This window comes from Martes martes, assembly GCF_963455335.1.
Source record: "Martes martes genome assembly, chromosome: 7".
Taxonomy (NCBI): Eukaryota; Metazoa; Chordata; class Mammalia; order Carnivora; family Mustelidae; genus Martes; species Martes martes.
In genome coordinates, this window is record NC_137894.1 from 123,990,413 (window position 1) to 124,134,591 (window position 144,179).

At 41.6% G+C, this 144,179-nt stretch overlaps 2 protein-coding genes across 2 annotated transcripts in view; both read left to right on the forward strand.

Moving 5' to 3' along the window:
* The first annotated feature begins 17,364 nt into the window (after positions 1 to 17,364).
* Positions 17,365 to 68,893, forward strand: SEL1L (SEL1L adaptor subunit of SYVN1 ubiquitin ligase). Its single transcript, XM_080809128.1, has 21 exons — positions 17,365 to 17,553; positions 22,892 to 22,929; positions 23,755 to 23,986; positions 40,133 to 40,300; positions 41,721 to 41,826; positions 42,923 to 43,085; positions 45,479 to 45,532; positions 45,624 to 45,683; positions 47,243 to 47,324; positions 47,668 to 47,822; positions 50,964 to 51,020; positions 54,178 to 54,246; positions 55,659 to 55,736; positions 56,831 to 56,893; positions 58,155 to 58,242; positions 58,568 to 58,716; positions 59,485 to 59,650; positions 60,225 to 60,299; positions 61,269 to 61,441; positions 65,169 to 65,297; positions 67,973 to 68,893. The coding sequence occupies exons 1-21, from the start codon at positions 17,484 to 17,486 to the stop codon at positions 68,180 to 68,182; spliced, it is 2,385 nt and encodes a 794-aa protein (XP_080665254.1). The 5' UTR covers positions 17,365 to 17,483; the 3' UTR covers positions 68,183 to 68,893.
* Positions 68,894 to 98,813: 29,920 nt separating this feature from the next.
* The window catches only part of STON2 (stonin 2), a 145,923-nt gene continuing 100,557 nt past the window's right edge, over positions 98,814 to 144,179 (forward strand). Inside the window, exons 1-3 of the mRNA XM_080808033.1 lie at positions 98,814 to 98,947; positions 129,421 to 129,695; positions 131,534 to 131,809. Of these exons, the coding sequence (XP_080664159.1) occupies positions 129,608 to 129,695; positions 131,534 to 131,809 (364 nt within the window). The 5' untranslated portion in view covers positions 98,814 to 98,947; positions 129,421 to 129,607. The remainder of the gene's footprint in view (positions 98,948 to 129,420; positions 129,696 to 131,533; positions 131,810 to 144,179) is intronic.

A 144,179-nucleotide genomic window follows, 5' to 3' on the forward strand; every position in this document is an offset into this window, starting at 1 on the left:
CAGAGCAGCTGAGACAGACCAAGGCAATTTCTCAAAAGGCCCAAGCAGAAAACAAGGCACAAAAATGTCTGCATTTCAAACCCTTCAACTCAAGGAAGGAATTTTTCTCCTGTTCCTGGACATCCCTCATGCCTGCCAGTAACCCACCCCACACAGGCACACATGGCACCAGGACAGGTCTGTGTGGGGAGAGGGAGAATGGGGTCACGGGGAGCACTCTTCCTCCTCTCCTCAGGGCCACTCACCAGTTCTGCTGCAGCAGTTAGGGGCCCCTGTTACCACTCTCTTCTGTCCTATTCCAGAATAGGAAAATAAATTCTTTTCTCTGTGCCACATCAAAACCCACCCTGCCTTAGAAATCATGACCTTGGCATCTTTGTCTCACCCTATAAATGGTTGCCACAGCTACGGATGCCCTTTCCTTTAGCTACCAAATGAAGAAGAAAGACAGCTGTTCTTAGCAGGTGAAAAAATACTGCATCAATTCATACTTTAAAAGACTATAACCCCGACTCTAAGTAAAAAGGGAGGGGCGCCTGGGTGACTCAGTTGGTTAAGTGTCTGACTCTTGATTTTGGCTCAAGTCATGATCTCAGGGTTGTGAGATCAAGTCCCATGTTGGGCTCCCTGCTGAGTTTGGAGCCTGCTGAAGATTCTTTCCTTCTCCCTCTGCCCCTTCCCCTGCTCTTGCTCTCTCTCTCTCTAACAATAACAACAACAACAAAATAATAATAATGTCTATGACCCCTCTAATTGTCTACCCTGGTGCAGTGTGCAGTTTCCCCCCATGTTCAAGAAGAAACACGAGAGGTGGCAGGGAGAGATGGATCCGCATTTAGTTCCCTTTGGCCTCCCCACCCCTCAGGCTCTTCCCCCTGGTGTTCTGCCTCTGTCCGGCTGTTATCAGTCCGGGTTCAATCAGAGAGGCAGATTTCAAACTGGGTATTTACATATATTGTAGGAATTTGTTACAGAGGTCTGATCTTACACGACCGTGGGAGTTGATTAAATACTCTGTCTTTGCACCTGATGTTAGAACATGCCGTCCAAAGGGCAGACGGGCAGGAAGGGAAAATGGAGTAAAATGGGGAAAGAAGGGTGGGCTGGAGCCCACACAAATGAGCTGGGGTCCACAACAACAGGCTAAACCCGCGTCAGTTCTTATGGCCTCTGACTTTGATCACTGCTATGGGCTGGACTGTGTTACCCCCAAATTCATACGTTAAAAGCCTCATTCCCACTTGACAGTTAATTTTATGTATCCACTTGACTGGGTCACAGGTTGCCCAGATTAAACATTATTCATGGATAGTTCTGTGTGGTTGTTTTAGGACAGGGTTAGCACTTGAATGGGTCGACTCAGCAAAGTAAATGGACCCCCCACACACACCAGATTGGGTGGGCACATCCAATCTGCTGAGGGCCTGAACAGAACGAAAAGTGGAAGAGACAAATTCTCTTCCTGCCTGTCTGCTTGAGCTGGAACATCAGTCTTCTCCTGCTCTTGAACGGAGATTTAGCCCATGGAGCAGCTCCCCTAGTTCTCAGGCCTTTAGACTTAGACTATAATTACGCTCTTGCCTTTCCTGGATCTCTAGCTTCCAGGGGTCAGATTCTTCTCAAACTCCATAACTGGATAAGCTGATTCCTAATAACATATCTCCTTTTATTATATATAAATTATCCTATACAAAATATAAATAATATAATATTTTATTATAATGTAATTATATTATAACCAATATAAATAAGAAATATCTATAAGTATATATATAGGTATGCGTACATATGTATCTATACATATATACACTTATATCCTACTTATACATTATACTATATATTTTATGTGTGTGTGTGTGTGTGTGTGTGTGTCTCTTATCGGTTGTTTTTCCATTTCCAGAGAACCCCGACTAATACATCCTAGCACCTCAGCATATGACCGTATTTGGAGATAATGTCTTTAACAAGATAATTAAATTAAAATTACTCATTAGGGTGTGCCCTAATCCCATACGTCTGGTAGCTCTATGAGAAGAAGAAATTAGGGTCCTTACACACACACCAAGGGAAGATGATGTGAAGACAGAGAAAAGATGCCATGCACCGGGCACGGAGAGGGGTTCAGAAGAAAGCAACCCCACCAACACTTTGACTCCAGACTTCTAACCTTCAGAACTGTGAGAAAAATAAATCTCTGTTGCTTAAGCCACCCAGTCTGGTATTTTGCTACCCTGGCAAACTAATACAATGACAGTGGCATCCTCCAGAAACCAGAGCCCTTCTCCATGAAGCTCAAGGCGCCTAGCGGTGGAGACGCTGAAGGATTTCAGGAGAGTAGAGCCGTTGCGAGTCCAGCTGCCTCTTTGCACCAGGAGGGTGACCAGAAACACACCTGGACCAGAAACATCCAGGAAAGGAGCCTCTGGAGAATGCAGTTCAGCCTAGCCATGCTGGCATATTACAAACTCGACATAATTACCTAACACAACATGTAGCCCTTTCTACCATTTCCATTACAACCGTGGCTTTTAACCGGGGCTGATTTTGCTCCCCAGGGATGTTTGGCAATGTCTAGAGATAGTTTTAGTTGTCGCAGCTGGAGAGTGGGCTGCCATCCACATCCAGCCAGTAGAGGTCAGGGATGCTGCTGACACTCTCCAGTGCAACAAAGGATTATCCAGCCCCACATGTCAATAGTTCCAAGGCTGAGAAACCCTGCATTGCATCAACAAATCCTTCACACTAAGAATTCAAAAATTTTAGCAGTTGTATTAAAAGCTGAGCCGGGGAACGGGACACTGGCGGTCACATCACACAGTGTCCAGCAGCATATAATCACCTCTCTGCCTCTCCTCCCTCCCTCCCTTAGCCCTTCGCTCCCACCTCCCATGTCTCCTGGGAGCTCCAGATTCTGCTCCTCTCCTTCAGAGCAGCCTCCTCTTTCTCTGAAATCTTGACACCATCCAATATCCTGAAACTCAGGGTCTCATCTTAAGCCCCAAGGAATTATCAGAATATTTTTCCTTTTTTTTCCCAGAATATTTTTCTTAAATAATGTGACATCACCCCCCCCAAAGGGAAATTTGAGTGCTGAGACATAAGGCAAAAAAATTTTCTCCACCTTAAAACATATATGAGTATACTCATATATTCAGACCCAGACCAAAAAATCTGGAAGTATGTAACATAAAATGTTACTGAAGTTTAATTCTGAATATTACAATTTGAGTTGATTTGCTTTCCCTTTTTGCTTATCTACATTTTCCATTCCCCCCCACTGAAAAGACATGGTCAGTAAAGGGAAAAAGTATGTCTGTAGGGGTGATATATAACAACATGTAAAGACTCTTACAAAATAAAACTAAATGAATAAAGTATCAAATTTAGTTATATACACTGTATGCCTCTATTTTTAACGTATGAGAAAAAAAAAATAACAACCCAAGGGAAGTATGGAACAGCAACAAGAACAAATGCCTAGAAAGAAATACATCCGTGGTGTTTTATTCAGAAAGCCAAACTAGAAATGACTTTGTTTTTCCTGTTTCTGCTTTTCTTAATTTTTAAAAATTAACACAATGTACATACCCAGTATAACCATCTGACCTACAGTGTGGGTGAGAACTTCAAATATGACCTCTGTCCCTTCCATGATTAGGTTACATTATAGGACAAAAGTAAAGAGATTCTTTCAAATATGAGGTCCCTAATCAGTTGCCTCTGAGTTAATGAAAAGGGAGATTATCCCGGAAGGACCTGACCTAATCAGGTAAGCCATTTAAAAGATTTACCGTCCAGAGATTTGAAACAACATCCTCCCTCTCTCTTGTGGGCCTTGAAGAACCAATGAGTTTGTTGCCATGAGTTTCACAGCTTCAAGGAAACGTATTCTGCCAATATTTACATGAGCCTGGAGGAGGACCCCCAGCTCTCAAACACCTTAGCTGCAGCATTGAGACACCCTAAGCAGAGGACTCATTTCCACCGTGCTGAGACTCCTCACACATGGAAACTATGGGATAATAAATGTGTGTCTTAAGCTGCTAAATTTGTCATAGTTTGTTAAGCAGCAACAGAAAACTAATAGATCTAACTTGGTCGCCTTTGAAAAATTACATTTGAATACACAAACTGTAGAATGGAAACCAAGAGATCTGGGTCTATATCACCATTACCTACCTACATGATCTTAAACAAGTCCCTTCTCAAGGCATGAGGCTTTCAAACATGTAATATGACAGATAAAGGCTTGAAAAACCTATGATTCTAAATCTTGCCACAATCAACTCACGGTTACTGTGCTTTCTCCCCTGTCTTGCTTATAATGGAGTCATATAGTTGCTATAGACAGGCAGCCCACCAGTTAGACTGCCAGAATCTTTTCATAATAAAGAGATTCTCTTTATAGCAGTACTCATTCTTCAAAACATGGCACTTGCCTCACTACAACCCAATTGTAATTTTAGAATAAAAATACATAGCAAAAACGCTAAGATCAAATATATATAAACTAAAATGGCACAAAGGAATATTTTATGAAAAGGGAGAAAGTCCAACAAAAGAAGGATTAAACTAAAACTGTGCTTCTTAGAATTCAGGATTGGGTTTTGAAAAGGAAGATTATCAGACCATAAAAGCAAGCAGTCCAACTGGAGGGAAGGAACCAGCAGGATTAAAGCAAATAATATGAGCATCTGAAACGGAATAAATGTTTCTACAGACTGAATCGTGCCCCCCCTCCCAAATTCACGTGTGGAAGCCCTCACCTCCCACGTGATGGTATTTGGAGATGGTACTCTCCTGGCAAATGGGGTCATAAGGACGGAGCCCTTTGGTGGGGTTACCAGAACTCAACAGCATGCCCACTCTCTCTCTCACTGCCATGGACACAGGACCCAGCAAAAGGTAGCTGTCTGCAAGAAAGCTGTCACTGGAGTCTGACCACACTGGCACCCTGATCTCAGGCTTCTAGCTTTCAGAACTGAAAGAAATAAATTCCTGTTGTCCAACCCCCCCCACCCCGGTCTGTGGTGTTTTGTTAAGGCAGCCTGAGCTGACTCATATACAAATGTATTAGGGGGAAAGGAAAAAATAGAATTGGAGATGGAGAGGAGAGGAGGGGGAAAGATGCTTGATGGCCACGCAAGGGAGCTGGATTTCACTGCCCAAGGTTATAGGAAATCCTTGTGACTTCTTGAGCCGGACAGATTGAGGAAAATGAGTCTGACGATGATCTCATCAAGTTTATAGGACATGGAGTTATGAGGGCTACGACCAGGATAGTGACCACAGAAATAGAATGGTAGCAGAACTTCTAGGAAACATTAAGCGACATGAATCGCCAGGACTTCAAAATAAATTCAATTGTTATTAAATAATGAACTCAGTCCTTGAGCCTGACAAATGAGAAATTCTGTTAAGAGGGAAATGGTGATGATCTGGCCAATTAATGAGGAGGAATTGACAAAAGGAATCTGGCCTTTTAATGGGGGCACCTGTCTCTCATGCTGGCCAGATAACCTCCCAAAGTTCTATGGAGAATCAATAAAAAATGGGAAAAGTTGTTTGACCTTTAGAAGGACCGCTCAAGAACAAAATTCCCAGGTTGACCTTCTTAGTTGCCAGCTAATGAGTCTTTTAAAAAAATTGCTAAAAATGCTCACTGTTTCCAGTCTCCAGCTTCTTTTTCCCTTCTCTTTCTTTGTCATAAATCCTGTTTTGCCTTTATTTCCTGACTCAGCATAAGAATCCCTCCCTCAGGTGTATACATACACTTCCCCCTGCATGCACATTGTGTGAAATAATAGAAATGTCTCTGAGTTATTCTGTGATGCAAGGATGGACTTCCTCCTACACTTCTATGCTCGGCCCTGAAGCCAGGTGCCAGGCTGAAATACTGGACCCACGTTCTGAGCTGCAGACCAGGGCAACTTTCTGAACATGTCTATGCCTTGGTTTCTTTGCCCACAAAAATAGGAATAACTAAAGCATCTCCTTTGTTATTACTGATCGAGGCTTACATGACAAGGACATATATGAGGTGCTGACACAGTGCTAGGCACATTGTGAGTGCACAGAGAGCTGAGTTCTTACCATTAGAACTCAGTAAATCGAAGAAATTTCCAGAACACCAGGCAGAGCGCAATAAATAGAAAGAACTAGGCTGTCAACTCTTTGACAAGAACGGGAACACATTTTTGCAACTTCTGAGTCTTAGACTATTTCAAAATAAAGTTATTTTTAAAATAATGAACAAGGACAGTCTGATAAGCTCTGCAGATGACCTTCACCCCTCTCCTGGAGTTATCTTTCACACGAAGGGCAGTATTCAAGCTGCCCTACTAACTCGGTCATGTATGCACTGATGCTGGATAAAAGTCCAGCATCATAATGAGGTTTTACCGTGCAGTCTTTTGTTGGTAGACTGCTTTCTTACTTTATTGCTTTTAATCTTCGTGACAGTTCTGAGAGGTAAGCCAGGTTTAATGATCCTGATTTTGTAGATTAAGAAACTGAACCTCAGGGTTGTTACAGAACTTGCCAACGCTTCTATGCTACTGAACCACTAAACAGGCAGAGGGCACTATCCACAGTAGGGCCCAGGTCTGTTCCACGACACGGCCTTTTTTTTTTTTTTTAACATTTTTTAATTGTTTGCTTATTTATTTTTGTAGCACATGGGACTGCTCACTTAAGTGCATTTTTAAATACTTTTTTCCAAAAATGAAGTCCAGGCATATTGCAGTTTTGGTTCCAGAACACTGCAATGAAGGGAATATCACAATAAAGCAAACACTGCAATAAAGTGAGTCAAATGAATTTTTTGGTTTCACAGTGCCTATAAATTCTGTTTACACTATACTAGAATCTACTAAGTGTGCAATGGCATATGTTGTGAAAAAAATGTACAAACCTTAATTTTAAAATCTTTTCTTGTTAAGGATGCCAACCAGCCCTGAGGTTTGGCGAGACATGGTCACTGATCAGAGACCACTGTAACAAATACAAGATGCACACTGTGAGTGCACAATGAAAAAGTTTGAAATATTGTGAGGATTACTAAAATGTGACACAGAGACCCAAAGTGAGCAAATGCTGTTGGGAAAATGGTGCCAATAAACTTGATCCATGCTGGATTGCCATAAGCCTTGTAAAAAACGCAGTACCCGTGAAATGCAATAAAATGAAGTATATTATGCTGATATATCTTAGTTTCCTATCACTGCTTATTACAAACTTAGTGGCTTAAAACCACACAAATGTATCATCTTATAGTTTGAATGTCAGAAGTCCAAAAATGGACCTTACAGGACTAAAATCAAGAAGTTGGCAGGGCTGTGTTCCTCCTGGAGGCTCCAGGGGAGAATCCATTCTTTGCGGTTCCCAGCTTCTAGAGGCTATCTTCTTTGGCTCATGGTCCCCTTTTAGTAACAGCATCACTCCAAGCCCTGCCTCCATCATCAAATCTTCTCTTTCTCACTCTGACCTTCCTGCCTCCCTCTTGCAAGAATGCATATGATTACATCTAGGACTCCTTTGGATAACACCAGAGAATAATGAGATGAGAATCCATGGAATGGAATCATAAGAGACGTGCTCTTTGGGGTCTGGTTTCTTTCACTCAGCATAATGTTTTGGAGAATCATGCATGATATGCACATATCAGTAACTCCTTTTTGTGGCCAAGTGGTACTCCATTGTTTATCCATTCACTGCAAGGTGAACACTTCAAGTTTTTCTTTTTTTTTTTAAGATTTTATTTATTTATTTGACAGACAGATCACAAGTAGGCAGAGAGGCAGGCAGAGAAAGAGGAGGAAGCAGGCTCCCTGCTGAGCAGAGAGCCCGATGCGGGACTCGATCCCAGGACCCTGGGATCATGACCTGAGCCGAAAGCAGAGTCTTTAACCCACTGAGCCACCCAGGTTCCCCACTTCAAGTTTTTCTAAGATCTTCCCTATTTTGAATTTAGCCACTGTGAACATTATAACAGAAGACATTTTGTGTACACATGATTTCATCTCTCCTGAGCAAGTACTTAAGAATGAGAACATTAGATTAGAGGGTAGGTATGTGTTTACATGTACAAGAACTATGGCTAAGAATTTTATTCAACAGTTATACCCTTTTATAGCCCTACCAACTGCTCTACATCCTCACCAACATCTGTCAAAGTTTAGCCGTTATGGTGGAAGTAAGGGACATTTTGTTGTGATTTTAATTTACAGTTCCTTGGTGACGAAAGATGTTGAACACCTTTTCATGTGCTTATTTTCTACTTACCTATTTTCCTTGCAAGGGTAGGTTCAAATCTTTTCCATTTTTTTGGTATTTTTATTATTGTGTTTCATTGTATTTGTATATTTATTACAGTATTTTATGGTTTTATTTATTATATTAATATACTTACATATTACATCATATTTATGTTATTCATGTTACTTAATTCATCTTTATTTTATGTCTATGCTGATAGCCTGCATAGTTTTAAATAACACATTATGTGTTTATTATTGAGTTCTTCATAAATTTTGGACATAAGTTCCCTTTAAAATATATGGATTGCAAATATTTTCTCCTATTTTCTCTATGGCTCATTCATTCCTTTTCTCAGCGATTTCTATATACAGAAAGAGATAATTAGATTTAGAAATGGGTATAGATATGTGTAGTTATGTATATGTGTATTAGGAATGTGTATGCATTCATATATATACACAAACATATGTGCACACATACACATACACACACACACTTCCTAGCTCCGTCTCCTAAGAGACTTCAGAAACATTAACACCTCAGTAGTAATGAGTACTCCTGGAATACAAACACCATTCTCCACTGAAAGAAAGCAGACCTACTCGGAGAAACGGCTGATTCAGGACCAGATCAGGGAAAGCAAAACAAATATACATAGTGCAAAAATGTAAGGATGTGCTCAAAAAGATATAGGAGTCAGTTTGAAGAGGCACGCCCTGGCTAAATCTGAGATAATCTGAGCATCAAAATAATAATGATAGTAAGGATTTTTATAAGCTATCGAGTAAAGAACACCTGAGTCTCTAACAATGTAAATTAATCAATTAAATGCATAAATAAATAAGAAAAAGCTCTGCCTGCATTAGAAAGCTAATTAATAAATGTAGAAGGAATGATAAGAATTAGAAGATCACCAATTAGCAGCTGTCATAGTAATTATTGATTCAGGCAAGAATCATGAATATACATGGTAAAACTAGTGGGTGAATGTTTAAGGAATAATGAGATACTTACACAATCTCACAGTACCTTTTTCATATTAATTATTATATTAACATATATTAATTAGCATAACTAACATTTTAATTACAAAAGTCAATGCAGTGGAAATCCCTCTTTAGCCAACTGGGCAACATTATCATTGCCAGGATTTGGAATAACCAATAGCATTTGGCTCCTGACATGATCCCCTTAGAAGAATTCAGCATCATTTCTGTGATGGTCTCACCATATGTGCATAACCCAAAACTAATCATGACACCAACTGACATTAGGGTACATTCTATGAAATAACTTGTTTATACACTTAAAAATTATTGGTATCAAGAAGTTCGGAAACACAAATGCACACACACCTTCAGGAACTATTCCAAATTAAAGGACACTAATGAGATGGGACAGACTGTATGGACCCGATGATCTTGGATTTTCTACTGTTAAAAAGGACATCATTGTGGCAAATTGGCACAATATGAATGAAGTCTATAGATGACAGTACTGAATCAGTGTTAACTTTCTAACTTTGATAACAGTTCTGTGTCTAAGTTAGAGAATTCCTTGTTTTCAGGAAATACTAACACATGTAGGGATAAAGGAGCGTCGTGCCTACAAATTTTCTCAGTTGTTTTAATTCATGTGTGCCAGTATATACACAAACTTTTCATGCATATATGAAATATGTACTTATTAACGTATATTTTAATAGATATATAACACATATATTTCTTTTTTGTCAATGCAGCCCTTCTAGTTCGATTTATATGAAATCAACATGGCATATGTGGAAGCCTATTCGAGAATAGGAAATGATCAGCACCCCCATTTTGCATCAAAATGTTTGCATCAAACTTACTTCCAAGTGACTTGTATTTACGATAATATTGTTTGAATATTTTGAGGATCCTTATTTGAGGATCCTTCTCTTAGGATCTTACCGACTCAACTTTGCACTTAACAATCTGAATTTCTAACCAGTGGTGTGAAATTCCACTGAATCAAACTTTTGAGTAAAATTGTTTTAACTGGTTACTTTATTATATCCAAACTATTAATAAAGAGGTTTATGCAATTATTTGCTCATTCTCGTGCAGGCGAAGGGAAGGCTCTGGGCAATTATCTAAGCCACACTTCAAGATAGCCAGTATCAGAGTCATAAGAAGTAGCATTCTGACTACCCCTAAATATTGACCTTAAATTCCCTAAACCATCTGGCCCCAGATACTTCTCTGACATGCCCTGTTCCCTCTCTCCCGTCATCTCCTCCCTCACCCACTTCAGCATCCACAGGGCTCTTTGCTGTTCCTGGAGTATCACAGACCTGCTCTTGCCTTGGAACCATCACTGGGGCTGCTCGTTATTCCTGGAAGGCTCTTCACACCCACATGTTTTAATTTTTTAATTGAAGTGTAATTAACCTACAGTGTTATATTTCTTTCAGATATTATGCAAATCAAAATCCCAATGAGATATCACCCTATACCTGTCACAAAGACTAGATCCACTCCCACATCTCCACAGCTCATTCCTCATCACTATAAGTCTCTGCTCAAATATGAACTCTACAGGGAAGCCTTCCCTGACCTCCCTGCTTTAAATTGAAATGGCAGTCCCCACCTACCCACCATTACCCTATTCCCCTTCCTTGATAGTTTCTTCTCTCTAGTACTTGACACTTTCCAATAAATTATCATTTACTTATTTATTTTATTCTCTTTTGCCCCTGGCTAGAATGAATACTCTATGATTTTTGTCTGTTTTATCGATTGCTGAATCCCCGGCACCAAGAACCTAGTGTGCCTCCCAGTTGTTTGCGGAGACAGAAACACAAAGAGCAGCCCCTGACAGTCAGGAGCTGGTTTGGCACTCAAAACCAGGCCATGTGATTCCCCTCTTGGACTTAAATAATCTCAGAATACCAACCACATACAGGTTACTCTGAGACAAAGCAAACCATTTCACAATTTTATTTAAGCACAAACAGAAACAAGTTCCCTGTGCCACTCACGAAATACCAAACACTTCCTCTCTTGGCTAAAATAAGTAGCTACTGGGGCACCTGGGTGGCTCAGTGTGTTAAAGCCTCTGCCTTCAGCTCGGGTCATGATCCCAGGGTCGTAGGATCAAGCATGCATTGGGCTCTCTGCTCAGCAGGGAGCCTGCTTCCTCCTCTCTCTCTGTCTGCCTCTCTGCCTACTTGTATTCTCTGTCAAATAACAAATCTTTAATTAAAAAATAAAAAAATAAAAATAGAATAAGTAGCTACTGTTTCTTCACCAATGATAGCTTTGTCTTCATTGTAGTCTCCTCTCCTTTGAGGTGAGGTTTACTGATGGATTTCTATGAAATCATGGAAATTGGGGGTATTTCTAAGAGCATCCAATCTAAAGCAAACCCAGCTTCCCTGGATCCTCCCACCAATTACCAACCAAAAGCCCAAATTCTACACTCGGTTCTTTCTAAAGGTCCCTTCCTGAGACATGGAATGTGGTATTCTTCCTCCTTGCAGAAAGTACAAAACCTAATGTGTTCAACTACAGGTGTGTCCTTGGTGGCCTTTGGCTGAAGGGCATTAACAGTGCCCAGAAAATATTTGTTGAAGGAAGGAAAAAGTAACGGCTAATCTATGATTATAATGTTCTTTTTTTTTTTAATTTATTTATTTGACAGAGAGAGAGAGAGAGAACATACAAGTAGACAGAGCAGAGGCAGAGGGAGAGGGAGAGGGAGAAGCAGGCTCCCCACCAAGCAGAGAGCCCAATGTGGGGCTTGATCCCAGACCTGGGATCATGATCTGAGCTGAAGGCAGACACTTAACCGACTGAGCCACCCAGGTGCCCCAGACTGTACTGTTCTTAACCCAACATTCACCGATTGAACACACTGCCATCTACTCAAGAGTTAAGTATTCTGAATTTAATGGGAGCTCTAAACTGTTTATCTCCACCTTATAAGGTTCACTTAAGTTCTTACTGAAATCCAGTTTTAATCCAGTCTTTCTCCAGAAGTGGCAGTTAACAAATCTATGAAAAAATTAAACCAAAAGATGCCTGTCGATTTATTCATGGTATAAAGGTATCCTGGCCTTTCCTTTTACCTGGCATTCCACTCTGTGTAGAAAGGCTATACACCTCCAAAGTAAATGTCATTTCTACCAATGAAACTTGGTAGAGCCTGAACACACACACCACGCCTATTCCACCAGCTCCAAGCTTAGGTATTTTGAATCCTGTGCTCTGCGGTTGGGATCTGTACTCTGACCTTTATGACAATTATAATTATGCAAAGTTACATGTGCATTCCAAGCTTATTTGATTACTAATGATGTACCTGCTCTTTACAATCCTCGAATTATACTTAATACAATGAAGTATAAAGTCATGGTCCATTTCCTCAAGGAGCAGAGAATATGCATGAAGAGTTGCCAGGTTCTATCTCATGATACAGTGCAAGGCTTTCAATTTTCATTTATCTGTGAGATATAAACACAAAAACAAGTACTTTAATGTACCTCATCTATATCAAAGAAAGTACATTCTTCTCTAAGTTCTAAAGGGGGAAATATCCTGCTCCTTGTCTCTCCTTAATCCTGCCCTGGCAGATACATTGGTACAAGTGCTGACAGCCTGTGCACATGGCCAACCGAATAGATGCCTAAGAATAGCACAGGAAAGGATATACTTGACTAGAGTTAGTGACAATCACTGCATTCTCAGGAAAAGGCTCTGGGGATTATCTTACCAACCTTAAGCGAAAAGCAAACTGGATTTATGTCCATATTCAGGAGGTTCTCAGTAGGTGCTGGTTGCTTGACTCCTGTCAATGGAATAAGGTCACCTCAGTGTCATCTGCATGAAGAAGCACTTATAATCTACTTCCATGGAGGCCTATGCTGTGTTGTAATGCAGAGGAAACAGGTTTTCTGCAACTTGGAAGTCTATGACAGTGACCCAGAACACTGATATGGACAAGTTAAACAGAATACAGACAGCTGAGCAAATATTGAAGAGGACTATGAATTAATAAATAATATTAACATTTTGTACAAGTACAGTCAGTACAGAAGTTGAACTGGGAATGTTGGCAGGAATCATGAGGAACGTACGCCTGGACTAGAAAAGGCCATGCAGAACTCACAACCTTTTTGCTATTTAATCATCATGCAACCTAGCAGGCTGAAAAAATAAATCTGGTTTTCCCACACCATGTTCTAGACCAGCTTTGGAGACTTGGAATTTCCCCAAAAAGTCACGGTCCTATGAATATTCTCATAAGATATCAATTACTCGTTGTTGGTTAAAGACAATAAGTCTAGCAGCTCTAAAACCTTTTCATATTAAGGGAATAAAACTAATTCTATTAGTCTCTATACAATCTACTATTTTGAGTTCCGTCTTTGCTTCAACCAAGCAATCAATAAGAAATAATATTTGTAGAACATTCTATAATTAAAGAAGTACTTTTTTCTTCCCTATCTCTTCTGCGATATGAACCTCAGAACACACCTGGTGAAGAGAATATTATTAATATACTTATTTTACAGAGGCACAGAAGAGTGAAGTAAATTTCCTGTATACTAGGGATGCAAATGTTCCTTAATATTTCCCTATAAAATATCTTAAGATTAAACTTATAACTTGGGGTACCTGGGTGGCCCAGGCGGTTAAGTGTCTTTTTTTTTTAAGATTTTATTTATTTATTGAACAGAGTGGGGCAGAGAGAAAAAGCAGGGGGAGCAACAGGCAGAGGGAGAAGCAGGCTCCCCGTGGAGCAAGGAGCCCAATGCAGGGCTCAATCCCTGGACCCCAGGATTGTGACCTGAGCTGAAGGCAGACACACAAGAGACTGAGCCACCCAGGTGTCCCTAAGCATTTGACTCTTGATTTTTCCTCAGGTTGTGATCTCAGGATCATGAGATCAAGCTCCACATTGGGCTTCATGCTCAGCAGAGTCTGCTTGTGATTCTCCCTCTCCCTCCTTCCTCTGTTCTCACTCTCTCTCTCTCAATAAATAAAAAAAAATTTTTTAAAAGGACTAAACTTATAACAGATAGCAAGTACTTTCAAAATCTTATTATTAAAATACTTCGTAAGTAAGGCATATCTATCAAATGCCAAAAATTATCTAGTGCTAATAGATGGCAAGTCCAATGCTATATACCTATATATTGAATTATATAATCATCTCTGGCCACTGAAAGTTTGCATCCCACCTAAAAGGGAAGTTTGGGGGCGCCTGGATGGCTCAGTGGGTTAAAGCCTCTGCTTTCGGCTCAGGTCATGATCCCAGGGTCCTGGGATGGAGCCCCACATCAGGCTCTCTGCCCAGCAGGGAGCCTGTTTCCCTCCCGCCTCTGCCTGCCTCTATGCCTACTTGTGATCTTTCTCTCTCTCTCTCTCTGTCAAATAAATAAATAAATAATTTTAAAAGGCAAGTTTGTGAATGTCCTGTAAATACTTAAAGAAATAAAGAGTAATGAGAACTGGCCTGGTCAGAGAAGAGGCTGAGCCAAGATGAAACACAAGTGAAAGTGGGAAGGATGCCATGGTTGTGGTTCAAAAGAAGCAAGGGCAGTAGGGAGAGGGTAAAGGAGCCTATGACAAGAGTTTGTTCATGTGGAAATCAGAAATGTGTTCATGCAGCACTTAGCATGGGGCCTTAAATTTAAGAAGCACTTAGGAAAGAAAAAGATGAAAAGGGAACCCAAGTCCCAAGCAGTGAACATTCCCTAGTCTATCAATCAGATCATAGCTGCTTCTCTTGTAGAAGGCAGAAACTTCCCCAAGAAAGTATAACTGCCAGCCCAAGTTCCTGTTTTGTCAGTAGAGGTTCAAACACTTTTTGATTCTAAGAAAATTTTTAAATACGAATTTTAATTTAATTTGAATTGAATTGAAATTTACTTTTAAAAGCAAAATTAATCTGGCTCTATGGTTGCCTTGAGAGTTGAAAAGAGAGTGATGTTGATGAATATTGCTAGAACTCAGGTGCACCAGGTAAGGTAAGGGAAAGTGAGATCCCCAATAGGCAAGTTTTCAATGAGAAAGACAAAAATGGTCACAATGACAATGTTACCTGGCTGGCTCAGCCAGTAGAGCATGTAACTCTTTTTTTTTCTTTTTCTTTTTTAAGATTTTACCTATTTATTTGACAGAGAGAGAGAATATAAGCGGAGGAGTGGCAGAGGGAGAGGGAGAAACAGACTCCCTGCTGAGTAGAGAGCCTGACTTGAGGTTCCACCCCAGGACCCCACGATCATGACCTAAGCCCAAGGCAGACACTTAACTGAATGAGCCACCCAAGAGCCGCAAACATGCAACTCTTAATCTCGGGGTTGTGAATTCGAGCCCCATGTTGGGTATAGAGTTTGCTTAAAAAACAAAATCTTTAAATAATAATAATAATTAAACAGTAACCACATAGCTCAAATTGTTAGGATGTGATGATTGATAAGATGAAAAAGGGAGGAAAATATACCAGAATTTACTCTATGATTTAAAATCAGAGGAACTCTGAGGAAACACTGTTAGTAACAGAAACAGAGATCAGTGCCGAGGAGGTCGCAGGAGAATAATAGGACAATAATTTACTTCATCTCCTCTGATGTCAATGTGGAACAGCAGTTAGTATTTTGGGTTGTTGTTGTTTTTTTTTTTTTTTTAGGGGGGTCTGGTTTAACAGTTTTTTATCCTTATCCTGGAAAAGAAGATTTTTATTTAAAAAAAAAAAAAAATGGAAGGGCACCTGGGTGGCTCAATGGGTTAAAGCCTCTGTGTTCAGTTCAGGTCATTATCCCAGGGTCCTGCGATTGAGCCCCCACATCAGGCTCTCTGCTCAGCAGGAAGCCTGCTTCCCCCTCTCTCTATCTACCTGCCTCTCTGCCTACTTGTGATCTCTGTCTGTCAAATAAAAAAAATAATAATAAAATAAAAAATTAAAAAATGGGGAAAAAATGCCTGGAGGTATTGAGATATGTGGCTAGGGTGGACTTGCCCAGAAACCTGACCTCAAGGGACCTGAGGACTGAGTTCAACTCAGTTCCAGGACCAAGCTGACGGTGGGTGGATGCTAGGGAAAACAGAATGACACAATTTGATGAATGGGCAGGAACACAAGCTACTGCCCTGCTACCCAGTGGGAACATGCCTGGAGTTGGTACTTGATACACAAGGCTATTTCGTCGTCTGCAGTGCAATCACCCTCACCTTTGTCTCCAAATACACCACTCCAGCCTCCTGAACTCAGGAGGAAGAAAACAGTGTAACTCACAAAAAAGAGAGGGATAAGGACAAGGGTTTGAAAGGCTTTTTGCAAAGGCTGTTAGCACGTTTCCCAGATGATTATTACCTGGTGGCCCTCCTAAAACTGACTACTAGCATTGAAATGATCTGCACTGAATGGGGTTTCTTTCCATTTGTTTTGTCAGGGAAAGGAAGAGGGGTAGTGAGTTCCATCCCGGTTTCCCTATATATGGCACTGTTTTATCTAAGTTCAACAAAATACTTCGAACTCGGTCTAGCTGTTCTACTTTTCCTAAGTTAACTCTCAGATGTGTCCAATTCAAATTTTCTAAATAAAACAAAGAGGAAGAACAGCTTAACACATTACAAACGCTTAACCTTATAAAGTGTGTTTCTTATACATGCTGGCTCAAACAAACAAACAAACAAAACACCCTGTGGGTTCGTGGCCTTGAGCTAACGTCTAGCCCAGGTGTTACTCGGTAAGCTCTCTTAACTTCAACACCCACCTGCACTTTTAAATCTTGCTCCATAATGGGTTGCGTTTTCCGAGAGCACACTTCGAAAGAGGCCCATGAAGTGTATTGTGGGAATTGTAGTCCTGGGTGACTTTCTTTTCTTCCCGGCCCTGGACTCACGCCCTGATTCCGGGATGGTTGAACCCAGGATCTACCAATTAGCTGGGGCCATGTCGTGAGGCCGTGGTCCAACCGGGAAAGCCGGTGTGGGAATCTCGCAAAATTATTGGTCAATGTATGACCCCGGGGGCGGGGCAATAAGGTGGGCGGGAAGACTGCGGCGATTGGGCACAGAGCCCGAGGCGGCGGGCGGGGATTGGCTCCGCTCTAGGGCAGGGAGGCCTGGGAAGGGGCGGAGGAAGGAGACCAGAGCAGGAAGAGCAGCGGCGAGGCGGCGGCGGTGGCTGAGTCGGTGGTGGCAGAGGCGAAAGCGACAGCTCCAGGGGGTGGCAGCGGCCGCGGGAGCAGGATGCGGGTCCGAGTTGGGCTGACGCTGCTGCTCTGTGCGGTGCTGCTGGGCTCGGCCTCGGCGTCCTCGGGTCAGTATCCGCTCCCTCGGACTGGAGGCCGGGAGCCACCGCCCCCCCGGCCTCCATCCCGGGGCAGGGCCGTGGGGGCTCAAGCTGGAGACTCCACTCTCTCTGGTCACACGTCGCACTAGCCTCTCGCTGTCATTCCTCGGGCTTTGGCTGGCCTGGGATAGAGCGGGTGTTTAGGGAGCTAGAGAGGGGAGGAAGGGAAAGGGCGGTCACCCTGCCCACACCTCTCCTCACTTAACAAACTTTACGCGACTCCTTGCGAGTGAGGAATTGACTCTTGGGGAATAAATCCGGATAGCTGGCTTAGCTCCACAGTGACACCTGAGCCTTACTGGAACTTCCTCAACTCTCAGACAGATTACGTGCTTGGGATTTGTAAATTAAGTAGTTGACACACCTGGGTTTATCACTGAGCAGAGCCGAGTCCATCAAACCAGAATGTTGACGGTGGTTTGGTGGATTGCTTAACACCTGAGGCGCCCCTTATCTCCTGGTCTATTTAAAAATGAAGACTTTTGATGTAACTGTGTCCACTCTCAATCCCTTTTTAGGATATATTCCCGAGAAAGTGGTGTTTATCTCTGTCACCGTGTTTCTGAGTTGCCCCATGTTTGTTGACAGTAACTTTGTGGATTTTTTTTTTTTTTTTTTTAGGGAAATCTAGGTCCCTGTAAATTTAAAATGTATAGCACCTGATTTTCATGTTTTGTGTAGATATAAAAATTCATGTGCTTTTGAGTTGATTTTCCAGTTAGCGGCTTAATACTAGGGTTCTGAAATGTATTTTTCTTTCTTAATAGTTTAATCTGCCTACATCTGAAAACTTCTGTTTTGGGAGTGTTGATAAAGAAGCACTTAGTGTTTCTAAATGTTGGTAAAGAAACAAATTAGTACAATAAAGCTTTTGAATTTTAATCAGTTTAGTTAACAAAACAGCTGTTCTGTGGCTTTAAATTTTTTTGGAACAAGGCAGGGTATAAATGTCAACTTTTTTTTTTTTCCCAACAGAAAATTTCCCAGATGGTTATTTGAATCCCCAAATTATCTGTCCTAGTTGTAAGTCAATGCCATAACGTCATTCTGTTTCTAAAATAAGAGGTCTAAACCTAAAATTCTATCCATATTGTGGTTTGAGATACCATTTCAAAAGCAACAAGCATATGCTAGTTACTTTACTGCCAACATCATGCCTTGAGGTCTGCCTTCCCCCTTTTTAGTAATGGTTTGTATTCATGACCAAATCTCCAAAACTACCTAACTCTTGAAGCACTGCTAACAATTATTTGACCACAGGAAATATGAAATAAACTGTTGAGTGTAATCGATAGAGTACCTGATGGGCCATAGACCACTTGCATCAGAAGTCCTCGTAGGAGTTTGTTAAACATGCAGTTTTAGGTCTGGAGCAGGTCGGGGTATCTGTAGTTAAGCTTCACAAATAATTCTTCACACTAACGTGTAAGAGCGACTAGTTAAAGAACACGGTGAGTATTCCTCTGAATTCAGTTTGCAGAATTTAAAGAAAATTAAAGCCCTACAAACATTTTCCTGCATATTCTGTTAACTAGATTTCATATGCTTAAGAGCTTCACATCAGTGGAAATGGTACTTGAAGAAGTCATTTAATCAACAATAGGGATTCTTGGGATGTTATAATAGATTACTCGTACTGAAGTGTTAAATCTTGGGATTGTGTTGATGTAAGCAGAGAACTGGGTTCGAAAATGTCTGCTCAGATTTCCATCGTAGTTCACCTGTGCCAGGGCATTTCTCTGGCGGAGCCAGAATCCATACTTAGCCAGAACTAAAGCAACAGAGATGTGCTGACAGGTAATAAAGGCACTACTGCGCTCAAGTGCAATTGTAGTAAAACACTTGTGTGAGGTAGTTTTAGAAATTGAGTGCATGGATTTTCAGTTGACTTTTCTTATTCATTAAATTACTTATGTATACAGGAAGTCAGCCCCATTATTAAAGATTTGCTCCTATTTAAAAATCAAGTCTTGGACCATAATTTTTTGTGGATTTAAAGTTTGAATGTTACTGGTTACCAAAGCAAGTTGCATATTTACCAGGTATAATCAGCCAACAAAGGGAATCTTGATCCTATCACTGTTAGTAGCTGTTATTTCATATCTTGTTTTAAAGGCATATAAAAATATAACTTTTTATTCAAAATACCTTTTTTCCTATGAGTAAATAAAGGAGAAGGTTAAAAAGATAGTTCTCCATTTCCTCAGTAATGAAAAATTCTATGTTTTCTCACTTAGAAATACTTGTTTTCTTATTTTCAGCAGGAAGAGACAAATGGTTTGCTTTTTCTTTTTTCTCCCTTTATGCCGTGTTACAAAATCTTTTAAATTAGGTCCACCACTAAGTATTCCAGGTAATAGTTCTATTAGATATTCAAAGAGTAAATTTCAGATTGCAGACGATGTTTAATTTCATTATTCTTTTCTTCCCTAAAACATTATTGTGAGTCAACAGGACAGATGGTATTATTCTCTTTTGACAGGTTGAGAAAGAGGAGGCTGACCAAGCTTGCTATTTTGAACCACGTGTATAAAATTAATATGTAATGAAGTGAGGTTTTGAACTTAGCTCTCCAGGCCTCGATTTTGGAGTAATTAAAAATCAGGAGTATTGTAGGATCTGCACAGATTTAGTGGTAAAGCAGAGAGCAGATGTCTGCTGTCTTTTCACCAAACTCTTAGGACTTCTGTGTTTGAAGGTCTATCAGTCTGTTTAGTTTACATGACAAGTTGGAAAATGAATTTATGATAATTACTTTTCCCTGAAAGAATATCCCCGGTACTTTTTGCAGTTTGGTTGGCTGATATAATAAAGATGAAAATTAGTCTTTTTCAAAGGAACGTGTACAATTACTAAAGTAATGTAAACCATTATAGTCTGGATGTGATACTGTTGAATGAGAAATCTGTAACTCTTCATTGAACTCTTGCATTTTTTCTTGATGTCCGTGTTCTGCTAAGAGCGTTATTATTTTTGTTTATGCATAACTTAAGTGTCTTTGTTACCTGACTAATACATATCAGAAGTTTCTAGATTATAAGCAACTTCTATAAAAGTGTTATGTGAATAGATATATCAGTTTGAGAGAGAAAATAGCTTATGCTTTAAGACTACCATCTGGAGTAGACTTTCCCATTTAGTAAATGAGAAAGAATTCTCTTATTTACTAGTAACCTTAGTATATATTGCTAGTTTGAAGAGAAGAGAGACAGAAGCATGATGCAATTCATGTGAAATAACCGTGATGTCACAGGTTTCAACATCTCTTGGAGTTTAAAAACACATTTTGCTACTTGAATATGTAATAGCTTGTAGTATCTCAAATGTACATGTCTTCAAATTTACTTATAGGTATCTGTGTTATATACTTATTTGCTGCATATGTGACCTGTTGTGAGAAGGTACTACATTTCATGATTTAGTGATTAGTAATTTAAGAGCTCTGGCTTATTTAAAGTTTGGGGTTATACTATATACATTTACACATTTAATGCCTGCTCTTGATACATTAACTAGTTAATGTTTGTGATTATTTAAACATATCCACTCATAAAACTTTGATATATGGTAGAGATGAATTTTTTTTCCTTTATCCAAATGTTGCTGAGAATGGAATTTGAACCATGTGTTAGAATTTGGGCTTTGGGCAAAACTTGTGAAGAAGTTAGCATGAAGGATGATTGTTAATGAAGTGCCATCACTACCTAAATGTTATAGGTACTGTGGGATAATACATGCTATACCCTTCTCTTCCCCACCCATCAGAAATAAAACATTTGGAAGGTAGTCTAAAAGTAGTAAATGTGAAAGTAACTATAGTTTAAGTGTTCTTTGAATTGACAGCACTTTTCTTATATGGCAAACCTCACTAGTAGACTAGTTTTCTCAAATATTCAAAAGAAACAAATACTATGAAATAGTGTTGTGTATTTTACACATAATGAATTGGTTATACTTCTTTTTTTTTTTTTTAAGATTTTATTTATTTGACAGACAGAGAGCACAAGTAGGCAGAGAGGCAGAGGAAGGGAAGCAGGCTCCCTGCTGAGCAGAAAACCCAATGCAGGGCTCCATCCCAGGACCCTGGAATCATGACCTGAGCCGAAGGCAGATGCTTTAACCTGCTGAGCCACCCAGGCACCCCAGGTTCTTAAAGTTAGCTCACTACTTCGATAATATAAACTCCAAAGCATATTTTTGTTACAAGTTATAAATAATATTTAAGATATAACCATATGAAGTAAAGATTAATGGCAACTGTAACACCAAATTTTCTAGTAAAAAGCACATGGTTTTATAGCATTTTGTCTACTGGTCAATTTCTTATATAGCTTATGAGCTTATAACTGAAGGTGACTCCTGGATAAAATCAGATCATTTTAAGAAGAAGAAGGAAACCTGGAGACCATCTAACAGTTGTTTTTTGTAAACTGCCCAGGAATACAATGACCAAACATAAGCATATGGACATTTGTGCTCAGTGTGTTTGTATAAGATCAGGAAAAGGAGTAACAAGTAGCCAGAATAGAAGTAATAGCACAAAAACACAGAATAATAGAAAATTAACATAATTGGACAAAGCGAAAGCAATAGATGTGAATTTGGAAGAAAGATGTAACCAGGGGCTGGATTCATTGTTTATTTAATATAAGATACTGATTCTTAATAAATAGATCTCATGTGAGTAAGTACATGATGGTATGATGCTACTTTTTGCTTTTATCTGGTTAACTCTTCAGTGAAGTAGAACACAAATCCTAAATATCTTAGTCTGGCAACTCTTCTGTCGCGTAATAGTAATTGTTAGTGTCCATCTTTAGTAGTCTCAGTGAACAGTAAAATGCTAATCAGCACCAGCACTAAAATAAGCCCTATAACTCCAGATTCTGAGCAGAGGAAAATAATAGGTGGAACCCTGAACCACAGAATCAGAGATTTATTTTTTAAGTTTAGCAACTCAGTAGTAGAATAAATACGAACTAAAGAATTGGATGGTGTCTGAGGAAGTGTCTCGTTTTGGTAGTGGTGAGGGTGGTGGTGGTAATTGGTCTTTTTACCTGAATGAGGCACTAGATGAAAGCAGTGCCTTCCCAGGGGAAAGAGGAAGAACCGTTCCATCTAACCCCCTGCTTTCCTTTTACCTAATCTTTTCTGTGCAGTTGTTGAATGCAACCGATCTTTAGATAATTCTAGGTGTATTTATCAAGTGTCTGATTATTATTTGTTGTATTTATCAAGTGCTTTAACAATACCTGTAATTTCCCAACAAGAAGGATGATGAAATTGTCTTAAAATTTCTTTACAGATGAAGAAGGCAATCAAGATGAATCCTTAGATTCCAAGGTGTGTACTATAATCTGCATTGACCAGTATTTGATGCCCAATTTAAAAGCATGAATTACATGTCTTAGGATATGAAATCTGTCTTTTGAGCAACAGAATGGGATTAAGGGGAAAAAAAGAAAAAAATATATAGCTGGTATCAATACACTAGTTCTTATGGGGAGAAAAAAATCACTGACTTGAAGGAGACAGAATAATATTTTCATTCAGAGTGTTGGTTGTTAGGTTTAATTTTAACTTGAATGTGCTGTGTGTGTAGAGCCTGAAGGCAGTAATATTCTACTGCCTACTGAGAGATTGATTTTATCCTGTTTTTTTAGTTTTGGGTTTTTTTTTTAATTTTGAAGACTTAACTGCCATTTGTTTCCACTTCTATCAGTTTTTATAAATCTGTAGAGTTAGTACATTTAAATTGGTTTGTTGAGTGAATAAGGCTGATTATGTATCCAAGGAGACCATTCAGTTATGATCTCTGATCTCTAGATTTGAGGGAATATAGATGAGAAACAGAAAGTTGTAGTACAGGGCTATCATAAGGGCAAGTATAAGCTATGTTGGGAGTTTGTAGGGGCCCCTACTCCAAGCTTCAGGAGTTAAAGAATGCTTCCTGTGAGAAATAACATCTAAGTTGAAATCGGAAGAAAGAGTCAGGTTAGGCAAGTGAGGAAGGCATGTAATGAACACATACCAAAGTTTAGAGAGATGAGCAAGTATGGCACGTTCGCAGCTGAAGGAGATGTATCTGGATTAGTAAAAGTAATGGTCAAGTTGGGTTGGAGACAGTCCTGATACTATTTGAAAACTAAAAATCTCTTATATTCTCAGACTTCTTTGTCATCAGATGAGCCTGTAAAGGACCACAACACAGCTGGCAGAGTAGTCGCTGGTCAGATATTTCTTGATTCAGAAGAATCAGAATTAGAGTCACCTATTCAAGAAGAAGAAGACAGCCTCAGGAGCCAAGAAGGGGAAAGTGTTGCAGAAGAAATTCGCTTTCTAGAATCTCCAAATCCAGAAAACAAGGACTACGAAGAACCAACGAAAGTACGGAAACAAGGTAGTCTGGACATTTTTCTTGCTTTTGCCTAATTTAGGAAGGAGACAAGTGAAATTTTTAACTAGTGTAGAAAGATGCAGAAGTCTGGTTTTCTTGATTATGAGCCACATATAATGTGTAGAGTGTAGTAGTTAATGATTTTCTAGGTTTTTATAATCAGAGTTATTCACCTAACAGATTTGACCTAAGTTACATAAGCTGAATTTGATAATCAAAATTGGATGTGTATTATATTAATATCCTAACATCCTCTTTTTGTACTCCAGTATGTAATTATCTGTCCAAGTGGGACACAAAATGGAAACTCAGGAAAAATCATCTAATATGCTGCTCTGGTTATTTTCGGAATTGTGTTAGGATTTTTACTACAATAACCTTCCCAATCACCTAGGAAATTGATATAGGTGTTTATCTAACTGAAGTTTACGTAAACTTTGATCCCTTCTAACTTTTACCTTCGTGAAACCCTCTATTTTTAAATTTAAAACTTGCTCTTTCTCATAGTAGAGTGTGCTGAATACCTGTCCTTCTAAGAATTAATTATTAATCCACTCCGCCCTGTCCCACCAACCTTCTGTCATTTTGTTTATTATTTCAAAGATCACAACGATAAACCCACTTATTACTCTGTTACTAGCCACTTTTGGAAATTGATCCAGATTTTATCTTTTGAAAATACAATTTTTTTTCAAAACTAGAATTTTTTTATTATAAATATCCATACCCATGAATAGGAAAACCATGTCTAAAAAAATTAAAATTACTTTAATCCCGTGAGCTAGACATCACAGCTGTTAACATCATGGAGAAAACTCCTCAAGCTCTTTTCTAAGTGTATAGTTCTAAGAAGACTAAATTGGGTCAAAATGTATATACTATTTTACAGCCTGCATTTTGTGCTTAACAGTTTGTCTTGAACGTTTTCCCCTATCATTTAGTATTCTTTTAAAATTTGATGGTTAGTGGTTATAAAAAATTTTACAGGTAGGAGCACCTGGCTGACTTATTTGGAGGAGCACATGACTCTTGATCTTGGGGTCATGAGTCCAAGCTCCATGGTGGACATAGAGATTACTTAAGTAAATAAAACTTTAAAAATTTACATGTAAATATACCATAAGTTAGAAACAGATTGTTTATAAATTTTTTTTGCTGGGAGATCATTTTAGATGTGTCTTTGTGCACATCTATGAAAATTTCTGAGAATTAGTTTTTTTAAAGTAAATTTGCTGGACTGAATGTAAAATTTTAAAAGATACTTGATCCCATACTGTTAAAATGTTTAAAAAAAAAAAAATTCTGTTCACTTCCTTTGAAATGACTCCTTTTCCTGCACCTCAGCCAAAAATATGTATTACCATTTTTAAATTTTTGCCAAATATTATAGTTTAATTTGTTCATTTTTATTTTTTTATGAGGGAGGCTTCAAAATATTCACAAAAGTGGAGGGTGGTAGTGACCCCCTTGCCCATCCTCCAGGGTCAGCAGCCCTCCACATTCTTATTCTTGCTTCATCTCTGCCACCACATATGCATCTTCTTTCCTAGAGTATTTACAGCAAATTCCATGTTATATCACCTGTGTATGTATCTCTAAAAATATGGCTTTTTCCCCCCAGCAAACCACAGTGGTATTATAATGCCCACAAAATTAATGATTATTCTTTAATCACCCAATCCCCAGGCCCTGTGCAGTTTTCCCTGTTGGTTCAGATATCTTTTTAGAACTGATTGGTTTGAATCAGTATCCACACCAAGATCTTAGGTTTCTCTTAATCTATAACAGATCTTTCTCCCTTGTTTTTTATTTCATTTTATTTGGTAAAGAAATAATGTCCTTTGTGCTATACAGTTTGCCACATTCTGGATCTAGCTGGTTGTATCCTTGTAATGTCATTGAACTTACTACTCACTCTCTGCTGTGTAATCTGTAAACTGGACATTAACTGTAGATGCTGAGGTAGATTTAGCTCTGGTTTTTTCCTGAGACTATCTCATAATAGAGAACGGTGTACTTCCTAATATATTACATCCGGAGGCATAGAGTATTTGACTGTCCCACTTCTAGTAATTGATCAGTGAAGCTGGGTGATGTCAGTCTGATCCAGCCATTCAGAAGTTCCTCACTGACCTTTCACCCAGAGGCTTCCACAACCATTTTGTTTGTCTGGATCCATTATTTCACTAGGAATTGCAAAATGATGTCTTTCTGATGTATAATACCTCCTGCGTTTGTTACCTGGGATTCTTTTATAAAGAAAAACTTGCCCTCCTCAACTCTTTGCTTACCCTGAAACACAGTCCTTACAAGCAGGATAAATGCTTGGTTCTTTCCCTTGAAATATTTTCAAATAATAATTTGGTGCTCTAGCAACCTCCAAAGGAGGCCAGTAAGTACGTTTTTGTCTGTTTGTTTCTGTTTGCTTTGCTTCTGAGCATCATTCCAGATCTGTGGGTTTCACATATGTTTGCTTCACGGGATTGCAGTCCTTTTTCATTGCTCACATTATCCTATATTTGCATACCGAGAGTCCCTTTAAGTTCATTCTTTTGGACTAATCATAACCGACTTTTAAACTTGTTTTTATTTTTCAGGCAAGATGGGATATCTTAAATTCATCTTACACATTTCCTAACCCTGAAATGAATCAGCCATTTCTCAAGAAAAAAAAAAAACAAAAAACCAAATTCCTTTTCGTAGGAAATTGCATTTAGACACTACAATCTAGGCACCAGGAACATGCATTGCAGCTGAGTTGTCATACTGGTCACTCTTTCTGGTGAACACGGTTAGGAAATGTATCATCCATCCTGGTTCTTCCAGTTTGAATTAAACATTGTAAAAAAAAAAAAAAAAAAAAAACAGTAGGTCAGATTGACAAATTGTGAACTCAAAAGAATAAAGAGATCTTATCCAGTACCAAACTTGACTAATATTTTCAGAGATAATAATTATCACAAGACACAGGTGAAGTGTCAAGAAGTTCGGACTGCCAGGGCTACTCCCAAGTCCTGCTTGCCTCAATTAGGGTGCACCCTGGCCCAGATTTTAACATATGAGGCCTCCAAATGGTGTATATGGAATGTCACTTCCATGAAAGGGAGCTGTTTCCATTATAAAACATCTCCAGTTTAGTCTCTGATAATTGCATAGCTTATGTGATATTTTCTAGGAGGTCATTCCTCAAAATATATACATCCCAGGTTTATGTACAGTGAGCAGTGTAGACACACCATGTCCATCCTGCTAAAGCATTCCATAGGTAAGGAGAACCCTCCTGGGAGTAAGTACCTTTAGTGTGTTTGACAGAAGGTCTTTCATCAGCATGTTTCTAACATGATTTGATCATGTGACTCTCTCTCTGTTCATATATAACATAAGTTACATATGCATGGCTTTGAGTGTGTGCAGTCCCAATACATTAGAACTGGGTAATACGACATTTACTTCTAGACTTGCTTCCTTCATTGGCCTCTCATCCATGTCTCTGCCATATTGATCTTCCTAAAACCCAAGTTTGTTCCATAACTCCTCTATTTACAACCCTTCATTATCTCCCCATTTGCCTGTGAGATGCAGCACAAACTCCTTAACATGATTCCCAAAGCCTTCCATGTGCAGCATGCCTGTTGGCCTCTGTGACTTCATCTCCCACAACTCTGCCCAAGACCCTCTTACAGCTGTACCAGACCCTTCACCAATCTTCAAATACACCATGCAGTTTATGCTTCTAGGTCATAACTTGTACAAGTTCTTCCTACTGTTTGGAATACTTTCCTCACCCCCTTGCCCAAGTTTATCATATTTGTACTCATCCTTAAAAATGAACGAAAGTTTCTCCCTTTTGAAGCAGATCTGAACCACCAAGGGCAGTTGAAGAGTCTCACGTCTTTAAGAACTTCCTGCTTGGTGTCCCTGCTCTTCCCTCTTCCCCTTATGTCAGTTCTCTTAGCAGCAGCCAGAGCAGTTCTCCTTCCTGTTCAGAGCCTCCAGTGGCTTCTGGTCACATTCAGAATAAAGTCCAAACAAGGCCTTACATGATCGAATGCTTCCTCTCCCTCTGACTTCATCTTCTGCCACGTCCCTTCACTCACATGACTCCAGCCATTTTTGCCTTCTTGCTATTTGTTGACTATTTCACACTTATTTCCAACTGTGTCTGGGATCCGCAGAACCACACCTTCAGCTTAGTGATTCTCCATGAGATTCACAGGACTGAGCATATAGTCATATTTAGGGCTATGATTTATTACAGCAAAAGAACACAAAGCAAAGTCAATAAAGAGAAAGATACATGGGTGAAGTCTGGGGAAAACAGATGCAGCTTCCAAAGGTCCTCCCCTTGGGGAGTCACACAGAACGTATTTAATTTCCCCAGTAACAAGTTGTGACAACACATGTGACATGCTGTCCACCAGGGAAACTGATTAGAGACCTAATACCTTTTTTTTTTTTAAAGATTTGATTTATTTATTTGACAGAGAGATAGCAAGAGACGAGACAAAAGTAGGGGGAATGGAAGAGAGAGAAGCAGGCTTTCCATTGAGCAAGTAGCCCAATTCGGGGCTCGATCCCAGGATCCTGGGATCATGACCTGAGCCAAAGGCAGAGGCTTAAAGACTGAGTCACCCAGGTGCCCTGAGACCTAATACCTGGAGTCATTTTAAGGGTGCTGGTCATGTAGGCAGTCTGTGCCTAGCACATACCAAAATTAAGACTTGCACAAGGAAAGCAGGTGTTCACCATAAACCATATTGTTTGTACACTTGGGATGAGTCACTCATAACAGGGTAGTAGGCACTCTTCCAGAATCTTAAGTTCCTAGACACCAGCCAAGGGCTAACCTTATAAACCTTTTCAAGGACAGAAGTTTAAGCCTGCTCTATGAACTCTTCTCTACACAGTCTACCCACCTTGATCACTGGCCATCTTGTCTTTATGGCAAAGTTACTCTCAGTAAGACCTGGACAGTGGAGTGAGACCAATCTGCAGTACTGATTTCAGTTACGCCCTTCATAAGTACTGCACCCAGCCACTTAACAAGTCCCATTAACCGTAGAGGCCAGATGGTTTCCTCCTTAAATATCTGTATTAACTTTTTTTAACCTGGCCTTAAGCCATCAATTCAGGCCCAGCACAACTGGACAGTAAGTTGAAGATGAGGCAGTGGTGTGATAGGGTGCGCATACAGAACTATATTCCCAGAGGGCACATATGGTAACCCTGGAAACAAAGAGTTTACCATCACTGGGGCAGCCCAACCAAGACATATGTTAGGCAGGATGATGTGGCCTCCTGCCATGGGCATCTTGTTCTAGGGTATCCAGTCCAAGTACTTTAGTTGAGTTTTTTAGTTTCAGAGGGACTGCCAGTCAGTCCCAAACAGTTTTGTTGTCCATGACACTGTTCATCCACCTCACGAGTGTGGACAACATCTGGAGGTTTTCTGCATGGCAGGTGCAGGGACTGGGCCACCTCCTGCTGCCTCACAGTCAGCCCTCTCTGGTATGAGGGGCTCCACAGTCTGAATGCACAGCACTCTCAACAGCTCGGCAGAGTGCATGGAGAGTTTTCCTTTAGGAAGGGGAAGAAGCTTCCAGAAATAGTTTCAGAAAACACCATTATTCTCCCCTCACTCATGCCTCTCCAGGTGCGGGGATTTCAGTTTATTTTCCTTGGTGGTTACAAAATCAGAGTTTCCATTCAGTAGTCATGATTTTTTTATTTTCTCAGTCATCCCCTACTCTCATCCAAACATTTTGCTTGGAGGGGTTCTGTGTAAGAAAGGCAAAACATCTTCACAGAAAAGCATTTTTATACAGCTGAACCAGAAAAACATCATGTTCAAAACTTGGTCAGGACAAAAGTCCCGAATTTTCAAAAAATTTCAGAATACGCTTACATCACGTCCCACCTCTTTCACCCTGATCATTTACCCAGTAAAGCAGCCTAGAAAAGATCAACCCCTCTCTGAGGACAGCTGCACTGAACAGTCAGATCGCACTAAGGCGTGCACGAGAGAGAGAGGCGCCGTGAAGTGAAGAGGGAAGCAGTCAGGTAATTAGTCCCTTGTTGGAAATGGCGGCTTATCAGGAGAGCCAGGCACAAGTTAAGGCCTATTCCACAGGGGCTGGAAATCCCTCTTTACCTGTCAGGATCAAATAGAGGGTCACACTCCCTGTGATGTCTCCTCCCCCAAAGGACAGCTCTGGACAATAGTCACAAGTTAAGAGTGTGGTCAGTCTCTGTATCAGAAATACACAGCCAGTCAGCAGCTTGATTTCAGATGGTCCCATCTGAGAACAAGCCCTTCTTATGAACATTTGTCTGTGACCCAGACAGTCCAGCCGGGCATCCACGATTTTCCTCACAGTATGAGGCCCCACAGAGAAGTGGCCTAATGTCCAGTAGGCCACAGCATCTGAGTTCTATTTATTGAGCCTATGGCTGCTCTTGGTTCCATCCAGCTCACACCGAGGCTGGAAGCCTGTCCCAGATAGCATCAGGTTTTAGCTTTGAATCAAGTTCAAGCAAATAGGATTTATGAATTCAGGATTTTTTAAAAGTGAGAGGCTTTTTTCAGGAGCAGAGGCAAGATGCTACAGGGCCCAAAAGTGCAGGTGGCATGCAAGGCTGGGCCACAGCTTTTGTCTTGTTGGTCTTTGAGCGTGCACAAGCTCTCTCTCACTCTCGGTCTCTCGGTCTCTCTGTCTCACTCACTCTGTGTCCTTCTCTCCCACCTCCCTCCCCACACACATACACAGGCACGCAAATCAGGCCCTAAGGTCAGACGTCTACCTTCAGAAGCACTCACTAGCCAACCAAAACCTGCTCTTTAGGACTCCAAAAGTATGTTTCCACCTGCAGATCCCCTCTTTCTTATTGTCTCTCTTTTTACAGGAGCTCCACTAAGCAAACATCCATATCTTCCATAGCAAAACCCAGCAATTACAGAGACTTGTTCTGTTTCCAATACTCAAAGAGTTTTAATTCCAGCCCGCCTACTGGCGGCAAAAAAGCAAGGAAGTTTGTCCCACTAACACATTTCTTTTTTGCAGCTTCTGCTGATCAGGTGATTGGAATTATGGATGGAATTATAAGCATGGATGGAATTATAAGCATTTAACATCGTGTATCAATTTTTCTCATCCATCCAGTTGTGATAGCCATGAAATACAAAGCCACTAAAAGAATCCTTTTTTTTTTTCTTATTGCAAATTTACTTGAACTGCCAGGAAGTAAATTCATCATTTGCATGTTAACGTGATAGCTGCCGGGGGAAGATCCTGGCTGGAATGCAGGGGAGGAAGGGGAGTGGGGGAGGCCACCACAGCAGCAGCTAGACTGAAAAAAAAAACTGCTAGACTGCAGCCTTCCCTTTTCTTTCTGCGTTATCTAAAATTTTGCTTTAGTGCTAGTGATTTGGAGAACAAAGGCAAAAGAAAAATTAAATTTCCTTACTACTTGCAGCCCATTCATAAGTCCTTAAAACAGAGTGACATTCCTCTAGGAACTCAGCTGCCTCAATATTAACACTTTGCTAAGGGCAAAAGGCAATCTTAATCTTAGCCCCACCCTCCAGGATCCTGTAAGTCTTCTTTAATATTTTAAAATTCCTTTGGAAACTTCCTTTATCTCTGTCTGTCAAGATATGTGTTGGCAATCATTCCCCAAGCATATGACCCACCGATATACATCTGAAGAGTCTCGTGACTAAGGTATAATAAGACAGTAGTAAAAGATCTTTCCCCAACAATAGCTAGCCCCCTCAAGGTCCTGGAAACCATGCTTCCCAAATTCCTTAGAGACTTGGCTATCCCTAACCCTATCCCCAACTCAACTTGAAAGTCAGGATATAATGAGCCCCTCCTCATAACGCCAGCGCACAGCTCTTTCCTGTCATGTCCCTGTGCTTTAATAAAATGACCTTTTTGCACCAAAGACGTCTCAAGAATTCTTTCTTGGCCGTCATCTCCGAATCCCAGCATCATTCCTACATCATTGGGACCTAGTTTTACTCCCTCTTCCCATCTTGCCCCTCTAACCCACTTGGAGGAGAGAGCACTGTAAACTTTTAACACTTTTGGCCTGTTCACTTTGGAAATTTGGGGTCCTTTCTCCTATCTGGAGGAGAAAATAAAACCCAATGGCATTGTTTTAGCCACCATGGCCAAAAGCAACTAGCCTGCTCTCCCAGAGTTGGATCTATCATTTTCAGGTTCCGCGGGTAACTTTTACTTCTCACAACAGATAATGACTCAGTTGAAGCTGCATACCATGGCTGACGACCAAAGATTCATCATACCCTGTCCCCTCCCCTTCCTTTCCCTAATGGTGCTTTCACCATGTTTCAGTGGGTCAGGGTCATCTTGCTCATCTGACCTAACTGGCTAGGTCATCCTAGCCAATCCTACTTCTGATGCCCCTGACTTCAGAGGACTCAGCATGCAGTTGTACTCACAGCTTTGAGTTATTGTAGCAAAAGAATACAAAGCAAAATCAGCATGGGGCGAAGTGCAAAGGACACAAAATACGAGTTTCCAACAGTCCTCTTCCAGGGGAGTCACAGAGGATGTCCTTAATTGCCCTGGCACATGTGACAACATATGTGAAATGTTATCTTCTAGGGAAGCTCATTAGAGACCCAGTGCTTAGAGTTTTTAATGGAGACTATTCATGTAATCACTTTCGGCCTGGCGCGTACCAAAATTGCAGGTTCCCAGGAAGAAAACACATGTTGAGCATAAACCACATTGTACAGACAGTTTAGACACAATAAGTGACTTCTATCAGGGTAGTGGGAACCCTCCCAAAGTAGAAGTTCCCAGATTCTAGCCAAGGGCCCACTTTTCAAAGGATAACAACTATGCCGGTGGCAATTGTTTGCTGCACATCATCCCAGTAAGCTTTTTTTTTTTTAAATGGATGAATAAATGGCCATCAAGAAGGAAAGTTATTACACTGTTATTTCCTATTGTAGAATACTCAGTTGTTTTTTTTTTTCTTTTAAGATTTTATTTATTTATTTGACAGAGACACAAAGAGAGAGGGAACACAAGCAGGAGGAGTGGGAGAGGGAGAAGCAAGCTTCCCGCTGAGCAGAGAGCCTGATGTTGGGTCTTGATCCCAGAACCCTGGAATCATGACCTGTGCCCAAGGCAGGTGCTTAATGCCTGAGCCACCCAGGTGCCCTCATTGTTATTTTAAAGATTTTATTTATTTATTTTGACAGAGAGAGAGAAATCACAAGTAGGCAGAGAGGCAGTCAGAGAGAGGGGGGGAAAGCAGGTTCCCTGCTAGGCAGACAGCCCCATGCGGGGCTCGATCCCAGGACCCTGAGATCATGACCTGAGCCGAAGGCAGAGGCTTAACCCACTGAGCCACCTAGGTGCCCCCCTCATAGTTTTTTTAAAAGGAACATTATTGTTGCAGGTAACAAAATCATCAAATAGTGGCAAAAGCAGAGGTTTATTTTGGTTCCATAGTTAGGGCTCTTGCCATCAAGGACTCCAACTCCTTTCTCCCCTATTCAGGCTCCTTAGTAAATTAGCTTTATCTTCATGTTCGTTCCATATGGTCATACCTGGTGATGGCTATACCTCCAGGTCCTGCGTTCTCAGGAAGAAGTGATACCTGCATCAGAAGGTCAGGAGCCTTCCCCAGGAGTCACTGGTAGAACTACCAAGACAGGGTGGCTGGGTGGCTCAGTGGGTTAAAGCCTCTGCCTTCAGCTCAGGTCATGATCCCAGGGTTCTGGGCATGATCCCAGTGTTCTGGGATTGAGCCCCAAGCCCCGCATCGCGTCGTACTCTCTGCTCACCAAGGAGCCTGCTTACCCCTCTCTCTCTGCCTGCTTGTGATCTCTGTCTGTCAAATAAATAAAATTAAAAAAAAAAAAAAAAAACTACCAAGACAATCACTTGACCATCCCTAGCTCTATAGACGGTGAGGAAAGGGTTAAGAATTGACAGCCAGTCTGCAGTCTGCCACCTGGAACAATGCTAGTGTTAAGTGAAATGTCACATTATAAATAATTCACTTAGTATGATCCTTGTATTGGTCAGGGTTCTCCAGATAAAGAGAACTAGAGTCTGTCCGCTGGCAGAATTACTTTTTGGTCAAGGGAGGTCAGTCTTTGTTCTGTTAGGCCTTCAACTAATTGAATGGGGCATACCCATGTTATGGAGGATAATCTGCTTTACTCAAAGTCCATTGATTTAAATGCTGATCTCTTCCACAAACACCTTCACAGAAACATCTGGAATAATGTTTGACCAACTATCTGGGCACAAGTTGACACACACACAATTAACCATCACAGGTCCCTTTTGTGAAAGAAAGCCCCCCCCCTTTTTTTTTCCATATATTTGCAAGTGAGAAGAAAAATTAACAGTAACATCAGTAAGAGTCATTACCTCAGAAGAAAAGAGGGACTTCATGGTGGTAGCTAAAGATGACTTTGATTTTTCTTTAATTTTGTACACTTTTTCCTGTTGCTTGGATTGTCTTTGCTATAATAAACATGTTATCCAGATGGTCATAAAAAATTAGAAGTAAAATCAAGTCAAATAATGAGCCTCTTGTTCTATTTCAAGTAGCACAAAAGGAACTGAGTTTAAACTTCACTAAATCATGCTTAAATTGGGTTCTGGAATAAGCAAGTTGGTTAAATAATAAGATGGCATTGCTATCCCATTGTCACTCGCATGGGGGTGGCTAGGAATAAACAAATCTTAATTTAGTGATCAGATTTAACAGAAGATAAATGGCTAAGGGAACAGGCCATTCTGTACAACAGGTGCTGACTGTAATGAAAAGATTTTGTTGTTTCTTTCATTTTGTATGGTTGTACGGAAAATTATTTGTGCAAGAAAACTCCTTTAGGAGACCATCTTTGTGTTTGAAACTCTAAGAACTGTCTTTAAAGCTATTTTTCAGAGATGCTCACTCTTCTTAAATAGTAGTTTTCCTGAACAAGTTTCATTCTGTATGATTTCTAATAGTGCCTGTCACTTAAGTGTAATGAGCTTGTCACTTTCTTCTGGGCACAGGGGCCAGTGCTTGCTTCTGTTTCTACTTTAAAATGATTTGTTATTTCTCACAAAAGTGAGCTTGTAAACTCTGATCTTAATGTTTTGTTCATTCTCATATTACTACATTTCATTCTGCTTCTGAAAAGTGGGTTTTATTCCTTAAAGCAAGGCTTCCCTGCATATAGTCTGCTTGTCTTTCCTTCCTTCCTTCCTTCATTAACATAAGTAATTTCTCAACCGTAGTTAGTAATTCTCAGCATTGAGTGAAAGCAATCTCTTGTAGCAAATTATATAATGTTGGTATTTTCCCTAAGAGATTACTATCCCATACTTCCACAGTAAATAACCTCCTTATGGCCTATACCGTTTGCTTTATCTCAGGTATGGTTTACTTTGAATCATCTGTTCTTATGTTTTGTTCTTAAATCTTTGGGGGTTTTTGCTGATGGTTGGTTCGTTGAGTTTTTACCTTGGTGTTGACTAAAACTGATGAGCATTTTATGACAAATGTATTGAGGTTGATAGCTTTTTAACGTTAAATGATTGTATTTCAACTATTTACTACTACAAATAGATTCTACTAAAATGTTTACTGTTGTATGTTTAGAAATAAAAAATTGCTTCAAACAAGCAGCATGATTAAGCAGTTCTCTTATAAACAGAACACTCATGTAAACTTATAGGTACAATATCAGACTTAATTGGCAGTGTTAAAGCTCCTAAGATGAGAAATTTGCAAAGCTAAATCCTTTGCCTTTGTTTTTATGGATCTAGAGGTTGACTCTTTGGGGTTTTTTGATCTTACCATTAGAAAATGAGGAAAAAATAATGTCGCAATTCCCAGGACATTTAATTTAGTTCATATGGCAACACTGTGGCCACACTTTCGCTGCTCTCTCTCTCTTGGATTCTTTCCATCAGCATCAGACATGCTGTAATAGCTTATATTTTAAAAACCAAAAACCCCTCCAGCGACCACCCTGCTTCTCTACTCCCCTTTATTTATTTTTTTTTAAGATTTTATTTATTTATTTGACAGAGATCACAAGTAGGCAGAGAGGCAGACAGAGAGGGAGGAAGCAGGCTCCCTGCTGAGCAGAGAGCCAGATGCGGGGCTCAATCCCAGGACCCTGAGACCATGACCTGACCTGAAGGCAGAGGCTTTAACCCACTGAGCCACCCAGGTGCCCCTCCCTACTCCCCTTTAATAGCATCATTCTTTGAAACTAGAGTTGTCTGTATTCACTAATACAGTTCACTTCCTCTCTTCCCATCCTTTCATCCAACTCTCAGGATGCTCTGGTCCCCTCGAGACCTCTAAATCTACTCTGCTCCGGTCACATTCTCTTTGCTGAAAACCTGGTCAGTTCTTGGTCCTCATCTTTCTGATCTCTCACATATTTTTTCCTACTCTGAAGAAGCTTTCATCACTTAGCTGTTGGTTTTCTGGAATCTGCCAGATCTTGAAATACAAGGTTGCCCTGACACCTAGCCTTTGACCCTCTGCTCCTGTCTATACCAGGTTTTTGTGTAATGACTGCACTGTAGCTAATTTAACCAGTCTCCTGTTGACAGAACTTTGAATTCTTACTGGTTTTCTATCTTTATGCACAAATACAGTCTTATACATATCTCTTTGTATACTTATGGGAGCATTTCTACAAGTTAAACATTCTTGAAGTGGAAAAATTTGATCTGAAGTATGAACTGTATGAATTCTAATAGGTATTTCTGAAGGTCCCTCTTCAAGAGGTGCTAACTGATAATCCCACTAGCAGTATGAAAGTCCCCATTTACCTGTAATCTGGCCAGCACTGAAAGACCCAGGTTTGGGATTGTTGTTTGGGTTGTCTTTTTTTTTTTTTTTTTTAACTTTTTCTAGCTTTCTTGATTGATTTTTGCTGACTTTGCAAGAGCAATTCTTTACCAGTTTAAATATAAAGCAGTCTGTTATTTATTATAAGTTCTCATATAACATAAGTTATAAAAATCTTACGGTCAGGGTTTAAATAGATTGTGGTATTGTGTCATTATTGTAGAGTCAAAATATGATACCTTATCTAGAACTGTGATTTTTTTTAAAGGAAGATGCAAAATTGACTTAATGACACATTTTTCCCTCTTTCATTTTTAGAGTCAGGTTTGACTACTGGCTATCATTAACTTAAATTGCATAATCAGTCAGCTTCATTGTGCCAGAGCCGTGATTACCATAGTTTTTAAAGCTGGTAGGTACCATTTTTGTGGCAATTTTTAAAATGACAGCTTTGAAATTCTTGCAGAATTTCTTCATGGAAAGAAAATTAACTGAAATTAATGCTACTGTGAGGACTCTCTACTTGAGATAATTGACTTGGAACTGGCAAGTCCCAGTCAGTAACTTTTAGAAGACTTTAAAACAAGTGTAAAAGGTAGTAAAAGTAGCAGTTTCCATGTTGTCATATTGCTTGGAGAAGGTACCTGAGAGATACAGATTTTCTTTCTAGTTACCTACTAATAAACACATTATTTAGATCAAGATTCACTCTCACTAAATTGGTGAAGCCCAGGCACCCTGGGGATTCTTCCTACTTAAGTAAGTGCTGAATGAGCAGTAGGTTAGAACCTTTTGTTGCCAAAATCTTTTGCGTTCTTTCTGGTTTCTTTGCTGGTGTACAGTTCCATCACATGAAAGAGAATCCTTTCATACATTTGTACCATTTAGAAAGTGTTGGCAAACTGGGATTCTTACGGCAAGCTATTTGTTTTTAAAACAAATTTCTATTATCAAAAAAAATCAAATATTCTTTTAAACTATTGTATTTTAATTTGAAATTCACATAGGCAAACTGCTATTTTACAGATACTATTTTTCTCAAGCAAATTTGAATCTAGTAACAGTATGTAGGAGTGCCTTTTTTCAAACTGTGTAGTTAGAATGGCCCCTCTGAGGTCGTTGCTAAAGGGTACTTTGCTTATACATTGTACTAAAGATCATTTCTTGTAAACACAGATGGGTCAAAGTATTTGCCTTTGGTCAGTGATTACCAGGATGGTGAAAGACATTTGCCTGATGGCAAACAGTTTGAAATTAATTTTGCTTTTCATAACTTACTGAAAATAGTTTTCAAATTAGTATGAATTCTTCTTTGCACAGGTGAGAAGGAGCATCCATTTCCTGTGCTTTCAGAGCAGGAGTGCCTATGATAGTAGCAGTGTTATCTCTTTAAGGCTTATTACCTTAAGTGGCAGGCACGTGGTGGGTCCCTTACGTGTATTATTTCAGTTCATCTTTGTGAGTAACTCTATGCAGCTAGGGCTGTTATCCCTATTTGTAGATAAGGAAGTTACCTGCAGATAATTTTACAGATAAGGGGATAGATTAGTGAATTTGCTCAAAGTGTACAACTAGTAAGTGGTAGGATTTGAGTCAGGCATTCTAACTCCAGAATCTGTACTCTTAATCACTAAGCTCTGATGCCTAATTACATTCTCCACGTTAAAGCGATCTGTGGAAGTTGACATGTACTCAACCGTGTATGGTTCTGGGGTCAACCCTGTCCCTCTGCTCTTCTTTTGTACTTCTCATTTGGTATTCTTATGTGTACTCTTGGCTTCCAGTCTATCTATGAACTGGAGAACTTCCTCTTTGACTATAGCTGAAAAGATGTCTACGACATCTTGTTTTTGGTTTTGTTTGTTGTAGCCACTTTGAATATAGCAGGATCAAAGCTTAACTTGTCTCTGCCCTGAGCCTTTCATCCCTACCCAGTAACATACTCCTCCTTTAGTGTTCTTCTAGTGAGGACAGCCATCCCCTCACTTCCTGAAGCCTAAGACCTGGGAGCCTTCCATGACTGCTCCCCTCGCATCTGCACATCTAGTCAATCAGGAAGTGATGCCACATCTACTTCTTAGCATCACTTGAGTACATTCACTCCTTTCATTCCATTATCTTCTTCAGGCTCCCATTACCTCTCAATTAGCCTAATGTCACAGCTTGTAAACTGGTTGTCTTACATCCAGCCTTGCTTTTCTCCATTCCATTGTCCACTCTCTTAATAAAAATGTGTAAGTACGAGCATGTCACTTCTGTTTAAAACTCTTTAAGTGAGTTTCCATTATTCTCAGGATAAAGGCCAAACTCCTTAATCAGATTTATCAGAACCTTCTTAGTCTAGCTTCTTTGTGCTGCTCTAGCTTTAACCTCTTCTCTTGTCTACTTGGGCACTCACACTGCATGTTGTCACATACTGAACTTTGTATTTTTTCTAAAGTGCCATGCTGTCTTTCCTTTGATTCTTAGCGCACGTGGGCCCCTCTCTCTACAGTACTTCTACCCCACCCTAAAGCAGTTCATCCACCCTCTACTCCTGCACAGCCGTGAAGTTCAGTGGTAAACCTCAGATCCTGACAGGGGAGGTTTTCCTTTCCATAACATCGGTCACACTTAGCGTTTAATGTCTCTCTTCCTTCCTAGGCGGTAAGTTGTATAGAGCAGAGACCTCTGTTCCACCTTGTTTTCAGCACCTGACATAATTCCCAGCACCTAGAAGATAGTCAGAAGAGCTTATGAACAAATTAGAGATATGGTCTCTACTTTTAACAAGCTCAGGGTCTAGTAGAAGCAAGAGTATAGTAAAGAAAGAACCTCAGGTTATATAATACATGCTCTGATAAAATGCTCTGGGATCACAGAGGCATGAGTGATGAACTTTACCTAAGGGAGCATTTTCCCTGTATAGCTTCATACTGTTAAAGAAACTGACTTAGAAAGAAAAGAGGGGAATTATGCTGAGTGGTGAAATTGATCTGGTTGCATTTGCCTTATTTTTTGCTTGCTAGTTAGCCAGGAATTTTACAATAGACTTCTAACATTCTGAGGTTATCAGATCTCAAGATCTTCAGAAATTCTACGCTAGATACAGAGCTGCCATGTACACTAAGCCCGCCATGTTCACTAAGTTGACCCACCCTTAAGTCACGCTAAAGAAAATTTGATGCTGACTCTTTCATGTTCCCCATTTCAAATCATGTATTTTTGTCTTCAAATTCTAATCATTGGAATTGACAGTATTAAATCCATGGATACCAGAATGCTATTCATGTTTAGAGTTTTTTCTTATCTTTTCAGCTCTGACTGCCATTGAAGGCACAGCCCATGGGGAGCCCTGCCACTTCCCTTTTCTGTTCCTGGATAAGGAATATGACGAATGTACATCAGATGGGAGAGAAGATGGCAGATTGTGGTGTGCTACAACCTATGACTACAAGGCAGATGAAAAGTGGGGCTTTTGTGAAAGTAAGTATTGCCCAGTAGGAGGCATGTCCACATTGTTTTATGTCTCAGACAACATTTTTAAGGCCTTTTTCCTAGTCCTTTTTTCCCCACCTTGGTCAGAAGTGGTCAGTGTCAGTGACATAAGTAAGTCTTAAAGAATGGACTTAAGAGAAGGAAGCGTGCAGTATACTCACTTCTGGGCTCTCAGTTGGGCAGCTTATCACACTTGTGTTTTATTTAGAGATGATCTTCCGTTGTTGTGCACAGCTTGTTCTGTAAACCCTCAAGAAGGCTGCTAAATTAATTACTATAAAACGTTTTTTGGCAATAAAGAAAAACAGAACATTATGCTGAGGTTAATTAATAGTGCTTAGAAGAAAAATAGATAATACATTCTTTAAATACTTTGAGTGAAATGTGCTGTGCTGAGGTAGTATTTGATAGATACAGTATATTTAAGTGCCCTAAATGTTAATGTCAGTATTGCCTCTAAAGGCAAGCTGCGTTTTCAGGAGGAACTTTCTGTTAAGGAACAAAGAAAACCTTGAACATAGCTCTTTTGATACCAGATGACATTTTCAAAATAATGGCTCTGATAGAATATTTAGGCATTCCTTAGAGAAAACATCAAATATAGTCCATCTTTGGATGTGGGCCAGTATGATTAGGTACTCCTGTTTAATACATCAAATTTTGTTTTTATATTACAAAAAGAAGTCGCTTCTGTTTCTGTAAATACTCCTAATATTCAAATGTCTCTGGATAAGTTTTAGATTTCTACTAAAATGCTTTCTTAAAGTAGCAAAATAATTTTGGGGAAATCTAATGCTATAATTTTCAGTGTTGTATCAGTACATAGGAAAAAGCAGAACTTGACTATTAAATCAGAATCTGTATTTAATAAAAATCCATTTTTTTTCACTAATTCTTTGTTAGGTAATTAGTCACATATTTTCTCCTTGTAAAGATACAGCCTTTCAGGTGAGGCTAAAGTGTCCTTTGACTACAACAGTATTTTTTCTAACTATTGTTTTGTGTTTTTTTTATTGTTTTCTTGTCCTTCAATTTTAGCTCACCTTGATTATAATCATAAGGCTCTACTGGAGTTTTAGTTGACTTATATGAAAAGTTTTAGAATTGCTAGCAGAAAAGCACTTTCCAAAAACAAGTTGATATAACTTTCTTTACAAGGAAGTGATTTTATTGAGTGTTGGGGGTTTTTTTGGTTTTGTTTTGTTTTGTTTTGTTTTTTGTTTTTAAGTCTTAACTTTAGTCAGATAAAGGCCACACATAAAAGCATATGTCCTTACAGTCAGACTGGGAAAGAGTGAAAGATCACTGTAGTGGTAACTACCTAGAAGAAAGAATATATACTGATGTTTAATAAATAATTGGTTTAAAAGTAAAATCAATGTAAAAGCATCTGACATTTTGTTTTTAGCTGAAGAAGAGGCCGCTAAACGGCGGCAAATGCAGGAAGCGGAAATGATGTACCAGACAGGGATGAAAATCCTCAACGGAAGCAACAAGAAAAGCCAGAAAAGAGAGTAGGTAGCATTGCCCAGTCTGTTCTTTCCCTGACATAGGCCGTTACTGAGATAGAAAGCGCTAAGTGCTTGTTTTTTAACTGCACTGCTGAAGACAGAGGATTTCTTGGGCTGTATTTTAAGAAAACCTGATACGACCTATAGACATCAAGGGTATTACTTATATCACATTTCAGCGCTTTGGGCTAAAAAGATTATAAATGCTCATCACAAAAATGAACAATAAGCAAAATGGAAAGAATTAAAATTATAATAGTTTCCAAGCGCCAAGAATATGTATACTGTTCAGAATTCAAAATGACATAAAACAAAAGGAATTCTTGTCAGGTGTTTTTTGTTTTTGCTTTGTAATTATCTTGCAGACAAACACTAGAATTTAGGAATCTGGAAAGAACATAAAGTCAAGTTAACATTTCATGTCTGTTAATTTCAGCTGACTTTTGTTATAGTATGCAAAGATTTTTTTTTTAAATATTTATTCATCTGACAGAGATCATAAGTAGGCAGAGAGGCAGGCAGAGAGAGAGGAAGGGAAAGCAGGCTCCCTGCTGAGCAGAGAGCCCCATGCGGGGCTCGATCCCAGGACCCTGGGATCACGATCTGATCCGAAGGCAGAGGTTTTAACCCACTGAGCCACCCAGGTGCCCCTGCAAAGATTTTAAAAGACAATTGCAATGATTATTTTTTGGGTACTACCGTATTATAATTCTTTCTCATTCTTAGACTATTCTAAAATATTGGAATAGCAGAACTGGTACCTTATGTAAAAAAACAGAAGTAGCCCAGAATGTTTTCTACATATATAAGTAACATAGCTTAGTGCAAATCAAATATCAGAGGGATTCTATAGAATAAGGAAATTATTTATTCTGCATCTGCATAGATTTTGTAAAGCAAAAAACAACAAAAATTTTTTAAAGTTTTTTATTTAAGTAATCTCTATACCCAAAGTGGGGTTCAGACTCACAACCCCAAGATCAAGAGTCACATGCTCTTCCAGCTGAGCCAGCAGGTGCCCCAGATTCTGTAAAAATTGTAATAGCAGTTCCAAAATATTGCTAATTTATTTGTCTTTTTTAATTGCTTATGTTTAAAGAGCATATCGGTATCTTCAAAAGGCAGCAGGCATGAATCATACCAAGGCCTTGGAGAGAGTGTCATATGCTCTTTTGTTCGGTGATTACCTGACACAGAATATCCAGGCAGCTAAAGAGATGTTTGAAAAACTGACTGAGGAAGGCTCTCCTAAGGGACAAACTGTAAGTGTACTTTCACTGCAGAATCTCTTGGCACATAGCACTTATTTATTTTCACAGCAGTTTATTCTTTATGCTCTGCCCTCACCGAACAAGTAAGGCTGGAAGGTAAAATACCTTTAGATACTAATCCTGTGGCGGATCATTTTACCAGTCTTGGACAGTCTTTTTCCTCAAGGTGAGAGCACTTGTGGTCACCTGAGGGGTTTTTGCAGCTGCATCTTACCACAATTACATTTGTAGTTTTCCGAATTAAATCTGTACAGAATGAAACATAAAGGTAATTATTTTTTTATCTGAAATCACTCCCCATTGCCTTTTCTCCAAAGCTCAGATGCTCCAGCTTTTGGTAATATTCATGTTTTTTTAAAAAGATATATTTTACTACAGAAGCAGTACAAAAAAAAAAAACAAAAAACTGAGAGAGAAAACATCATATCTGTACCACCCAGACCTGAACATTGGTAACATGTTAATGCATGCATACCCTTCTTGACCTTTCTCTTTGTGTATTTATACATGGGAACTTACTACAATGAGATGTCACTGTCTACCGTTCCCTTCCTTGCTCTTTCGATAAGTAGCCCTCACCATTCCCATCCAGTAAATGTAACACCCAGTCTTCATAGGGCAGTGAACCAAAACATTTCCTTTATCCCTGTTTTTGTCCTAAGCAGTATCCAGTCCAGGACAATATCTTTTGTTCTGTTAATGAATGTTAGCAGAGTCCCTGCCTTTCTTTCTTGTCTGTGTTTAAGATAGGGCCAGTTGTTCTGCAGAATGGCCTTCTTCAGTTTGTCTGTCTGTTTCTTCCTCTTGGCCTTTATTTTCGTCTTCATCATCTCTATTTCCCATAGAGGATGTCAGAGCTAAAGGCTGATGAACTCAACTCAAGTATTTATGGCCAAGCCTGCCTCATAGGGGGATGTTCTGTATCCCATGTCACATCACACCATTTGGTAAAAAATCTCTGCTTGATTTCTCATGGGTAATAGTAAGATTGACACCTGGATTTAGGAGGCCACCACATTGATTTTAAGTGCTCTCAGTAATTCAGGCTTACTGGAGGTGTGGGATTTGCTTAAATGTAAAGTTTCTAGTCATGGTTAGCAGGAGTCTATTTTCAGACTATTTAAATAATAACAGAAATCGTGACCATTGTTTTCTGTAGGTCTGAATATCTACCCACTCTGCAACTCTCACATGGTTTTGGTTTAATTTATAAACAGGTTATATCTTCATTACTCCCCGTTTGTTTTCAAAGATTTTTTTCCCTTCTTTGTGTAAGTCAGTTTATCTAAATTCACACATACATTCTTTATTCTACAGACATATCTGGCTCTGAAGAACGATTATACTTCTGAAGTTTCTTTCCCCTCTAATAATAGCACCCCATAATGCCACAGTGCTTTATATTGCGTACTGCAATGCACTCTCTCCATGGTAATTAATTTTAGCTGATGTAACAGACACAGCCCCAAAATCACAGTGGCCCAACACTACAAAGAGGTATTCCTTGTTCACGCCAGGGCCAGGGTCGATGCGGTTCCCTTGCTTGTGTCACTCTCTTCCCAATGCTGACTCAGTCAAGGGCCGCTTCTGCCACATAGCTGCACCATCTGAAACGTGGGGAGCCCTTCTGAAGGGAGAAAAGAGGGCTGGAGGATTTTCTGGAAAGTTTTTAATGGCCAGGACTAAAAATGTCTTGCATCTCTCTTTGCCGCATCCTAGCCACGTGGCCTTACCCAAGTGCAAGAGCAGTGGGGGCTGGGAAATGTAGAAGAGCTCATGGATTTTGATGAACACTGGCACATGACACACCTGCCTTTCTGACTTTAGCTTTTACTTTCATGGTCCTCAGTGGGCAAAGGTAGAACCTTATCAATGCATTGTTTGGTTGGTTGGAGTTTTTTTGTTTGGATTTTTGTAATGAAAAATTGTGTGTACTTCAGCATTGTAAAGTGACAGGTTTCTCTGTTACCCCTTCAACATGACCCTAGCCACTCCTTTTTATTGCTAGGATGTTTATTTTGGTAGCCTCTTACTGTTTTCATTGTGTATTCTCCTTTGATAGGTAATGTGTCAGTGTGATGATATAGCTGTTGATCAAGATAAAGTAAAAGCCATGTTTGTGTTTACCTTTGGTTTTGTAATATTTTTTTAAGCTGTCTTTAATCTTCAAGCTAAACTTAGTTATTTGTTTAGCTGTATTTCATTGTGTCATTTGTAAAACCTTGAAGGCATTTCTGAGGCTCTTTAATTAACCATAGTTGTACATACTTGGACTGTTCAAGTCTTTCAGGATCTAAAAATTCTTGCTGCTTATCATTATTCATAAAACTATGTGGATAAACTATCACTAGGGAAGAATTCTTACTTTTATTATTTTATTTCAGGCTCTTGGCTTTCTCTATGCCTCCGGACTTGGTGTTAATTCAAGTCAGGCAAAGGTAATGTTATTAAAGCTTTATTGTATACTACCATTTGAATTGGGTCAGTGTGTGCGTGTGTTCAGTTAAGGATATTTTTGTTCTTTCCCAGGCCCTTGTATATTATACTTTCGGAGCTCTTGGGGGCAACCTAATAGCGCACATGGTTTTGGTAAGTAAGACTTTAGTAACATTGAGGAGGAGAATTTTTGGTTCATGAGGGGCCACAGCTTTTCTAGCTTTCATGAATGAGATGTACTTATATTCATTAAGATCAAATATTCAGTTGAACATTCCTCAAATTCTTGTTAATGGGTACAATACTTGCATCCACACATGGATGAAAATTGTCACAGTCCACAATTTTTCTTTGAAATTATGACTTTGGCTATTGCCTTTGTGATAAATGGCTCTCTTATTTTCTGTAAGTTGGAAATATTTGTCAAAATCCTTTCTTCAGTTGAGTTATCAGAGATTTTACATTTAAATTTATTTTACATTGAAAATTGATTTATGTTTTAAATTTACACAAGTTAGGAGATCATTACAGGAATCAGCTAGAAAAGCTCTTAACCCACACTGGTGTTGGAAAGAGAGGTAGAAGGAGATACTTCTGAGCAAGGAAGTAACTAAAGTAATTCTTAGGGATAAATAGCAGTGAATGAATAGAAATGGAAGGGCATTCAGACAGCAGGAGCAATACATGCAGAGGGACAGTGATGAAGAAATGTGGTGCGTGCAAGAAAATACAGGCTGTTTAGTGTGGCTGGAGAGTAAAACATCAGGAAATTCATCAAGAGTCATGTAAATGGGCTGTACGTCATGCCAAGGAGCTTGGATCTCATCTGTGACAGATGTAAACTGCTGAAGTAATTTAAGCCAGTGAAAAACAAGGATGTTGCTCCAACTTTCTGAAACATTCTCACTAATTTTGAAGGTGTTTTTTTTTTCCATTGGCTTTTTTCATCGGTGGAAACATTTATTCCTCAGACAGTAATTGAAAAGTTCCTTTTAGATGAATTTTCCAGAAATTTAAAGTATATTTTTATATGGCAAAAGTATGTTAAATATTTCTGACCTATAACTTTTTTTTTTATTATTTACCAATCTTCTTAAATAGTGGCTACAGAATAAGAACATTAAATATTATACACATTATTATACAATAGTGCCCAAAGGATTGTTAAAGTTTGTAAAGTTATTTGAGTCTGTGCTGAATGACTCAAGAGAGCTCTACTTTTTTTTTTTTCCTGTTCTTTATAATTAGATATCCTCCTCAGGCTGAAACCATTTTTTGCTCATGTTACTGTGCCTGCTCCTAGTAGTCTCTCATCCTCCCTATTTTACTGATTTGTTGCTTCTTTGCTGGTTTAGTAGATCGACCCATTTTCGTTAAAATCAGGTTTACAATAAGATTAGAATGTGTTCTAAGCAAGACCTAAGTAATTTTCTCTTACACGTGAGATGCACACACTTCATCCATAAAGTTCACAGCATCTGTTCTGATTTCTGTGGGAACTTCATTACTTCCTAGTTCTCAGCTATATTCTGGTTTTTGGAGTTGCTGAATAAATTACCTCAGAACCTAAAACAGGATAAATGAGGTGGTAATGTACTGGGATCAAGGGACTGCGGAAGTAGATTCTGAGCGCGGGTGGCTTTATTCATTCCAACGAGAATGCCAGTGGAGCGTGTGAGCCTGCAGTCTTCTCACTAGAGCTTATCTCACAGGGTTATCGGTACTGGGCTGGCATCGGAGTCCTCCAGAGCTGTGAATCAGCACTGACTCACTATCGTCTTGTTGCCAATCACGGTATCTATTTTTTTTGCCTTTCACCTTATCAAAAGAAACAAAAAACAGAATGGAATTAACTTCAAATACATCTGCTTTTGTTGTACTACTTGAAATTATCATGATCGACTCTTACGTGCAATGATCTTTACACTAGTTGACGAAGATCTCCTTTGCGTGTGTGTGCGCGCGCACGCGTGCTTTGGATACCACTTATTTAATATTTTGTGGAAAAGACTTACTGTTTTGTAATCTATAGATTACTGTTAGCATAGTGTCTGTCAGTGTTGCGCAGCTGAAATTCTACTCTGTGGAACAATCCTTCTGACCTTCCTCCATGTTACTACTTCGTCCCCCTTTTCAGTTGCTAGTGATATCTCGCTGACAGGAGGCTCAGTAGTACAGAGAATACGGCTGCCTGATGAGGTGGAAAATCCAGGAATGAATAGTGGAATGCTGGAAGAAGATTTGATTCAATACTATCAGTTCCTAGCAGAAAAAGGTGATGTACAAGCACAGGTATGTGTTTAAACTTCTCATGGCGTATGTCACTGTATTATATATTACAATCTTGGGGCAAGCACTTACATCCATAAAAACATTTCCATTGCTCTGAGCCATTATTAACTACATGTTAGAATCACCTGAGTAGTATTATTTTTGAAAGTACCAAGAGTCTCAGACTGTCAAGACGTCCCCACTTGGATTCATCTAGGATGTAGCCTAGGCATTGATAGTTCATAGAAGCTGGCCAGGCAGTTGCACCATGGTTGGAAACTGCTGCTTGAACAGAACAGTGTCTTACTGATGATGAAGGCTCTTATTGGAGTCACCAAGGATGAAAACTGCCACTCTCAAAAAGTCTCTGGAACTTTTGGAATTTCAGATGCCCTTCAGAGCCATTTGCTGTTCATGTTTCTTTTGCTCATCTCAGACCATTAATTTTCTCAAGATCAAGGACAGAAGTAGTCTTTTTCAATGTAAATTGAATGGTATATCCGTCAAAGTACCATGTATAATTTGTTATTTCATGGGCTGATAATCCTGATATAAAAAGGAGGACTTCCTTTTTTTCTGTGCAGTTTATAAGTCTTTTCTGGTTTAGATATATAGAGTGATGATACTTTCTGAGAACAATTGATTTTAAAACTTAACAGAAGGGAATCCAGTGTTTAAAAAAAAAAATTGTAGTGAAAGATACAAATTTTAGCTCATGGAATTTATAATACAGTTATCTTGTCTAACTAAACATCTTTCATTTATATCAGAAGCCAGTTAAAATTCAAAACCATTTGAATGCCCCCAAATAGGGAATTATTTAGCTCAACTCTGACACTTCCATGTAGTGGAATTTTATGCAACCATTAAAAATTATGTATAATACTACTTACTGTGCAAAGCTGACTTCAGTGTATTCAGTGGAAAACTCAAGCTAAAAAAATGCATGTGTGGTGTACTATTGGAATTACAGCTTTAATACAAAAATGTACATAAATCTAAGGCATACAGCCCCCTGCTTTATCACCAAGTGAGCCTCCTATGAAGCACAGCTAGCATCCCAGCAGCCCCCTCCCCCCATGGGTTGCCCACTGACCTGACTTCTAACACTATGGATCAGTTTGGCTTGGTTTTGAATTTTATGTTTAAAAAAAAAAAAAATCATACAGGATTTTTTGGTATCAGCTTCTTTTGCTCAGCATTATGTTTATGAAATTAATCCATGTGTTTTCATGTAGCTGAAATTCATTAATTTACATTGCTCCATGGTATTTCATTATATAAAAATCCCACAACTTATTTACCCATTTTACTCTTCCCAGATTTGGGTGATTGCAAATAATGCCCTGTTCATATTCTCTTGCATGTCTTGTGCATCAGTACTATCTTAAACTTCTATAACTTTATAGATCTTGATATGTGGTTGAATACATTTTCTTGCTGTTGTAGTTTTCATTACATTTAGCTCAATTTTCATTGTTATTTCTTCTGACCCATGTGTAATTTTAGAAAGTGAATTGCTTAGTTTTCATATAAAGGGAAGATTTATTACTTAAACCTTTCTGTTGATTTCTAGCTTAATACACTATGGTCAGAATATGCTCTGTATGGGGCGCCTAGGTGACACAGTCAGTTAAGCATCTGACTCCTGGTTTTGGCTCAGGTTGTGAGATGGAGTGCCATGTCAGGCTGCACACCCATTGCAGAGTCTGCTTAAGATTCTCTCTCCAAAAAAAAGAAAAAAAAAAGATTCTCTCTCCCTAGGGCGCCTGGGTGGCTCAGTCAGTTAAGCATCTGCCTTTGGCTCAGCGCATGATCCCTGGGTCCTGGGATCAAGCCCCACGTCGGGCTCCCTGCTCAGTGGGGAGCCTACATCTAAATTAAAAAAAAAAAAAAGAAGAATATGCCATGTATGATTTTATTTGTTTTGGATTTGCTGAGACTTGCTTTATGGTCCATTGTTTGGGCAAATATTGTGTACTAAAGAGAATGTACATTTTACAGTCTTTGGTTGTAGCGTTCTTTCTGTGTCAGTTTCATTTCGTTTCTTAATCCTGTTGTTCAGATCTTGTGAATCGTTACTAAATTTGCCTGCTTTTTCTATCCAGCAATGAGACAGCATTGTCTAAATTGCCCACTTTGGTGTGGATTTGTCTCTGTCTTCTATTTCTGTCAATTTTGATTTATGCTTTTTAGGCCATGTGGAGTGCATATAGACTTAATATTGTTATCTTTTTGTTAAACTAGCTTGTATATCATGAAATGTCCTCTTTTATCTCCAGAAATGTTTTTTGCTTTAAATTGTACTTTGTCTGATACTAGCTAGCTATGCCACTTTCTTTTGGTTAATATTCATATGGAGGATCTTTTCTGTCTTTTGTATTCAACCTCTTATGTTTAAGGTATGTCTCTTAGAAGCATATCGGACTATTATTTTTTTAATCCATTCTGACAGTCTTTTAATTAAAAGTAATGAATAATATGTTTTTGTTTATATTTTCTGTGTTGCTTGCTTTCTTTCATTTTGCTTTTCCATGCTGCTTCATATCTCTTTCCTTACATTCTCTTGGTTTCAGTGTTTTTGCTATTATACCTCCTCCCCTCTCCTAAGGTGATAGTTGGACTTTGTTTTACTACTCTTTTATCAAAGTCTAGTATAAATGAACACTTTTGCCATTTCTTGGACAGTGCAAACTTTAGACAACTCTGTGGTTTTAATTCTATGTATTTTTGAATCGTGCAAGATATTCTTACATACAGTGCACATAATTTAGATACATTCATAAGTTTAACTTTCCATTGCTTTTTATTTCTTACTGTATCTTCAGGCTTCCCAGGATAATTTGCCTTCCTACTACAAAACATCCTTTAGCATTTCCTTCGGAGTGGGTTCACTGGTGACAAATTCAGTTTTAGTTTGCCTGAAGTCACCTTGATTTCATCTTTATTTCAGAAAGATACCTTGTAATTAAAGCAGGCATTTTCAGTTTTTAAAAAATGTAGGTTAAAGTAGAGTAATATCTTCAGGAGTTAAGACTAAGTCTTCACTTTTTTGAATTCTAAAGAGAAAACCTTTTTATGACCAGATGTTTTCTTATTGGTCTAATTTAATGACACACCAGTTGCTTCCATTTACTGTTGCTCATTTTTGTTAATTTCCAGGTTGGTCTGGGGCAACTGCATCTGCATGGAGGGCGTGGAGTAGAACAAAATCATCAGGTAACTTTCTTGTTCCCAGGGCTTTGTACTTCACGTTGTAGAAGGAAACGATGCTCTAGATATATTTCTTATCAATGACAGTATCAAGTTTGTTACTTAGACAGTCATCACAAATGATCTTTCAAGATCCAACTAACCCCTGAAAAAACTGAAGACTAAAAATGTGATTATTGGGGCACCTGGGTGGCTCAGTGGGTTAAGCCTCTGCCTTAGGCTCAGGTCATGATCTCAGGGTCCTGGGAGCAAGCTCTGCATCAGGCTCTCTGCTCAACAAGGAGCCTGCTTCCCCCTCTCTCTGCCTGCCACTCTGCCTACTTGTGATCTCTCTCTCTCTATCAAATAAATAAAATCTTAAAATTAAAAAATAAATTGATTAATAAATAATAAAAATGTGATTATACCTCATAATGGTGGGAAGGTTTTTTTTAAATTCTGAAATCTAGTTCTCAATATTGCCAACAATACATACACAGTAACTTGGTTTCCTATAAGTATGTGGTAGAAGTATGTCTTAAAATTTCTATTAGAAAATATTTCAGGGGTGGGACGCCTGGGTGGCTCAGTTGGTTAAGCGGCTGCCTTCGGCTCAGGTCATAATCCCAGTGTCCTGGGATCGAGTCCCACATCGGGCTCCTTGCTTGGCAGGGAGCCTGCTTCTCCCTCTGCCTCCGTCTGCCAGTGCTCGCTCGCTCTCTCTCTCTCTGACAAATAAATAAAATCTTTTAAAAAAGAAAATATTTCAGGGGTGTCTGGGTGGCTCAGTCAGTTAAGCATCTGACTTCAGCTCAGGTCATGATCCCAAGGTCCTGGGATTGAGTATGGGCTTCGTGCTCGGCAGGGAGCCTGCTTCTCCCTCTGCTTCTCTCTCTCTCTCTCTCTCTGTCTCTTATGAATAAATAAATAAAATCATTGAAAAAGAAAATATTTCATAGAACTGAGGAAAATCATTGTTGAGTTTGTGAGAAATTAGGAGTATACAACTATAGCAATCAGATCTGTATCCAGCTTTTGTGCACTTTATGCCCTAACTCTTGCTCATCTCTTCGCTTGTATCCATCAGTACACCTGCCACTTGTGTGAGTCATCTCCTGCTTGCATTTCAAAAGCAGCAGCCTGTGTTTATAAACCACACACCTGATCCTGTGGTTCCCTTGCTTTAAATTCTTGAGTGGTCCTGGGCACCTGGGTGGCTCAGTCGTTAAGCGTCTGCCTTCGGCTCAGGCCAGGGTCGTAGGATCAAGTCCCACATCAGGCTTCCAGCTCCACGGGAAGCCTGCTTCTCCCTCTCCCACTCCCCCTGCTTGTGTTCCCTCTCTCGCTGTGTGTCTGTCATTCATAAATTATCTATCTATAAATCTTTTAAAAAAATAAACTCTTGAATGGTCCATAATTGCCAGTCGCTTGAAAACCAAAACCCTTATTTAACATGATTTCCAGGATTTGTACCAGTCTCTGCTTACCTCACCAGTCCTTGCTTTCTGAGTCACAAGCACATGGACCTTTTCTCAAGTCTTTGAAAATGTGAAGAAACTACCTCGGGATTTCTGGAATACTAGTCCTTCTGTCTAGAGTGTATATCATCCTGCCTCCTTTCTTTACGTAGCTAATTCCTACTCATCCTCCAGAATACAACTCCAGTATCTCTTCCCCTAATGTTTCTCTAGACTCCTAACCCTATTCCAGAATAGGTCATGTACCACAGTATGATTTCCGAAAATCTGTATTTGTGGCCGTTACCCATTGTAAATTTGCTAATTATATAATTAAGGTTTTTCCTCTGCTAGAACGTAAGTTACAGAAGAGCGTGGACTTTGCCACTTTATTCCCAGCACCTGACAATGCCTAGGACATAATGAGTTATTGGTAAATGTTTGTCAGACTAATAAAACTTATTCTGCCGTAACAGTTAAATATTCTAATTAAGGGGTCGCTTGGGTGGCTCAGTGGGTTAAAGCCTCTGCCTTCAGCTCAGGTCATGATCTCAGGATCCTGGGATCGAGCTCCACATCAGGCTCTCTGCTCAGCGGGGAGCCTGCTTCTCCCTCTCTCTCTGCCTGCCTCTCTGCCTACTTGTGATCTCTGTCAAATTAACAAACAAAATCTTTAAAAAAAAATTCTAATTAAGGTTATTTCACTTCCATATCCCATCAACTTTAAGACGTAGATGATAACAAAATACACTTATCACTTAAAACTATACCAAATATCCATGGTTTGTTTGTTTGTTTTAAGTCAGGTGGCATTTTGACTGCTTTCATTGTCTTTAGGTCATTCAAATGTATGTCATTAGGCCAGATGAACTGGCTGATAAAAATGTCAGGTGAGAGAACAATCTGCCGAATGCCTTTTATACAAGTTTTGGGATATCCTTGGTATGTGCTGCCTACTTGCAAAACACCTACACAACAATAAATTTTTTCACCAGCTTCTCAGAAGGATAAAAGGAGTTCCCAGTACAGAACTGCATTAATTCATTAATGTACCTGTTCACTGCTAGGCATTCAGAATACAATGCTAGATAAAATAGCTTTGGTCTTTTTGTCTTTGCAGAGCTTCAAGTTTAATAGAACTAAAATATTAGATACTTTTTTAAATGATCACACCAACAAACATGTAATGAATTGTGATTGTTGTTATTAAGGAGAATGAAAGGGTCCAGTAAGGTTAATAAGCAGGAGGTGGCAGGTCCTGAGGCAGGAAGGACCAGAGTGCAGAGAGCAAGCTGAACAGTACTGAAGTAAGCAGTGTCTGTTCACGCCAGTAGACTCCCTGCAAAATGTCAAGGGGCTGTAGGGACCAGCATGTAAAGTGTTTTGAACTGTTGCTTTGGGTGACTAAAGACTAAAGGCAAGGAGTCCAAGGAGGGGAGTTCCAGAAGTTCAGGTGTGAGATAATGTAGCTTAGCCTAGAATTGTAGTGGAAGATCATAGGTTGGTTCAAGAGGAATTGGGTGGTGAAAGTTACAGAATTCAGTGATGGATTGGGCATGAAGAGGGGTGGGTACCTGGAGCAACCAAGAGATGTCATAATGCAATATAAACTGAGATGCTGCCATATTACAAGATTTTTTTAAATGTTCCTGAAATGATTATTTTGGTTAAAAGCGAAAGGCAGATTCTATAAAAACTAATTATTTTAATAAACTCTTTTCTTACAGAGAGCATTTGACTACTTCAATTTAGCAGCTAATGCTGGTAATTCACATGCCATGGCCTTCTTGGGAAAGGTACTGTACACCCTGCTAACTCTTACCTAATAACAAGAGGTGTTTACATAATAAGCAGATGTTGTAGTTACAATCTACAGTTTACCAAGAGTAAACTGAAAATAAAATTTCCAATATAAGGATATTGTGTTTTATGGTAAGGTAAGTGAGACTTCCAGGCATTTTCTTAGGTAACGTAAAGAAATAGCATTTCTTCATCAGTATGTTAATTTCCTTTTGAAGTTAGCTATCATTGAGCTCCTGCTTTGTGTGTATCATATGCAATAATGAGGACTTTTTTTCTTTATGCTGTGTGGGTTTTTTGCTAAGTCTGTCATAATTGCCTGTCTTCCAAATGAGTAGAGGCAACAAAGAGTTTGTTGGAATTTGTCCGTAGACTTTAATCATCTTCAGTGTGATGGCCATCACCCAGCCGTCAGTGCAGTTCTTTTCTAAGCAAGGAAAACAAGTCTAGAGACCTAACAAATAGATTCCATATAACATGCCACAGTTTCAAAACTTTCTTTTTCATTATTTTGAAAGCAAATACAGTATAAATCAGTGGATATTTTCATCCATAACTAAATCCTAAGGTTAGGATGCTCAGGTAGAATAAATCTGTCACAAAAATTCTTACAAATAGAAAAATCTTATCAGTATTTGCCACATAATCACAACCAGTTATTTGGGGCCTGAGAACCATACATGTAGACATCCCCACTATTATAGCATCGAAATCGGTATTCCCCATCTATTTTTGTTAAGCCTTTAAGAACTTTCCATTCTAGCCCTTTCAGTTCTTGTTCTGAATTCCTAATTAACCCTATCTCAGAAAAAGATTTTCATTGCCATTTTCTAAATATATACGTGGATGAAAACAGCCTCGGTCATTCTGTTCTTCTTTCTCTTGGCCCTTTTATCATGTTCCGTACCTGGTATTCTAGTCATTTAGTGCTTGAAACCTTTAAAATAACCTTTCAGTTATTTCTTTTCCTGAACATAAGGCCTACCCTAGTTCTTACCCTGAGGGAAGTCGCGGTGGAAGAGAGAGGGAAGCGGAGGTTGTCAGTAGCACCCCTTTCTCTCATGTGATCACTGACCCCAAGCAACTCTCCAGCCATTTGACTGCCCTGGGATAGAGTGAGAGAAAAGATTCACCTTGAATAAAAGGTTTTCTCCTCCTGAGATTGATCTGTGAACTGATTTTAATATATTCATGTTTATAGAAAAGTAAGAAATTTGTTATGACAAAGAGGATATAATAATATTGTTTACTTTTAAGGTTTTACTTTTAAATTTAAAATATCCGATGGGGAATTTTAAACTGTTCCAGGATTTCACAATACTTAACAAAAACCAGAATGAGATGAGATAGAAATACATTATAGGTGAGAAGGGTATAATTTTTAATAAAAGTAGGTTCTGTTTTTCAGATGTATTCAGAGGGAAGTGATATTGTACCACAAAGTAATGAGACAGCTCTTCACTACTTTAAGAAAGCTGCTGACATGGTAAGACCTCATGACTCAGTGTATTGAAATGTGTGCCATATTATTATTATTTTAATAAATAAGTTTATTATACTGAAGGATTAGTCATAACCAACTCATGCCTGAAATGACTGAAAGCACTTACGTAGATGAGATTAATGGGAATGGACTGGCTAGAAAAAAAATATTTCCAATAAAAAGCAATTTATTTGGGGGGTGCAAATGATTGAATGTCAGACCTCTGTTTCAATTTCATTGAGAAGTTTCCTCATTGGAGAAATATTGATTTTACTAATGCAAATGAAAGTTATTATGATTTGCCCTATTTGTATTGCAACTTGAGCTTTAAAACTTACATAACTGGGTACTTTTGATAATCATAATATAAAACTAGGGCTTCTTTGCCCCAGAGAAAACTACGTACGAATTTTTAAGACTCTGTATGCCTCCAGTGTGTACGTTTATTTCCTCACCAGCTGTGTATTACTTTAGTTCCAAATGTCAGTTGAGTATTTCCCAAGGGGATGCTGAGACACTTTTTAAAAGATGCCTCTGCCCGTCCGAGTTTAAGTTGAATTTTAGATTTTTCTCTTTCAGGTCTTAAAACAGTTGATTATCTTTGTTTTGTGGCACTCCAGTAACCTTAAGTGTTATCTTTGCCACCTGATCCCAATATTGCTTATTTACATGGTGTTTGACTTTACACCATGGCATCTTCCTTCTGTATTGGGGAGGGAGGTTACCAATGAAAAACTACCCCAAAAGTGACCTACTTTTAATTTTAAGAAGAAGAAATACAGTAGTCATGTTTTCTATCGTAAACTCGTGGAACAGGTGGTCATAAGGTAAGTCACCAAAATTTAATTTTAGATAAATGTACTGTTTCCTTTTTTTCAGCAAATTATTAAAGACCCCCTCCCCCCCAAATCTCTGAAAGTCAGCATTTCATTTAACCTGATGGGAAGGAGAATTTTGAATTGAAAAACGCAAAGACATTTTTTGAATATGCTTGTAAATTACTTCTTTGGTAGTTATTTAATCTTGCCTATTTTTTGTTCTTTTGTTTTGTTTAGTTTTCTAATTAATCCTTTCACTCTTTTGTCTCTGGTTTGCAGGGCAACCCTGTTGGACAGAGTGGACTTGGAATGGCTTACCTCTATGGAAGAGGAGTTCAAGTTGTAAGTTTTTGGTCTAACATTCTGACTTAAACAGGCAGTCAGCTGGTGAGGTAGGGAAGTATCTATTGAAATAGGAAAAGCTGAAACTTTTCCTGTTCTCTGAGTACCCAGTACCCACCATACTAACTGCCTTCTTCGAATGGCTCTGTCTCTGGCACTTTTACTGAAGATGTGAAGCTGTCTCTCATGCTGTCTATGCTCTCTACCCTACCTATGCTTCCATCTCTCCAAGACTTCTCCCTCCCTGCTTCTTCACTTGAGCCTAAGAAAATGCTTGTTTCTCCCATTTCAAGGGAGAAAATCTTTCTGTTCTGTTCCTTCTCTTCTAGCTACTACTTCTCTTCTCTCCAGTCCTTCACTACAAAGCCAGGTTTCTCCAAAGAATGAACTGTATTAGTGACTACCACTCACTTTTTAGCTCTTAGCAGTCAGACTTCTGCCCCTTGTAACTGCTCTCTGCAGGTCACCAGTAACCTCCCAAATGTCAACTTCTGTTGACTTTTTGATTCTACATCACTTAAACTCTTTCTGCCCTGAAATTCTGCAAGTTCTCTTGGTTTTCCTAGGCCATTGCTTCTCATCCTTCTGTACTACTTCCTCATGTTGTATGCCCCGAGAGTCTCATTGCTCCCTCTTCTCTGTATGATCTTTCCAAGTAAAATGTATTTAATGGGCCTGTAGTTAAGTTTGGGATTCTAATCTATAGGTGTTCCTTAGCACAGAAAACAGTAGTGTGTTCTCATTTTGATTCCTTCTATCATTTTAGGACAAGAAAATTCAGTAGTAATCTTTGTTTTAATTTTTCTCCATGATAGGTATAATATTTGAAATCTAATAATCATACAGTGTTTGATAAGCTACACAGGGGAAGAATGAATAAGGAGAGAATAATTTTCCTTATTTAATGTTAGACAAATTGAGGTTTCCAAAAGATTTGTTGGTTAATAGGAAAGAGACAAGTGTTTCTTAAGTCCTGGTCTTGTGTTCCAAGGTTTTTCCAAAGAACCAGAATGAGCATTGTGTAGGCTTTCTGAGAATGAACATATGGATTGTTCACAGTCTTAAATATATTAACTCCTCTGTGATATAGACTACCATCTGTATATTATAAAAGCTTAGAAGGTAGTCTTTTTAATGGCTCTTTGAGAATATCTTGTATGTGTTTTGTTAACTCTTTTTAATGAATGACTCTCCTAACTTCTGAGTAGATCAGCCTTTTGAGTTTTCTCATCATGTGGTCATGTGACCTCTTTTCCTACAGAATTATGATCTCGCACTAAAGTATTTCCAGAAAGCTGCTGAGCAAGGCTGGGTGGATGGGCAACTGCAGCTCGGCTCTATGTACTATAGTAAGTAACATTGGCATCAAACGCTGGATGTGCCAAGACCTACATTACTTATTACCCACTAGATGCCACTGTGATATGGAAATGAGAGCTATCACATTCTCGCTGATAAATATTCTCCCAATTCAGTGATTTGTGCATCTCGCTTTTCATTGTAAATTATGCTAATCTGTATTAATATACTAATCTGCATTAGTAAGTTTCACATCTTTCCTGAGTAAGAATTCTGAATTTCATTTAATTTTACTCATTATGTAAAGCTTCTCTGGTGCTTCAGCTAAATCTTCTTTAAGACTATTTCTGACCTTTCTTGTGATTTTTGTTACAGATGGCATTGGAGTCAAGAGGGATTATAAACAGGCCTTGAAGTATTTTAATTTAGCTTCTCAGGGAGGACATATCTTGGCTTTCTATAACCTAGCACAGATGCACGCCAGCGGCACAGGTGTGATGCGATCGTGTCACACTGCAGTGGAGGTAAGGGCTTTTCTATAGACTCATACACAGGACATCAGTTTTCCCCGGTGGAAAGGTTGTCATTTTAATTCTGGTTTTCTTTGCCATGATTTCGTCTCGAGTAGAAACAGACTCAACCCGTTATTAGCTTTGATACACTGAGGGAAGACTCAGGGCCGGTGTGTCACTGTCATGCTTATTGATCTCATGTGGTTCTCCCCACTAGAATCCGTTTATAAGGACAGGGGGCGTTGTGTGCAGTCTCTCTAGCACCTGGAAAGCATCTGAAATAGCACCAAAAAAGTCTCTGGTGAATGAATGTGGTAAAGGGGAATGCTGTCGTCTCCCAAAGGGAACATCTCTTTAGCTCTCTCATAAGTGGCACTTCAGGTTGGCATTTGATGAATGCTTGGTGCAATTTCCAGACTGCCCTGTGCTTCAGTTTCCTTGGTTGAGAAATGGGGTGGTTAATAGGTCTTACCTCATGGAGTGTTCCCCATGACCTCTTGGGAGCTTTAAGGCAAATTCTGTACATACTGTACTTAAAGCGAGCACTAGAACAGTGCCTGGTGAGGGTAACGGTATATAATTGTTTACTATTATTTTTATAAGCCTCTTCTAAAGACAAACTGAAAGCTTCAAATAAAATCCCAGACTTCTGTATGTATTTAATTAAGCTGCCAGAGATTCAGAGGTAGCCTAACAGTCACTGGAAGCCAAAGTGCAAAACTGATTTTCTGGCATATGCTCCTTATTTTGTTACGGGTTTTTCTTCTCCTCTTCTCACAGTTGTTCAAGAATGTATGTGAACGAGGCCGCTGGTCCGAGAGGCTTATGACGGCCTATAACAGCTATAAAGACGGCGACTATAATGCCGCCGTGATCCAGTACCTCCTGCTGGCCGAACAGGGCTACGAGGTGGCGCAGAGCAATGCAGCCTTCATTCTTGATCAGAGTAAGGCTCACCGCAGTCCCACCTTGGCTTTAGAATACAAAGGTTCACATCCCGTCACCTGTTCATGCTTAAAGCAAAAAGCCACAAAGAAACTTCTTTCTTGTTGTAAATAGACATGAACAACATACGTGCTTGAGTAATTTCCCTCAGCTCCCGAAGCCAGCCGAGTTAGTTTTATATGTTATAGTTGACAGTAGAAATCGATTTGTCATTTGTCACAGAGTTAACTTCTTCCAGTAAATCCATCTTTCAAAATACAGCAGATATAACAATACTGTTTTTCCAGCGATATATAGGTCCTTAGAAGTGGCTCAGTAGTTAGTCTCCTTATTAGTTCTGTGGATACAACATGCTGCAGGAAATAATGCATCCTGGATGGAGGCAGTGAGTCCTTTGAACTCTGTATTTTATTCTAATACTAGTTTGATGTCAATACAATGATTTTTTCATTCAATCTTTGCCATATCCCAATTCTTATTTAAGTAATGTTTACACGCTGGCTTGTAAATGAAGCCTAAAAGTCCAGTGCCTGTCCTTAAGTGCCTGATTTGTGTTTATGGCGTCTGCCCTGTAGGGGAAGCCACCATTGTGGGGGAGAACGAGACTTACCCCAGAGCTCTGCTGCACTGGAACAGGGCCGCCTCGCAAGGTGAGTGGCCGCTCCGCTCTGGGTAAGAGCTTACCCCGGGGACCTTTCTTCACTGTCTCCGCTTTGCTTTATCTCCTGCAAAAAACTGAGTAATGTCATCGCCGACTTGAAGTTAAGCAGACAGACCCTCTATTGCTTACCTTGTTTGCATCATGAGTTAGTTATTCTTAAAACGGAAGTTCTAGGGGTGCCTGGGTGGCTCACTGGGTTAAGCCTCTGCCTTCGGCTCAGGTCATGATCCCAGGGTGCTGGGATTGAGCCCTGCATGGGGCTCTCGGCTCACCAGGGAGTCTGCTTCCTCCTCTCTCTCTGCCTGTCTCTCTGCCTACTTGTGATCTCTGTCAAAATAAAATAAATTAAATAAATAAATAAGTAAGTAAACTCTTTAAAAAAAAAAAAAAAAAACGGAAGTTCTAGTGCCCAGGTTCCTAGATTGAACTGTGAGGTCTTTGTACTGGATGTTTATATCATGTTATGTCTTACTCTTTGGTTTTTAGTTTGAGGCCAGTGTGCTGTATAAAATGAGAATTGAGTAGAATGTATAATAAAATACTAGTATAAAACCCCAAAAGATTTTAACCTTTCCCCTTTTTTTTGTTTGAATATTTCTTCTACATACTCCTTTCAACATTGCCTGGTCATCCCTTCTTCAAACCTGAACAGTGGGCCAGTTGAACTACTTTATAGTGTAAATGGCATGATAGACAAGAACACGCTCATCTGAAGAGTATTATGATGAAATAGGGATTACCACCCAGCTTGTCTTACCTCTTGGTGACTATTAAAAAGCCTTCTTCTAGGTTAAGTCTTTATTGAATTTATAGCTTGGCTTAAAGGCTTAGTTGTAAAGTTTATGTGCTAAAAATTAAAAGTCTATTTTATGTAAACATGTCAATAGGAGAAATAACACTTTGTCTATTTAAAACACACTTTATTTATTGGCACTTTTGCATTTAATTTTTGTTTAAGGCTATACCGTGGCTAGAATTAAGCTTGGAGACTACCATTTCTATGGCTTTGGCACTGACGTAGACTACGAGACTGCATTTATTCATTATCGTCTAGCATCCGAGCAGCAACACAGTGCACAAGCTATGTTTAATCTGGGATATATGCATGAGAAAGGACTAGGCATTAAGCAGGTGAGTGTGGCTTCAAAACAAATGTTTGAATGGTGTAATTGTGATTTGGGGGAATCGTCTGCATTTTTGTAGAAAATAAGCTTTCTTTGGAATGTGCTCAGATTTTAGGTTCTAAGTTATGAGACAGTTTTATAATATTTCGGAAGCCCATCTCTCGTCATCAAACACACACTGCTATGTTTAGGACAGTAAGCCAAAAACAGACTGATTAAAACAGAAATACAGTGCTGCCTCCATCGGTAACTCCTTATTTGAGTAACCATCTGTCCATATTCAACCATGTTCTATTGTTTCTCAATTATTTTGAAATAAATTAAGACATTTGCTACTGATTAATTATTTCTGAGTCTTCTGCCTTTCTAATATAGTCTAACATTCTTTAGAACCATTCTTATGTTCTTGCCTTTATGCCCTTAAGAGGATTTTGAAAAACTGTGTGTTCTTCACATTTTTAATTTGGCATTAAAAATTTTCATCATAAGCTCCAAAGGATCTAAATTCTAGCTATATGAAGCACCAACACTTTTTAAAAAAATGATTGAATTACTCTAAATACCAAAATTTTAATATCTTCATTATTGATTTTTTAAAAATACACAGCAAACTTATTAAATGAAAATGATACCTTTTCCTTTTCTTCCTGAATTCATATTTTACTGATCTCTCGATCATACTTACCTGAAACAAAGTATGTTGAACTCAAATTTAAAATTTTATTTCCTATGATCATAGGCTTAAGTGCTAAGAAAAATTCACGAGATATTATTAGTCATAGTTGGTTAGTTATCAATACAGTATTGAATAAATCAACATAATACTATAAATTCCACAAAAATTTTACTTTTGTGGTAATTAGTCTACGGCCATACCACCCTGAACGCGCCCGATCTCGTCTGATCTCGGAAGCTAAGCAGGGTCGGGCCTGGTTAGTACTTGGATGGGAGACTTTTGTGGTAATTACTGAACTTGTATCTTTTGATGAGATGAATGGAGCCTCTTTTAAAAATTAGTTTAAGGATTATTGAGGAGATTTAGCATGAATTTCATTTTTCATTTTTATAAATATATGCCTGGAATCTTGTTCACATAAACAAGTATATACAAATGGGGGGAATCTTATAGCAAGGTCATTTAATTCTTTAAACTGCTTTAGAGTTACATGCTGTCTTCTTTCAGGGGGCTTAAATAACAGGATTTCTCATAGTTCTGGGGGCTGAGAAGTTGCAGTGTGGGATTTGGTGCCTGATTTGGTGCCTGAGGCGCTGCTTCTTGGGTCCAAGACTGCTATCTTCTGGCTTTTGTCCTTATCTGAGGAGAGAGTGGGGGGGCGGGGAGCAGCAGCAAGCACTTAAAAGACTCTTTGAAGGATGCTAATCCCATTTATGAGAGTTCTGCCCTCATTACCTCATCTAATCTTGATAACGTGTCAGAGACCTCACCTCCTAATCCCAACCATCACGTAAGGGAGTAGAGGTTCCACATAGAAATTTAGGGGGGAAAAAAGACTCTTTGAAGGATGCTAATCCCATTTATGAGAGTTCTGCCCTCATTACCTCATCTAATCTTGATAACGTGTCAGAGACCTCACCTCCTAATCCCAACCATCACGTAAGGGAGTAGAGGTTCCACATAGAAATTTAGGGGGGACACAAACATTTAGTCTGTAACATATGCCAGAAATCAGTGATCTGTCATTAAGATTATTTCCAGCGATCTATCACTGACAACTTGGTTAGGTCCCCCTTCAATCTTGTTGAAAGCAAAGAGTTGGAAACTAGAGACTTGGAAAAGATGTACTTATTCCCTGGTCACTGGAACCATTCACTTTCTCAGCTTCTAGGTGGAGTACCAAAAGGCTTTACCAAGATTTATCAAATAACTAATTATATTCCTCCCTCTATCACTTAGAGACACTTGATTGACCTAATATGCTTAAGAGCAAGTTGTTCATTTTCATTTTGCTAATGCACTATTTTTGATCAAGTGCCTTTTATTTTACCACATTTGAATATTCAATTTTTAAATTCCAGTATGTAAATTTTTATATTTTACATTTATATTAATGTTAGAAACTTAAATATTAGTTTTTATCAAGACTCTGGAACTGCAGGCCGAGTGCATTCAGCTTGAGGAAGAGTCTGCCATGTTACCAAGTTACTGAAGCCTCTCTTAGTTGTCAGACCAGTCAGCCAGACCAGACTTCACTTTTGTCAGCAAGTCTGACTTCGTTTTTTCATTTTTTTAATTCGATTTCCTTGACTTCATTTTTAAAATTCAAATAAAATTAATATGTGCTTGGCGACTAATATAAAGATTGCACATAAGTTACGGTTTTTATGGAATACACTTCATAATAATTTACCTAAAGCAATCAGACTTAAAGTAATGGAACTCTAACGGTCTGTTTTTGTAATAGATTAGAAGCCAAGAAAATTAGTCAATGTGTATTCTCATAATATAATTTGTAATATAATGTATAGCTTATATAAATTCTTGTGAATAAAGACTATGATAAAAAGCACAGAATTTCACAGATAAGAATTGGGGGGAGGGAACTCTGGGATGCAACTTTAAAGAATAATTAATCATATATAAAAATCAAAATGATTCCATTAATTTTTGTAAGACATTATGGTCACCTTTTTTTAGAGAAAGAAGCACTCATACTATTAAAAACTATTCAGTCCAGCATCTAGTACAGCTAGAAAAATATTAAGGGTTAAATGAAGATTGGTTACATGGAGTAAATCAGAATGTAATTGATAAGATTTAATTACTCTATTAAATCACCCACACAAAGTCAATGTTACCACATAAAGTTTGGTCCATGATCTTGAAAAATGTGGCAGTCCAAAAAAAACTTGTTATATTTTTTTAAAAACCAAGTAACTATACTATTACTGTTAGTAACAGAAAAGAACCTTCTTTTTAACTAATGACACACCCTAGCGACAGTTTAGGGAACAGCTGAAAGTAACTGCTTATATTGAACTATGTGGAAAAAGTCCTTTTTAATGTTTAGCCTCTCTTTCCCATGCCTCATGGAATTCTTTCCTTGGCGTTTGGTCTTCTTTGACAATAGTCAGGGCATGGAAAAGGTGAGGTTGTAAAACGAAAATTTCACAGCATCCCGCTGTGCGGTTCGGCTTCTATCTGCATGCAGAACACTCCAGTCTGGGCCAGAATTCATAATGACTTGTTTCACCTTTTAAAGAAATATGTCTAAGGCAGGGAAATGCAGAATGGGAATCCCTTAACACTATATATGCAAGCAACCTCTGAAAAATCATGAGCATGTTACCAGGTTTGAAGATCACTGCTCCAAACTGAAACCAGAAACTGATTATACTGACTGAAGTTTAAGTAAGAAAAATTAACTTGAGACTTACAGGTGACCCCTGGAAATCTTGAGCCTGACCTGTGTTATGCATAGGAAAGCAACTGTAGACAGCACATCCGCACAGCAAGTGGGACACGAGGCAGGAGGAACATGAGCTAAATCTTAAAATTTTTCAGTTAAATTTTTTGAAATGAAGCAGATCATTAAAGAAATATTACCCAGTTACAGGTTGGGTTTTTCCTTTAGGTACGGGAAATGTTAAAATGAAGACTTGAAAGGTAAAATAAATGTTCTAAGTATATAAACGGATATCCAAATATATAAACTAAATAATATTTTTACTTACTTTGACAAGAGATGAATTCTGGTTTATTGCCTATATTCTAGGACATTCACCTTGCAAAACGTTTTTATGACATGGCAGCTGAAGCCAGCCCAGACGCACAAGTACCAGTCTTCTTAGCACTCTGCAAATTGGGTGTGGTGTATTTCTTGCAGTACGTACGGGAAACAAATGTAAGTGTTCCATGTCCCCTTTTTTTTTTTTTTTAATTTATTTATTTGACAGACAGAGATCACAAGTAGGCAGAGAGAGAGAGAGAGGAAGGGAAGCAGGCTCCCCGCTGAGCAGAGAGCCCGATGCAGGGCCTGATCTCAGGACCCTGGGATCATGACCTGAGCCGAAGGCAGAGGCTTTAACCCACTGAGCCACCCAGGCGCTCCATGTCCCTTTTTTTTTTTTTTTTTTTTAAGATTTATTTATTTTAGGGCGCCTGGGTGGCTCAGTGGGTTAAAGCCTCTGCCTTCAGGTCAGGTCATGATCCCAGGGTCCTGGGATCGAGTCCTGCATCGGGCTCTCTGCTCAGCAGGGAGTCTGCTTCCTCCTCTCTCTCTCTCTGCCTGCTTCTCTGACTACTTGTGATCTCTGTCTGTCAAATAAATAAATAAAATCTTTAAAAAAAAAAAAAGATTTACTTATTTTAGAGAGCGATAGAGTATGCATGAATGGGGGGAGAAGCAGAGGGAGAGGGAATCGTCAAGCAGACTCCCTGCTGAATGTGGGGCCTGAGCTGGGTTCCATCCCAAGACCGGGAGATCGTGACCTGAGCCGAAATCAAGAGTTGGTTATTTGACTGAGCCATTCAGGCGACCTTCCATGCCTCTTGTAATTAAAATATAAATGACGTAAGCTGCTCACTCCAGAGGTTTGTATCTAAAAAGTTTAGGGAGAGGGGAGGAGTGTCCTGCCAGTGTCTGATGCCGTCCCTTCCCCCCCCAGGCGAAGTCCAGGATATTGCATCAGGTATGGGGTGAAGGCAGCCGCAGAGAGTACATTTTCAGGTAGCACTGGACGGTGGCTCCGGGTGCTGAAGCAGTTTTCATTGATGCAGGTGTCTTCTGGTCTAGAGAAAACTGAGACCAACCCTTGGCAATCTGAAAGAGTAGTTAACTAAATTCAGTAAACAGTAAGTCAGATAACTACCCGGCAGTGACAGACCAGCCCCTTAAAAGAGAAGTTTAAAAAAGGGGAGAAGTAGAACCTGAGAACCTGCCCAGGCTGTTGTACTTCAGGTTCTTCTGCTAGTGTGAAACATGTTTAAAACACCACTAGAACTTTGTTCTGTAAAATTACTTTGAACTACTTAAATAAGCTAATGGTAGAACCCAGATCAGAGGTGGGTTCCCCATTCCTTTCAAAACCACTGACTTCAGTTACCTGTATTTTTGCGTAGGTGCTCTGGGGTTCTCCTCTTTTACATTTGGTTTACCTCTGCTCCCTCATAATGGTACAGGATTTAACTCTGAAAGTCCTAAAATGTATGCTGAATCAAGGGCTATTTAACTTCAGTTCACTCCAGACCAGGATAGGAGGATATTTTAACCTTTTGTTAAAATCTTTCAGGACAGGTTGATACAGCATCAGTATTCAATTCCAGAACGGGCTTCTCCTGTGTGACACAGATGTATGAAGTCTGTGCTCCTCCTTTCTGTAACCCTTTCCTGTGCCGCCACGGACCTCCGTGCTTGGTGCTCCAGGGGCCAGAGGTGTCAGACTCCATCCTCCCGATTGCTTATACATTTGTCATGGCAAATTCATAACCAGGCGTGCTGTACCCTCCAGTAATGGAAACAATCTTTGTTCCCTTAATTGAAGAGCTAACAGTGGGGCAGCCTGCTGTTTCTCTTGGGTCTATTTCAGACCCTTTTCTTTCACAGTTTATAGGACTAAGAAACTGCTGATTATAGTCTAGGATTTGGTCATGCCGTATTCGATCTTTGTTGTTGTTTTTTTTTTAATTCAGAAGTATAAAGAAGACAGTTAAGTGCTCCATAATCCTACCATGTAGGTATTCCAACTAAAAAAAAGAGTAATAAGTAAGATAAGAATGAGAAAGTCAGACAATACAGAAAACACAAAATCTCCTATCACAGGTCCCACCCCAGGAAACGGTTAATAGTTTCTTATAATCTTTTTCCAGAAAAATTTAGCACCTGCACCTACAAATATATATGGGGACATTTTTAAATATAACTTTATTTCATCTAAAGGATTATACCCCATGTTTATTTCCTTTGTAGGTAGGTAGCAGTCCAAAAATATCAGTAATGACTTCTCCTAAGTGACACTAAAACAAAGTATTATAGACGTAGAACATAACTTTTAAGTTCAAATTCAGGTGTTAAAGACTTAGTTAAATCCTCTCTAAAAAGTATTAGTCATTCAGCTATTAAATACTGGAATTCCTGCCATCGTCAGTTACATGAGAGAAGATGTGAAGTCCCTTGCTGTCATTAGAACAGGGTTCTCAGCTTGTGTGCCGTCGCAGCAGCTGGGTGACAGGCGTATCGGGATACTGATCATTCCCCCCTTGGCTCTCCCTGTCCCGTAAATATTTTCTGTGAAAAATGGTAGGAAACGAATGGGTTGGATTACTAATGGAAAGGAACCCTGTTAGACACTTGTATTACCTACTGTTAAAAAATAATAACTCAGTTCCTGAGACAACGTTATTTTTTGTTTCAGTTGAAGGCTTTTAAAGCCATTTTTTTAAACTGCATTGCAAAATGTTCCTAAAACCAACGATTTTAATAAGTTCTGTATTCATCTCTAATTTGTGATGTAACTTTTTTCCTAGTTCCTTCTCTGCCATTTTAGTGATCATAATGATTTTCATATTATTCTCATTAAGATTCGAGATATGTTCACCCAGCTTGACATGGACCAGCTTTTGGGACCTGAGTGGGACCTTTACCTCATGACCATCATCGCGTTGCTCTTGGGAACAGTTATAGCATACAGGCAGAGGCAGCACCAAGACATGCCTCTGCCCAGGCCCCCGGGGCCCCGGCCGGTGCCAGCACAGCAGGAGGGGCCGCCAGAGCAGCAGCCACCTCAGTAACAGCCGTGAGCAGTGACAACCAAGGAAGTTGTTTACCGAGAACACTTGCATTTGATACCAGACTTCGGATCAGCGGTCACCTCCTGGAAGAGGCACAAGGAAGCATTGAATTCCTAAAGCTGCTTAGAATCTGATGCCTTTATTTTCAGGGATAAGTAACTCTCACCTAAACTGAGTTGAATGTTTGTTTCAGTGCCGTTCGGAATAACAGCTCTCAGTGGGCCCCCCATTTTTGTCTGGAAACATATGAGACATTCAATGTCTGCTGTACCCAGCTGTCTTTCTTGGGTCCTTTCGGTCATTCTCTCAATGTGCATAAGTTCTTCTATCAACCACCTCTAAGGTCTTATGCATCAACACTAAAAACTGATCACTGTTAAAAAGGAAAAACCAGTTAGTTGCAAGTTTAACCTTAACATGTTTGAAAGTCTGAAAACAGAACTTACCTTTTAAGTAAAAAAACAAAAACAAAAAAAAGTCTTCAGATCGTTTCAGGACTGCAATAACTGAGAAACTTTTACCAATCCACATGCAAATATATATATTCAACATATTGGTCATTTTAAAAGGGAAGGCTGCGAGGTTTCTTATTATTGGTGATTGTCATACTTTCTACCATACTTCTCTCCTTCAGAGACTGAAAGGCGTGTCAAAGAGTTTTATGTGAACTTCACTTCTCTGGAATGGAATATATAAAACATTGTGAACTGACTCCTTGAGCTAACATGTGAATTTGCCCCCACTTACTCAGTGTAATTTGCTTGTTTGTTTTGAGTATACAGAGCCTTGATCCAGAAGCCAGAGGATGGACTAAGTGGGAGAAATTAGAAAACCATATTAAAGAACTCTGGGTGGGGTACCAAGATGATAGACACACTTGCCCGAAAGATGAAGCATTTGTTCCATTTTCCTTTGCATTTCTTACTGCAAAAGAACAGATCTCACCCTCCTGAATTCTCTAGATTGGAAACATGATTGCCGGGATGTGGCCTACAGTGACTACCATTATAAAACTGAAACTCAGAGAATCTAAGATGCATTAAACTCAGTGGTTGAGGAAAGCCAAAGCCTGTTTATACTGTTCAGGTCGATTTTTACTTCTGCAGTTTTCTATTATAGTAGAAAGTCAGCCACTTCCTTAGCTATCCTATGCACCACCCTCCCACCGGTAACTGTAGGAAAATGAAGGCTATGGCACTTGAAAATTGCCTGGTCAAATAGTGTGGAGCACAGCAACAACAAAGAAAATTGAGGACCTCACATATCCTCCAAATGAAGAAATTTAAACTTACACCGAATTTGTATTTCCTTTTATTGTCAGATGGTGGTATTCACCAGCCTATGTCTAGTCTGAGACTACGTGAGTACCTGAGCAGGCTTTCTATGCCTCCTGACCTCAGTCTGTTTATAGTAACCTTTCTACTCTTTTTTCCATAATCCCTCATCTGCCAGAAAACTTGAAGAGTTTACCTGTAGAGTTGTAAGACTTTGGTTTTTAAGTTGGGGTTGTACTTGGAACTAGATTTAATGAGTCTGTAATGAACATGAAGGCTTTCACTGTGAAGTCATACGCTCTTTGTGTGTGTTTTAGAGTATTATGAGAAACCTGGTAAGCAAACTTTACTCCCACATAATTGCTTCCAAATTTGAAGAGGTGGCCACAGAACCATATGTATAGGAGCATATCCGAGAGCTTAGGAGGTTTGACCCTCCAGAGGGTCCTGTGGCTCTGGGCAGCTCTTAAATAGTAAGACAGGTTTGACCTCTTAGGCTGAGAGAGATTTGAGGGCAGTTGGTACAATATGTTGGTGTCTTCACCACTGCCTCTTCTCCCCACCCTTCAAAGATGAGTAGAGTTCACGGGAGGAGCCATGTTTCATTTCAAAGGAACTGTCTTAATGTATTTAAATGTTTGAAAAGCCTCCAAGTTGACTGAACTTCCCTTTCTCCCCCTCTACCATCCATCCACCTGATTTCTTTAGCCACATTTTTTATCTCTACCTTTACTTCCCTCCATTCATGCTTTGAAGAGACATTTCCGAAAGCAGCGTGCGCTACCTAATGGAAGGCACGGTCATGTTCTTCATGCAATAACAAACCTCCTGCTAGTTTACCACTACCTGCCCTGTCCTTTTTATACTCTACATAGCCTCTTCCTGGCTTGTTTCCACCACCTGCTTGCCCCCTGGGTCATTTGCTCCGGGAAATTTGAACAGTATATTTATAATAACTTCATTCTGTGGCTTTGTGACTTCAGTCCTTAAAACTGTCTCAAAATACTTTGCTCCCTTTTTCTTCTCTGTTAATGGGACATAATACCTAGGCAAGTAGGAACTGGGTTTGGTGTTTCTCCTAAAATAATGCTCAATACTTACCTAATCAAATGGCATCCATTTGAATAAAATGACAGTAACTAAAGCTAGTTAATGTCAGTGACATTAAACTAACTCCGGGATTCAGGAGTTTTAATGTTAGAATTTAGAGTTAGCAGATTGAGTGCAGTTTCATTTCTCTGTGACAGCCTGTCTCCTGACCCCTTTATCCTGTCTTCCTGCCTTTGAAGGTGACTACAGTAGTACTTAGCTTATATTCTCCTCTGCGTTTGGTTTGTGGTTAGTCAACTGTTTCAGAAACTTGAGACCATCCATTTGCTTCTGTTTTATGTTACAAAGGTAGCATTGGTGTTTGGGGTTTTTGTTTGTTTTCTTTCTGTATTTGAAATTTTTGTTTCTGTTTTCAGAGTAAGGCTTATTTTTGGTTAATATTCAAAAAGAAAAAGTAAATGCCTTTTTTCCCCAATATTCATTATTTTAGCACTTGAATGAGATTAACTTTGGAATCATTTACCTTAATACACTTGAGGTTTTGTTACCCTTGTGCATATAAGGTTAATTTGTGAAAGTTTTACTGCTAAGCTGTTCTAGCTCCATACCATTGGGAAGCTGTAGAAACTTCTACCGTGATCTGACCATGATCTGATGCTTTATTTAATTAAAGAGCTGCTGTTGTCTCCAAGAAACTTAAGTATTTTGTATAGGATTTTTTTTTTTTTTTTTTTTTTGCTTCATTTCCCCCTCCTTTCTTTGCTCATTCTATTTGTTCTTCAAACCAGCATTTTGGATGTATGCATGCAAGCCTGTGAATGGAGACCACAACCCTTCGTGCGTGGAGCATGTGTATTACGGTCTAGCTCCATCTGCAGAACACTTCCTTTACAGAGGTTTGGACTAATGTTTCACATGCACATTTCAAAACAAACAGTCTCAGATAAACAGCCCCTTTACCTGCCAAGAAGAGCAATGTGGGCTACTTTTGCCCCAGTGACAGCTAGTATTTGTTCTAGAAGTGAATTTAATATGTATTGCACAATATTACAACTAGAAGAATGCAAGAAATAAAGCAAAAGAAACTTCTGTTTTCATGAAAATCTTTTTCCTCAGTCATTGCTCTCCAGTATAAAAGAAGATGACAAAGTTTCTGAACACCGTATTGTCTGAGCCACTACCTGATTTTTAAATGTGTAGTAGTCCTTGAAGCTAAAGTTCTCCTTTCACTTGGTATTTCAAGAAGATCTAAAATATCCCAAGTAAAAATGATTTGTGTTTCCAAGTGACTATTTGCAAAAGCAAAACTCCCAATTTTGTGTGCATGAGAAGGATGTCCTGACCATGTGCAGGAAGTCATCTCCCATGCACAATTTTTCCTGTCTGGAATGACAAACAAGATGACACTAGTCTCTTTGATTTAAAAAAAGAAGTCATAATGTCGATATGATCAAGGTATAACCACTATCAATATTTAGGAGAAGTTTAAAAAGACCATAAGCTGGCATTGGAAGGAACACCATGGTAGACTTTTTTGTAAATTTTTTTTGTATTTAATTAAATACGGTATAAAGGCTGGTGAAGTGTAATATAATTGTGTAAACAAATCCTGTTAATAGAGAGATGTACAGATTCGTTTTGTACTGTATCTTGAAACTTGTGAAATAAAGAATCCACCTCTGGTTATCCTGTATGCCATAATGTGCCATGACCAAGCACCTTTCCAGTCAAACTCTTTTTAAATCCGAGTGACTCCATTTTTGATGAAGCTTTCCAGAATTTTAGAAGCTTCTGGGAACATTCATTTGGGGCAGATTGAATCCATCTTTCATTTACTTTCACTCTCCAAATTCATATTTTTATAACTTGAATTTTGCCCTAGGGACAAAATGAATTTGCTAAGAAATGCTACTTTTTCCCAACATTATAAAATCCCCACAATGTCTAGTTACCATATGTCATTGTACAAAGTTATTGGCTATATTCCCTATGCTGTACATTATATCCTCGTGACTTACTTATTTTATCACTGGAAGTTTGTACCTCTTAATTCCCTTACCTGTTTCATTCTATTGCCACTTTTTAAGTAATCTCGACACGCACATGGGTCTCAAACTCAAGATCCTGCAATCAAGAGTCATGCTCTACTGGCAAAGCCAATCAAATGTCCCTCTATTAACACTCTTAAATCTCTGAGGTCTTTGACTTGAATTAGCCTGTGATATATAGTGAAATGTATCTAAAGTGTGTTTTATTCATTACCTCGTCCCAAAAAGTTCTTAAGAGAGGGCTTAAAGAGCCACACACAATGATAAAGTCTACATGGATTAAGTAAGACGACCTAGGTAAAAGGGAAGTGAAAAACAACATTAAACCAAGAGTGAGTTTGGCACACAAAATGCATGTTAGAAATGGGCTACAAATGGGCTCCTAGCAGCCAACTCAAAAAGTAAATTGAGCTAAAATGTTCCAGCTTTGAAGCATCAAATCCTTGGATAAAATGTCTGGATGATGCAAATTGAGGCAAGTGAGAAACTGGAGCTCAAATTTTGCTTCTGGGAGTACAATCAGCCACCCCACTTGACCTTGACTGACCTTGGTTGTAATTAATGTGGGGAAATTGGACATCAGAGCTTCAACAGTTTGACCATTCAACTTGGGGTTGGTGTGATGCCCATTTATCACTCAGCCTCTTTCTGAGAAGTCATTTAAAGGAGTCCTTGGTCTACAACCGGATGAGAAACAGCCTCTCTCCTTTAACTTCTTTATGATAATAATTTTGATTAGTTATACTAACCCTGACATTTGCTAATACTATGGAACACATAGTAATACTATGTAACATTCATATATGTGGATATATGCAAGGAAATAATTGGAAGTAATTTCTGTACTAGAAACCATTTAAAACAAAACAAAACCTTTTTATGGGCAAGGGAAAATAAGCTTTAGAATCTGCCAGTTCAAAAGAAGGTGCTGTTGTGTTATGGGTCTTATATATTTCTTCCCATGTCATTTCTGCCACCACTTAGAAAGTCATCAGGTTACTCTTATGACTGGATCCTGAAAATTCTACCAACTTTGTTAGTATTACATTTTGAGCCAGACTCTTGATTTTCCTAGTGCCCAAATATTTTTGGTCTGAATTTCTTTTAAACATGACCTAGTGTTAGTGCTGAATTGTGTATTAAACTCTTAAAACTCCACAATTTTTTTTTCTTGTAGAATGTGGTCAGCTAGTTGACTTCAGAACATTCATACAATTATATTCTGTTGCTGCTCAGTGCAGTTTCCCTTTGACTTCTCCCTACCTCTCAATAGAACTAGCCTGTCAGGATTGAAAAGAATATCTCATAAGTCTTGTAAGTGCTAGGTATGAGGTTCAAGTATCCTAAAGAGGATTTGAACTTGGAACATAAAGTTGTCATTTATGGTTTTGCATGATTCAAAATTTAAATGTGAACAACAGAAACCTGTTTTTGGAAACAGATTTATTTCAAGATCTGAAAGCACAGCTGTAGGTTTCAGAGTTGGCACATCTGGGTTTCTCCACTTGTCCTCCAGGCCTTTTTGTTCTGTTGTGTGTGTGTGTGTGTGTGTGTGTGTGTGTGTGTGTGTGTGTGTGTGTGTGTTTTCTTAGAAAAATTTCATTAATTGAATTTTTTTTTTCTAAATGAAATCTTTTAAAACAAATAGAAACTAATCCTGATTGTGCAAGAGAGGAGGGGGGAGGAGGCAGGAGAATCATCCAGCTGGTCTTATTACCCTTATGTCCTAGTAAAGAATTTACTTGAATTTTTTCAACCTACACAAATATGTTATTTTCTTTTCCATGCTATTTGGACAGTGTTCTCTGGCTAGTGACATCTTATATGATGCACAGAAATTGGCTGCCAGAACACAGAGGTGAAAACAGTGAAAGATTTCCCTACAGTTCCTATTTTGACTCTAAATTTTTAAAAAGTGCCTTAAGTGGGACTGTCCACACTGGAGCTGTGAACAGCAGCCTCTATGAGTTCCAAGTCAAGAAAAAAAGCAATTGAAGAAGGATTAAGTTTATTTAGTTGGTTTCTGCATTTTCTCCCTCACTTGAAACTTAAAAGCAATTAAACTACGTAACAACTTAACTGATACTTTGTGTCCTTGAGTTTGCTAAGCCAAAGAAGAATCTATTAGGTCTCACCACACATAGTAAAAGAAGTTAGGAACAGGACATTTATGCCTGAAAGCAGTGAAATAGAAGAAAGCCCCAAGAAACAGGATGAAACCCCAACCGTAACTAAAGAAAAATTAAATTGCATCCCAGCAGACTTATCACTACAAATAAAAGGGGCTTTTTACTGATGAGTCATTGTTCCGGTGTAAGAGTCATGATGACAGATGGGACGGATGCATAAAGGAAGGGTTCCCACGCCATCTGCATAGCCTGAAGATGGTTCTTGCCTTCCCATTGTCTCTCCAAAGGTGTGCCATCCCTTCCTAGAAGAGATTAGTGATCAGTCCTGACCACACCAAATGGCCCTGCAGTGCAAAGGAAGAGAGTAAGGACTCCATCACCTTCACCATCACAAGGGTAGAGGAGTTCTGCCCTGGGCTCTTGTCCCCGCAGCAGGTGGGTGGCCTGAGGCAAACCACTCACTTTACATATGCACCGTGAGACAGGTTCCAAGGGATGGTCATTAAGGTTCTGTGCAGCCATTGGAGGTCTCGATTGCCAAAAGCAATGGAATTGAGTTATTTTTCCACTGACACCCGGTTCTTACAGGACTTCATGGTAGAAATGACATATTCCATTGACCAAAAGTGCTTAGCTCCAAAGAATTTACAGGCAGAGTTATTTTATGTTAAAAAAAAAAAAAGTCAGTCTTAAAGCTTCTAACACAGGGTTTCACTTGCTTTAGAAGTTATCTAAATACACGTCCTGCTATTAATGATGGGGAAACAGGGTGACACGGTGAATCAGACACGGGGCTCATCCTCAGGGACTTCGTTTAAAAATGGCCCTCGAGCTCACAACCAAAGCTGATTTCAATTTTTAAGAGCTTCTAATGTAACTGTAGATGCTTCTACCTGATTTGTCTACAGGTTTTGCACGAGACCTCCCACATCCACTTTCCTGAAATAGCTGAGCTGGTGAAAAAGATTAGTAACTCCGGTAGGGAGTGTGTGCCTGCGCAGTGTTCACCCCTGGCTTTGTTCAGTTCTTTGCCCATCCCCACATTAAGTCGGGCTCACCTGTTGTGCCTCCCCCTGTGTTTCCCTTTACAGCACTTCTTAATCATTGATGACTCACAGCAGTTGTTTCGGTCTTGGTCTCCCTGTTGGTAAATCCACATTAGACAGACACCATCTCCATCTGACTCACCCAGAGCTTGGCATGATGCCTGACACACAAGTCAATTCGGTCAGTGTTTGAATTTGTGGGTGGACTTAAAAATAACACTATTTTAAAAAAACAAAAAACCGTCAGCTCTTGAGAAAATCTGCTTAAATCCAGAGGTACCTGAAGGGTTTGTTACTGTGAGATTTACCCACTTGGAGTCAGATTTCCCTGCTCCCCCTGCTCTGTTCTCCCCATTGCCACACAGGGAAGAGAAATCCTTTCTGGAAAACCGGCTCTCAGGGCAGGGAGAGCTAGGGGGTGCTTTCACGGGCGTGGAGGCTCCACAGAGGGGTGGCTGTGTCCTACAATGAAGGCCACTTGCTGTAGGGGCAGAGCCCTTTGCAGATAGAAAAGGGGGAAACATGAGTTTGGAGGCCAGAGCACAGCCGGTGTCCTCTGCCCAGCACCGCTTCTCCGAGGGTGGACAGTAAGTTGTGTTGATTTATAATGCAGATGCCCCAAGTCCCTTCTGCTGTTCTTTGTCATTCTATGGCTCTCAGAGCGGATCATTTAAAATCCGAATCTTTTTCCCGGAAAATTAAGGCTGTGTAGTTACCAAAAGATCCACAAGAGGGCACCAAAGGGCTACACCTGAGGAAGAGGGCGGAAGAGGAAAAATGAGGCCTTTTCTGGGGATGGGGGAAATCTGAAGGACCTATCCTCCCTGGCTTCCCCCAACAAAATCCTTGTAACTGCTAGAAGCCCCGCAGAACCTTACTGAGCACACCAGACCAGCACTGTGAGCTGTGAAATGTTCACAGAGCTTTTTTGCTTGTCTCACTGACACAAGGCTAGCGTCCCCTAAAAATATTTTAGCCACTGTGGCAGGTTCAAGAGTGGCTCCAAGAAGACATTTTTTTTTTAAGATTGTATTTATTTATTTGACAGACAGAGATCACAAGTAGGCAGAGAGGCAGGCAGAGACTCCGACGAGGGGCTCAATCCCAGGACCCCAGGACCATGACCCGAGCCGAAGGCAGAGGCTTTAAACCACTGAGCCACCCAGGCTCCCCTCCAAGGAGACATTTTCATGTCTTAACCCTGGCAACTGTGAATGTGACCTCTTTCTAGAAAAAGTTAAGAATCTCCACGTGATATATTCTTGATCATCGGGGCAGGCCCTAAATCCCATGACAGGTTGTCCTTCTGAGAGAAAGACAGAAGGAGACTTGGCATTGATAGAAAAGGAGAAGACAGAGAAAAGGGTCCATGTGAAGATGGACAGAGATTGAAGTGACACAGACACAAGCCAGCACGAACGCAGAATCACCAGAAGCTAGAAGAGGTCAAGGAACAATTCCCCCCCTAGGGCCTGGGGGAAGCCCTCCCATGCTGACACCTTGATTTTGGACCCCCAGGCTCCAAAACTGTCAAACGATAAACTTCTGCTGTTTTAAGCCACCATGTTTGTCGTTACAACAGTCTGTTGTTCTAACAGTCCAAAGAAACAAATACAGTCACCTCACACCATGTATTCTCAATAGGGGAGACATGGTCCCTAAAGGGGGGAATTTCTGTTGTTGTTGGGGAAGGGTATGTAAAAGGTCTTCGATATTACAATGGGTTGTCACCCTCCAGAGGACCCCAGCACATACACAGATACACAGTGGATGTGTGGCATTAAGATTTTATTCATGGGGAGCTGGGAAGGATCTTCCAATCCTACCATTTAGCATCTCCATGTGATCTCTGCTGCCCTCCCCTTTGATCTCCCCTGGATACCAGACTCATCTTCCTCAAACAGTTTACAAGAGACACACCTTTGCTCTGCTCAAGAACTCTCCCTAACTCACCATTATAGGCTAAAGCCCTCCCTGAACTTGCTGCCCAAATCCCAACGACCTGGGCCTTCTTACTCCACCTGTCTCCTCTCTAACCAAACCTGTGTTCTCACAGATCCTGTCACCCCAGAGGGAAAAAGATCATCACACGGACTCTTATTTCTTTGGCTCCGGCGCCACCCTCTGTGTGCGAGTGTTGCTCCATCTCAAATTCCTTCCATTTAGTTGCTGAGAGTCTCCAAGCAGACTCAGACACGGTCTTGGGACCTCCTGTTAACTCAAGTAATGTCTCCTGTCTTCTCCTGTGGGTGATATTCCTCTTGTATGATGTGGGCCCCTGGCCCTATGTGCACCGAGTTACTCCCCATGTCCCTCAGCCCCATTCCATTCATTGGCTCCAAATCAGCAACAGGGTGCGCTCCCGCCCTGAAGAGAGACAATCGTGAAGCAGTTCCTTCAGTGTTGTAGCTGCCCCTCAGGCTCTCACAGGAAGCTGGCACCCAGGGACGGACTAACGTCCAGACCGAGGCTATACTTAAATGTGTCCCCTCATCCATCTCTAGTCCATTGTCCCTGGTACACATCTTGATGCTTTGACTGCTCTCAGTGAGCTCTTCCCTCTGAAGATCCTGAGACAAAGCTGGATGCTCCTCAAATACAGCTTGGATTGTCAAATGAAGGCGCCCCTGCCTCTCGTACAGGGCCCTCGAGGCGCGCTGAAAGTGTCCCTTCACCCCCAACCACACTCATCGGTCCACCCTCCAAATTCACTGTTCATCATCTGGGCCTCTATTTGGCATCTTTGATGTAGTCTCCTTGCTCCCTTGTGCTCTTTTGTTTTTTAGAACACTGAGGTAGGGGCGCCTGGGTGGCTCGGTGGGTTAAAGCCTCTGCCTTCGGCTCGGGTCATGATTGAGCCCCGCATCAGGCTCTCTGCTAGGCGGGGAACCTGCTTCCCTTCCTCTCTCTGCCGCTCTGCCTACTTGTGATCTCTCTCTGTCAAATAAATAAAATCTTTTAAAAAAATAAATAAATAAAACACCGAGGTAGAAGACAGAGGCTGTGTGACAACAACCCCGTGCCGTCCCACCTACCCTGCCATTGGACACAAGGACGTGGGAGGCAAAGACCCGCTCCCAGAGGTCCGTCCGCTCGCTGCCTCCCGAAGCCTCCTCGCCCCCCGGCTTCCAGTCTTATTCCTTCCACACCCACGAGAAGCTGAGAAACAGACCGAAGCAGCCCTCGTTGTGGGTGTGAAGCAATTTCAATCTAGAATAGAACTGGAAGAAACAACATGGAAAATCTCACGCATGTGCCCTCAGGAAGACCGAACTTAAGGACTAAGAGACAAATTTCCCAGAAGTGTCTGATTTACGGAAAAGTGATAATGTTGGAATTTTCTTGGTTGAGAAGTTGACCAGGTTTTGCCTCCTATCAACCCTGGGAAGTTTTACCAGAGGCGTGAGAGGGAGATGACTAGGTTGTGTTGGTCCCACAAAGGGGGCTGACTTAAGCTTTGTTTGTGTGACTGACTAGTTTTGTCTGCTCGGGAAGCTTTCAAAGCTGGTCTCCATTTTTTTTTTTTTTTTAAGTTTTGATGGACTTTAACTGACGTCCCCCTCTTTCCATTCCCTGCCCACACACATAGCTACCCCAAACCCTCAGCAGACTCAGCCGCAGCTTGCTACAGTTCACTTGTCCTGAATTCCAATTCCTCTGCTATCCGCAAATGAACTCATCTTTTTGAGCTTACCTCCGTTTACCTCTTTGTGCACAGGAAGTGTCTCTCACTGCAGTTAACTCAGAATGGGCAGGGAGAATGTCTGCCATATAAGGTGATCTCGTTTTCCCAGTAAGACTCTCCAGAGCCCGGGTGCCTGGGTGGCTCAGTGGGTTAAAGCCTCTGCCTTCAGTGCAGGTCATGATCCTAGGGTCCTGGGATCGAGCCCCGCATCGAGCCCCGCATCGAGCCCCGCATCGAGCCCCGCATCGGGCTCTCTGCACCGCGGGGAGCCTGCTTCCTCCTCTCTCTCTGTCTGCCTCTCTGCCTACTTGTGATCTCTGTCTGTCAAATAAATAAATAAAATCTTTAAAAAAAAAAAAAAAAAAAGACTCTCCAGAGCCTCTCACTGTTGTTAGCTTGCATTCTTTTGCATGCAGATGACCATCTATGAGTACCAGGAGTCAGGCGATTCTTTCCCTGTGAACCATTCATCGGGTCCCTTGCTCACCTTTCCAGTTGGGCTTGTTGAAACTTATTGATTTTTTACGAGTGTTCTATATATTAAAGAAATTAGCCTCTTGCTGTAAAATGAATCACAGTCTATTCCCACTTTGAAACCTGTCGACTGCAGCTGTGGTGGTTTTGGTCATCACACTTTTGGTTGTGGAGTCAAATGTATCCGTCTTTTCCTTTATGGCTTCGGGGGCTTGAGTGATCCTGAGAAAACTTTTTTTTTTTTCTTTTTAAATGTATGTTTCCAACAAACAGAGAAAGGCTGTCTTCGAAAATATGAACACTAATTGGGACTAGACCGAGCCCCCTGGGGTCCCCAGATAAGCTAATCACGGACACAGATCAAACCAACATTCTTTAAATGTTTGTTCAAGTTCATTTAGAGAACAGGGTGGAAGGTGGAGAGGGCGAAGGTGGGAAACAGCTCAGAAGCCCCCCACTGCCATGAGGTGTCCAGTTCACCCTAAATGTGCATAATTCATGCAGGAAAGGTGCTCTAGTCAAAGGACCTTCTTCCCTGGAAGGCAACTGGTGGCCACCAGGACTCCCAGAGCAGGTGCTGGGGGTGGGTGAGGGGTCCTGCCCCTCCCTCCAGACACTCCCTGATGCAGCCCCAGGGTGTGCCCTCCCTGTGAGGAATTCTTGGAAACACAGTGTTCTTCATCTGGTTGCGTTTCATGGGTGGGTTTTGGCATTCTGGTGACATTTTCTTGCCCCTTGTGACTTGAGGGATCCCACCGGCCAACCCTCCATCCTGGCTCTGCTCCTGATGAATGAAAAGAATAGACGCGGGTCAGAAGCAGGAAGCGATTCAGCCCCAGGAAGGCCGGGCAAGGGGTGGCAATCGTTCCTGAGGAGGAAAACAAGTCTGACAGACGGAGAAAGGAAACAGCCGGGTGTGGTGAGGGAAACGGCTCCCTCATCTCTGTGAGGGCCTCAGAAAGGGGATCCAAGAGAAACAAGGAGGCTTGCCTGTGTGTGAGCCCCATATGTCTTCAGGGCATAAATGCTCTCCCGTGTTAACCAGCCCTGAACTGGAGAAGGACCTACGATGTTTTTTTTTTTTCAGTTGATTTGTTTTGTTTTGTTTTGTTTTTTCAATTTCAGCTTTGTTGACATGTAATTGCCATATAAAATTCTAAGATACATAAAGTGTACACGGTGGTGGTTTGATATTCATATTTGTTGGGAACGGATCCCACGTCTAGTTAATTAATACATTCATTGCCTCACAAATGGATCTCTCTCTCTCTCTCTCTCTTTTGTGCTCGATAACATTTAAGTTCTACTCTCTTAGCAAATTCCTGACCCCTTCATACCTCTTTTCCTCAAAGAATGTCAAAGGGAGGTTAAGAGTTATCCTAAACTGTTACTGGTGCTGAATGAGTAAATCAGCAGGGAGGTATAAAGACTTTGAGTGACAACATTTGTGAGAGAAACTATGTTAATATTTCAAATATTTGAATAAGTCAAGAAAGAGGCAAGATTGTCACAGGAAAGCTGTGTTCATTCATTTGTCCCATGTCCTAGGCGACACACGGATGGCAGAGCCGAAGGGAGGCTCCCACGGTCCTCGTGCTCTGAGTAGGATGTGCCTGGTCCAGACGCCAGCAGCCTCAAGACTAAAATCAGACAGTCACCCTCGTCCTCCTGCTGCTGGCATCCCAACTTTGCTCCAGCATCAACGTGCTCAGTTCCAGAAGACGTGCCGTGCAAAGTCTAAGCCAGTCGAGGTAATCCTGTGTCTGGCTGACAGCAGGGACTGGACGAAGACAGTGTTAGTGTTTCTCCACTTTGTTTCATTGTTGGTATCCTAAGGAACCATTGTAGATTTGTTCTTCCCCCCATCACCTGCCTCCACCCTCATAAAATTTTAATACCACACATATACTGAATATGTGTTTATGTATGTTATGCATATCTGTGCTTTATGAATACAGGAAGATTTTTTTGCTCCTGCCAAGAACACACTAGCACCCCTTTAGGTGTGATATGGTTCCTGTTGAAAATGTGTGGTGTAAGGGACTGCAACCCTGCTGGTAACAGCAGAAGATGAGAAATCATTTAAATGACCATCAGTAAGAACTGGTTGGTCAAATTATGCCACACCCAAGGAATAGGATACTCTGGAGCCACAAAACAATTAGGAGCCCTTCTGCATATTAGTGTCAAGATCTGCAGAATATATTAAGTGAAAAATGCAAGGAGCAGAATGTTGACAAAATGGGGCTATTCTTGTAAAAACGGGGAGGAAGAATGCATACGTATGCCTCAGTTACCACAGAAAAAAATATATGTGGTGCTAGTGACATTGGTGTGCTTGGGGGAAGAAAACTGAGTGATGACAGGACAGAGATGGGAAATAAACTTTGGACTGTATACCCTGAACCATATGATTATGTTGCCTATACAAGCATTCCATTAAAAGTAAAAAACAAAAAACAAAAAAACAGGGGGCGCCTGGGTGGTTCCGTTGGTGAAGCATCAGGCTCTTGCTTTCCTCTCGGGTTGTGATCTCATGGGTCCTGGGATGAGTGCCCTGGGCAGGGGGTCTGCCTGAGAGTCTCTCCTCTGCCCCTCCCCCAACTCACGCTCCCAGGCACATGCACACACACTCTCTCTCCCACTCTCAAATAAATAAATAAATCTTTTTTTAAAAAGCAAAAAATCTGAATGTAACAGCAGTTACATTCTTTAATCTTCTTTAAACAGTGCTAGCAAAGCTACTAGTGTCCCGCTTTTACACCACCAATCGAGGGACCGTTGCAGTAGCTGGGTTTAAGGACCTGCTAGAACCACAGGTGGCTTTTGTCTCCATGTTCTGCGTCTACAACACAGGAGTCAGATTTTATCCCCATGGGGTTTTCCCCAACACCTCCCCAACTGGAAGAAAACCCTGGGAGGAGCTGGAAAATGGAGATTCCTGGACTTCCCATTTTCATCCCTCTGCTCAGGTAACTGCCACATGGCCAGATGTGAATCCCCCCCTGTGGTTTTACACAATGACTTGTCACACGTGCCACACTAACTTCTGTTCTTGGGCAAAGAGACCCTGCCTGATTTGGGGAATACTCTGCAGCCAAAATTTCCCCCAACATTCTTGCCTTCAATGATTCATTTCCTAGGCATGGAATAGCATAAGCCAGTGAGTGCTCAGTGTGCTGGATCCTTCCCCCTTCTGCCATTAAGGTTGCCACCCAACTGGATGAAGCCTCAGTAAGCTCTTGTCTAAATTTAGCCAGCAGGTTGCCATCAACCTGTATTAAGACAGTGTTAAGCATGGATTCGTGCACTCAGCGGTGATTCCACTCTTGATAACACCTATCGCTTGGTCCAAAAGCCACTGCTTGGGCATTTTGTTGATAATTAACTTGTATAAAGTCATGAGCAAAATCCAAAAAACCATGGAGGTCACTGACATTCTTTTCATAGGCTGTGGAATCACTGTGAATATGGTAGCATGTCCACAGTCAACATCATTGTGTTGGTATTGTTGTCATATCACCTTGAATTTGTCAAATTTGATTTTGTTAAGATTTTTTAAAATTTTTTTTAGAGAGAGAAGGCTTGAGGTGGAGGTTGGAGGCAGAAGGAGAGGGAGAGAGAGAACCTCCAGCAGACTCCCTGCTAAGGGAGGAGCCCAGTCCGAGGCTTGATCCCATGACCCTGAGATCACGACCTGAGCCAAAATCAAGAGTCAGACAGTTAACCGACTGAGCCACCCAGGTACCCCAATATTTGATTTTTTAGTGCTTGCAAATACGGTGTTCAAAAATAACTCAGTGCTGCCACCTTAGCTTTGGTGGAAGGACCCAGATCTTTCTCTAGTCAGTGTAGCCTGGCTAAGAGTGGGGACACAGTCTGAGGATCTGTGGGTGACGGTCATGATGTGGCCCCTCCCGTTGAGGGGTTGGGGTCAGTGAGGGGTTGTGGTGGCTCAGGATCATGGGACTGGTAGGGAGGGAGAGGTCATAAGGGATAAGGACCCGTAGGTTTAGTGGGGCCGCTGACCTCATCTGGTCTTTCTGGGGTGACAGAGGACCACATTCTTCATGTCAGCCTGCTGCAGTCATGGTGAATGACTAAAGAGGGTGCAATGTAGTTCCAGCACCAGGAGCCTGAACTTCTAGTCTTCCAGCTTCAATAAGCACCAGTCTGAGGACAATCCGCTTTCTTCACAAAAGGTTTCTCTTTGTCCTCACCCAGCAGCTCTTGCTGGGTCCCAAACCCTTGGGGATTACCAAATTGTAGTATCACATCTTTGAAAAGACAATTCTTATCCATTTAGTTGTTAGTCGTCATTTTGACCTCCGGAGGAAAATAGCTCGTTGTACGTTTGACAGCTAGAAGCCTCCCATTCCTTTGATGCTTATGAGAACTTGTTCAAATGGAAGCAGAATTAAATAGGAAATATAATATAGTATATTTTAGACTTATTCTGGAAATAATGGGAAAGGAATTTATCATTAGGCTGGGTGGGGGAAGGGAGGTCTCAGAATCATACTGGAAAAAGCTGAAGCATTAGAGATCCTGAAGGCCTAGCTAATTGAAATTGTTAGCCCAGCTGTTAAAGATGAAGCAAGGTACTTGATTGACAGCCTCACTGCGGCTGTGTGGTTTGAGGGGGGAAAGAAAAGGATTCAGAGCAGGCAAAATCAATAGATTCCATTATAAACACCATATTCATTTTGTGCTCTTAACCCATTTTCCCCCCAGCAATCAACAATATTTATTCAAGGGCCCAGAATGTCCAGAGCCTTAAATTAAGGGTTCAAGTGTTTCCCCCTTGAGGACCTGACAACCTAGCGGGATGTTAGACACACGAACACACCCACAAGTAAACTTAGAAACTGAGATAAGACCAAGTACAATCATACACACTTTAAAAATTAAAGAAAAAAAGAAAACCACATCTGAAGCAGAAACTGCAAATATTGTTTGTGACCGCCCCTCTGACAGTCTGAGGCAAAGACATCTACTTCAGTGATTCCCAACTTTTCCCAGTATGAGGAATCCATTTTTCTATTTCAGTGACCTTTATGTAATAGTTCTCATATTTCTGCATATTCAGTTCATGAACTACCAAAGCCCAGACGCCATTCACCAGTGGCTTGCAATAACTCTGATCTCCACCAGAGGGCGTCGGCACACATGTTTTTAACCACCAGTTAAAACGGCTCACTATTTAGACTGATGACACGACTTCTAATTCTCTTCATTTGTTGCCAGGTCTCTCTTCACCATTAACGTAAGAACGGACTTTGAACAACCGTGGTGGAGAGATCTGTGGGATTTAAAAAAAAAAAAAAAAAAAGGCGTAGGCTCTGAAATCTAAAGGCATGTTTCTTGTTCCTCCTCTGTGTTTGTGGCTCCGGGATGCCCACAAATTATCAACCTTGAGTTGAAACAAAGGGCATCATAATAACCCATGGCTCGCCTTCTTCATAGGGTTTCTCTGAAGAGACAATTCTTTAACCTGAAATATTCTTCAGCTTAATCCTCTGCAAAAATCTCACCCCTCAGTTAACAATAATGAATGTTTAAGTGCCCCTTCAGGGACAAATACATTGTAGACGCTCCACAACTGTTTGTTTCCTGTCCCCTCTAATTATCTCCCAGGAAAATAAAAGATCTAGATCTCCACTGTTCAATACAATAGCCGCTTGCCCCATGTGACTGCTGAACACTTGAAATGTGGTGAGTTTGAGGTGAGGTGTGCTGTCAAGGGTAAAATTCACACCAATTTTCAAAGATTTTAGATGGAAAATAGGTGTAAAATGTTTCATTAATAATTTTCATTTGAGGGGTGCCCAGGTGGCTCAGTGGGCTAAAGCCTCTGCCTTCGGCTTAGGTCATGATCTCAGGGTCCGGGGATCGAGCCCCGCATTGGGCTTTTTGCTCAGCAGGGAACCTGCTTCCCCCTCTCTCTCTGCCCGCCTCTCTGCCTACTTGTGATCTCTCTCTCTCTCTCTCTGTTAAGTAAATAAGTAAAATCTTTGAAAACCTTTTTTCATTTGATTATGTGTTGAGCTAATATCTTTGATGTGTCAGCTTAAATAAAATATATCATTAAAATGAATGCGGTTACTGCAAATTTTAAATGATGTAGGTGACTCACATTGTGTATACGTCGGGAGGTACTGGTCCTGACTGTGCAGGTTTTCAGCTTCTGTCCTGCTAAGAGGTTCCATGTTTCAGATGTAAACACTCTAAAATGGGAAAATAGTTTAGGGAAGCTTGGGATTTAGCTATTCTTCTCCTTGGAAACTATCCTTGAGAAACACACTCCTGGGTACCTGTACAGTGCATGTTTATAGTATTGGGAATATTTTGAAGAAAATATTGGAAACAGCCTAAATGTTCAACAATTGGGGACTGATAAATAAACAATGGTATGTCCTTGCATTGGACATGCACAACTATTAAAAAGGCAAGACATTTTCCTTAAGAACCATGTGAAATGTTGTACCTAAAACTAATACAATGATATATGTCAATTATATCTCAACTTCTAAAAATTTAAAAATCAAGTATTCTGCATACCCAACATGGGGCTCAAACTCAGGTCCCTGAGATCAAGAGTTCCATGCTCTTCCAACTGAGTCAGTAAGGTGCCCCTAAAGTTTAAGAATTAAAAGAAGAAGGAGGAGGGGTGGGGGGAGAACTACCAAAAAACACTTATTAAAAATACAAATCCCCCAAATTTCTCAGGCCTCTCGCTGAGAAATTCTGACTCAGAGGGTCTGGGGTGAGACCAGAATATTTAAAAAGTGCCCCCGGGAGATTCTGATTCCCAGACAAGTTTGAGACACACTAAGATAATGTGTGTGTGTGTGTGTGTGTGTGTGTGTGTGTGTGTGTGTGTGTGTGTGTGTGTGTGTGTGTGTGTGTGTGTGTGTGGAAAAGATATCCAAGATAGATAGTGTTTGGGAAAATATTACATGGTGACTTTCGTTCATAAAACAGTAATTACGTATGTGTGTAAATGCAGATACGTACGCGCCGCAGAAGGTTTGGACGGCTACGAGCCCCACCGAAACCTGCGGTTGCCTCTGGGAAGCGTAAAGGGAAGAGGAGACCCCTTTTCCGTTTTCGCTTGTGCAGCCAACGTTTGTTTATACGTCCCTGAAAGGGAGGAGAACGTGTGACTTCATCAGTTCCCAAGTGTTGGGGAGGGAGGCGGGGGGGGGGTTACCGAGGCTGCCAGCGGCGCTCTCGGCCCGGCCACCTTGGGTCCCCGGGGGCGGGGGCGGGGCTGGCCCCGTCCTCCGCCTCAGCTCGGGCCTCGCCAGGGGCTCTTCTCCCCCCGCTGCCCGGCCGCGCGGGGGAGCCCGAAGCGGACTTGAACTGAGGACGGGGGAAGAGGGCCTTCCAGATCGCAGCGTGGCGCGAGGCAGAGCCAGGGCGGTGAGGTCACCAGCACAGCTGCGGACTATTTCAAGGAAACAGGTGGCGGCTCTGGCCTGTCCTAGGCTGGGAGTTTGCTGAGAGAGGCCATTGCAAAGGCGACCTCAGAGCCCAGTCCTAGAGCCGCTGTGTCTGGGAAAGGGGAGCGAGGGTGACCCGGGAGCCTCAGGAGCCTACAGATAGTCCCCACCCCCCACCCCCCACCCCCGCCCCCAACGAAGGGCGGTCTCAACCCCCGAGGCCTGAGCAGTCCCCCGGGAGTTTCCGCAATCCTGTGCAGAGCCGTCCCCTATCAGACCGGAATCTCTTGGATGCGGCCCAGGTGTCAGCATTGTGAAAGCTCCCCGGTGATTCCAGGGTGCGGCCAAGGTGGGAGACCTCTGGTCTTACCCTTGCAGTTAAAGTCCCCGGATCTGTAGCATCTCCTAGAAGACTGTTAGAGATGCAGCGTCTCGGGCCTTCTCCTGGACCTAGTGATTCAGAACTTGGTTTCCCTAAGATCCCAGGAGAGCCGTGCGCCCTTTAGGGTTTGGTGGGGCCAGGAGACAATGCACAGGCTCCGGGGCCTTGTAAAAGGTGTGGAATGCTAGCCAAGCTCCTGATCCGTGTGTGCTCCTCAGAGGCACTTAAGGAAGATAACGACCCACTCCTTTCAGAGGGTTGCGATGATTAAATTTGACACCACCTGTAAAGTGCCTGGTCCTCCGCACTCGGGAAATAAGAGCTCCTCCTTAGAACTGGAAAACTGTTTTTGATCCTGGGGCAGAACCTGCTCAGTGGGCCAGCCTGATATGAACCTGTGCTGCCCGAGCCTCTTGTCCAGCTCATCCCCGGTCCCACCAGCCTCCGATGTCTTTTCTCTCCAGGGACTCGGACATGGAGACCAGAAAGTCTGTGGCTCAATCCAGACAGTCTCTGATTCCAGAGTTGTTCTTCCCGCTGAAATCATGTGACCGCTCCGTCACTGGGAAAAGAAAAACAATAAAAGGGAGTAGGTTCTTGTAATTGCCAGGGGAGCTGCAAGTGGGAAGCTTTCCTGAGCCAGCTGGAGAGAAGGGTTTGGGAAAGGGGTCTGCCAATCTCTGCCCACCTGGGCTTCTTGATTGCAGATTAACCCCAGATTAAGGGTCTGAGAAGCTGTGCGAAGGCGCTCCTGGACGACGTGGGGAACGATATGCTGAGAAGGACAAGTCCTGGATAATGTTAAGCAACGCTGTGCTTTTAAGGGTCCTGTAGCTTCAGCCAACAATGGTACAGTTTTGCTTTGTTTTTGTTTTAAAGCACCGTTCATTCACTTAACAATTCATTAAGCATTTTCTACATGCCAGGCATTGTGTTATCTCATTTCATCATCAAAGTTACGCCTTGAGACTGGTATTACCCTTATTTTATTCATAAGAAAATAGGCTCAGGGGTTTGGTTCAAAAGCCCACACGCCACTGAAATTCGGACGAAAACTTGACCAGACCTACCACCCACTCTGGTTCACCTCACCTGCCTGTTGCAGCTGTGCGAGCTGGAGCTCTTGCTAGTTGAAGGTCAGAGGCAAGAGGGATGCTTTGTCATTCTTTGTGTGTTTTCCTCCTGGGGTTTAGAGGCATCATCTCCTGAAGGCCTCTGACAGTGCCTTCATCCTCTGAGAGGAAGGATGTCTGTTCCACGATGAAACACAATTCTGTACTCATCTGCAAAGTACAAGAGTTCAAAATGATGCACCTTACTCTCAGGTTTCTGTTGAAAAAACACTTATCAGGAATGTCAGGAAATACACAGATGACTAAAAAGGAGACATCAGTCCCGTTTGAGAGGCACGAGCAGGAGAGAATGAGTTCTGGCCCCAGGGTAGTGGTGAATATGTAGTGATTTTATGGGTCAAAAGGAGGGAATTCAGGCAAAGGCGAAGCATAGACAATGGCACACAGATGTGGAGTGTATCTCTGTGTTTTTCTTTTTTCCAGTTACTAAAATGAAGGTCCCTTGAAATAAAAGTCAATTGGGATTTTTAAGAACAAACTTTATTTTGAATTTTAAATGAATTCAAAATTATATTAATAGTATTGAATAATTTCTGGGGATTTTTAGAGAGGGAGCAAGGCGGGAGAGATGCAGAGAGAGAAGGAGACAGAGAATCTTAAGCAGGCTCCTCACCCAGCACAAGCCCCCACACAGAGCTCAATCTCATGACCCTGAGATCATGACATGAGCCAAAATCAAGATGCGCCGACCAGCCACCTGAGTATTGAATAATTTCTAATACCATGTGCCAGCCACCATCCTAAACACATACTATATTCACTCTTCGCAAGGACCCATTTTACAGGTGAAGGAATTGAGACACAGAGAGGCTAAGCAACTTGCCAAGGGTCTTAAAACTATTACATGACTGAGCCAGAATTCAAACCCAAGCCTCCTGGCTCTCAAGTCTGTGGTCCTACCCACCTGCTATATTGTCTCTGGGATGCCAGATACCCTAACGTATCTGCAGCCTCTGTCGATCTCATTTTCTAAAAAAGATTTTATTTATGGGTGCCTGGGTGGTTCAGTGGGTTAAAGCCTCTGCCTTCGACTCAGCTCATGATCTCGGGGTCCTGGAATCGAGCCCCGCATCGGGCTCTCTGCTCAGCAGAGAGCCTGCTTCCTCCCCTCTCTCCCTGCCTGCCACTCTGCCTACTTGTGATCTCTGTCTGTCAAATAAAAAAATCTTTAAAAAAAAAATTTTATGTATTTGAGAGAGAGAGTATGTGTGCACATGTGCAAGTGGAGGGAGGGGCAGGGGGAGAGAATCTCAAGCCTGCTCTGTGCTGAGCACGGAGTCCTCGGGGCTCAATCTCATGACCCTGAGATCATGACCTGAGCCAAAACCAAGAGTTGGACCTTTAACTGAGAGTCACCCAGGCGCCCCTCTGTCAATCTCATTTTGAAAATTCTTTCTTGTAACTTATTTCTGGTGCAGAGCAGGGGTATATCCTAGGAGATCTGTAGTCTGCTACAGACATCTGTGTAGTAAAATAAGGATAATAGCTAATATTTATCAAGTATCTATTATGTGTCAGAAATAGTGCTAAATTCTTTGTAAGTATCTCCTCATTCAATGCCTATGCATAGCCTCCGACATAAGTATATTATTATTCCCACTTTATAAAATGGAACCAGGGCTCAGAAGCCAAACTTGCGTCCCACAGCTGGGAGGAGGCAAAGCTGGGCATCTAAAATCAGAGTTCTCCCTCTCAAAAATACTCCCAAGGTGTTTCTATCTTGGGGGAGGGGGGTGGTATTTAACTTTCCTCCTTTTTAGTTTTCTTATATTTCAAGTAAAACTAATAAAAATAACTATTATTTGTGTGCAGTTTTGCATATCACAAGGATTGTCAGGGGTTCAATCTCTTTGGACTCTCCCAGCAACCTTATCAAGGTAGAAAACACATCTCTCAGCCCTAGGTCTTCTCTTGATCTCCATGTCTAATCCCTGCATTCCTAGAATGCTATCTCTTTCGTTGTTGACCACACCCCTGCCTGCACACCACTGCCCCTAGTGGGGAGGAGGGGATGGATGAGAAGAGCACAAGGAACATCTATCCTGGTCTACAGGGCTGAAGACTGACCAGGGAGGGCACGAGGTCACTGCATCGGTCAGAGGCAAGAGAGGATCCCAACTAGAGGGCCTGCTGGCATTGTGGAGCTGGAAATCCCTGGGAGGGATTCACCACCCCTGAAAACCTGGTGGGAAACCCATGGAGAGGTTGGGTTCACTGCCCTGGGTGCCAGCACAGAGTGGAGAATGCCTGGCCCCCACCCCAGCTGCCCTCAGGTAGACCAGAAGCAGCACTGCAGTTGGAATACGGCCAGTCAAGACCAATGTGTGGGCTACCCATGAAGCTGGAGCCAAAATTTGGCAGAGAACTGTCAGTAACCCAGAGCCCTAGGCTCATCCTGTGTGTGATATGAGAGTCACTCCATATCAGCATGCCAGCACCATTCCGGCAGCCCAGTCATGGGCAGTCCTGCAAAGGAAGTAACACAGAGACCAGTGAGGCAATCTATGCTCCAGGTCCCTCTCCTGGATGGAGGATCCAGCCATGGGCAACTAAAGAGATCCCCTAGGTATGAATCTAAGAGCTTTTCAGGGCCTCTCATCAGCCCCATGTGCAGAATAAAGGGTCCAAGAGTGTACAAAGCAAGAATGTAATGAAGGAAGAGGTACATTTGGATCCTTACCTAGGCTCAAGATACCCCACCTAGATACCATGTTAGCCCTAGCCAGTCTTCAGCACAAAGAAGAAAATTGTAGGGAAAGCCTGTGACCCATGTGCCTGTCAAAAGCAATACTGCAAGCAATACAAGTACTTTTCACAGTTATGGACAAGTCCCAGACTACACTAGTTTTGCCAGCCTCTCTTGTAGCTAAGAATGGCGATGTGGCCCAGTTCTAGCCAATGGGATATGAAGGAAAGTTTACTAGAGGGGGAGGAAGGGATGTTTGAGAATGATTTTCCTCCCTGATAAAGGAAAACTTTCCCAGCTCAGTCCACTTTCTTCCTGTCTTGTATATGCTTTTCTTAAGATGAGATACCTGGAATTGTGGCAACCATCTTTCATTCACAAGACAAGCAGTTTAAGACAAAGCCAAAAAGCCAAGGGTGGGAGAGCAGAAACAGCCTAGGTCCTTTAGATGTCATGGAGCATCGTAGCTTGGGGCTGCCAGCATCCAGACTGTTCATGTCAGGTAATTACATGTCTTTACTGCTTGAACCATTATGACTGGTTCTTCTGATACTTGCAGCTGGGAAGCGTTCCTACCTTAAACATAGGCTGTAAGCATCAAAGTCCAACTCAAGCATGTGCTAGACACTGATGCCCAACATGCCAAGATTGAAAGAATCTGGAAAAGGAGCTTCTAGTCTAGAAATGAGATAAATACACAAACATATATGACCCAGTGATGCCTAGTAACTTTTGAAAAAGCGCATAGGTTCAATCAGTTACCTAAGAGAATTCAATCTTATTTGGCCAAGTACGATTGCAGACAGACATTCATGGGTGGTAGAAGACATTCATTATGGACCTGCCTCTCATTCAAGGATTCAAGGACAGATAGGACTACTACAGTCCCTTCTCTCTCAGACCTCCCTTTTTTTTCTCTGATTCTCCCCTCCCTGTGTTCCTCAGTCTTTCTGCTGCATATCCAGGTGCCACCTGCCCCTTGGTGGTTGCTGTTTATGGGGTGCACTTCTAGTTCCATCCTGGTTGGGTAGCAGAGGAGAGTTCTTGTAATTGGCAGTTTTTAAGGTTCTTCTTCGGATTCAACTTGGTTAAAAAAAATTCTTCATAGTAGAAGAGCTGAAACTTAAAAACTCCCTTTTCACTCAATATCAACTTTAACTAGGGCATACTGTCAATAGATTATTATGTTCTAAGTTTCCCTTCCCATCAGGTGGTAAATGGAATAATCAAACGGGCAAAGAGGACAGAACACTATTTCTCACAGAAAATGTCAAGATGACAAAGATACTTGCTGGAAATGGGGTCCAGTGTTACAAGACGCAGGAGGTATAAACAAGGGGTACCTTTGTTGGGTTGGAAGGGTCAGGGAAGTATTCACAAAAGAGTAGCATTTATGTTGGGACTTCAAGGATGATTAGAAATGTATTAGGATACTTTGTTGTAAACAACAAACTCAACTTGAAGTAGTTTAGGAAAAAGACTTAATTGTAAAGATACTGGATCTCTTTCACAACGTAAAAGGAAAGGGTGAAAGAAGGAGGAGCAAGGAAGTAGCTGGTCTGCAGCACAATGGAGTGGAGAATCTCTCTTTGCTTTGTTTGCCTGTTTCTCTCCACATCTTAAAGCAGAGGAAAAAGTGATGCCAATTTTTTCTCCTCACAGGAAATTTTGAGGAACTCTAGATGATTCACCTTGGTTCATTTGATCACCTGTAGGCCAATCAGCTGTGATCAAAACTGTGGAGTCTTGTAAGAACCTGTCCGTGCCTGCCAGAGACACACGGGTGAGGCAGTGGAGGAAAAAAGACACAGGGGTTTTGGAAGGAATCTTGTTGTCATTTGGAGCCGGCGTGTCTTGCGCGTGCGTGCATGTGTGGATGTGTGTATTTGTAGGGTATTGGGCAGATAAATAGAAATGAGCACAGAAGGGACATGAAAGATGATAAGGTGGGTGTAATTGGTGAACAGCATGCCATGTAGAGGGAATAGTACAGAGACATGAGAGGCTATGGTGCATTCTGAGAACTACAAATAGTTCAGTATTGGTGGAATAAAGTTGGAGAGGGTAACAGAAGCTGAAGTCAGAAAGGTAGGTTAAGTCTGATCCAGGAGGATCTTGTAGCCCATGGTAAGGCACTAAGATTTCTTCCCTTAGGTAATGAAGAGCTATTGAAGGATTTTAAATAGGGGAGAGAGATAATAACATTTAATTAGATCATTCTGATAGCTATGAGAGAGAAGGATCATAGCGCTGTTTACAGATATGTGGTACCCAGCATGAGCAGACTTTAATGGTACAGAAACTGGTTGTAAGCGGAATGGAAAAGGGACATTAAATTTCATTAGCTCATGTAGCGAGACAGTTATTCTTTTTGCAAATTCTTGTTTGATTTAGCCAAGGAGAAATGATCAGTTTGGTGCTGGTATGTCTTTAATACCACTCTAAGTCTTGATAATCTTTCTCCTTATGAAAGAAAGAGCGGGGCCTCAGAACTTTTGGCAGTCAACAATAGTCAGCTAAGATTAGATAATGTGGTTTTACTTTCATTGTACTATTTTTGTGGTTAACATTCTATTTATGGCAAGTAATACTTATTTTTCATAGATGACAATGAGATAAAAATTCCTTTTTAGTGAAGTTGAGCAAGAGGAGAGCCAATGTAAAGAAACAAGTACATGACAGTGCAGAAGATCCATGGATGTGGAAAGACTGGTGACAGTGGGACACCAATGACTGAGATTTGGGATGGGAAAGAAGAAAATAAGATTAAACACAAAAGGCCGTTAAGAAGGATATTGCAATAGTAGAGGTGAGAGATTTTAAATTCCTTGAGATCAGAAAGCCTTATCTTATATTTATTTTGTTTTGTCCTCAGGAATAAGCCTTGAAGGCAGCCAGAATGACTTTCTAGTTAGTTCCCTTGTCAACAATACAAAACATTGTCACATATGGTGAGCTGGATCCTGATGTCAATTCATTCTTTCAAACTTCCAATACAAAGTTCTCAAAACTTCCAATACACCACCTCAAATCCCATTTTGGAAAGTGGGCAGTATAAATGAATTATGTTTTTAAAAACACTTGAAAACTCCTACTCATCCTTTAAGTTCCTTTAGCTTAAATGTCACCTCCTCTGAGAAACTTTCCCTGATTTCTCTGTGTATACCCAGCCGCTCCTTGCCCTGAGCTTTCAGCAAACCTTCTTACACATTTAGGCCAAACTTTGCAGAACATTTTCTTTGTGTGCCTCTTCATTAGGCTCTAACCTTCCCAGCGACCCTGTCTTTCTTTTTACCCATAGCTCCGAGGACTGTTCTGGCACAAAAATAAGCAGGAGCTCAATGACCATTTGTACAACAAATGAATCCCGCTGTGGGGACATCACATTAAGGAAGAACATTTAGAACATCATTACATTCTATTGATTTCAAATTCAATGAAAGTTCAAAGAACAGAAAAATCAACGTGAACTGGAACATATATTGAAGGAGTTATGGATGTTACAAGGCTTGGGTTGGAAACAGGAAATCTAAATAAAGATTCTTTAGCATCACTTCAGCTTCCTAATAACAAGATTTTTCACTCAATAGTCTGTGTGTGTGTGTGTGTGTGTGTGTGTATGGGGGACATGGGAGGGAGGGAAGAAGGAGCTGGGTCCTTGGGAAGGATTTCTCTTGCCTCTTCTCCCTGTCTGCTTTCTTGAGAACTACCTTTTGGAATTTGGCTGACATTGTCTACAATCCCTCTTCCCATAATTCCACAGAATGCTTGTCCATAAATATTTGTGGAATGGAAGCACCCTACCATAAAGATAAAAATAAATTCTATATTATTAACTGAAGTTCATTAAGAGTTCATGAAAGGGAGAAGGGTAGGAGCAGTGAGATCTTATTGAAGGATTTCTAGCAGATACAGGCTGGAGTCAGGCTATAGAACCATAAAGACATTGACTCTCCCACCCTGATACCCTCCAGTATTTTTCTATATTGCCAGTTAAGATGACTTCAGTCCTTTAAACCAGCGAAAGCTACACTGACAGTAGAGTAGCCGCCAGCCACGTGTGGCTATTTATATTTAAAAGCAATTAAAATTCAGTTCTTCAGTGGTACTAACCACATTTCACATGTCCAATAGCCACAGGTGCGTGGTGGCTTCCATATCAAACAGCTCAGATAAAGAACATTTCCATTAACATAGAGTGTTTGATGGGACAGTGCAGATCTAAGGAGTAAATTCCCTCTGGGTTGCTGAAGGTGGGAGCTTGAGGGCAAGACAAACCAACTTATAACTGTATTTTACAGGCTTTTCTGTTCCTCTACACTATTACACCGTTAGCTACTAACACTCTAAGATTTAACTAACATTTCCTCCATTGATGGTTTCCAAACTCTCTGAGTGCCCGCTGTGTGTATGTTTCGTTTTGCTTTTTACAACTCAGTGGGTTTTAGTATATGCACAAAGTTGTGCACTCATAACCACTATTAAAATCCAGAACATTTTCATCAACCCAAAAGGAAACCCCATATCCACTCAGCAGTCGTTCTCCATTTCTCCTTCCCCTGACCTCTTGGCAACCACAGGTCTGCTTTCAGTCTCTACAGATTTGCTTACTCTGGATACTTCATCTAAATGGAAACATTCAGTATGTGGTCTTTTGTGTCTAGCTTCTCTCACTGAGCATAATGTTTCCCAGGTTCATCCATTTTGTAACATGTATCAGTCTTCATTCCTTTCTATGGCTGAATAATATTTCATTGTATGGATGTACCACATTTTGTTTAACTATTCATCAGTTAGTGGATATTTGTGTTGTTTCAATTTCATAAAGCTATTATAAGTAATGTTGCTAAGAATATTCATGTACAAGATTCTATCGGAGCATATGTTTTAAATTCCCTTGAGTATATACCAAGGAGTAGAATTACTGGGTCTTATGGTAACTCCGTGTTTAACTCTTTGAGGAAACACCAAAGCTGATTTTCTAAATCAGCTGTGTCATTTCATCTTGTGTATATTTCACACCTTATTCTTCTCTTTACCTGACAGTGCCTAACATACAGAAACTACCTATTCACTATTAGACTGGGCAGACGATCACTTTGGCTCACATCAAACATCCAGGCAGCCTGGAACTACAGGATGCCTTGTTGAAAAGCACTGGGGTATGGTCCCAGTCTCCTTAATGCCACTCTATCACCTGTAAGTAATTTCATTCAGTCAGTTCAAGTTTATTGAGTACTTAGTACTGAGTTCCTTATACTAGGCCAGGCATTAGTGATAATTAGTTGGAGGGATGGTCATGTAAATGGATCACTAGAATATTGTTGCTTCGTACTGGAATGAGAATATAACAGGGACCAGGGGATCACTACCGAGGACAGGACATTTTCATTGAGTCTTGAGTGCTAAATAGAAGAAATGCGATGCAGGAGGCACAGCTGAGCAAAGCGTTTTGTGAGATGAGATAGGGGACAGACAGATTCATAAACAGTTCCTGCCCATAAGAAGATTCCAGGGTGGACATAGTGGAATCCAGATTCTTCTTTCACTTCTCATCCTTCAGAAGGTCGGGTTTAGTGTGATGCAACCAGGACTATTGATCTAAGAAATTATCGTGGGTCAACCTAGCTCTATACCTAAAATAGCCTTTCTTCTTTGGAGTGATAATGTGACCAATCCAAATGGAACTTCTGCTATGGCAAAAGCCACAGCTATGGAAAGTGGGCAACTGGAATGATGGGCTGATGTCTCCATGTGTGTCTGAAGCTTGGACAGGGATCCTGGTATAAGAACCTTCCTCACACAGTCTGTTTTGCTCTGGTGTTCTTATCAGGTGAGGCTCCACCCAGCCCAGTCCATCTTTTCAATATAGAGTCAACAGATCACTCGTCCATTGATATGAACTTAGAAAACGGAGCTAATTCCTTGTAGGGTCCTGCACTTGTCAAAGTAAATGACGTTGAGCTCAACTAGGGTACAAATCAAGCTGCTCAGAGTAGGTCAAGCTGGTTTTCACTCCAGTCTTTTTCTACCACCCCAAACTTCTCCCTCTAGAGTTCTATCAACATAGGAGAATAGATCTAGAGGAAATACTTGTAGGAAAATGGTTACATATTTGCTTTTAAGGTATTCCTGCAACTAAAGTTAAAGGTGCTAAAATAAAAACTGTGCTACTTTTTTCTACTCACTGTTACCTGGTTGCTTAGAGGGGTCTCCTTTTAGGAGTGGTAAAACAAAGTTTTGGCAGCACCCTGAATTTATAGTGGTTGTTCTTATTCTTTAGAAAAGCCCAGCTCAGGTGAGACAAAATGTTGGGAGGGCTAAAGAACTGTGGGAGAAGATATGTAAGATAGGAACAATTTTAATTCCCTACACTCTCTCTCCCTTCTAACTTGTGCCTCTTAACTGCAACGTGGAATGACTGCTGGTGTGTCTTCCAGATGAAAATCTCTCACACTGCCGACTGATGTCACTTGGCCACACGTTTCACAGGACGTGTGGACATCCTCAGGCCAGCTGTCTTCTGTATTTCTGCATTACTATATCCAAAGCACTTAGAAAAGTGGCAAACAACGTGTGCCATAGAGAAGTCAGGGTTATTATTATTATTGCTACTATTACCATTATTATTCAGCCTTAGCTCCCTATCTAGGTATTAAGGTCCTTGTAAGTGAAGATCTATCTCACCATCTTATTCGTTCTTACTGATTTGTAAACGTGTCGGACCTCACACATGCCGCTTCCCTTTTGCGAACTCTGCTTGGACCACATAGAGATAGATTGTGCGTCGAGTCCAACCCAAGTCCAAAAACACAATTTGGCAACCACTGTTTACAAGCCACCGTCCTGCTTATGAAAACAGGAAATCAAAACCCTGTAGGTTTTTGTAGGCGTGAGGCCGGAGAAGCAAGGGTCCCCCCAGTCCAGCCTTGGTATGAGGGGTGGGAGAGACTCCAAGGCGATCCCCACTGCCCGTCACCCCATGCTTCTCGTCCTACTTTCCACTTCATCCCGTTTCTCCACAACCGGCCTCCCCCGGCGCAGAGGGGCAAGATCCCGGTTTCGCGTCTGGATCTCCGCCCGGAGGTGCAGCGGGGACGAGAGGCAGCGGCGCCGGGGACACCGGGAGCAGGTCCAGGCGGCGCCCCGCCCGTCCCACCGCCCCGGCTCCGGGCCGCCCAATCAGCGCGCGTCTCGGGCGCGCGCTGAGGCCAATCAGGAGCGGCGGGAGCGGCGCCAGGAGCCCGCGGGCGCGGAGCGAGCCTGGAGAGTCGGGAGCAGGCGGCGGCGCTGCGGCGGCGAGGGAGGGCAGCGAGAGCAGCAGGGCCGGACGAGGATCCCCGCGCCAGCGCAGCCGGCTCTACCGCGGCGGCGTTCCGGCCGACGCTGGGGACCCTGCAGGCGGAGTCGCAGGTAACAGCGCCCGCGTCCCGCGGTGGAGGGCGAGCGTGCCCCGCCAGTGGGGCCCCGCAGGTGGAGCGGGCGAGGGGTGGGGGTGGGGGTGGGCCGCCCGCGGGGTCCTAGCGCCGCGGGTGCTGCCCCTCGCCCCGCGGGCCCCTGAACCTCCGCGCGTGCCTCGGTCGGAGCCCCGGGGAGGCGCGACATTTCCACCAGCCGCAGGCGTCCGAGGGGTGGGAGGGGGTGAGGTGAGCCCGCCTAAGGGGGGCGAGGTGGAGGGGGGTCGGGAAGACACCTACGACTCCCTCACCCCTACGCGGACACTATTTGCCGACACTCTTCGCCGACGGGTGTCTTCCCTGAGATGTGAGTCCCCGCGACATCTTTATTGGCGCGTATAGGGAGGCGACAACAGGTGTCCCTGGGGACGGTGCTTCCCCCGCCACCCCGCTCCTCCCCGAGTGAAACTGGGTCTTGGCGTTCCGCTCCACCTTCGGGGTGTCCGGAGACAGGACCCTTGCCTGGCCTCTCAGGCGCGCTGCCCGCTGGACAGCGCCCAGAGGCGGCCTGGACCCAGCAGACCCTGGCTTTGGATGGAGTTTCCTCCGCGCGTTGCCAAGCAATTTGCTGGACACCCGCCTCTTACTGGGTGAAGAAGAGTTGAAGATGAGAGAGATAGAGACAGAGAGAATGAGAATGTGTAAGTGCATGTGTTGCCCCTACTGGAAGAAGTCCCTGAGGGCTGTGGGTAAATCATTAACTGTCTTGTGCAGCTACTTGGCCTCTGAAAGGGAGAGACACCCTTTTTCTCAGACAGGTCGTTCGTGCCCTCTGTGCCTCACTGCCCTCATCTGTAAGGTGGCCATAAATAATTGCACCTGCTCCATAGCGTCCTTTCGAGGATTAAATAAACCAGTGCCCGCAAAACACCAAGCACAACGCTATACGGAGTGGATGGTCTTTTAAAGAGTAAATCAGATGTGTCCTACCTGGCCCAGTGACCATTTGAAGCTCTGAACAGCTTTCTAAACTCAAAGGGGAAAAATGCTATTATTAATGTTACTGATTGTATCGTTTAAAGGTAATAAATCCTTTGAGGAATTAAAAAAAAAAAAAACAACTCCATTGGAATGGTGAAAGAGATAAATGGATTCCAATTAGTAACTGAGAAAAGCTTTGTAAACCTTGAAGAAATTGTTATGAATACCATGTGAGAAGAATATCTTGGTTTTTTGTTGAATGCTCATCTTTGACTGGTGTGGCTTAAGGGGGAGGACTTGAAGGTTCTTATACTTTCCAGTCCTCCCTTGGACAAGTTTAAAGAGAGGGAAAGGAAGAGAAAAACAAATAAAAAGCCCAACCACACAACAAAATGCCAGCAGCTCATAGAAACCTAAAATTGCCATTCCTACTTTAGGCGGTTATTCCTGTGTCTGACCTGGGTGGTCTGGTTTAGTTCTTTGCCACTGTGTCACTTTGCTATCCTTGTTTTCTTTCCCTTGTTCATTTACCGAAAATATCAATATGTAGCTGATATACTTGGAATTCTGAACCTTCTGCTCCTTAACATCCTACCCTGTGACAGACCCAAAAGTTCCTGAGGGCATCGTCAGTGAGAATCTGCCTGTCTTAGCACGCCACACTACCTGGGAAAGGTACGGGCAGAGGGCTTCAGTTCTCCAGGCGCCCCAGTGCTCTTGCCAGGAGCCTTTAAATAAATCCATCCACTTAGAGAAAGTGATTATCTTCTCAGGGGGTAAGAAGCCCACTTCCAGATGCAAGTCTCAAGTGTCAAATTAATTCCACAACCTTTTAACTTGTTGATAAGGAGACTTTTATTCTCACCACCAGAATGGGAATGGGAGGATCGGAAAGCTTGGTGATGGAGGAGGGAGGGAGATGTGGGGCATGGGAAAGATTGCTGAGCTCAGAGCCAGACCCACACTTGGTGAAAACTGTTTCTGTGGCTGATGGCTGGGAAATCTGGACAAGTTGCCTTGCGTTTCTGAGCCAAAGTCTCCCACTCTGTAAAATGAGGGTTTAATTTTCTTTCTTTCTTTCTTTTTTTTTTTTTAAAGAGGAGTTGTTGTTCTAGGGATGGTGCTAATGAATAGGAAGTTCCCAGCAAAGTTCCAAGGACACAGTTACAGGTCTGTAGCATCCAAATGGGATCCTACAGGAGTCGATCAGTTATACCTAGGAACAAGAAAAGACTTGATTGAGGAAATAACACCTGAAATGAGTGTAGAGGGATGAGCAAGTCTCCTATGCAGATAGGATTGAGGTAGGATTGGAAGGAAAGGTAGAGCAGGGGAGAAAGACATTCCAGACAGAGGGGTAAGGGGGATCAAATGTGCCATAATGGTCAGCTTAGGCAAAATAACAAATAACCCCCAAATTTCAGTGGCTTACAAGGTTTATTTCTCACTTATCCTGGGTGTCCAGTGCAGGTCAGTTATGGTTCTGCTCCTTATCTGTTTTCATTCTGAGACCCTCCAGAGGCTTAAGAAACAGCCTCTTTCTGGGATAATACTGATCTCATTTACGGGAATGGGAAAAAAGAGAATATGATAAAACAAAAATATGGCACTTAGTATCTTCTCAGAAGTCACTTCAACTCTTATGCTCTTGGCTAAGGTAAGTCACAGCCAAACCCCATGTCAGTGGGATGGGGAAGTATGAGCCTCCTGCAGACAGTGAGGTATGGATGAGTAGGAGGGAAAGTGCAGAAGGAAACAGGGCCAGGGAGGTGGCCCAGATCCAGACGATGAAGGGCCCCGGGTCGTGTGCAGGTGTTTGGAACTTTATTTTATGGGCAAGGAGCAGCCACTGACGGGTTTTTAAGTTGGGGTTTGACCTGTCAGATTTTTCAGGCAAAGCACATGTCTCTAGTGGCAATGTGGGGAGAAGACCAAACTAGGTGAGATTAAAAGTGAGAAATGATGAGGGCCCGAATGAATTCAGCAGCCTCAAATCTCCCTCACTCTCTGTCTCATGGCTTGAGATTCCATTGCTGGAAAATCGTTCCCTTGTTTTTAAGTCCTCTCCTAAGGTGCATGTGCTCTCTCATCTTCATGTCACCTAAAGCAGCGGTTCTCAAACTTCAGTGTGCCTCCGAATTACCCGGAGCCCTTGAGAAAACACAGATTTGTGGGTCCCACTCCTAGAGTCTCTAAGTCAGTAGGTCTGGGGTGGCACCTGGGAATTAGCATTTCTGACAAGAGCGCCAGTGATGCTGATGCTGCCAGTCCAAAGTCTACACTTCGAAAACCATGGAGCTAAAAGGAGAAATTAAGATGTGGTTGAGGGAAAGGCCTGAATAGAAGGGCCTAATGCAAGGAGGAAAAGTCTGGAAGGTCCCGGCATTCTCCATCTGGTGGATTTGCTGAAGGCTGGCGGTGGCCGTGGGGTCTCTGAGAGGGACTGATTGTCTAGGTTTATATTACACTGCCGATGTAATTCTCACCCCGAGGAAACGGAGGAAGTTTGGATTCACAGAAGAAGCATATAAGTGCTACTTTATCCCTCCCTTTGTAATTCTGCCCTGATTATCTCCCCCCACCCCCATCAGTGAGCACACACCCTTTTGTCTGGCTCGAGACCTCTCACTCAAGTCTGTCAGCATATATCAGTTCTGATCCATCACAGCTTTAATTTCTTCTGGAACTGGGGTTTGCCCATTGGGTGGACATTTGGCTGAATTTTTAAACAGTCAGACCAAGAAATTTCTTACTTCACTTGAGGTCATCTTCATGAATAAACATCTGTACCATATGACCATGCAAAGTGTGATCAACTCTCCCAAGATAAATAACCCCTTGAGAACTCAAGATGTCCACAGTTTAGCTTATACTGATGGGCGGGGCAGGTCGCAACAATTCCTTTAATGGTGACTCACTGCTCCTGTAATGAGAGAGCATTCCAAGAGTGGATGTGAAGGAGAAAATATGTTGGCATGTACAACATGACACAAGAAATAAAACACAGCAGGGGTTTGTTTTCTCTTTACTCTATTTTTCTCAATTCTGGATGTTGGAAAAAGCGTTAACTCTGCCAGGGTCCTGATAATCAGCGATATGCCTGCCCACACCATGTGAATACATGAAATACTTTCAGAGTCAGTATTCTGAGTGCTGGCCAGCAGGTTACAGTATTTGTTTTGAGGTGCTATGAGAGTGCAACGGTCCATTGGGGTGTGGATAGACCGTACTAGAAATTATATGCATATGAACTTTGTATAAAATAAGAGATGTCATGGTGGGTCCAGACTATAAAATGAAATGTGAATAATATGTGAAGAGATCCTTTTCCTAACAGATTTGACAAACCACACCAACAAGGTGTGCTTTCTGTAACAGCAGAATTCCTGTGGATTCTGCATACCTCCAGAGGTGGATGAGAAAGTTTGGAGCCATAACCTCTAGCCAGGAGGCCTGAGGCCATCTCTGCTGTTCTGTTTCCCTCTCCAGGTAATTTTGGAAAGCCAGCTGTTTCACTTCCTCCTGTAGTCTTGGCCTTCCCTTGGTCAGCTCTACAATGAAACCCTGTAGCTCCCTTGATCTCAGGTCTCCAGGAAGCTTGGTCTGAAGTTGCAAAAGATTAGCAGACAAAACTCTAGGCCTGAGTGAGAGTCAGTGAGGGAAGGGACACTTAAACTAGCCAGGAGGGATCTAAAAATGCTGAACATGTTCATTAGAAAGTGATACTTTTCCCCACTGGATAGCATTTATCTGGCAATGTGGTATTTAAGAAAAATACACATTAAACACTACACAAATAGTATCTTCTCTATGTGTTTATGTTGAATAAATGTTAAATGTGTCATATATATTTTTTAACATCTCTAGCAGTTTCAGGAGGTACGTTTCTTGTGCTATAGCTGGTTTTCTGAAATGCAATTAATGAGAAACAGTTGGCCAAAAATCCATAGACAGATAATAGAAGGGCAGGATTGAAAACCCAGTCCCTTGAATTTTTTGTTCATTGTGCATACCTCCACCATTCCAGCTGGCTTCAGACTAACCCTGACTTGTGCTCTGAGGTGGCTTCACTAACAGGTAAGAGAAGGTTAGTGTTCTTTGTGCCGTGTTTTCATAATGAGTGTGAAGCTACTTTGCAGATTGCTAATCAGCCAGTAAAATCTCTGGAAGGCTGCTTCATGGGAATGACACTGGGCATCTTCTGGGTACAAGGCTCTGGGGAAGATGTGAGGAATTCAGAGAAGTGTAATGCTTATTCTTTTGACACAACCTCTAATCTCAGGGAGAAAGGGCATAACGTTCATACAGAATTAGTAGTAGTCAGATAACAGTGAGATCAATAGTATAATCAAAGGGGCACCATATGCTGTGAATTCAGGACAGGGAATCTTTTTGAGGTTATGCTGAGCTGGGAAGGCTCATGGAGGAGCAGCCGTGCTGGCCGGGAGGTAGAAACAGGGTTTAGGTAGCACAATGGGTGTTAGGGAACGGGCTCCTGTGAACTGTGGCTCTGATGGTCTGCACAAGCTTGTTGAGGTCTGTGGCTAGACTTCTGTGTCTGGAGTGAAGGAGTCAAGTAGACCACTTCTTAAAATCTTCCTTTCTTGACTGCCTTGTGATCGTCTGATTCTAATATTCTAAAGGCTCGTATCACATCCTGAAAAATGAAGCCATTTGGTGATTTGTGAGCAGATGGATAACTCTGGACTCTACTTTGAGCTCTTTACATGTTCGTTTTATTAATAGGAAAGCACTATGGAGCTGAGGATGTCAAACCTCTTTATAAAAAAAATCTAATCCCATCATAAACTCTGTCAGACTGGCAGGCGGTTGGTCTCTCACTCTGCTTGCAGAATGACCTGGGAAGGTCAAGCAGCTTGTTTCAAGTCACGCAGGAATCCCCTGGCACGTCTGTGTGCGCTGGTCCCACCTCCCTGGAGATTTGGTGGTGTCCCACTTAGGTTGCCTTACAGATATTCATAGGGCTGGGGTCACGAAGCACTCAGGGCTCTGTCCATCTAATTAGGACTTCCTCCATCTGTTCTTATGTCCCATGGAGGCTCTTGCTGCTGGAACCCCAAAGACCCTCGTTAATTTTAATTTGGGGGTGGGGTAATTGCACCCTTCTCTTTCAGGCCGAATCCTGGCTCTCCCTGAAAGAGGTGCTGCTTTCGTGCTGTGGTCTGTGCACATTCACCATCTGAACGAACTGGCATTCTCAGCACTTTCTCTGCCAAATGCCAGCCAGTGTAGTAGGACTATCAGCAGCTTTCAATCTGCCTGAACTTTGAAGTGAGACACCAGACCCTTGCCAGCTTGATAAAAATCACTCCATTGGTTGCCCTTTGAAGTGAGCTAATTGCTTAAAAAAAAAAAAAAGTGAGATGCTTTAAGTGAAAACAGATTTTATTCCTCTGTTTGTTTTAGAAACTGAATATATTTGTCTTTCTTGACTTGAGTTTTTAAAGGAGAAAGATTGTAATACCATATTTAAGTGGATAAGGCTGGGGTGATCCGTAGCCGGTGAGCTTTTTTGTTTGTACGTTATTTAAATGTGTGAACCAGAGCTGTCAGAAATACAGTTTTATTTGTATATTTTCCCACCCTTGGCCAAACATAAAGTATTAATTTTTTTCTATGTCCCTTCTTGTCCCTCCGTTTGCCTTTACTTAAGACTCTAAACAGTTGAAGGGTATGAACAACTTTTATTAGTGAAATTATCAAAAGCACGCTCAGTAGCCACCATTCATCGAGTTTTGCTGTGTCCCAGGTCTTCTGCTAGCATTTTACTCCACATTATCTCACTTAATTTCTGCCTCCACTCTGTGAGGTCAGAAATTAGTACTGGAGGTTAAGTAACCTGTCTGAGGTTGTCATGAAGATAGGGCTTTGACCTTACCTCAGCCTCTTAGTTCTAGAAGCTGGGCCCTTTGTCACTGCTGTATCTGGAAACCAAAGGAAAAGTGCTCTAAAGGGTTAACGGGGGCCATCCGTGCGCTCTGGGCACACCCACAGAGATCCTGCTAGAAGGAAAATTGTCCTTGTTCGTGCTCTGTCAGTTCACAGGGTCAGCAGGGCTGTTGAAGCACACTTGCCTCTCTTCTTCTACCTTTTTCTTTCTCCTTAATATTTTGGGTATCACAGTCACATCTAAAAGGGGTGTGTGTATGTGTTGGGAGGATCCATCTGAGTAAATTCAGCACATCCCAGCCACTCACCAGCAGCCTCATTGGCCCAGCATTCTCCACAGCAGCCCCCACCCCCAGCTGCGCCACCCGTCACACTCAGGGGCCTGGGAGCCCTCGTGCTGTGCTGTTGGCCAGAGCCAACTGTGTTCAGTTCCGGATCCCTGAGCAGGCCTTGGGGAGGCGGTTCCAAGGAGACAGAGCCATTTGCAGCCACATATTAGACTCCGCTGGGTTACTTGGCTGGTCACAGCACAGTGCTCAGGGGACAAGGGGCTTTGGTCCCTTGTCATTTGGCTACCAGTTTCCAGTGAAGAGGACAGACAACGTGCAGTCCATCTTGGCCAGGAACTTGGCGGAGGTGGGCCCCAGCCCTAAGAAAGCAAAGTAAAAAACAAGTTCATTTCTGTACCTTCAGGGGGAAGAGTGTGTTTCATGCATGAAGCCTGGTAGACTCTAGAGCCAGACTGTCCGGATTGGATCTGTGCGGTCTTGAGCAAGCTGTTGAACTTCCCTGTGTCTTTGTTTCCTTATCTGTGGAAAGGAGATCATGATGGTGCTTACTTCAGAGAGTTCTTCGGGGGTTAGATGAACTTGTTAGCTATAAGGCATTCTCGAGATCAATGTCTGGGTGATAGGAAGTGTTACTCCCGTGTTTTACAAGTAGCCCATCTAAAGTAGTAGGTGAACATCACTGTACATTGGTAGACAGTGCTGTGATGGCTGAAGCTCACCTAACGGCTGTGGGAGACATGGTCCCGACAGGTCGTAGGCAAATGACGTCTTATTACGTGTATGGGGGGAGCTTGCTGTTTTAAAGAAGCATGGGAGAAATCTGTTTGTACACTGTCTTTTTGTAAAATGAACATGAGAGAAATCATGTAGGAGGAGGGGGTGGTCCAGGATGACTTGACGTTTTTGTCCAGGGCCACGGCAAAGACGGAGCCGCCATCGTGCTGTATGGGAAGGCTTCGGGCAGAGCAGCTCTGGAGGGAAAGTCGCTATTCTGTCACGGATATGTGACTTCCAGAGGCCTATTAAACATGGAAGTGAAGGCCCTCTGTGGGCATGAGAGTCAGGGGAGAAGTCAGGGCTGGAGACATCTGTGTGGGGGGTCCCTGACTGCTAAAGCCACAAAGGGTTATTAAAGCAGACCTAAGGAGAGATGGGGCCGTGTGGCTGACCCTGAGGACATTCCAGCTCCAGGGGGGAAGTCAAGCCAGCTCTCCTTTTCCACTTTTTTCTTTTCTTCCTTTTCTAGTGTGAAATGAACTACGATGCTGGCCTTTTCCTTTGGAGAGTTTATCTCCCAAGCTCTGTCATGGTTGGACTTCAGAGTCAATAGACGATGGTCAGATACAACTTGACCTCTTCCTCCCCTTGTGCCCTTGGGCAAGTGACTTATGGTCTGAGTCTCAGTTTCGTATCTGGAGAGGGGACTTGGTAGTACAAATGCCCATCTCAGAGGTTTGAGGGCACAGTGAGTGCAGCTGTATTGGTGTGATGAAGCTGTTCATTGCTTTATCGCTGTAAAATTCTCACCGTTGGTGCCGACGTGTTGGAAGTGAGGAGTGGTGACAGCTCACACATTTTTAAAGCCCTTTGCATTTCCCCAGAACGGAAAACCACATTTCAATTTAATCCATACTTCTTTTTTTTGTTGTTGTTCTTATTAAAAGGAAAAGAGGTCAAGAAGATACTGCAATAAATTCCGCACACACATGTCAGCTGTGTTTGCTTTCTCTGTAATTGAAACACGGCCCCCAGAAATCAAGTCTGGCCCGTGGATGTGGCGGTTGGTATATGAATCACAGCTACCCAAGCATTCAGGGACCCGAAAGCTGAAACATAGGAAAAGATGGATATTCTGGCAATGACCGTTTTTCAGGATTGTACACACTAATGTGTGTATGCTCATGTGTGCTCTTTGCCACTGTGAGCCACGTAAGAAGGCTCTTGCTTTCTCTACTAAACTTACTGATCCTCCCTTACTGTTTTAAATTCCAGTTTTACACTTGGTTGGAAAATGCATCCAAGACCCTTGATTTCCCTCAGCAAATAATATGCTTCTGGATCTGCTTTTTCAAAAGTCTCTCTCTCCGAGCTGAATAAGAACCCAGAGGCAGGGAGAATCAAATTCTGAAGCCTTTCTCTGGATTCTCTAATTAGCATATCTGCTGTGTTTGCATTTATGGTTTACGTGCTCTGAACTTGTGGCTTTTCTGTTTTGTAAGAGTTAGCGTCAGTGAAGAAATAGAACTGTTAGTGGCGGCCGGACCAAATGCACATAGCGGTGTGGTTGGTTTCTAAATCCCTGCTAGAATTTTTGAGAAAACTTCTCCAGATGGAGGTGGGTGGTGTGAGAACTGAAGCAGAAAAAATAATAGGAAAGAGCTTCCGGTGATTAAATTTTTCTTTCTGGTCTTTCAGGTTGAGGAAGTAAAGAGAACGGGCATAAGCAGTGGGAAATTTCCATCAACTTGGAAAAAACAATAGAATAAATAATTCTTGGCCATGAGGTGAGAGCCCAGAGAGTCACAAGGTCAAAGGATCCTGTCCCATTTGTCTGTGTTGACAGCCCCCCCCCAAAAGGAACGCCTCACCCTGAAACAATGAAGTGTCCCTGAGAAGCTGAAAAAGATACACACAAAGGGAATTTTTATAAATCACATTATTTCAGAAATTCAGCGGTGGTTATCCTTTTTTTTAAGTATTTCCCAAGTTTTCTTTAGTGAAAGTGTATTGCTTTTATAATAAAATATATATGTTAGAAAAAGAGATGCAAAGAAGGGAAATTCACCAGGAGCGCGGAGGTGGGTGAGTTGTCACCATTGAAAGGTTTTGAGTTGGTTGCATTTTTATAATGAGGATTATTTTATCCTAGAAGTTGTAACACTTCCTAACTTATCTGCTCTCTAAATTTACAAACTTCAAAAAAGGGGTGTTGACAGTACCTGTCACCCATTGAAACCCAAGACCCTGCCCTAGGAAAGCAGAGCCAGCCCTCAGTCAACAGAGAGTTACTGACTCTTGCTCTGTGCCAAGCCCACCCAGCGTGGCCGTGTTCCTGGCCACTGTCCCCAGCAGTTGGAGACACCCTTGTGGCCCTGCCTCCATCAGCAGTCATGAACTAGGGATGTTTCTTGTTTGTAAGGGGCCCACTGCCTGAGGATAATGTCACAGTCAGCCTGGGGCCCTGGCGGAGCTGCTCCCAGAGAGGCCTGAGTTTTAGTGTAGGGCTGGGTTGTTTTGGTTTTATATGCCTATGGTCTGTTTTGTTGGGGGAGCAGGAGGGGAGGGATTTGTAGAAAAGGGAAGGAGATATCCTCTGCATTACTGAAAACGGAAATAAGGAATTATCAGTTCAGGGTCAGTGGAAGCCACAGTGCTTGGCTTCCTTCTTCTGTGCTCTTCTGGTATGATTTGGTTTTGTTTTGAACAGTTTGAGAGTGACACAAGCTAGATAAATTGTTCTAGGGTGGAGCTTTCCACAGAGAGTCGAGGGAACCCTAGGGGATTCGTGGAGGGAACTTTGGCTAAGGTGTCTGTGAAGCACCCGAAATTGTAAATATGTTGGATGTGTGTTTATTTACTTGGAGATGAGGGTCTCTGGCTTAAATGATATGTCAAACAGATCCAGAGATCCATACTTTTTTTTTTTCTTTTTTTTTTTTAAGTAAGAACCAGTTCTAGGGGGAGATGTTCAAGTTTGATTTGCACATCTTGGCCTTGACCCAAACTAGAGAACTGTTTCTAATGGATGACATGTGTATGCAGTGCAAGTATTGGTGTCAGTGTGAAAACATCTTAGGCACACCCAGAGAAGCCCAGGCTGCAGAAAGGTGAGGAAAGTTTCACTTCTTCAAGAGCTGGAGACCTGAAAGTTCAGAAATACACACTCCCTGCAGTTCTAATGCTTCCCCTTCTCCTTTTCCCAATGTCCTTGAGCTCACAGAGAGCTGCCCTAACTCTGTGTCACCTGAAGAGTTAGATTGTTGAAGCGAACACTAGTATCTCTTTTACCTGGTCTTCCTCTGGGTTCTAAGCAAACCAGGTTGATTTTGCAGTAGAAGATTGGATTGGTACAGGCCTTCATGATGGAGACAAGAGCAGGCATGAACAGTGAACTCCTGAGTGGCGGTTCATCTGGTGCCCTGCACGTGAATGTTGACCTTCCCACCCTACTTGTTTCTCCTCCCATTGTGCATTCTCTCTAGGTGACCTACTCCAGACCCATACCTACCAATGACCTTTCAATCCATGTTATTAATACTTATTTTTCTTCTTCTGATATCTTGATCTATTTAACAGGCCCTGAGCCCTCAGTGTGGTTGTCCCACAGGCCTGTCAAACTCACTGGGTTTAAAACTGAACTCCTCATCTCCCTGCCACCCCTCAATCGTTCCTCCCCAAGAAGTCCTTCTGAAGGACAGTGAATGGCCAGAAACGTATCCAGTTTTCTAACAATCTTTTTCATCCACCTACCACATCACTACTCCCTCAACATAAGTGAGCTTCATCTAGACTTTATTCCCATGTCTTGGTCTTTCATTTTAAATGGCTCATTAAAAAACATCTTCCTTTTTATCCCTCATCTCACCATGCCTCATCGCTGTGATTACAAGCTGGTCTTCCCACCCTCCAGTCTGTCTTCCTCATTGGTTCCAGAATGATCTTTCTAAAATGTGATTGAATCATATCATTTCCTCATTTAAAATTGTTTAATTGATCTCCATGGCCCTTATGTCAAAACCCGGTCTTCTTGGGATGGCCCACAAGGCCCTGTCTGACCTGATTTCCTCAGCTTTCCAGCCTCTTGTCTTACTATTCTCCTGGCTCATTTCTTCATCAGTCAAATGGAGCTGCTTGTGGTTCAGAAAACACAACATGCTTCATTCATCTCCTAGACTTTGTATGAACATATCACATTTTATTATAGCTGTTTTAAGTGGGGGAACTTATCAAAAACTATTACACTACAAGTTTCTAAGTCATGTACAAAACACTCTAGCTCTGCATCACCCCCATCTTTGCCTCCTGCCCCATTGCTAACATCACCCCTGAATCTTGGGCCATCCCTGAACTTAAAACTCATTTCCTAGCCTCATCTTTTCCTCACTTAACTCCAGATCCTACCCCATTTCTGATACATACATACTCCAGGGATTGGGGTCAGTGATGAGTCATGTTCAAGAATGGAGCTAGCGGGGAGGTCTGGGGATGAAGGTAAGAGACAAGGATGTCTCTGGCACATACTTTTTGGTACCAGACTGCTTTTGCATAGTAATGTAGCTGTTTAAACATGGCTAAGTAAAATGGCACCCTCTAATTAACCACATTGCATTGTCCTCTTTTGTTCTTACAGAGGCCATACTGCCAGCTTGGAATCTCCTTTTTCTTTGCCCCCAACTAATTTCTGTTCATCTTTCAAGTTCCTGCCCAGGTATCACCTTCCCTAAATTTTCACTGACCCCAAGACTGGGGGAGGGGCCATTCCTCTATGTGCTCTTGGCCCTGTTGGGTTCTCCTGGGGTACCCTGACTACACTGTATTGTGATTATCTGTTTATTTGCCTGTCTCCCTCTCCAAGGCAAGGTCTAAATCTTAGTCCTCTATCTCTAGAATTTCACTAGAGCACGCCTAACAATAGGAGATGCTACAGAAATCTTATTGAATGAATGAAGAATGTATGAATGGGTGATGTCCTGTGGCAGTCAGAATTCTAAGAACCTGCAGAAACTCAATGAGCACAAATAACTCACATTCCAAGAAGATTTATTAGATCATCTCTTCCATTTTCTGTCTGTGTAGGATTGCATACCAGTACTGGTTCCTACGGAGGTTTAACCTTCCTCTGTTGGCTAACTCTTAGGCACCACCTGAAATGCTCTTAGCCCCACTTGCCTCTGGGTTTTCTTGGTGACCAGCTCTGGGGGACTATACCATTCTACCATCCAAAGCCACACTGGGCTTACTCCCACCGCTTTTGGCCTCAGATGAGGCATCACTCTGTAGGGTATGGGATCTGGCTTTCCCATCTGCTGCCGAAGGAGCCAGACAGTACACCCTGAAAGTATGGGGGAAGTTGGGTCACCATGGAATGAACTTTGGCCCAGTGGGGAACAAGAAACAGGCAGGAGCTGGCAGATAGTTTCCCTGTCAGAGCATTCTCCCTTTGATGGAAACTTTTGGGAGGCTGAAGTCTCTACTAGCCTCTCTGGGGATGTCCAGTATGACCAAATGAGAAGTTTTGTGTGACTGATCTTGCTCCATTTTATATTTGATTTCATTGTCTCATTTCTTTTTCTGACTCTGGCTTCCCTGGGACTGCCATAAAGTGCTGGCCTAGAAGCTTGGGCTCAGGCTCTGATGTCTAAGGAACCCAGCCCAAGACACATTCAAACCCACCATTATTTCCCTAGAGAAATAGAGGCCAGTGAAGGGAGAAGAAGAGGGAGGAGCACTGTAGGTGAGGCCGTCTCTAGTATATGCTCTGACAGGGCTTAGCTGGGAGTCTGGGCCTTCAGCCATGCATGCCTGCCCTCTCTTCCCATGCAGCTTTGGCTAAACTTCTTCAGGGGAACTGGGTAGATGGGTCCATCGGTAGTAAAAGATCCATCATTTGGAACCTGTGGATCTGGTCCCCGTGTAGGCTGGCCATCTGTTTCATGATTTCCTATTTTTAAAAATCTTTCTAATAAAAAAAAAATCAAACATATATCTTTGGATGTCAGTGATGCAGCAGAACATTATACAGCTGAGAAAATTAATCCTGTGAGGATTCTGGGTTTAAAGCCGAGCTTCACCACTTACCGCTTGTGTAGCTTTGAGAAAGTTAGCAGATCCAAGCTTCAGTTTCCTCGTCGGAAGTAGGCATTAACAGTAGCACTTTCATGGAGCACTTGCAAAGATCAGATGAGAAAATGCACATAAGGCGCTCAGCACAGTGCCACACAGAGCAAGCTGGCAGAAGCTATTTGCTGGGGTTATTATTCTCCCTTAAAGTTACAACTTGAGAGTGAGACAGAGTTGATCTTGGTATAGGAAACAAATAGAATGTGACATTTTTTAGCCCTTAAAGGTTTTATTGGGTTCCTAAGAGGTGCTCTTTGGGTAAATGTCAGGCCAACTTTAATTTTGTAAACCAGGTGGGCAGGCATGCTAAATCCTTCCTTGGAGGCCATGTTTACCTGCTATGTATTTAATTTTGTTGGGTGTGTGAGAGTCACATACGGTTTGAGACTATTTAAATATAATTCCCATCTTTCAGTACTTTTGAGGTTGCAAATCAATTCATATGAATCCCAACTTAATAAATTTGTGGAAACAAGAGGAGAAAGGCTTTACAACCTTGCTGTGGTCATTCGGAGAATTTGGGGGCAGGGAAGATCCCAGGAAATAACCTCTTGTTCCTTCTCTGAGGTGGGTTTCAGTTCATGCCAGGTGAAAAGTGCTTCCTCCATGGAAGCTTGTAATGGGGATTAACAATGTGTGCACTGGTGATTTTTTTGCCTTCCTGTACCAAGTTACATTAAGAGTCATTAAACTTTAAACTGTAATCACAGTATATTATTAACTTTTTACAATGGGGCTATGAGTCTAGCTGCTTTACTCTGTTCCACAAATGCTTGTTGCTTTTCTTCTGTGTAGTCAGTCCTGAGCTTTGGGAATATGGTGGCAAAGGGCATAGACCATCCCTCAAGGAACTAACACTGCAGTTACCCTTCTTAAGGGTTAGCAGTAACCACACAAGCCCCTGTAATGTCTGTCCACAACATGGGACACGAGAGAAACCTACCTTCTTGGGAAGTCTCTTGCTTTCATGATCCCAGAGGCCTCGGGTTTTCCTCTCAATTCTCTCACCATCTGGCTCTGTCACTTGGGGTATCCCCATTTTTCCTTCTCGCTGCCCTGTTTGCCATAGGTAGGTATGCTCTGGGACTCCGCCATCTTCTTTTGTCTGTCTTTTTCTTACTCTGTTGATAACCCGTTCCTTCCCTTGGCTTCATGTATCATCGTGTGTGTGTGTGTGTGTGTGTGTGTGTGTGAAATCTAACCTTCTACCCCTGATTTTTCTCTAGGCCCAAGATCTCCATTTTCTATATCTACCCTTTTGTTTCACAGTCCTTGAATGTCGGCATACCCCCAATTAAAACTCACTGCCCACCTCCACTCCCAGTTAACTCCACCGTTCCTCATTTGCTTAGGATATTTTTTGGGTCTCTGCCCTCAGTTGGGCTGCCATCCTCCTGCTCACCCAGGCGTCATTGTATTTCCTTTCACTGTGGTTTCTTTTGTTCTGTTGAATGAAGAATAAGCTGAAGGATCCCTATGGCTGTAGGCATGTACTTCCACCTTCTTTCCCAGTCAAGGTTTTCTCCTGCTTTTTCTGAAGTGTGGGTGAGTGGTAGAAAGACGTGTAGGGCTGCTGGACGGGCCTGGCTCCAGGGGCAGCATTCCCATAAAGAGGCACTGTTTCTGTTGCCTTGTGTGTACGTGAATAGTGCCTCCCACAGTTGTGCAGTGCAGTGCTGTGGGGGTGTCAGAGTGCCAGGGGATGGCATGCTGGTGAGGACTTCGGGGTGGGGGGTGCTGAAGAGTGGAGGGGCAGGGAAAGAGTTAAGGGGAGTTGGCAGTGCAGCTCGGGAGGAAAGTTCTGTTTCTATGAAAGAGGGAAATATGGGGAAATTATTTTTCTCTCTGTCCTCTACCTGAGAGAATAAAGCTGTATGTTTTTCTTGGCAAATCTGCACTGAGCTGACTTCATTTAGAGCCACCCACCAAGCTTGAGATCGGTGGCCTAGACCTGGATTATCCTCTAATTCTTGTTATTGTTGATATTGGGAGCATTGGCAGGAATTTCTAAAATGAGGGTTGCATGTTGCTGCCACTGTACCAGTACACTGGGATAATCCCAGATTCTCCAGTGACAATTGAACTCTTGGATCTGGTTTCCATATGGTCCAAAGGGATTGGTAACAGTGCTGGTCCCCCTGCTGCCTCCTGTTTGCTGAAACAGCCCACATGATTGGGCCACACCAGCAGTGGGAGAACTGTGGAGCCGTGGTGGCCACTCTTCGGGGACCCTTGGCGCACCTGTTCAGGCAAGTTGCAGTCTTCAGCTGCATTGGTTGTGCCACGCACCCTCCATGGATGCTGCTTACGTAGATGATCATGCACATGGAGTCCCAGAGTTGTCCGGTGTGACGTCCCTGCCTCCTGCACCTTCTCTCGTTAGGCATTTCCAGGCCAACTAATGCCTCGTGTTCAGCTGGCCAGGCCGTTTCCTGTGTCAGACTGAAGCTCACACCACTACTTCCTTTTTTCCCCAAATTTCTAAGGTCTCCCCCTTCCTTCCACTTTCACTTCCTGAATGCCATGACCACAGGAATGAAATCAGCAAGTCCTTGCCTTGTCTCTCTGCCAGGCTAACTCCTGTTCAACCTTAATAGAAATAATAATGGTAATAGATAACATTAATGGGATGCTTTTTTTTTTTTTTTAAAGATTTATTTATTTATTTATTTATTTTAGAGAGAGTGCATGCACTTGTGTGAGCTAGGGTTAGGGGCAAAGGAAGAGGGAGAGAGAGAATCTTCAGCAGACTCCCTGCTGAGCATAGAGCCCTACTCGGGGCTCGATCTCATGACCCCAAGATCATGACCCAAGCTGAAATCAAAAGTTGGATTCCCAACCAACTGGGCCACCCAGGCACCCCGTTGGGATGCTTATCATTCATATACTAGCTGTCTCACGTCCAGCATCTTTTTTTGTCTTCATAGGACTCTCTGAAACTATTAGGTAAAATTCAGGTTTAGAGAGTTTGAAACATACTCATGATTATAATTAACAATGAGGGACTTGGCCTGCCTGACTGCAGACAGAGCTTGTGCTCTGAATCAGTGTGCAATTCGTCTTTCTAAGACCTACCTTGGATGTAGCCTCTTCTAGGAAGCCTCCCTAGGCTCATCCACACCTGTGACCTTTGGTCATCCTCCATAGTAACCCATGCTGTCATTCAAGTTCAGGGCCTTTTAGGGGTGGTGGAGAGAGACCTATGTTCCTTCCTTTTTCTGTCCTGCCCAATAATTTAAAGACTGAGGAAGTTCCAAGACAGGGTCAGAAAATATTATGACTTTACTTGTATATTTGCCTTTAGCTAAGTTAAAGCTTTTAATGCATAATCATACAGAGAAACCCACAATGAAATATACTTTTGCTATACACAGGATAACTATAGGCAGGATAACATCATAAATGATGTTCATTGAACTCTCTAGGCAGAGTGGTTGGTAATGGGACAGGAATTGAAGGTTGTAGGAGGCACCTCTTTAACTCATTTCAGTATATTCCTGTGACTAAATATGTACTTCCATTGTTAAAAATATTAGAGTCCTTGGGGCCCCCGGGTGGCTCAGTTAAGCATCCAACCCTTGATTTCAGTTCAGGTCTTGATCTCAGGATTGTGAGCTCAAGCCCTGTATTGGGCTCCACTGAAAATAATAATATTAAAGACCTTCATGGGTCTGAGTTGGCTGATTGGCCTTTCTGGCTTCTATAATGTCTATTTCTCTCTCCCTAAAACTAGCACAGGGTCAGGGGCTGATACATTGTAGGCTCTCAATTGTTGCTGGTTGACTGAGTGAATGAGCCAATGATTGTTAGAGAACAGTCTGAGAATTTAGAATGATTTGGGTTGGAATCCCAGGACTACAATTTACAAGTGCTGTGACCTTGAGCAAGTTACTTAATCTCTTTGTACTTAACTTTTGTCCTTCTTAAAGTGTTGCTATTACTAATAGCACCTACTTCAGAAGGTCAGTAGGAGGAACAAAGGAGATGATGTACCACATCTGTGGGATGACAAAAGTGAGCTTGCACCTGAAGAGTGCTTGGGGACAGGGTGGGGGAGGTAGGAGAAAGGTCTGTGGGCATCGTTGTTAAGAAAGGGAGAGCCACTCCAGCTGCTGCCCTGTGCTGTGCCTGTTCCTCCCTGACCTCCTGGCCCTGCAGAAGAATGATTGGTGGCCCCAGGGCGGTTGCCAAAGCACCTGACTTTGTTTTGGGGGCCCTTACCCTTTCCCCATTTTGCTGCTTGATTGGTAACAATGTGCAGAGCTTCCTTTAGGAAAAATGCTGCAGTCTCTTGACTACTCTCACCCACATTGTCTCACTTAATAATTATTCAGAATTGTAAAATTGCCTTTGGTTTCAGGAAATTCCTGCCCTTGTTATAACATGCCTGGTTACCTGCCCCTCTCCTGCCGACAGAGTTAGCACGGAGGATGTTTGCTCCTGGACTTACTGAGTGCTTTAGCAGCATTTTCTTTCTTTCTTTTTTTTTTTTCTTCAAGTCTGGGGTTCAAAGCATCTCTCATGGAGAATCTTCCATTCCAAATTCTTTTTCTCTTTCCATGAGGCCAGGTATAGAATGGCCTGGTTGGACCAAGACCTCTGTCTCCCACATGTCTGTTTCGAAGAGCAGAGCATGGCAGCACTCCCTAACTTGGGCTTCCTTCTCTTTTCTGTCCAGTTGGAGTTACGAGGTCCTGGGCTCTGAGTGGAGCTTCATGGTGTGTCTCCACACTGCCCGTGCATAAGACAACATCAGCCACCCTCCTCTGTGGCTACAGTTTCTCCTAAGATGACCTGACCCATTCTGTGTAATGATAACTTTCCAGTTTTTGTCTCTAGCCCTGAGCTCATGTTCAAGTACATGTTCAAGTACACAGTTGAGCTCTCTTTTGGGTGTCTAATAAGCATCCCAAATGTGTCATATTTAAAAAGAAATATTTATTTTACCCCTAGATTCTGACTCCTTCCCTCAACCCAGTCAATGGCAGTACCAGCCAACCCAGTCCTCAGCCAGAATCCAGGAGGTCCACCCTTGTTCTCCCTACATATGGCATCCATCAGAAACTTGGAGACCCTGCCTTCAATGTCTATCTCTGATATGCTTTATTCTCTCCATCTCAATGCCCCCATCCTGATTCTGGCCACTATAAATTTTTTTTTTTTGATAAATGAAATTACTTTTGTTTTCAATTATAGTGTACTAAGTCACATTAGTTTTATGATATCTTTATTACCCTGTACATTTATAATCAGTAGTAAGAGAGTTCTTAATGCTTTGACAAAAAGTGTTAACGATCACAAAACAATCTGAAAATTGCTTTGCATAGTGTCAACTTACATGGTCTTTTTTAAAAGAAAAAATTTTAAAAAACTGTTTTCCAATACGTATAAAATTTATCATCTTCACCATTTTTAAGTGTTTCTTAAGTTCCGTGGCCTTAAGTACATTCATGTTGTTGGGCAACCTTCCCTACCATCTATTTCCATAACTCTTGTAATCTTTCAGAACTGAAATTCTATACCCATGAAACACTATCTCCCCACTCTCCCCACCCCTACCCACTTCAGCCCCCAGCAGCCACCATTCTACTCTGTTTCTGTGAATGTGATTACTCTAGTGTCCTCATATAAGTGGAATCATATGGTATTTGTCCTTTTGTGACAGGCTTATTTCACTTAGCCTATGTCCTTAAGTTCTTCCATGTTGTAGCAGAGTTTCCTTCCTTTTGAAGGTTGAATAATATTCTGTTGTATGTAGATAGCACATTTTGTTTATCCATAACCCCAGGGATAGGCCCTTGAATTGTTTCAGGCTCCCACCCTTCCTTTTTTCTTTTCTTTCTTTCTTTCTTTCTTTTTTTTTTTTTAAGAGTTATTTTGAGAGAGAGTGTGTGTGAGTAGGGGAGGGGCAGAGGGAGAAAGAGAGTCTCAAGCAGACTCCCTACTGAGTTTGGAGCCTGATGATGTGGAGCTCGATCTTATGACCCTGAGATCATGACCTAAGCCAAAACTAAGAGTTGGATACTCAGCCGACTGCCACCCAGGTGCCCCTTCAGGCTGCCGTCATCTTTCATCTCAACGGTGTGACAGCTTCCTAATTGTTCTCTCTCCTTCCACTCTTTCCTCTTCCCATTTGTTCTCCACTCCGCTTCTGAAAAGGTGAAATAAATTTTGTTGTTCTTTAAATCTTTCATTGACTTCTCATTGTGATTAGCATAAAATCTGAACGTCTCAGTTTGCTTGCAAGATCCTATATTCCTAAAAACGAATTGCCTTTACAATGTTGTCTTAGGCTCCTTACTCGCTCTACTCCTGGTTCAAGGTTTTTCTTGTTTGTTTGTTTCTGTCACAGACTCTGTCTTTGTTTCCTCTACCTTGAATACTTTCTACTTCTTGTCCAGTCACGGTTGGCTTCTTCTCATCCTTGAAGTAGTAATTACATGTCACCTCTTCAAAGAGATCTTCTCTTAACACCCTAATTACTAAGATCCCATTTTACTCCTCATCATAACCCTGTATTGATTTGTAGGTAGTTTACTTATTTTTAGCTAACTTGTTTCATCCTTGTTTTCCCCTCTTAGATATAAGCCCCTTGAAAGCTTATCTGTTTCATATTTATCTCATTTACTTTTTGTATCCTGAACATCTAGCAGGTGTTTGCTAATGATTTGGTAGATGAATTAATAAGTAGTCTATTTAAAATAAGTCTGTTCCACATCTGTTTCCCTTCCCTTTTGCTCACTCTCCCCTCACCTAGCCTTTAATACGTTCCAAAATATTAACATCCCTTGGTGTTAGGAAGAGTCATTGGTATCATATCATCATTACTGTACCAGGAAACTGGTTGAATGTTCATTAGCCTCCTGATGTTCAAAGGAAAAGTACCCAAAATTATTCTTTAATTTTTTTGTATTAAAAATGATCACCCTTTCAGCCTTGCCCCATGACTCTGGAAAGGCAAGCTAATTTTGCAGTGGTCTAAGTAGCCAAGGAAGAAAAAGACATTGAACTTTCTTTTTTTTTTCTTTTTGACAGAGATCACAAGTAGGCAGAGAGGCAGGCAGAGAGAGAGGAGGAAGCTCGCTCCCTGCTGAGCAGAGAGCCCGATGTGGGGCTGGATCCCAGGACCCTGGGGTTATGACCTGAGCCAAAGGAAGAGGCTTTAACCCACTGAGCCACCCAGGCGCCCCTGACATTGAACTTTTTGGAGAGGGAAATCCTATGTAGTATGTTCCAATATGCTGCATGTATAATTTTGTGTTCTTTTGCTATTTTGTATTACTTTTTTGATTTATTCCCTACCAGGGGTAATAGCTGATGTCAATCGAGTTCAGTCCCTTATCCATACTGGGAAGTTACTTTTAAAAGGCTTGTCCCTCAGCATTTTGAGCTTTAGAATAAATTCTCCTCCCATTTTTAAACTATGAATCTGGTGTGGGATGGGTGGGTTCTCTATACACAGTATCACAAAGTTGAAATTAAGGGTTGGCCCACTGCGTGCTCACTTGGAACTGTCTTCTCCAAACCTTTGCCTGTTGTTGGCAGGATTCAGTTCCTTGTAGTTTCAGGGTTGTAGTCGCCCTGTGGTCATCTCTGTCTCAGCCATGGAGAAACTTCTTCTCACACTTCAAATTTCTCTGACTGCTTCTGTTGCTACCAGTGAGAGAATTCACTCTGCTTTTAGTCACCCATCTTAAGGTCAACTGTTTAGCAACCTTAATTGCGTCTGTAAAATCCCTTTTAAATATGACATAATCTTGAGGATTGCACCAGGATGCGGAGATCATGGGGATCCTCTTAAAATTCTCCACAGTTAACCTAGAATGGCATCCATCTGCTTATCAGAAAACCTGATTACAGTAGTTTAAACAAAAACACTTTTTTCACATAATAAATATAGAGTTGAATGATTATTGATACTGGCTCAGTGGCTCAGTGACTGTGATTCTCTTGTCCTTGCATTTGTGGTTGCAGGGTGATTATCATAGCTCCAGCCATCACAGCCATATTCAAGATAGGAAAAAAGGGAAAGGGAGAAGGATTGAGGATGCACGAGCATTATCCATCCACTTCACGGAGATGGGCAGTACAAAGCAAGACAACACAAAGACAAAAAACATCTCCGAACTTCAGTTCTCATCATTCCTCCATCTGTGTCTCATTGACCAGAACTTGGTTGGGTGGTTATCCTTGGTGCCAGGGAGGTGGGAAAGCAGGAATAGAAATGTTCTGTGATTGGCTTAACCAGTCATGACCCATCCCCTGGTGCTGTATGAGGAGAAGGAAGAGGTGTTGGAAACCCAGCTAGCATATCTGTTACACATCTTTTCTGAAAGGCAGAATGTGGCGTAGTGGAAAGAGTACGTAAGTTAAAGTCAGGAGACTTGTGATTCTGTCCCAACTCAGTCAGTTTTCACTGTGTGACCTTAGGTTAGTCAAGTAACTTCCCTGAGTCAGTTCATGTATCTGTTAAATGAGAGAAATAGCTGTTTTACGTACCTCAGGGTTATTGTAAAAATGAATGGATGTAATCCATGAAGTTCTTTGCATCCTAGAAATATATACGAATTGTAATTTTTGGTATTCGGTATAAAAATAAGAATATTTCTTTGATTTCTAGAAATGTATGTGTATGTGTGTGTATAGACAGACAAATAAATATACATATTTAAGAGTATTTTATAATCTCTAAAATGAGATGTATTTTACAATTGATGGCATTTTAGTTTCAATGAATATAATAATATTTTGTTTAGCTTCTTGGAAAGTCTTAGGGTTATGCTTAGAAGATATGGCCACCATTGGGACCTGCAAGATTCTTATAGACTCCTAGGCAACCGAGAGTCTTATGATGGACATCTGAAGTGATAGACTTATGGCTTTAAAATACAGATGGAAAGAAATTATCCACACCAACTCCTTACTTTCACACAGGCAAAATAATAGAATTCCTGTTCCAAATATGAAACTAAAGTAAGCGGAGTTTACCAAGATAGAGTAAGCCAGGACCTCCCTAAAGTTTGAGGTATTAGAAAGTCTTCTGCAAACCTTAAAGTGTGACCTTCTGCCAGGATTATTCATTACATTCTGAATGTAACACACTGTTCAGGCACCTGGGAACGTCCTTCAGGGTCACTGCCTCAGGAATGCAGCAAAGATCAGATACAGCCTATTTTCTAGGCCAAATGTGACTTAGATCCTCGATTCTGAATTTGGAGCCACAGAGTTCTTTAATAAGGCAGCTATCAGGATTGTTTATTTTGAAGAAAAATCAATTAATAAAATGTTTGTAATTATAACTTTGAGATATATATAAATATGCATGCCCATAAATATATATGTATTTATATGTGTATGTATTTGTACATGTATGTATGTGTATATACACACAAATGATGTGACTTTAGAGGGGACACAAACAGACATCTAGTGATGGGGAATTACAGTGTATATGATTGAAAGAGAGAGAGTGGGGAGTTAGTTCACAGAGAATCACGGATACATACTGATGTTGGTTGAAATATATATATTCCTTTTGGAGTTCTTCTGTATGGTTGACTTGGCGCTGGAGTGTTCATTTTAACCAATTTCCAGTGGAAGAGGAGTGGTCAGTCTTTTTTGTTTATTTGTTTGTTTTAAAGAATAGTATATTTAAATGAAAGAAAAAATGGTGAAAAGATAGTAGGAGCATACAACCAAAGCTGCTTACCTTTTCCTTTTGAGAACATCAAAGCACATGTTAATTAAAGTGTGTGTGTTCTCCAGTGTTCACATTCTGTTAAAATGAACCCTGTTCTCTCCTACAGGTAAAGACTTTAGAAGAAGAAAGAGAAGCAGTGTTCCAGGTCCTGAATCTGATCTGGGTCTTTGTCATAGGGCAATTGTGCCTTCGGGGCTTCTGTTTATTCTGAGAAGTTATGAAACAAGTGGCATGGTTACTTTAACTTCTTGATTAAATTCTTGTGATTTTTCTAGCCCACTGTGACAGAGGTCTCAGAGTACAAAACCATGCTTGATATTATTTTGATTCAAACATTGCAAATTCTGAGTGCATAGTAGATGTTCAGGAAGTTGGTTGAATGTCTTGCTTTAGAAGAAAGCTTTTCAGAAATACATATGATCTATGCAGTCTTAGTTTTTCATTCTTACTTTCTTCCCATTTTCTTTTTGATCTTGAGATGTTTGTCTTTGACCAGAAAAAGTCTGAGGCCTTACTTTAGGGTTTGGTATTGGCACTAGGATCTAGTTTGAGATGTTTCTGCATAAACCCCAAACAGATGGCTGGATAGTGTTTGCCAGTAACCTCAAAACCCAACAAGTAGATGCAGACATGTCCAAAGAAACTGTCTAGTTGAATACATATGGCAAAGAGATATAAGAGGGAACTGGCTAAATTCTTAGATTTAAATAATCTTTAGGGTTCACTAACCAAACAAGAATTATGTTACAGTATTATAAAACATAGCTAACCTACCAAAACAAAACATTTTCTCAGCTCTGAAGGGATGGAATTAATCCATATAGCTACATGAAACCCTCCTTTCCCTTTCATACGATTTATGAAAGTTTTCTAAAACTTCTAATTATGATTTCTAGGATGTCACTATAAAATAACCCTATTTTAGATTATCTGAACTGGACTCTTTTTTTCTTTTTAAAAATGATTACAAGTCGAAAGGAAATGTTTTGGGGAGGACTTCCAATTCTGGCTATAACTAATAACAAACTAGTCCTTGTGCAGTGTACAACCATGAAACTACCGGACAAAATGTATGGGGCAAGTGTTTTCAGGTACTGGTCAACAAAAATCACAGTATTTCAATCCTGAGAGAAGGAAAGCTCGTGAGGTGAGCCTGATGATTACCTTGGCTCCCTTCCAGGGGAGAGTTTCCTGATGCAGTATCATATGCTGGAGTCTACACTGAGCACAGCAGTCCTGCTGAGCTAAGCAAACAGAGATCAGAGTCTGGGGCAGTTAAAGCAGCTGAAATCTGCTGGACAGGACATTAGAGAAGAGAGAGTAGCATGGGGGATGGGGGAGCAGAAGTGTGTCTGGGTATACTCAGGGAATCCTTGGCCTGGCTAGAGTGCAAATGTAAAGACTGAAACCATGTGAGATTTACCAAAAGTGGTGGCTCCAAGGTTGAGAATGGGACAGAAATACTAGAGGTTAAACCATGTTGGAAGACATTGGCAGTCCAGCCCAGCCACATCGGAAAGACTTCCTTAACACATTATTAACATTCTAACCATCCAGAAAAGACACAGAAAGTCTGCGTCTTAGGGGAAAGGAACATGCTTTCAAGCAGAGTTGGTAAAATTCTTTTATAGAGTCAGATGGTAATTATTTTAGGTCCTATGAACTATACAGCATCTGTTACAACTGCTCAAATTTGCTATTGTAGAGCCAGAGCAGCCATAGACAATATGTAAATGAATGCACATGGTTTTGTCTCAGTATGACTTTATTTACGAAAAAGACAGAGGGCCAGCTTTGGGTCATGGCTTGCCAGATGCTTCTCTAGAATAAGACCTACTCTGAACCTACCATAACAAAGCCTAGAACCAAGTGCTGCTGAAATCTGCCATGGAGATTGAGTTGGAAAGTTGAGTTCTGCAGTTGTTAGAGATGCTTAGGAGACATCTTTGGCTTTTCTCAAATGCACCCAACGAAGTGGAAGACTATACAAGATGAATGTGAGCAAGCATTTTGACTTCTGGCAAAAATCAGCTCTGTAGAGGAGATCAAATCCAGAATGTCTTCAGTGTATCATCAACAATTAGTAGGTGTACAAAGAAATATTAATTTTAATATTAAAATAGTAAAAAAAAAAAAGTCAATAGAAATGAATCCCCAAATAGTCCAGATATTGGCTATGGCAGACAAAACCTATAAAGCAGCTGTTGTAAATATGTTCAAAGAACTAAAGGAAGACAGTGTCATAGTGAGTAAACATATAGGGCATCACAGGCAAGAAATAGAAACTATAAAAGAATCTAATGAAAATTTTAGAATAGGGAAGTTGAATAACTGAGATGAAAAGTTCACAGAATGAACTTAACAGGAAATAACAATAATAGAAGAAAGAGTCAAGGAACTTGAAGACAGATCAGTAGGGGAGGAGAGAAAGCCAACTCTTCATCAGAAACCATAGACTCCAAAAGACAAAATACTGAAGGAAAAGAAAAGTCAACCTCAAATTCTATGTTTACTGAAAAATATCCTTCAAAAACAAAGGTGAAATAAAGAATGGATTGTTTTAGAGCCAGGCTGTTCAATAGAAATAGAGTACAAACCACATATGTATTATTTTAAGTTTTCTAGTTACCCCATTTAAAAAATGTTAAAAGAAACAGGTGAAGTTAATTTTTTTTTTTTTTTTTTTAGGTGAAGTTAATTTTAATCAAACCCAGCAGAGAGTGCTCAGTACACTGAGCACTGGTCCCTGACTTTGCCCAAGACTTTTCCTGGTCTCTGGCTTTGCCCAAGACACTGAGGCTGTTGTGGCCAATAGCTTCCATCTCCAAGCTTGTCAGTGCAGTCTGAGGAACATTAATCTTCTGTAGGCACATTTCTTTAGTCACTCTCCGCTCTTAAACCTCAGGCAGCTTACCATTTCCCACTGAACTCTTCTCCTCAGCTGTTAAGGTTACCAATCCTCTCTCCCCACATTTCCTCAGTAGACACCTCAACTTTCATCAGACCGACCTCTTCACTGGTCTAGAAACAAGCCCACAAAGGTCTGATTCTTATTCTCCACTTAGACTGATCCTCTGTCCCAAGGATGTCCTCGGATATCCTTACTCTTCCCTTCTGGTGGTCCAGAACCAAGGAGATACTTCAGATCCAAGAAATCTGCTCTGTTTTTTATGGTTCCAGCCCTTGCAGATCTCTCTCTGGCTAAATAGCATTTCTGGTATGTCCTGTAGGAGGATTATTTCCAGATTTGTTGTGTTTGCTCTTCTGTGTCCCCAGCTAGATCGCAAGCTGTGGAGAATCACTGTCTCAAAGGGTGCTTAGTCTATGTCCAAACACATAGGGCTTATGAATGTGTGTCAGAGGATTGGCACAAAACAGATCCATTTCTGTGGCTCCCATCTGATCAGCTGACTGTGTTTTCCACCCCCAGATTTCAGCCTGTAAGTGACGCTGGGGAAGAAGCTGCTCTCTGCAGTGGCAATCCAGAGACTTCAGTGAATCTGGTAGTGTCTCTTGGTCAGTCCTGCTGCTGATACTGAGTCACTACCCATTTGCGGTGATTTTAAGCTTCGCTTTATGATTCACATTCTAAAAATGGGGTGAGGTTTTTATAGAGAACCCGATTCCAGTGTGAACTTAGCCTCACAATTATTGGGTTCCTCTGTGGCTTCTAGCTGCTGGCACAGCCACATCTTGTGGCTTCTTGGATGTGGCTGTTTCATGGCAAATACCCAGAATCCATTTCACAGGATTATGATTATGTAGTAAATTTATTCCACCAGGCTTTCTTGGGGCTGCTTATTATCCGTAACCAGCCCATGTCTGGATCTGGGACAGACAAACTAAGAAAGTGTAGATAAACCTTCGCGGCTCTTCTTTCACTCATACTTTCTGAGTAGTAGTCTTGGTTCCTCAGCCAGACTCTGTCTGTTTCTGGAAAGAAGAGGTTGAATGCTTGACTCCATGTAACATCTGGGAGAACTTCTCTAAAAATGATTGAAAAGAGACATCCCTAACGCCAGAATGTGGAGATGATAGAAAACGGGAGCGGGGGGAGGGGTTGTTTCATGAAATTTGCATTCTAGTCCAAAGACTTCCACTAACAAGCTGTGTGACTTCTGGCCAGTAAAATAACAACAGCAGTGATGGCTATGGCTGACATTCATAAGGAGTTTGGACTGGGGCTGGTACGTAATAAGCCCTCTGTGCGGTCACCTGCTGTTACCATCATCATTGTTACAGAGGGCTCATTACTCCCCATACTAAGCACGCCATGTCTATTATCTCTCTTAATCCTTTAAATTACGAAGTGAGTCTTGTTATTCCTGCTGTACAGGGGTGAAATGAGACTTAAAGCCTGCGCAGGATTCAGATCCCAGGCCCATATTGTCATTCTCTGTTGCTATGTTTGATTTCCTTGGGCCTCAGTTTACTCATCTGTGAACTTGAGAGTTAGACTGTTGGTCTTTACAACCTTTGAGCTCTAATATTTCTCAGTATTTGTCCCATTACTCTCACCCTTTCCCTTCACCTCTTCCCATGTCCCCTCCCATACCCACACTCATCTGTGAATTTTGCTGGATTCATCATCACGGGGTCAGGAGGATGTTTTTTCCCTGTTGAGCTATGACGCTGCATGTGTCAGCACATGGACTTGTATTGTGGCTTTTTTGTTGTTGTTGGACCTGGCTTACATGCTGCTGTTGTAGGGAGAGGAGGAGTCTGACTCTTCTCTTTTGCTGTCTTACCTTGGCCTGGAGCCAGGAACACAGTGACACTCATGTTTGATGGGGCTTGAGAATGGCTTGCAGGGACAAGCCAGGCCGAGTCAGTTTTAGGGTCTTTGGGCTCTGCGTAGTTCTCTGGTGAGATCTGGCGTTGGAGCACTGTAGTCTCCAGGCTGTTCGCACATGTCTGGTCCCGTGGTTGGTAAGAATCTTTGGAGAGGGACTTGGAAGAGAGATTTCCAGGCTTTCCATTCTCCGCACAGCTGGGGTATCCTGGCAGATTTCCATACGGAGAGTTTTCACAGATCATTTCATTATGGTTCTGTTGTAATTGATGTTTGCAAAGTACTTTAGTTGGGTGGTTTTGCATATATTCTGGTACTTTATTTTTGTTGTTTGTGGCTGTGATCCAAAGATCAGAGAGTTTTGGCACTAGAAGACCTAGGTTTCAGGGTTGTATTGATCACTTCCTAGCTTGGTGCATCTAACACACCTGCTTATTATGGCGTCTAGTTGATGATTCTGTGGATAAGATCTAATCATGGAGAAAAAAGAGTCCGTTTGTCACTTTTCTGGAATGTGTGAATTCTTCCAGTTAGAAGCCTGGAGGAAACATCTTAGGGCACCAAACAAGGGCCTGGAAACAATGAAAATGTTGGATAAATCACTCCTCTCACCCCAAATTTCTTTATCTGTAAAGGAATTATAGTTATATCTGCCTTGCTCAAGCAAAATGGCTATAGAATCAAATGAAGTATGGTATGAAAATATGTTTTTTGGGACGCCTGGGTGGCTCAGTCGCTTAAGCATTCAACTCTTGGTTTTGGCTGAGGTCATGATCTCGCAGTTGTGGGATCAGGCCCCACGTTGGGCTGTGCTCATTGTGGAGTCTGTTTCAGATTCTTTCTCCCTCTCCCTCTCAAATAAAGAAATAAAAACTTCCAAAAATATATTTAAAAAGTTTCTGAACATTATAAATATGTACAAGCAGTTATTTTTAGGCAATATTATACAACAAAACTGTTAGCTACCAAAAATGACAAAAGTTATTACATATTTCTGTTCTGATTAACCCCAGCATAGATTATTTATAGCAGGTAATAATCTATACTAAAATTTCTTAGCATTTTTTTTGTTATGCCCCAGTCGGAAGGCTATGAGTTAAATTTTTCTAGACTAAAATGAATATTGTAAGTATTCCATTAATAAGAACACATATTATTCAGGGCAAATAGTAGCTCTTTTGTGGAAACACATTAATTTTGCATTAATTCAGATTTTATTAATTTATCATAAGAGCAAGAGCTAGGTTCAAATTGTAAATGGACATTAATAGAACAAACAGAATTATGAGTCTGTTAAGTCTCTTTCTATATACAAAGAACATAATTGTAATGTGAGTAAAGAAAGGCTAGACTTTCATGTACTAATTCAAATTGGCCTAAATTGAAAATGTGTTTCTTTAACTCGCATTTTTTACTAAAGCAAATATTCCCTTCCCATTTACTCCAAATGAACAAGATGACTCCATTTCTATTTCTCTTGGTTGGTAAGCTGTGCTTGGAGGTACCATCTGGAGATGGTTGGGTTTCTGCCAAGGATTTAAATCAGGCTTGCAAAGAGCTACCTGCCTAAGGCAAGAAAGTACTGTGAGTTACTAGGAAAGAACATGCTTTTATTTTACCATCTATTAAAAGAAAGTGAAAATACTTTGAAAAGTTTTAATTTTTGTTTTACAACAATGGTATTATATTATAAATAAAAGTATTCCCAAAATATAAAAATTAGAGAGATTTGGGAATCCGATTGCTAAAATTTGCATAATTATTTACAAGTCTGATGGGAAGACCTATGCAGAGATCTTGATGCTAAAGGCAGATATTTCTGTACAAGGCATGGGGACAAGACAGGGCAGAGAGGAGTAATGCAAGTTGGAAACCACCCAGACCTCCTTGTGGGCAGTGTTGAAAACCCTGGATCTGTGTGGGTTGGATATAATGTGATCATTGTCCTTTTTAATTTTTATTATTTTTTTAAACAGATTTCTGCTTGGCAGATTAGCCAAAAGCAGGAGGGACCAATCTATCTACATTCTGAGTGCCACCCTCTACAAGACCCTCTTAACAGAGCCGAGGCCCAAGTTCACTGTGCTCCCATCCCCCACCCCAGACGTTACTCTGGGGTCTGCCTGAGGCCATCAGTGTGAAGATGACCAGTGCCTTCTTAGCATGACGACTTTGGACCATGTGATCGCCACCCACCAGTCAGAGTGGGTCTCCTTCAATGAGGAGCCACTCTTTCCTGTCCCTTCTGAGGGTAAGGAGCGCTCTCATTTCTTAAGTGAAAAGATTAGCAAAGAACCACAACTGTTTATAATGACTTCTACTTGATCATTCTTTGGGTAGGATCTTAATATGGGAAAAAGAGCCAGTTTGTCACTTTCCGAAGGTGCAGATTTGTCCACTGAGAAGCCTGGGGCAAGCATTTTTAGGAAACTTCGAGTCCCAAACAGAAGGGCCTGGAAACACCAAAAGTATTGGGTGCTTTCTTCCAAGGAATGTAAACTTTGTATTTACAAATAACTCCTTTATACTTGGCCTTTTAGGGTGTTACTCCCGACAGCAGTTTGGATTTCCTAGTTTTTAAAGCATAGCTGTGAAGAGTGACAGGCACTAGAGACAGATTGCTTGGGCTCGGATCCTGGCTCTGTCACAGCTAAGGGATGTGCCCTTGGGTAGTTGGTCTCTTTAACCTTTCTGTGCAGTCGTTTATCTGTGCAGTAGGGGTAATCACAGTACCTTTCTCAGGGGGGCTGTGAAGACAAAATGAATTAATATACATACAGTGCTTAGAACAGTGCCTGGCATGTGGAAGGAGCTCAGTTAATTGTCATACACAATCATGAAGATAGCTAAATTGACTTCTAGGGACCTGGTGCTCAGGGATGAAGGTCAAGGTAGGGGACAGGAGGTGTTTGCAGAGTCTGGTTGGCTGGTTCTGTCCTACTGCAGCTACCCCTGTCAGCTGCTATCAACCCAGCTTCACTGACAGCACCTGGAAAGTGTGAGTTGACAGGTGAGCCATTCAGTATGCTGGCCATGGGGCTACTGAGTCCTTGAAATTTGGCTAGTCGGAATTGAAGTGTGTCTTTAAGTATAAAATACCCACACTGAATTTCAAAGACCTAGTGAAAGTAAGATATTTCATTAATAACTTTTATATTAATTACATGTTAGAATTATAAATTTTCAACATATGGAGTTGAAATTTATATTACTAGAAGTTCAGCTCTTTTTACTTTTTTTTGTAATGTGGCTATTAAAAAAGTAAAATTACATATGTGGTTCAGCTTTTATTTCTGTTGGGTAGCGCTCATCTAAAGGCTTTGGTTACATGCAGGTTGACTAGTTTGTGTGGCTAATGACGGCAGAAAAAATTTTGTGTAAGTACTCTGGTTTTTAAAAAGTATTCATATAGTAAAATCGACCACTTTTGGTATGCAGTTGAAAAACTTCAACACATGTCTAGATTTGTGTAGCCACCCCGACGATTAGGATATAGTTCTTAAAAAAAAAATTTTTTTTAAGGATGTTACGTGTTCTAGGACCAAAAAAATGCTGGAAAGGTAGGCTCCTCATTTAGCTGGACCTCATTCAGCCGGCTGTTGGTACAGAGTTTGCACCTGGCGGCCTGCGGACACACGTAGTTTGGACTGCGTGGAGGTTGAAGTGTGGATTTGAATGTGTTTAGTCCAGACAGAAGCTTTCCTGTTCAGCCAAAGTCTCTGTCTGTCCCAGTTGCCTTTTGCTTTTCTCCTTCGACTCAGTTATATTTCTCTTTGGCCTCTATAAGCATTGTCTGTGACCACCAGGCACTGGAATAGATGCTAGGATAAGAATTATGAATAAGATTTCCATTTTCAGTCTGCCTGGGTACTGACTGTAGGCATGCTGAGTTATCCTTCGTCCGCATTATTAGGAAAACTCTCCTTTAGCATGGAGGCAGGTGGGCATGGCTCTTCCTTCACCTGCACCCACCCTTATCGTGAGTCTTGTGATCACCCCTTACCTATCCTTGAGATTTTCCTCCATGAGACAGTTTTGAAGGGTGGCCTTCCTCATGTGATTGATGGTGGTGTCTGGTATGTATTTCAGGGGGCACGGAAGAGCACATCGCAGCACCGTCGTCTTACTCAGACCAGTCTGAGAGCTCCTCGGGGGAGAACCATGTGGTGGACGGAGGCTGTCAAGATCTTTCCCACTCAGAGCAGGATGACTCCTCTGAAAAGCTGGGTCTCATCTCTGAAGCGACCTCCCCTCCTGGGAGCCCTGAGCAGCCCTCACCTGACCTGGCCTCGGCTATCAGCAACTGGGTTCAGTTTGAAGATGACACCCCCTGGGCCAGCACATCACCACCTCAGAAGGAAACAGGTGAGACAGTGGGAGGCTGAAAAGAGTTCAGCTGTAGGTCCGTGCTCACCAGGGGTGCGTTGCCATCAGAGGTGTGTCAGGACTGCGGGGAATCTCCTTTGCCAGAGCCCTCTAGCACCAGCTATACAGGAGAGCCAGCAGAGACCTCGTCTGGCTTAGTTCTACAACTGGACTTTGTCATCAAAGCCTATGGAAAGATTTATGGTCTCTGGGCCCCTTCTTGCCTTCTATACTTGTCCTGGCTGCTGACCTATCTCTGGAAGTATGCATATTTATTTGTCTATTAGGTACTGGAGTTATGTTTACTCAGCACCTAAATTATAAGCTCCTTACAAGCAGACGTGAATGTCTCTCTGAGCACGGACCATTATCAATTTCTAATAGAGTCACTATTAAACATGGGTATACTTGTGTCCCAGACCTGTTAGAGCTAAATCTTCAGGGGTGGGCCCTGTCATTAATGATATTCTCTTATTTTGTGGCATTTCAGTAGCCAGAAGCTGCACAGGGGAACTTAGTGAAGCTGGAGGCGTTGTTGGTCCCCGCCCTGGTGACCTGGCTGCTTAGTTTATTGTGCACCAAAGCATGTCAACACTGACCGGATAGCCTTTGGGACTCTCTTAGTTCTCTCATTGCTGTGTAACAAATTGCCACAGACTTAGCGGTTTAAACAACATAACTTTATTTTCTTGCAGTTCTGTAGTTCAGAAATCCAAGTGTTGGACGTGGTGTCACTGTGCTAATTCAAAGTGTTGGGAAGGCTGCATTCCTTCCAGGAGGCTCTAGGGAAGAATCTGTTTCCTTGCCCTTTCTAGCTTTTGGATGCTGCCCACATTCCGTGGCACGTGTCCCCTTCTGCCGCCAAAGCCAGCAATGCTGCAGATCTCTGTGCCTTTATTCTGGAATCTCATCTTCCTCTGATTTCTGCCCACCTCTTCCACTTTTAAGGTCCTTAACTTCATCACATCTGCAAAGTCCCTTTTTCCATGTAAGTTGACATATTCCCAGGTTCTGGGGATGAGCACATAGACATCTTTGGGGGGCATTATTTTGTCTACCACAGAGACCTACTAGAGAAAATTAAGGTTGATAGATTTTTTTTTGTTGGTGGTGGTGAGCCACCCAGGTGGTCCTCCACTTATTCATATTTAAACATCAGATTTGTTAGTGAATTGTTGGAGAGAGAGCCATGGCACTCAGAGCAGCATGGATGAAATGACAGGTCCCGACAAGCTTCCCAGTCTGGCTGGAGGGAGGAAGTAACCTTTACTGAACATCCAACACTGGCAGAACAGTGGGCCGGTGAAGCATTTATACACGGGGGATGAGTTTCCCAACACAGGGGAGTGAAACAGTACAGAAGTGTCTTATTTTTCACGAGCTATATTTACCAAACACTGTCCGAGGCACCATGCTCAACGCTTTGACTACATCATCTCATGTACCTCTTACAGTCATATGAGGAAAGCATTAATATTATATTTATACTGGACATGAGGAGACTGAGAAGATAGTGGTTTGGGAATTTGCCCAAAGTTGTATGCTGGAAAGTGTCAGGGGAGAGCTTCACAGACTGGCAGGCTGGCCCCCGGACGTTGGAACAGTCTAGGGATGCACCATGGTCCGTTTGCCTCCATTTTCCTGCTGTTCCTCCTACGGTTTCCTCTGCTCCCCGATTCTCAGGAGGCATGGGAGACGAGGGGTAGGTGCAGTGGTGTTTCTCTACCTGCCCCCAAATGGCCATGCTTTCAGTTCACTAAATGCCGCATATTGATGGCATTCAGGTTTGTTCACATCTTGTTCATACCTTACCATTAGCATCAGAGGTTTCCTGATGACTCAGAACTGTGTGTGGGTTGGTTGCATACGTGGTCACTTTGCTTCAGCTCCTGACCACTTAGTTTTGCAAAACCAACTCTGGGGGTAGTCTTAATTTTGTTGCCTCCCTCTGACGGAGAACCTTAGCTTGTCATTGATAGTGCTCTTGACATATTGTTAAAACCTTTTCCTTTAATGCGGCAGTTCTCGAAGAGTGGTCTGTAGATCCCTGGGATTGCCCAAAAGTCTCTGAAGAGGCCTATGGGGTCAAAATTGTTTTCACAGTAATTCTAAGGTTGCCCTTTTCACTGCATTAGAATTTGCACTGATGGTACGTACAAAAGTAATGGTGAGTAAAACTTCTGGCTACCATGTACTCATACTAGAAAAAGAGTCAATTTCACATAATATCCTTGATGTAGTCGTAAAAATTATTAATTTTATTAAATCTTGATTCCCAAGTACATCTTTCTATTTTATTTAATTTTTTAAAAATTTTAATTTAATTTAGTTTGATTTCTTTTTTTTTTGTGTTCTAGCATTCATTGTCTATTCACCATACCCAGTGCTCCATGCAATCCGTGCCCTCCTTAATACCCACCACCAGGCTCACCCAACCCCCCACATCCCTCCCCTCCAAAACCCTCAGTTTGTTCTCAGAGTCCAGTCTCTCATGGTTCGTCTCCCCCTCCGATTTCCCCCAACTTACTTCAAGCACATCTTTTTAATATTCTCTGTGACAAATTGGCATAAAACATTTTGTGCCATACTAAAATATAATGGTTGTCTTGGGGAAAAAATGGGTTTAAAGGATGTTTTTTAAAGATGTTATTTATTTATTTGAGAGAGAGAGAAAGAGAGAGGGAGTGAGCCGGGGAGGGTCAAGCAGACTCTGTGCTGAGTGTAGAGCTGGATAGGGCTCCATCTCATGACCCTGAGATGACCTGAGGCAAGATCAAGTGTTGAACGCTTAACCGACTGAGCTACCCCGGTGCCCCTAAAATTTTTTAATGAAAAAGAATTCATTTAGAACATCAAAATTATTTTTAAATTATTTTTTAAAAATGAAAACAATGCAAAAACCCCCCAAACTCCTTGATGAACAAAATATCAATATTTTAAAAATAAGAGCTAGCCAATACTTGTGTGATTGACACACTGGCCTTACCCTCATTCTGGCCCTAGTTCTAGTAAGAGTTTACTTACAAAAATAGGCAGTTAGTCTTTGAGTCGTAGTTTACTCATTTGATATTTTTAAAATACCGTATTTAAGGGGAGTGTGGCTGGCTCGGTCAGTGGAGCAACTCCTGATCTTGAGGTCGTGAGTTCAAGCCCCAGGTAGAGCCTAGAGCTTACTTTAAAAAAAAAAAAAAAGGAAAAGGAAAAGAAAAAACTATAGCAAAATACTGTACTTAAAATGTTGTTTGATTCCTGAGATTTTTGGTTCCCTAAATTTTGCACCCAAAGGGAGTGTGCCTCACTTGCCTTACCCTAGTCCCAGCTCTGCATTATAATAGGGTTATGGAATGTATTGATGTTACTAGAGAACAACCAAGAAATGACAGTTTCAGATGTGTTGAAAGCATTATCATGGCTTGAAAACTGCTCAAACAATAATTCTATATGTTTCCATATGTAAGTTTAACTCATCCTTCTAGAAGTGGAGCTGTCTGCTTCAGGAGGAACTCGTAGGCTGGTTTTCCAGCAGACTTGAGACTTGATGTATGGATAAGAAGCAGGAATAAACCATGGGCAGGGCCAGCCCCACCTCAGGTAGTGTCCCAGGACCCAAGAGCCATGCCGGGAGCATCAGAGTGGTAAAGGAAATGATAATAAATGCAAGGCTCTAATTCCAACTCTCCTCCAACACCCAGCCAGACCCATCAATTTCCCTATTACCCAAACCAGCCCCACCCATGTACACTAATTCCCTCCTGCGTTTTCTTCACGTAGATGGGTTTGACAACAAGGAAGAATGGTTGACAGAGCTAAGGCCATGTGATAAGGAGAAAGGAGGCTTTGACCCTGTCAACATGGATAATGCAGACATTCCCCCAAGATAGTTCTGTTCTGATGGTTACTGGGCAGCTCAGATTTCAATTTAAATCCCAAAGGTTGGGGTACTGTGCATCGTCAGTAACATCATATATGTAACTGCGGACATGACAGCAAAATAAAACAGGTGTGTGCAGCAGGTATCCTTATAGTGACAGAGACAGTCTGAGGCTTCTTGCACTCACTGCTGCCTGCTCTGTTCTTTTGATAACGCTAAGACTTTCTGGTGTGATCGGCAAAATAATGGCCCCCAAAGATATCAGGTCCTACTCCTTGGAACCTATACATGTTATCTTATTTGAAGATAGGGTCTTTGCAGATGTGATTAAGGATTTTTATTTTAATTTTTAATTTTTAAATTTTTATTTTTAGAAGATTGTATTTATTCATTTGTCAGAGAGAGGGAGAGAGGGAACAAAAGCAGGGGGAGCGGCAGGCAGAGGGAGAAGCAGGCTGATGCTGGACTCCCTCCCAGCACCTTGGGATCATGACCTGAGCCCAAGGCAGATGCTTACCTGACTGAGCCACCCAGGAGTCCCAAGTTGTGGATTTTTCAATTGATATTCCTGGATTATCTGAAGTGGGGGCCCCTGACTGCAGACGCCTATATTCTTATAAAAGGGAGGCAGAGGGTTATTTGCCCACGCAAAGAAGGCAAAGCGAACACAGAACAGAAAGGGATTTGAAGATGTGGCTTTGAAGATTGGAGTGATGAGTCCATAGCCGAGGAATGCTGGCAGCCTGCAGAAGCCTGGAGAGGCAGGGAATCCACTCTCCCCAGAGCCCCTGGAGGAAGTGCTGCCAGCAGACATCTTGATTTCAGCCTTCTGGCTTCCAGAACTGGGAGGGAACAGAGTTCTGTTGTTTGAAGCCATGACGTTTGTGTTAATGTGTTACAGCAGCCCCAGTAAACTAATGTACCAAATTTCCTAAATCCTAAAACAGAACCATTAGCATAAGACTAAAAATGAGTCAGTCTGGGCTAGGGGAGCATCCGTAATAGTGCAGGCCATTTTTTAAGCAGATATGTTAGCCAGTATGTTTTATTTCCTAAGTTTATAGACTTTTATAATTTATTCATTGAGTCACCAAATACTTATTAAGCACGTCCTCCCCATAGTTGTCTTAGGTGCAGATATTCTTTTTTTTTTTTTTTTTAGGATTTTATTTATTTATTTGACAGACAGAGATCACAAGTAGGAGGCTGGCAGAGAGAGAGGGAAGCAGGCTCCCTGCTGAGCAGAGAGCCTGATGCGGGGGCTGGATCCCAGGATCCTGGGATCATGACCCGAGCCGAAGGCAGCGGCTTTAACCCACTGAGCCACCCAGGCGCCCCTGGGTGCAGATATTCTTTTTTTTATTTTTTTAAAGATTTTGTTTATTTATTTGACAGACAGATCACAAGTAGGCAGAGAGGCAGGCAGAGAGAGAGAAAGGGAAGCAGGCTCCCTGCTGAGCAGAGAGCCCGATGCGGGGCTCGATCCCAGGGCTCTGGGATCATGACCTGAGCCGAAGGCAGAGGCTTTAACCCACTGAGCCACCCAGGCGCCCCTGGGTGCAGATATTCTAATACAAAACTGGGTAACACAGTGCTCAGAATTGAACAGAAGTCCACTGAGCTTCTTCTGGGTCTTCTAGAAGGAATCCAGAGCCAACCTGTGCTCCCATGATTCCTGCATCTGCCCTCAGTCAACCGTCTTTCAGTTACTGCATGTCTTAGACATTTTTTTTTTTTTCCATTTCATGGTAGCTGAAAATTTGAAGGTACTTTGAGGAAGCAAAGGAAGAAGTAGATTGGGGGAGAATTGCTTGCCTAGAAGTTTCATTTTATAGCCAGGCCCATCTATCATCTCTTCCTGGGAAGGATCAAAGTTGGAATTTAAAGCATTTTCCCTATTATTTATCATTTGATTGTGGGTCCTTCCCGGAGCTCTTGTTCAGTTTTGCCCTGGAGCAATGGTGCCCACTTGGAGAAAACAATGTGTTGGGTGTGTGGCCAGCTTCTACGAAATGAGTGGCCATCTGGTTCTTTGTAGTCCAATCTGACAATATAGAAATGATTTGTCTATCAGTTTCTCATTTATCCACTCTAAAAAAAATGCTTCTCTTAGTGTATTAATTTCCAGCAAGCAGACCCGAGACCTGTTTTTGGCTAAGCTTCACCCTGTGTATACCAAGTAAACTTTTTTTAGTATGGACAGCCCATGAACAGAATAGACTTGGGGCGAGAGAGATATTTGATGTGCTCGATTTAAACATGCAGGAATTGGGAATCTGTTGATGAACTCTGGAATATATTGGTGTGTTTCAGTGCATGTAGGTGGTGAAGTTCAGCCAGAAATAAGGAAAATCTGCGGAAACTGTTTATGGCCTCCGCAGTCTTTCCGGTGGCATCAGTATCACCAGAGCAAACCAGTTCTCATCCCTATAATGTAGTTGTAGTTTCTTTGTTTATTCCCATTTTATCGTCATGTCCCATTTGCTTCTCTTACGTGCCTAACACTTTCCGGTCAGACATCTCTGTGTCCGAAGAAAGGGAAAAATGTGCGTTTTGGACTTGGGGGAAGGAGAGTTTCCTCTGCCTTTCAAAGTTTCTTCTGGCTGGTCCAAGACTTAAATTGACATGAGACAGATTCATAGGGGAAAATAAAATACAATTTTGTACAATGGGAACCCCACATGCACAAGTGGTTCACAAGCAGGTAAAATGAGGTATATAGGCCCAAAGAATGGGAGATAGGCCAGATGCTTCAAAGGGGAGGATGCTGATTCACAGGACAGTAAGAAGAACAGGTGTTTGAGAATTAAATGTTTGCCCTGTTGCAGATGGGTCACTCAGATAAAATTTATCTCTGGTAATAACCCTTAGTCTGGGAAAGATACTCCACTTAGATTCTTCTAGGTAGTTAAAGGAAGGGAAGAATTTTCTCTCCAGCCCACAGGGTCTCATTTGCCTTCAGCTCAGAAAAGTCTGCCTGCCAAAGTGACACATTTTGAGGTGACCTGTTTTGAACCCCTTCTGACCCGTCCCATGCAACCTCTTTGTGAATATTTTTTATGAGGTGATCGTGATCTTGACCTAAAAGAAGGAGGATGAGAAAGGAGGCTAAATGGAATGGATTAGGGCTAAAATCGTCTAGATTTTGGGAAGCAAACAGGGGAGCCTTCCTCAACAGGCTGGTCCATGCCCTCACATCCAGGCTGGCAGGAAGTCGGGGAAGATAGCACACGTGTGCACACACGGAGTCGTTAGGTGGAGGAACGTTACGTGGATACTCCTTTTCCATCCCCCCATTTCACATTCCTACACTGTTCACAGTTTTTCTGGCAGATGAAGAGCAAAAAACAAAAGAATTTATCCTTTGAGCTGTGCCCCCTACGGATAAAACCAAGGGAGCGTTGGATTTCAGCCTGGAATGGGATTGTACTGCTTGCCCAAATTAAAATGCAAGGAGGCCAAAGGCACAGTGGCGCAAGAGACAAAGAGACTGTCATTAGTGGTAAATCTCTTATTTTTGTGCCATAAATTGTTGGACGCTGCCCTGGGGAGTTTAAATAAGCCAGGGAGTTGCTACCCCCACCTTGTGACCTGGCTACTGATTTTATCTTGTGCTGAAGCGTATACCAAGGTTGATTGGACAACGAGGAGCAACAGCTGGTGGGGAAGACAACTCCAGAGATGCTATAAGTCCATCAGGGGGACAACTTTGTTTTGGATTTGAACTAGTGCAAGATTTGAAATGAGTAAGTGCCATCGTGGTTGGTCTCTCAGAAAAATACGAATAAAATCAGTCAGTGGAGTGACAAAGCCTTTTGGTAAAAACATATAAGACAGATTGCTTTCATCAGTTCTTTGGACATGAGGATGCTAGGAATGAGAAGCATGTAAAATCATGCCCCTCTTGTAAAGATGGGTTCCTCCATTAAAACCTCTGAAATCTGATGGAGGCCAAATGCGGAATCCTACCTCTTTGACTTAATAAGAACACTTTGGCTCAGGCCATGTTGATAAGTATTCTCTTTAAAATATTTTTATTATAATAACTGCCAAATACTTAAGACTTAAAGTAGCCATAAGAATACTGTTCACATCTTAGTCTGAAAATGCCATGTGATTGAACTGGGCTACCCACTGAAGAATATCAAGAAAATAACTGTAAACTTATTTGCTGAACCCCGAATCTCAACGCATGGATATTCTGCTAAGCCTTAAAACAGCGGCAGAACACAGCAGATCCAAAGTGTTAAAGCAAACAAGGAAAAGAACCAAAAAACCACGAAATTTCTGGTGAATCTGTTCAAATCAAAATCAAATCTCTACATTGTTCTCTAAAGAAATTTTTTTGAAAATGAACCTAACCCCAGGTGGTATGTTATTCACACCGGGTCCCTTAGCAGTAGTGTTTCTGAGTTTCCCTGGTGGCAAAAAGCTTTCCTAATTTACTATTTTGTCTCTTCTGTTTTAAAATTCCACCATGTACCAGAAAGAATATAGCAGTCAGCTTATATATCACCTAAAATCTTTACAGAGATCCTCTCAGAGCAAAGGCTGATCCCATATATATGCCTTTTACAAGTGTATGTGTGTGCTTAGAAGATGTTTGCAAATGCAGGCAGACAAACTGACTTGAAAAAGCAAACTTCGTTCCCAAAATTGAAGGAAAAAAATTGTGGCACTATTTTCAGCCTGAAGCTTCCTGTTCACTCACCACGTTATGCGCTGACCTTCCTCCACAGACATGGCAATTTTGTGGCAAGGTCAAGGCTGAATTGGACCCATTATGCAGATGCTGCAGGATATGCATAATTACAAACATAAAAAAATGTTCATTTCCGGAACATTTGTTCCACAGCCCAAGCAAAACACTAATATTCCCTTGTGCTTCAAATGTCTTCCCCAAAAGCCTGGGCTGAGGCCTTCCCATTGTGTCTGGGGAAGCTAATTATCTGGGACCAGAGAAAGAGCCACTTGTTTTGGGGGAAGACCAAAGATGATGTCAGCCATTTAAGAGGGAGGCAGGGTGACAGCTGAGAGACAGTCCTGAAGAAGACTAGCCCAGCGGTTAATTTCTATTATACTTTTTATTCTGGTGACGGAGGGTGAATTGGTGGGTGGGAGTGGAATAAGATCCCAACCATTTGGTGAATATGTATCCGAGGCCCATTGCATTTGGCATGCATATGTATTTCCCTCTTCAACAGAGGACGTTTTATTTTCGTTTAATACCTTGAATTGTTCTCTGCTTCTAAGAGTAGTTAATGACCTCTCCGGAATCCATCTTAGACAGTAATGTACTGAGGAATGACTGAGGAATGGATTCTAACAAAGCCCTTCTTCCCTGGGGCCTGATGCCCTCTGCCCCTTTCCAGTGAGCACCACTCTGCTCTAATCACTACCTCTCCTGCTGTTCCCGACAAGCTCATTTCTGCTCTTACTGTTTGCTCAGCCCCTAGAACTCTTCCCCTACATTTTCACTCAGAGCTCTGCTCAAGCATCATTTCCCCCTGCCCTGACTCCCTAATGTTTTCCTGCATTAAATGTCTTTACGGCCCATGTTTCTACCTGGAATTAGGTTATGTTTGTTTGTTTGTTGTCTCTCTTCCCCACTAGAGGAGAGAGATGTTGTCTATCTCATTTACTTTCTATCCCAGAATATGGAGCGTGGAACTTAGTAGGTACTTACTTAGAATTTGTTGGATTAATGAATGAAAGATGGAAGATGTATATGAAACATCCTGCAGAATGACTGACTGCCATTTTTGGGGCAAATGAGCTGTTAGAACTTGAGGCATGGTGTCCTCAGTGAAGTGTATTGTTCTTATTATTTTTAACAAAATAGGCAAAGAAACTTCCCCATCATGCCCTTTGCTTATCAGCTATCATCGGCTTTGATTTCCTGTTATTATACACACAATGCACACACACACACATGTGTACACATAGCACACAGGTACACATACATACATATGTATATACACATAGTATATGTGCATAACATACGCTTACATACACATGTATATATAATATATGCATAACATAGAATCATGATACATAAACAAATACATATATTTTTCCCCCAGGAGCTGCCTTAAAAAGCACATTTCAAACTATCCATTATATTTTTGTCATATTTGAAGCTACCATCATACCATTTGGACAGGGGGGAGAATCTCTTGAAAATGACTTCTTCTGGTTATCTACTTTAAAGTATTTTACAAAAACTCCCAATATTGTCCTCTTCCAAAATGTGCCAGCTTACGCAGGGGGTCCTTGTGGCCTATCTCACCCTCAGTGTGGGACACAAACCACAATAAACTGCCAAGCATGCATTAATTAACTAGTTCATTCATGCAAAAAATATTTAGGTACTGGGAATGCAATTATGAGAAAACTGGCCATAGTCCCTGCTCTCCCCATGCAGAAGTTACCTAACGGTTGGGCAATCTGTCACCAGTGAAGCCCTCTGGGGTAAACAGGAGCTCCTCTGAACCAGTCCTGGGACAGCTGCTTGGTTTGCCAACTATGAGCTAGCAGGGGAGTCACAAATGAAGAATGGAATTAGATCTATTTTATATTAATTGGTGGGCTTGTTTACAGCATTGGAGAAATCATTTTGCCCTAGTGAGTAGACATCAAAGTATAAATATAGAATATGGCATCAAAATGTATGTAAGTATTTAAATTTTAGTCTAGGATCCCAAAGGATCAAAAGAATATATTGTATTTGCTGTAGTAATTGTATTAAAGATTTTATTTATTTATTTGACAGAGACAGAGATCACAAGTAGGCAGAGAGGCAGGCAGAGAGAGGAGGAAGCAGGCTCCCTGTTGAGCAGAGAGCCCGATGAGGGGCTCAATCCCAGGACCCTGAGATCATGACCTGAGCTGAAGGCAGAGGATTTAACCCACTGAGCCACTCAGGCGCCCCTGCAGTAATTGTTTTAGTTGTCAGCTTGTCATTTTATTATTCATCCAATCAGTGGTGCTTCGAATTCTCACTATGTGCCAGTCACTGTTCAGGGCACTGGGGATATAGTAGAATACTCTGACCCCATGGAGCATACTTTCTGCTGGCGAAGCCATACCAGAAACACAGTAAAGGTGTAGATACAGTGTAAGTGTGTTAGGCAGTGTGGTTAGCAGGAAAGAGAGAAACATGAGGGAAAGAAAGAGAATGGAATGAGGGAGGATGTGAAGTTTTTTTTTTTTTTTTTTTTTTAAAGATTTTATTTATTTATTTGACAGAGATCACAAGTAGGCAGAGAGGCAGGCAGAGAGAGAGAGAGAGAGGAGGAAGCAGGAGAGAGCCCGATGCAAGGCTCGATCCCAGGATGCTGGCAGAGGCTTTAACCCACTGAGCCACCCAGGCGCCCCGAGGATGTGAAGTTTTACATAAGATCAGGGAGCGAGTCTCTGAGCAGTAACTTTTGGGTGAAGACATGGGGCAAGCGAGGTGTGAGGCTTGCAGAAATTAGGGAAGGAGCTGGTGGTATGTGACTGGAGTGGAATGGCATGGGGAGAAGGGAGGGGGTGAGGCAGAGAGGTTATGAGGACTTGGACCATGAGGTGCTTCAAGGGTGGAGGGAGGACCTTGGCTTTTGCTGTGGATGAGGTGGGAAGCCATCAGAGGGTTTTGAGCAGTGATGTGGTAAGGTCTGACTTTGATTGGAGCAGGTAATTCCATGAAAGCTGTATGGCTGCTCTGTTGAGAACAGACTAAGAGGAGGAGGACACTTGGGGAAGTGGGTGACCCAGTGGGAGGCCCCTGTTACCATCCAGAAGGGATGGTTGTTCCATGAAGGAGGGATACACAGAAATGACCTCCAAAGGCCACAGGGGCCCTAAGGCCAGAGAGAAAGGCCAAGAGGTCACCTTGACAAGATATGGTTTATTAAAGGGACTTAGGGACCTGCATGTCTTGGGCACCTGCAAACTGAGTAGATCTCTGTGACCCCACCTCCTATAAGACCTGCTTTTGTAGTCCTAGAGGCTGGGAAGTAGTGCAGGTGGACCACGGGGCAGGGGGGGTGGGTGGGGAATGTTTGACAGTAGTGGTGTGTCACAGTCGTTTCTCCTGTGCCAACTGAGGACCTTAGGCCCAAGGGAGTACTTAAGGGTGAGGTTAGACAAGAAAGAATGTTGGGGGATGCAGCTGTGCTCGAGAAGGCTTCACATAGTCACACAAATTTGTATATAGATTTGTCCACAGATTTGTCTGGGATGACATTAGTTAGTCCGGGTCACACAGCATTGTCTTGGGTCAGGGTGGAGCTTGGAGATGGTGGGAAGTGATTGGATTCCAGATGTATTTTGAAGGGAGGACTAGCAGAAGTTGTGATGGGCCGAAGGTGAGAAGAATCAAGGGTGACTCAATGGGTTTGTTCTGAGCACCTAGCAGGGTGAAGGAGCTGGTGTGGGGGGCGAACAGGAGCTTCGTTTCAGATGGGTAAGGGTGGAGACCTTAGTGGAGATTTCAAGTAGATTTGGACATAAGGT

What these genes read in the sequence shown, in the direction of transcription:
- SEL1L (XM_080809128.1), top strand. Translation starts at nt 17,484, where the DNA reads ATGCGGGTCCGAGTTGGGCTGACGCTGCTGCTCTGTGCGGTGCTGCTG. An exon ending in ATGAATCCTTAGATTCCAAG is followed by an intron (nt 22,930 to 23,754) that starts GTGTGTACTATA and finishes TTATATTCTCAG; the next exon opens with ACTTCTTTGTCATCAGATGA. An exon ending in AAGGTGATGTACAAGCACAG is followed by an intron (nt 47,823 to 50,963) that starts GTATGTGTTTAA and finishes GTTAATTTCCAG; the next exon opens with GTTGGTCTGGGGCAACTGCA.